The 144,179-nt window shown below is 39.9% G+C and overlaps 5 protein-coding genes and 5 non-coding genes across 10 annotated transcripts; 1 reads left to right on the top strand and 9 right to left on the bottom strand.

The window, feature by feature from the left end:
* Positions 1–30,080: 30,080 nt before the first annotated feature.
* Positions 30,081–32,005, bottom strand: LOC134623810 (serine protease FAM111A-like). Its single transcript, XM_063468826.1, has 2 exons — positions 31,958–32,005; positions 30,081–31,865 (listed from the first exon to the last, which is right to left on the bottom strand). The coding sequence occupies exons 1-2, from the start codon at positions 32,003–32,005 to the stop codon at positions 30,081–30,083; spliced, it is 1,833 nt and encodes a 610-aa protein (XP_063324896.1).
* A 17,673-nt stretch (positions 32,006–49,678) lies between these two features.
* LOC134623809 (serine protease FAM111A-like) lies at positions 49,679–53,460 on the bottom strand. The gene is made up of 6 exons (XM_065470208.1): positions 53,401–53,460; positions 53,233–53,300; positions 52,564–52,768; positions 52,199–52,441; positions 51,663–51,710; positions 49,679–51,569 (listed from the first exon to the last, which is right to left on the bottom strand). Exons 1-6 carry the CDS (start codon positions 53,458–53,460, stop codon positions 49,821–49,823), a joined length of 2,373 nt encoding a protein of 790 aa, XP_065326280.1. The 3' UTR covers positions 49,679–49,820.
* A 7,750-nt stretch (positions 53,461–61,210) lies between these two features.
* LOC134617357 (RING finger protein 175-like) lies at positions 61,211–77,057 on the bottom strand. The gene is made up of 9 exons (XM_063462574.1): positions 76,954–77,057; positions 76,577–76,614; positions 76,240–76,381; positions 67,853–68,007; positions 66,582–66,689; positions 65,154–65,274; positions 64,726–64,859; positions 64,068–64,169; positions 61,211–63,763 (listed from the first exon to the last, which is right to left on the bottom strand). The coding sequence occupies exons 1-9, from the start codon at positions 76,975–76,977 to the stop codon at positions 63,643–63,645; spliced, it is 945 nt and encodes a 314-aa protein (XP_063318644.1). The 5' UTR covers positions 76,978–77,057; the 3' UTR covers positions 61,211–63,642.
* A 1,291-nt stretch (positions 77,058–78,348) lies between these two features.
* LOC134625072 (small nucleolar RNA SNORD14) lies at positions 78,349–78,441 on the bottom strand. Its single transcript, XR_010093690.1, has one exon. It is a non-coding gene; the product is annotated as a small nucleolar RNA SNORD14 (small nucleolar RNA).
* Positions 78,442–78,614: 173 nt separating this feature from the next.
* Positions 78,615–78,707, bottom strand: LOC134625074 (small nucleolar RNA SNORD14). The gene has a single exon (XR_010093691.1). It is a non-coding gene; the product is annotated as a small nucleolar RNA SNORD14 (small nucleolar RNA).
* Positions 78,708–79,133: 426 nt separating this feature from the next.
* Positions 79,134–79,226, bottom strand: LOC134625071 (small nucleolar RNA SNORD14). Its single transcript, XR_010093689.1, has one exon. It is a non-coding gene; the product is annotated as a small nucleolar RNA SNORD14 (small nucleolar RNA).
* A 212-nt stretch (positions 79,227–79,438) lies between these two features.
* LOC134625076 (small nucleolar RNA SNORD14) lies at positions 79,439–79,531 on the bottom strand. Its single transcript, XR_010093693.1, has one exon. It is a non-coding gene; the product is annotated as a small nucleolar RNA SNORD14 (small nucleolar RNA).
* A 280-nt stretch (positions 79,532–79,811) lies between these two features.
* Positions 79,812–79,904, bottom strand: LOC134625075 (small nucleolar RNA SNORD14). Its single transcript, XR_010093692.1, has one exon. It is a non-coding gene; the product is annotated as a small nucleolar RNA SNORD14 (small nucleolar RNA).
* A 3,133-nt stretch (positions 79,905–83,037) lies between these two features.
* Positions 83,038–109,501, top strand: LOC134624681 (tripartite motif-containing protein 2-like). Its single transcript, XM_063469703.1, has 14 exons — positions 83,038–83,216; positions 91,120–91,796; positions 94,817–94,965; positions 96,084–96,264; positions 96,408–96,667; positions 97,891–98,029; positions 98,125–98,310; positions 99,287–99,482; positions 101,884–101,987; positions 102,068–102,235; positions 102,362–102,530; positions 105,481–105,551; positions 105,687–105,827; positions 105,940–109,501. The coding sequence occupies exons 2-14, from the start codon at positions 91,698–91,700 to the stop codon at positions 106,090–106,092; spliced, it is 2,016 nt and encodes a 671-aa protein (XP_063325773.1). The 5' UTR covers positions 83,038–83,216; positions 91,120–91,697; the 3' UTR covers positions 106,093–109,501.
* A 15,305-nt stretch (positions 109,502–124,806) lies between these two features.
* LOC135932686 (uncharacterized) lies at positions 124,807–125,631 on the bottom strand (the record flags this gene model as incomplete). The annotated part of the gene is made up of 1 exon (XM_065470270.1): positions 124,807–125,631. A coding segment is annotated over one exon (825 nt), but the record flags the coding sequence as incomplete, so codon positions are not given.
* Positions 125,632–144,179: the final 18,548 nt, after the last annotated feature.

Genomic DNA, 144,179 nt, shown 5'->3' with positions numbered 1-144,179 from the left:
CTTCTCAGCACAAGCCTCAGCAGCTTCTGCTCATTAAGCAAATTGTCAGTTTCTCCGTCTCTTTCTTTCATGAGAACGAGTTTGGCTCAGTGAGATGAGTAGCTGCCTCGAGAACAGGAGGGCCAGTTTCGAATCCTGGGCATGGCAACATTTCACCTGAAGTGTCTGAAATGTAACATTCCAACTTCCCCTTTAGTGTGTTTGTTGGGCAGCTTAGATAATGTCACTACGGAAAAGAACATAGCCCACATGGTTTTCACTGCCCTATGCATAGCCAAGAAAACAGTCCTCATGAACTGGAAAACTAAAAATAAACTTAATTCTAACCAATATAGAAATTATCTATTAGATTACATTAGTCTTGATACAGCCTCTGCCACCACATCAGATCAATTGCTCTGGGCTCCTTTGATCAGCTCCATCACCTAGTGGGGGTGGGGGGTCATAGTTTGGTCCCACCTTCACTGTTGTGATTGGTGTGGGGGTAGGGACAGGCTTAGGGCGTTGGGGGGTTCCCCAGGAGCATCTTCCTTTGGGGGGCTCACATGGGTTACTGACCTGGTAGCCTGGCTGCTCCTGGGTGGGTCCGGGACGGGCGTGAGGTTCTGGGGGTGCTCCGTCTCTGGGCTGGGGCCCTGGCCAGGCCTTGGGGGCTTGGGTCCTGGTTGGTGTGTTGCTGGGGTTGTGGGCGGGTGGGTGTATGGGGGCCCAGCCCTGGCGCAGGGTGCCGCCAGTGCATCAAGCCACCTGGGGGGCTCTTCAACTGGTGGGGGAGGTTGTCACATCTTGCAGTAGCTCTTCTCTCTTCAGGAACTCACTCTGCAGGAGGGGGAGATACAGGAGAGGTGTATCTACATGGGACTCTCTGCTGTTAGCTGGAGCTAACTAATTGTTACTACCAGCCGATGATGAAGACGTACTTTCTTGAAAAACTTGCGTATATCCATGATTTCTTGCTGTTTGCAGCATGTACCCTAGTGTGTCCGCAGGTGTAGACGAGCGGAGTGTAAAGTAGCAGCGAAAACGAGGACTGGATTTTCAGTAATGTGGATGTCCCCTGTGAACAACTGGAACGGATTGGATAACAAAGCACTGACGCTACCATAACAGTGTAAAGTGAAAGGGACCAACATGATCATATTTATGTGAATAGCGACAGGTTTATATTATTATTTCTTTAAACTCATATTCCTGCATCTTTATATTGAATTTGTTTGAATTTCTGTAAAAAAAAATCGAATAAGTTAAAAAAAAAACTCCAAAAAAAACCCCACTAAATTATTTAGGGGGGCTTAAGAATATTTTAGGGAGGCTTCAGCACCCCTAAAATGGGCCTAACGACGCCACTGCTGGGGACATCTCAGGTCCTCGAAGGTTTGGAGGCCTATCTCCCCCCACCACTTCCCCTGCCAGTGGCAGACGCCCTCAGACATCGGTGCGTTGGTGGTTCTTTGTGTCCAGGGATGGGCGTCCAGGTACACACCGGCTCACTCCTTGGTGGCTGCTTACCGGGGCCTGGAGCCTGGGGCTCGCTCGGGCCACTTCGGGGGTGGGGTGCCCTCGGCCTCTTGGCCCGGTGCTCAGTCATTCTGGCACAGCTGGCTGCCAGCGGAGCTCACGGGCATCACGGGGATAGTGGCGCGGCTGCCCCTCTGTTGGTCTTCCTTGATCTCTTGTGTTCTGGGGACCTCTGGATGTCTGGAGTTTTGATCTCCTCCATACCTGCTTCATGCCCTGGAGGACGGGGCAGTGGCCCCCCACACCCTCTAGCAGATCATTACATGAAGGAACCTTTTAAAAACAAGCGCGTCCATGCTCACAGGTGTACACATGGGTGCTCACACACACAAACTACACCCTTTTTGGCTCCTACCTCAAAGCACACTGTGCGCTGTCAATCTTACGTGCTGCACAATAATGTTTAATATTTAATATTTACTGTTATATTCACATAGATCATCGTGATGTTGTTTATTATATTGCTCTCGTTTTCTTCTGCTTGGTTTTTTTTCTTTCTCAACAGGTGATCCAGGTGATTGATATATGTATTTTTTGTCTGCTTATTTTGTTGTTTTTTGCCCTTTTTCCCCGTCCCTCTTCTCCGCTGTTTTTTCCCCCTCTTTCTTTCTCCCTTTTCTTTTCCTCATTCAAGTCTGTCCCGTATCTAGCAAGTGAAAATAAAAAATAAACAATAAAAGGTGAATCAAATGGACCATTACGGCAAGGCTGGGATGGTCCATTTTGCAAAGTAAATCCGTTGGGCATCTTTCTTCGCCTATAGACAATAATTCTGATGGCAAAAAAGCCAAACGGGACAGGCAAAAAAAAAAGAAAAAAGAAAAGAAATATTAACGTATTCTCAGCTACTTTATGTTTCAGCATACATGATTTTACCGCCATCTTGATGCTTTTCTTTTATAGGTCATGGTACCAAAAAAACATTCTCTTCATAATTACACTGAATCAGTTCCTTTCTAACCAAATTTCATCCCTTTGAGAAACAAATGTACTGATTGGTTTTTGACAGGTTATTACCTCCATACTTTTTACAAGACTGTGAAACCCATGTAAAAAGTCATCTCCATTTTACCATTTTAGTAGACCTCATAGCTAAACACAGCACTAGAGTATTTATTTGCAGATGGACGAAAATCTTACTGCAATGCATGCAGTTCGAGGTTAGGTTGATTGCGCCCCAGCTGTATTAACGTCTTAACAGTAAATAATTTAGAGTATTATAACAATGCTTGCTCACTTTGCCTTCCTGAAATCGACAGATATGTAATAGTAGAGAATAAGATTCAACTCAGCCCACAGTAAGACAAAAAACAAGACATAGTTTATGTTAATTTTTAAAAAAAAAAAAAAGGCTGGCAGCATTTTTAAAGAGAAAGTAACTCAAAGAAAAATATAGCTATAGGGTTTATTCTTTGTTACAGAAAACATTTTTGTTCTGTTTTTAGATAACATTTTTGAACACATGCAGATTTTCCACCCTCCAATTATTCCTCAATAAAGAAAGAACATGAGCATCTTAACTCAGCTTCACTCGAGGAGATCAAACAGGACAAGGCAACCTCGGTTGACACAGCTTGACTGACTTTCAGGTTGTGATGGCGGACTATTTAACTGTTTTTCATCCCGCCTTTCTAAATGTTTCTACTGACTTTTCTTGTGATCCATAAGTGATGGATGACGCTAACCCCAACTCGTTTTGCAGGTACTTACCCAAGAATTCTTGGTTGCAGCACCTTATCCTAATTTTTCCACATACCAACAATAGTCATAGTGAACAAATGTCAAAACCTGTGATTTCAGTCTATTCATAGGTGGTTCCTAGGTAACACAATATATATCGGCCACAGTTTAGATGATAAAAATTATATTCATGAAATTAAAGTGATCTAGTATTTTTTTTTATAAAATCTTATAAGTGCTAGAAAATGGTCATTTTAACAGATTTCTAGGCAACATGATAACATTATAATATCTTATCAAAATAAGCAGCATCAGTCACCCAAGACGTACCTGTGCACTAATTTTTGCTGCTGAACGTTGGGTATTGCAGGATCCATTTCAAAGCCTTTTGTGCATTATAGTACAATAAATTACTTTATGAATAATCTGGTTTATGGTGCTCTGCTTTCATTTACGTCCAACAAATACTGAAGGGCAGAAGGACACTTTTCATGTGTTTATATGCTGACACTGTTTTTAGTCTCCTGAACCTTGTTCAAGTTTGAACTTTACTAGTGGCAGAAAATCACTGGTGGAATATTCCACTCACACCTCACGTGGATGTTTGTAGTACAAGATTCCTATATGTTGCTTTCAATTAGCACCTCAGGCAAAAACAGGCTACTGTTGTTGGAGACATGCCAAGGAATGATAAACAAGATTACAAGTACCAAACCAAAAGTAAACACATCTCCTTATACAGGTTTCACAGCTACACTCACAGCAAAACATGAACTGTATGGGCAGAAATCTGTGCCATCAGAAATTGAATTTGAATGAGTTAAATTTGAATTTGAATTGCTCAGATTGAATCTGAATTGTAACTTGAATAAATGCTTTTGAAAACTGAATTTGAATTAGTCTAATTTGAAATTGAATTTATGGTTTGAAAATGATCATCACTAAATTGAAATTGAATTTTATATTTTGAAAATGAATTGATTTGCTTTGAAACTGCATTTTATCCTTTAAAAATTCAACTCTCGAATAATTTCAGTTTCACTTCTCACCATTCAGTTTCAGTTCTACAATTCAGTTTTTTGGAACTTACATCCGGTTCCGGGTCAAGTGCAGATTAATAGAACTACGTTTTGCTAGCGGACCGAAAGTGTTACTGACGGGAATCTACAGCATCTTGAGCTGAATTAAGACTTCAGAAGTCATTCGTCATGTCGAATGACCAGCGGATAAACTCTCAGGTTGGTAATAAATGTATTACATGTATAAGAACAAGCGTCATGTTAACAAATGATCCCTGCTGCTGCGGAGTCGGGGCAGTCTGCTTCTCCCCACTGCAGGGAAAAGGGTAACACCACCTGGGTCTGGGTGCAGTTTCCCCCTCCAGGGGCAAGGGTACCTAGACCCGGTTCTTAGAGTACGCTTGGGGAGTGTGATTGTGTGTACAGTGTCTCTTTATGTCTGTCTCCACGTTGGTTGAGTGTGGAGTAATTGCCTATGAGAGCATGAGGGTGGGAATGGATGTTTGTATTTGAGTGTGCCTGTATGTCTGTGTCTATATGTCAGGTTGGGTATCAGACGCCACCTCTCTGGGGACATCTCAGGCCCTCCAAGGTTTGGAGGCCTATCTCCCCCCACCACTTCCCCTGCCGGTGGCAGACGCCCTCAGACATCGATGCGTTGGTGGTTCTTTGTGTCCGGGGATGGGCGTCCGGGTACACACCGGCTCACTCCTTGGTGGCTGCTTATCGGGGCCTGGAACCTGGGGCTTGCTCGGGCCACTTCGGGGGTGGGGTGCCCTCGGCCTCTCGGCCTGGGGCTCGGTCACTCAGGCACAGCTGGCTGCCGGCGGAGCTCACGGGCACGTCACTGCAACCCCCCCTGGCTTCTGCTCCGCGGCTGCTGAGTGATCCCTCATCTGGGACTCTCCTCAGCTCTTTCTGGGACAGTGGCGCGGCTGCCCCTCTGTTGGTCTTCCTTGGTCTCTTGTGTTCTGGGGGCCTCTGGATGTCTGGAGTTTTGATCTCCTCCATACCTGCTTCATGCCCTGGAGGATGGGACTGTGGCCCCCCACACCCTCTAGCAGATCATTACATTAAGGAACCTTTTAAATACAAGCGCGCTCATGCTCACAGGTGTACACACAGCTGATCACACACACAAACTACACCCTTTTTGGCTCCTACCTCAAAGCACACTGTGCGCTGTCGATCTTACGTGCTGCACAATAATGTTTAATATTAAGTATTTAGCGTTATATTCCCATATATCATTGTGATGTTGTTTATTCTATTACTCTCGTTTTCTTCTGCTTGTTTTCTTTTTTCTTTCCCAACAGGTGATCCAGGTGATCGATATATGTATTTTTTGTCTGCTTATTCTGTTGGTTTTTGTTTTTTGCCCTTTATCCCCGTCCCTCTTCTTCGCTGTTTTTTTTTTCTTCCCCCTCTTTCTTTCTCCCTTTTCTTTTCCCCTGTCCCGTATCTAGCAAGTAAAAAAAATAAATAAATAAATAAAATAAAATAAACAATAAAAGGTAAATCAAATGGACCATTACGGCAAGGCTGGGATGGTCCATTTGGTAAAGTAAATCCGTTGGGCATCTTTCTTCGCCTTTAGACAATAATTCTGATGGCAAAAGAACCAAACGGGACAGGTTTAAAAAAAAAACAAAAAAAAAAACAAAAAAAAAACAAATGATAGCTGTAAGGTAACTTTTATGCTTATTGTAGCTGTTAGCTAAAAACGCTAATTTAGCGTAGTTTGCCCTGAATTCAGCTTTAACAAACAAATATGATCGACTGTTTCTAGTAGAAATCCAAAGTTGTCATCTTGTACCCTCTCAGAGCCTTGTATGCTTGCAGAGACCCCTACAGTAGGGAAACATGCAAAACGGTGTCCAAACCTTTGTATTTGAGCTTTATTTATGTCTTACACAGCATCCCAACTCTTTAGCTAACTTAATAACTTTAGCTAAAGTGAATAGTTAGTCTAATTTATTAGTGCAGCATTACTGGATCACCTCTGTTTGAAGTGATATAATATGATATACAACTATCACTGTGTTTAACTACCATAATAATTCTTAGGGTACTGAGTGCATGCTTAATTAGATTTTTTTTTAAACATACTGCTCCATTGCTATGTTTGACAGGCTGAAGTTGTCAGGTCACCTCCTAAATCGACCATCTTTTACAGGTGTTTTGTGCCAGAAATGGAGTGTCCACTGAAGACTGAAGATACTGAATCTCTACGCCTTGCCATTGATCCCTCTTGTGCCTTCATCTAGACAAGAGACATTAACTTAACCACTCTCACATGCTCTGTACCTACATCACCTTCCCTGACAGTCGTAGCTTGGCTCATCTGAGGGTGAAATTATAAGAATGTGTTATTTTGCAAAGTGCTCTCCAGGGTTCCTAAATAAAATATGGCATTGAGGTCATTTCTTTTGAATTAATCCCTTCTTCTGAAATATAAGAACCTCTCCTGGTTTTAATGGCACTTTGTATTTCCTTACTTTCTGTTCCACTTCCAAACCCAAATAAATGCTGACAAGCTGACACAGTAACATGGAAGAGGGAAAGAAGTTGGAAAGGACTACTACAAATAAACCTAATGCCTAACAATGAAAAATGTAAAATAAGAACAATAATAATAATAAAGATAAAAGATGAAGTACAAAGTTTTTAGTTTTTTGTTTATTCCAAATGATCATCCAGATGTCTGTGACGTGATGACAAACACCATAATGGAAGGCCTTAGTCATCACATGCTTAAACTCATCATATATTTTTGCATATGCTGAACAGGCAGTCAGACATGCTGTAACTGTGGGGTAGAAAACAGCATGAACACCATACGGCAGGGGTCTCAAACTCCAGTCCTCGAGGGCATGGAAAAGTTGCATGACACCGGCCCTTGAGGACTGGAGTTTGAGACCCCTGTCATATGGAATATGACAGGTGTGGTTGAACTGCATGAAGACTCTGAAGTTTCTCTTCTTATCTGGCAGGACAGGAATGTGGCCTTGTCCTGTGAGCCACCGTAAGGATGTACTTAGAGTAGAACTGGACTGTCACCGGCCTCAGGCTCTTCACCTTTTCAAAGACAAAGCAGTCATTTAGATAAAATATTAGATATTGTTTACCTGTAAATACACAAAGAGAATTTAGAAATGTAATTATTGTCAAGAGTGAACAAGCACTGATAGTGTAATCTACAGCTAAGGCCAAACGTTTAGAGAATGAGAAGTGTTGTTTGTTACAAATCTCCAAAAGTTGAATCTGTTCATCTGGACGTAGCGCTTAGTGGGAGAAACGTTTCGTCACTCATCCAAGTGACTTCTTCAGTCTCAGCTGACTGCAGGTTTCCCCAAACCTTATAAACAGTACATTTGCATAACGACTGAAACATAATGCAGAAAAAATCAACAATCACTTGATCAATGGTCATGGGAATTTGCATAATTATGATTAAGTAACTGACCTCACAGCCCATTGTTCCTTCAGTGGGCTGGTTTCAGTCGTTATGCAAATGTACTGTTTATAAGGTTTGGGGAAACCTGCAGTCAGCTGAGACTGAAGAAGTCACTTGGATGAGTGACCTAACGTTTCTCCCACTAAGCGCTACGTCCAGATGAACAGATTCAACTTTTGGAGATTTACTTTCCTGGATGATTGAGAATGCATCAAGACGTTTATTTACAAAGTTTGCTGTTTCAGTGATAGTTGTATATCATATTATATCACTTCAAACAGGTGATCCAGTAATGCTGCACTAATGAATTAGACTAACTATTCACTTTAGCTAAAGTTATTAAGTTAGCTAAAGAGTTGGGATGCTGTGCAAGACATAAATAAAGCTCAAATACAAAGGTTTGGACACCGTTTTGCATGTTTCCCTACTGTAGGGGTCTCTGCAAGCATACAGGGCTCTGAGAGGGTACAAGATGACAACTTTGGAATTCTACTAGAAACAGTCGATCATATTTGTTTGTCAAAGCTGAATTCAGGGCAAACTACGCTAAATTAGCGTTTTTAGCTAACAGCTACAATAAGCATAAAAGTTACCTTACAGCTATCATTTGTTAACATGACGCTTGTTCTTATACATGTAATACATTTATTACCAACCATGTTTAATGAATCATATTTCATAACTTTAATTCAAATATAAATGGTCAATTTTAAAATCCTATGCACAAGTTTTGCAAACAACAAAGTTATTTGCAGCCATTTACCTTTTACCCCTTTTTAAATAAATAACCATTTTGAACTATTTACAGAACAATCAGCTGTTCTACATTCAATAAGATGCCACACAAATTATTTGTGCCACTCCAAAAAATACTTTCTGTCCACTATAAAGGAGAACATCACAGCCTGATACCTGCAGGTCTGACAGCAGCAGGTGTATCACTCCTTTTTCTACCTGGAGACAGCAGTCTTTCTCTTTCTCTCTCTCCCTTCCTCTCGCCGTCATTCCTAAAACTTCCCCCTCTTCCTAAACAACCAAATGTCATGTTGCCATATCATTTTTTGATTAGTCGACATGGTACATTTTTCCACCAACACGAACGGGCTGTTTTTTGTTTTGTTTTTTTATTTGTTGTTCATAAGCAGAGAGTGCTTGCTTGTAATGCAGTGATGGGAATAGCGGCGTTACAAGTAATGGCGTTACTAACGGCACATATATATTGTTTATCGTGACTCTGGTTTTACGTGGCCTATCAACACAATTTAAAAACTGGTATATATTACATTGGTGCTTTGCCATCTTGAAGTGGTCATGTGTTTGGCTTACCACGACTACTTTATTCTTCCTCAGTCAACAGCAGCACTCATGTGATTGTTTTGCCCCCTTAGCTCCAGGTGTTGTGCCAAAAAGTGATCGTGATTGCTGTCCGCGGGAGCGCGCAGCTGCTTAAAGCTGTAGCGTCTAGATTACTTACATAGTCAGCTACTTCTGCGCAACTTATATAAAATGCAAAAGCATTTGCTCACAAAACACGCGATGACCTTAAATGAATGTTGTCTTTTTAATTCCGCTCCGGACCCGTGAATCTCAACCCAGCAGCAGCGGAAAAGTTTGCACGTCCTCTCCCGTTAATGCGGCAGGTAAATAATCAACTAACAGTGCATATTATGTTAGCGCGATCTGCCTTATTACAAAACCTGCCATCACTGTGCATTTAGGTGACCATGATGAGAGAGACAGACAGAGTCTGGCTGGCTCAGATGCTGGCAGTTCTCGCTGCAGTCTACCGGTAGCGTCTCCTTTCAGGCCCGAATGTCACCGAGCAGTGACTAAGTTTGTGGTAAAAGGCATTTGCCATGTTACTCCTAAATTTCTATCTTGTTCAAAGAGAAGATATAAAACAAAGTTCTAAGCTAATCGACCCTAGTGTTCTCCTTTTTTAAAAAAAAAAAAAAGGAATCCATAAGAGAATCGATAAAGAATCGAATCGTTATACAGAATCGAAAATGGAATCGGAATCGTGAAAATCTTATCAATACCCATCCCTAGTATTCTCTGACCATATGCCCATTATTTGACATTGTTCCTCTTAGTCCTGTTGTTAAACGGGTTGCACCTGTCCCACACTGTTGTGCCTTCGGCTTAGATACTGCCGAGCATTTTTCTACACTGTTCGACCAACTTGTGTCCCATTGCTCTGAGTTGTCCACCTCAGATGGATTACCCTTTCATCTTTCATAGTAAATCTGTTCTTGATGTTGTTGTTCCTCTAATACTCAGACAGTGTAAACCCAAGACCAGTCCTTGGCAAACTGATTTTCAGTGTTAGGCAAGTTACTTTGAAAAAGTAATTAATTATAGTTACTAGTTACTACTTCAAAAAAGTAACTGAGTTAGTAACTGAGTTACAATATTCTAAAAGTAATTAATTACTTGAAAAGTAACTATTGCGTTACTTTAAAAAAACGTTTAACCCTCTGGGATCCAGAGTATAATTGGCCATTTTTAACTACTTTTGATTTTCCCTCCAGATTTTACCTTTAAAAATGATTTACTTTGCCTTGTTTGGTATCATTCTTTTCAGCACAACCTCACGTGTCTGAATTTATAGTTATGTTTTCATTTTGAAATACTGTATTACCACAATTGATCTAAAATCAGACAAAACGTAAAATCAGAGTAGAAAAAGTTATAATTTTAACTGTAACAACCACAAACATGTTTATTGAATCATATTTCATAACTTTAAATGCAAATATGAATTGTCAATTTCAAAATCCTATGCACAACTTTTGCAAACAACAAGGTTATTTAAGTTATTTACAGAACAATCAGCTGTTCGCTCTTTTTCTGCTCTCTCTCTCTCTCACCGTCACTCCTAAAACGTCCCTGTTTTGTTTTGTTTTTATGCTCATAAGCAGAGAGTGCTTGCTAGCGCTGTCCTTAGACAGTAAACGTGACGAAACTATTGAGGAAAAAACGCTGCGTATATATTGTTTATCATGATTCTGGTTTTACGTGGCCTATCAACACAATTTGAAAGCTGGTATATGTCACCTTGTTGCTTTGTCATCTTAAAGTGGTCATGTGATTGGCTTACCATGACTACTATATTCTTCCTCAGTCAAACAGCAGCACTTGTGCGATTGTTTTGCCCCCTTAGCTCCAGGTGTTGTGCTAGAAAGTGATCGTGATTACCGTCTGCGGGAGCGCAGCTGCTTAAAGCTGTAGTGTCCAGATTACTTACGTAGTCAGCTACTTCTGTGCAGCTGATATAAGATGCAGTAAGCTGAAGACAGCTTCAACTGTCTGTTTGTTGAAAAATAGTAACGCGACTGCACCACATTTTCTTGTTAGTAACTGTAACGGCGTTGTAACGATAGGAATGGTAATTAGTTAGATTACTCGTTACTAAAAAAAGTAATGCCAACAATAACGTCGTTACTTGTAACGCCATTATTCCCATCACTGAACATAACATCATGAAGCTTTTTTGGATTATAAATAATCTGGTTTACAGTGCTCTGCTTTCATTTACATTTAACAAATACTGAAGGTCAAAAGGACACTTGATGCACTTATATGCTGACACTGTTTTTTGCTTCCTGAACCATGTTTAAGTTTGAACTTTACTATTAGCAGAATGTTCCACTCACACGTCATGTGGATGTTTGCAGTTAAAGTACAAGATTCCTATACGTCAATTAGCACCTCAGGCGAAAATAGCCTTGATGTGTGTGGAAACATGCCAAGGAATGATAAATGACATTACAGGAGCCTGACCTAAAGTAAACACAGCTCCTGATACAGGTTTCACAGCAAAACATGAACTACACTTATCAGTGCACTTCCGGTAACTGCCAGTTTGAGACTTACAAAATACATAAAGACCAACCCCTTAACAATACCAAGTACTTTAGTTATAAGAAAAGATGGCTTTTGTTTGGCTATCAGTTTGGAAGTTCACATTATTAGAGCAAGAGTTTGGATAGAACAGGAATAAATAGACGCAGTATAACATAGCAACAATTATACAAAAACAGTAGAAGAAAAGCATTGTTTCTTATTTTGACGATCTCCTTTTTTTGCAGGTAAGTTTGTTGTAAACTCAGTTACTTGTGTTATGATTCAATGTTGTCAGTGTTTTGTTTCTCCTTTCTCTCTTAGGAGGTGGACACCTGGGCGTGCCAGCTGGGTAGCTGGGTGGAGTCTCTTCCAGTCCTGGGATTGGATAATTGATTGATCACCTCTGTATTTAACTACCGGATGACAGCCACCTGGCCCCCCTCTCTCCTAACCTCCACCATCCAACAAAGAACCTGTGTTTTTGATTCGTTGCTGTGTAGAGTGTCTTTGCCAAATTGATTTGCAAGTATAACCTCGTGTGTGTGTTTGGTGTTAGTACCTCAATTTTGTAAATAGCTGTAAATAGATTTGTAAAGTAGCAATTGTGTATTTTGTTCACCTTGTATATATTCTTCACTGTAGCAGTCTAGTAGGCGTGAGAAGCCATTTTTGTTGATTAAGTTTTCTCCTGTTTTTCGTTAGAAAGTTAGGCAAGTAAATTGTCTTTTGGTTGGTTTTCATTTTGTGTAGGAAAGCGTAGGGACCATTAGGGAGTTTTGTTTGTTATTTGTTTGTTTGTTTGTCACTGCTGAAGCAAATAAATGGCTGCTTAGCACTTTAAAAGATACTGTTTGTGTTCTTGCTTGGGTGGTTCATGAGTGGGGCCAATTTCTTGTTGCGTTCAATACACGCCTAGACTAAGAACGTAACACTTGTTTTGACAACAAGCAAACAAAAAAAAAACTGTCAAGGTGGGGAACGCTGATGTATTTATGAAACACACCCAAATGCAGACACAGGAGACATGAATTGAGGTTTAAACAAAAAGTGAGCCTTTATTGTGGCCAATTGGAAAACGAACAAACAAGAAACAAAGACAAAAACTAAACTAAGATCTACACTGGGAAATGCTAAAATAACTATGAAAACAGTGACGATGGACAAGAACATGAAACTGAACTGGAACGTGCAACTGTGGAACTATGAAATAAACCGAACACGAAACAATGACCTGACACAGACTAAATGGAGCACACAGACTAAATACACACAAGAAATGATAAGGAAAAGTGGAAACACATGGGGAAACAGCTGAAACAAATGAACGCTATGACACTACATAACGTTATGTGGAAAAATAACACTAATCACAATGAACATGGAAAAATAACACTAATCACAATGAACATGGAAAAGTAACACTAATCACAATGAACATGGAAAAGTAACACTAATCACAATGAACATAGATTCAGACTTTCAAAATAGACCAGGAAACATAGACATGTAGACATGACAAAACCGGCTTGACAACATGAAAAACACAGACAAGAAATACAAGTAATACTGACACAGAGGACAAGAACAGTCACACAAAGGGACATAGATGAAAACCTAAACTAGAATAACACACAACTAAATCTTAATTGACAATACCAACACATGACTTATTTTCAATATAAAAAATCAAAAATATAGACTAAAAATGCTTGGCCATGGACCCAGCCCTTGCCAAAAACTCTTAAAGTGACTCCACATCTGTTTGGACACATTTCACAAACGTTTCCACCATGTACCCCAATGTCTAAACACAACATCCTTTTCTAAAGCTACATAAACACAACCACACCTGCCCACTGCAAAACTCAAACTTTCACACCAAAAGAGCAGCTCGAAGCTTTCAAAAATGTAAACACTATACACATCATTACACACTACAGCAAAACAATTGAAAACACAATGCTCAATTTGTGAGAAGGTTCTTTGTTTCATAACTGCCAATGCATATTTTTAGAAACTATACAGTAACGGATCGTCGTAGATCTCTGCAGAGGATTAGGCATTTAGATTTGTGAGTTTCATATGAAGAGTATAAATCTATAGAAAATCCTGCATGTACGTACACTACTGTAACACAACTCAATGCAAAAACAGAATCTATTGCACACAACAGTACTCTTGAAAACATGATCAGGATGTGAAGTTTTTTTATTTACTTTATTCACACCACACACACACAACAATCACTTTGCAGCATCATGTCGCTGAGCTGCATTGGGCCACATCACCTCATCCACATCGCAGGCTATATTGTCTCTCGCCAGGCACCGTGGGAAAAACGCCCTGGAATGGCGAATCCATCCTTGGAAGGCCTCCGCTGGGATGTCAACACAGGCCAGCTCCATTGCCCTTAGGAGGTTCTCTCTTGTGTATGGTTGTCTGTCATAAACCTTCCATCTCCACGATGAGAAGAACTCCTCTATAGGGTTCAGGAAAGGGGAGTAGGGTGGCAGACAGACGTTTAAAAAGTGGTCACTGTTGGTGGTGAACCACTCTCTGATTTGGTTTGTTCTGTGGAAGCGGACATTGTCCCAAATGATCACATAAATGTGATGTGCGGGTCCAGGATGGTGTTGTTGGCGGTCCAGGAGGATGTCTTTTAGCTCCTCTAGGAAGGTGAGGAGACGTTGGGTGTTGTAAGACCCAAGGACAGCATGCCGGTGGACAAGCCCCTCCGAAACCCATGGCCACACAAAGAGTAATATTACCGCCCCGTTGGCCAGGGATCTCAGTGATGGCTCTTTGGCCAATGATGTTACGGCCTCTTTGCCTTCGTTTCTGCAGGTTGAAGCCAGCCTCATCCAGGAAGAGGTACTCATGAGGTCTGGCCATCGCGTCCAACTGTAATATCCTCTGTGAAAATGTGAAAGTGCACAGGTGTTCAGAACAACAGTCAATCAGGTAGCAGAGTATTGACAAGAAGTATTGTAGGCCACTGAGCAACACAGTATGTCCACTAACTGTACTGTGAACATGGATGTATACTTACTTGCACATACTCGTAACGTAGGTCTTTGTGTCGCGCAGAGTTGCGCTCAGAGGGAACCCTATAGACCTGTTTCATCCGCGTCTTTTGGCGCCGGAGAACTCGGTCTATTGTGGCCAAGCTGACATCGTCAATGCTCTCAAAGTTGACATTATCGGCAATGACTTTGTCTCTGATCTCCCGGAGTCTGATGAGGTTGTTCCCACGAACTATATCCACAATGAGGGTTTCTTGTGCCGCTGTAAATATGGCAACCCTCCCACCTCTATGTGGCGTTCTTTCAACTCTAAAGAAAGAAACATGTGTTGTCAATTGACATGTGTTACAATACAGTCACAACTGATTTGAAACCAATAGACTACTTTCACAGGTTTGTAAAACTGTATTGTGACAAAGAAAGCCCTGATAATGGTGGCCACGGTGAACCTACTCAGGTTTGGACGGACTCTTAGTCCTGCTTCAGCCATTGTCATGCCATGGACAATGACATGGTCAATGACTGTTGCTCGCATCTCGTCCGTAATGATGGTGCGAGGTTGTCTTCCTCTCCCTCCTGGACCTTCTCCACTCCCATGTTGGCCTCCTCCTCTTCCTCGTTGACCTGCTCTTCTTCCTCCTCTCATTTGAACTCCTCTTCCTCGTTGGCCTGCTCTTCTTTTCCCAGGGCCAGCTCTTCTCCCTCCTTTGCATCGAATTCTTCTTCCCCTGACTCTGCCTTCATCCATTGTGTTTGTTTGGAATCTTCAGCAAACTGTGCACTCGAACTTGCTTTTATACATGTGGTCACAGCATTAGCAACAAGTGTCTTCAATTTTGAGTTGTTGTGTGTAATGAATGATGCCAGGTGTGTTCATTGTGTTCAAATATTGCTGACTGTGGCAAGCATGTTGCATCACATGAGCTTTCATTTGAGAATATGAGCAGAGTTCTTTTGCAACTTGTGTTTTAGCAAGGCAAAATGTGTTTAGATTTATGACAACGGAGGATTGTGTTCTGTAAATTGTGTCTTCATGTGACATTAGAGCTGGGCGATAGAATGATAACGATATGTATTGCGAAATAACTTTTTCTCAATAGAAAAAATAAACTATTGCGATAGACCTTGCTCTCTTAAAAAAAAGAAAAGAACATCCAATCCAAATTAAGTAGCGCAGAGCCGAACCAATCACAGCCGCAGCGTCACGTCACGTGACTTGTTACGTACAGCACAAGTGCCAAGCCATGTGTAGTTGTTTGGGAAGCAGCCAGCCGGGCTGCCCAGGTAATGGAGGAAATGAGTGCGCCGACTAGAGAAAAATCAACCGAGAGCGTGGGTGACCAGGTTACCGAAGAGAAAAGAGATGATGGTTCCAATGCCGGAGAGATTGTCGAACAGAAGGGCCATAGAAGTTCTGTAGTACGAAGGTATTTCGTAGTGATGTGTCGGTCGCGAACGAAATGGCTCTTAGAGCCGGATTTTTGACGTGAACGACGCGAGCCGGCTCCTTATCGCGAGCCGTGGGGGTTTTTTTTCTTTCCTTCTCTCACCCTCTCTCTCTCGCACTTTTTTTCCGCTTCACTCTGCATGCGAGCCTTGTGCTTTGCGCTGGGCAGAGGGGGGAGGGGCGGTAGTTACACTCGCAGTAGCACAGGAACAGAGCGGGAGGGAGAGAGAGAGAAAGAGAGCGAAAGAGAGCCAGGGACAACAACGTCACATTACAAAGGTATAGTAATCATCCACAACTATTTTCAGTTGCCGATGATAAAGGATTCAGAAAGTTCAGAAAACTATACAACAAGGAGAGATTGAAAATTTCCTTTTAGTTCTCAGTTTATTTGATATTGACAAAAGTTAGTCAATTTTGTCTGTTCTTCTGTAAAACAAACTAAGATTTAAAAACTAAACTCAGCTCTATGTGACATGTGTTTATGGTATTGGTAAGTGATGGCTAGATTTAATAAATGTGTTTAGACAACTGGTCATTTGGTTTAGAGGATTGGCTTTTGTGTTTTAGCATTTGAGAAAAACTGTAATGTGATGGCTTGTGTGAACTGTTTGATACAAAAATACAATTTTTACAAAGGTTTGGAGAGTTAAGCAAGGTTTTTAGCTTCTGCAAGAAAACTACAATATTATGCTGATTTAGTAAAGGGTTTTCTTATTTGTGTGTAGAGTTAAAAAAAATAGCCAATAGTTACAAAAAATGTGCTTAAGCCATCAGAAAAAAACTGTAATACACACCAAGGTCAAACTCTCAGTGAGGCCTGTTATTAGAATCATTTCATATTACAGTTTTTCTGAATTGCTAAAACACCTTTCCTAAAATCTCATCTCTTTGTGTCAAAACACTAAACACAAAGTGTAAAATTCAAGCTACACTCACATAACCTTTAACTTGTCTTGCAAAACCAAACATTTGACCCAAAACTATTTTAACTTTACTCAAAATCAACCACTAGTGCCAAAAGCCACACAAAACCAGCCAATGTGCAAACACAACTTAGCAACGATTACACACTACAAAAATAAATACAAAACACTGTGAGATAGCTGGAAAATAATATTCATCTATTCATTCATTTATTCTTGTACTCACATTTTAACAAAAAAAGAACTGCAGTAAAAAAAAAAAAGTTAAATATACATTAAAAAATTATTTATTTTTACAACATATTGAGATGATTTATCCTGCCTCAGCATCAAGCCTCCGGCCACAGGACTTCATCCACATCACATGCTATGGTCTCCCTTGAAAGGCAACAAGGAAAGAACAGTTTAGCATGCCGAATCCAGCCCTTGCAAGATTTCACTCCTGTCTCACCACATGCTCCATTCACTGCTTGAAGTAGATTTTCCTGTGTGTACGGGTTTCGGTCTTATACTTTCATCTCCATGCTGAGAAAAACTCCTCAATAGGGTTCAAAAAGGGAGAGTACGGTGGAAGAAACACATTGATAAAATGCTGCTCATTGTGAAACCAGTTGCATATTTTTGGACCTCAGTGAAAGCTCAAATTGTCCCAAATGATATTGATCAAAGAACACTGATCAATGGCCATGAGTACCATTTCCAAAGAGTTGGGGAATGGCTGCAATCACAGCATTGTAAGATGGCGAAAGAATGGGTTTTGGTCAGTGATTGTTGATCAATGGTCATGGGAAATTGCATAATTATGATTAAGGAACTGACCTCACAGCCCATTGTTCCTTCGGTGGGCTGGTTTCAGTTATGCAAATGTACTGTTTATAAGATTGGGGAAACCTGCAGTCAGCTGAGACTGAAGAAGTCACTTGGATGAGTGACGAAACGTTTCTCCCACAAAACGCTACGTCCAAATGAACAGAATCAACTTTTGGAGATTTACTTTCCTGGATGATTGAGAATGCATCAAGACGTTTTTACATCATACTATTTCATTTACAGAACTAAAATTAGTTTGTTGTGTAAAGAGAATCTTTGAGCTTGACTCAATGGTTAGACCTCATGAATACATCTCCGTGGATGAAGCTGTATTCAGTCTAGCAAAAAGCAGAAGAAGAGGTTGCAACATGTGTTTTCAATTTTGAGTGGTAGTGTGTTAATGATGACTTCTGTAGCCTGTGTGCACCGTTCTGGGTACAAGTGCACCACACTGCTAAATGTACTTTGTGTTTGAGAATGTGTTTAGAGTTTTGGTAAATGGGAGATTCAGATTTTCAAATGGTGTCCTAACCAGATGAATAGCGTTTAAGATTTTGACAACTGTGGGATTGATTTGATGAAAGAGTTTTCACAGTTGACAATTTAGTTTTTACAATGGGATTTAGTGTTTTAGCAATTCAGAAAAACTGTATTATATATATATATATATATATATATATATATATATATATATATATATATATATATATATATATAAACAAAAAAGAAAACAAGCAAAAAGAGAGCAACACAATAAACACAACTCTACACTCTACAGCAATAACCTATATAACTGTAACTAACAGTAAATACTAAATATTGAATGTTATTGTGTAGCACACCAGACCCACAGCGCAAAATGTGCTTTGAGGTAGCAGCCAAGAAAGATATAGTTTGTATCTGTGAGCACCCATTGTTAGGTTTATATTGTGGATTGTCATTTATGCTTAGAAACATATAATCATATATGCTTAGGGGTATATAATCAATTGTATATGTTACAGGCCCTCGATGGGGTTTGTTTTTAAACTGTTTTTTTTAACAGAAAAGAAGAGACAGGAGACATGAGTTGTGTTCGGTCTGCAGGCTCTTCCTCATCTGAGGCACAGAAGCGTTGCAACGGCCTATCGCACTCAGCGCTATCTCCCCCTTGTGGCAATGCCACGCAATTACGTTCTCCATAACTAAATGAAAGTGCAATACCACCATAAAATCAGGTCTTTTACATCAATAAACGTTTTACAAAAAAAATTACAAGTGTGACCATACACTTGTGGGGGTCACATAGAGTGATTGAGGTCTGATCCTTAGTAGTCTGCAAAGACTCTGTGTGCCTTCCAGAGTGTTCTGGCATGCACACACATCCTAAGGTCATGAGAGAGGCCGTACCTTCTCTTACTGATTTATGGTATAGGACAGGGGTCAGCAACCTTTAACACCCAAAGAGCCATTTGGACCCGGGTTCAAGATAACACTGTATATATTGTTTTTCACCTTTATGCTTTTTGTGAACAACTAAGGTGTGTTGCTTATGAAATCCATGAAGTGCTACAGAGAAAATTACATTTTATTTACGTAATCAACACATTTTGCACTCTTAAAGAAATATAACAAAGCAAGGCAAGGCAAGGCAAGTTTATTTATATAGCACAATTCAACAACAAGGTGATTCAAAGTGCTTTACAGAGACATTAAAAACAAAAACAAATAAAAAGCATGATTTAAAATTGATTAAGACAAGCAAACAAACAAGCAAACAAACAAACAAAACAGTATTTAAAATCAAAAATCAAAACAGTAGATAAAATCAGAACAGTAGATAAAATCAGTAGTTAAAATGTAAGTTTTGAAATTTAAGCGTGTGGATTTGGTGCTTTATTCAAAAGCAGCTGAGAACAGGTGAGTCTTCAACCTGGATTTAAATAAACTGAGTGTTTCAGCTGATCTGAGGCTTTCTGGGAGTTTGTTCCAGATATAAGGAGCATAAAAGCTGAATGCAGCTTCTCCGTGTCTGGTTCTGACTCTGGGAACTGATAAAAAACTGGATCCAGATGACCTGAGGGATCTGGAAGGTTCATACTGGGTCAGGAGGTCACTGATGTATTTTGGTCCTAAACCATTCAGAGCTTTATAGACCAGCATCAGAACTTTAAAGTCTATCCTCTGACGGACAGGCAGCCAGTGTATAGACCTCAGAGCTGGACTGATGTGGTCCACTTTTTTGGTCTTAGTGAGAACTTGAGCAGCAGAGTTCTGAATGAGCTGTAGTTGTCTGACTGATTTTTTAGGTAGACCTGTAAAGATGCTGTTACAGTAATCAAGCCTACTAAAGATGAATGCATGGACTAGTTTTTCCAGGTCCTGTTGAGACATCAGATCTTTTATCCTTGAAATATTCTTGAGGTGATAGTAAGCTGATTTTGTTATTGTCTTAATGTGTTTTTCTAAGTTTAGGTCTGCATCCATCACTACACCCAAATTTCTCTCCTGGTTTGTGGTTTTTAGGTGTATAGATTGAAGTTCTCTGGTGACCTGTAATCGTTTTTCTTTGGCTCCAAAGACTATTACTTCAGTTTTGTTTTTGTTTAGCTGGAGAAAATTGTGGCACAACCAGTCATTAATTTCCTCAATGCATTTACCAAGAGCCTGTACAGGGCCTCGGTCTCCTGGTGACATTGTGATATATATTTGTGTGTCATCTGCATAGCTATGATAGTTTATTTTGTTGTTCTTTATAATCTGTGCCAGTGGGAGCATGTAGATGTTAAACAGAAGGGGTCCCAAGATGGAACCTTGGGGAACTCCACATGTGATACTTGTCTGCTCAGATGTGAAGTTACCTATTGATACAAAGTATTTCCTGTTTTCTAAGTATGTTTTGAACCAGTTTAGTACAGTTCCGAAAGACCTGCCCAGTTCTCCAGTCGTTTGAGTAATATGTTGTGGTCAACAGTATCAAATGCTGCACTGAGATCCAGTAAAACTAAGACTGACATTTTTCCACTGTCTGTATTCAGACATATGTCATTAAACACTTTGGTCAGAGCGGTTTCAGTGCTGTGGTTCTGTCTAAAACCTGACTGGAAGGCATCATAGCAGTTATTCTGTGTTAAGAAGTAATTGAGCTGTTGAGAAACTGCTTTTTCAATGATCTTACTTAAAAATGGGAGATTTGAGATCGGCCTGTAGTTATTCATTTGTGTCTTGTCAAGATTGTCCTTTTTCAATATAGGTTTAATTACAGCAGTTTTTAGTGGTTCTGGAAACACACCTGACATTAAAGAAAAGTTTACAATCTGTAACAGGTCTGACTCCAAAGTCTTTGAGACCTTTTTGAAAAAACTTGTTGGCAAGACATCTAAACAGCAAGAGGAGGAGTTCAGTTGGCCTAAGATGTCCTCCAGGTCTTTGCTGTTAACAGGGTGAAACTGTTTGATGGTGTTTAAACAGCTTTTCGGTGGACACAGTACATATCCTGGATCTGCTGTTGATGTACCAATTGCTTGTCTAATCTTTTGGATTTTTTCTGTGAAGAATTTGGCAAAGTCATTGCAGGCCATGGTCGAATGAAGTTCAGTTGCCACTGACACAGGAGGGTTTGTTAGCCTGTCAACTGTAGAAAATAAGACCCGAGCATTATGACTGTTTTTGGTGATGATGTCAGAGAAGTAGGACCTCCTTGCACTCCTCAGTTGTAAATTATAATTGTGAAGTTTCTCTTTATAGATGTCATAATGAACCTGGAGGTTTGTTTTTCTCCATCTGCGCTCAGCTTTCCTACACTCTCTTTTTTCATTTTTCACCAGTGTGGAGTTTCTCCATGGAGACTTTTTCCTTCCAGAGATAACCTTCACCTTAATGGGAGCAATAGTGTCCATTACATTTAACATTTTATCATTAAAGCTATTGACGAGCTCATTGACTGAACCTCTGGACAGGTCAGGTGTTAAGGGGAAGACCTGGTTAAAGATCTCACTACTGTATTCAGTTATACACCGTTTTGTGATCACTGCTGTTGATATATTTGTGTGGGCTGAGATTTTACTTTCAAAGAAAACACAGTAATGATCAGACAGGCCCACATCAGACACCATCAGACACCTTTGAAATGCTCAGGCCCTTGGAGATCAGTAGGTCAAGAGTGTGTCCTGTATTATGTAAATGTTTTCCCAGCTAAAGGAAAGGAAAGGAAAGGAAACACTGTATATATAAGGAAAGACACCCAGCTGAATGAAAATGATCCATGCAGCAAACAAAAACTGTTGTGAGCCGCCACCCTTATATCACCTTTGGGCTTTTGGAGCCTTGACCTGACTTTTAAAAAATATTTGGAAAAAAAGCACTATGCTGCTAAAAAAAGAAAAATAGATATTTGCAAAATTCTGCCTAAATATGTATTTTACCTGGTTAATGTGTGTGGCGTGGTCTGCAGTGCCGCTGCAGGGGAGGCGGATGCACCTGAGCGGCACCCGCAATCACGCCTCGCCACCTTAAAGTCTGTGCTCTCTCTGCTGTTGTGTTGTCAGGCTGTGAGTTGAAAAGCTACAGCCGGCTGTATGCGTACAGCAACCGTGTGTGAAAAGTGGTCAATAAAGAGATGCTGAAAAGCAGCGGGTCTGCCGTGGTATGTTTACAATGGGACTTATGCTCCTGAACCTCTGCGCACAGCGTCTGTACGAAGTCACTTTCATCTTTACGCAGGACTGTAAGCTGTCGTCTGTGAGGCGCGAGCAGTGTTTGTTTTTAACATAGTTCACGGTGGAGAACAGCTGTTGACATAATGTGGATTCGAAGATCCATAATTGGCCCACCTGGGGTTGAAAGTCTCGATAAATGCACGGCGTTTCAGCGGGTATATCAGCTTACGCAAATGTGACGCTTATTTTGAGCGATGAAAAATAATAAAATATAATTTTATTTTTATATTTAAATATCACAATAATCTTCCAATTTAGAACTACAAGTTAAAAAAGAACTAACATAAATAAAATACACTTCAGCTAAATACTTCTAATTTATTTTCTCAAACCACCCGGAGCTGCAGTATAAGGACAAAAGAGCCGCAGGTTGCCGACCCCTGGTATAGGAGGACACCTACTCTGTATCAATTTTAGTAAGTGCGCTTTGTTTAGGTGGACCGCTGAACTCCTGGTACCGGCTTTTTAAGGAGGCGTTCACAGTGCCATATCTACACACACACACACACACACACACACACACACACACTACAAACAGACAAGGTACTCTTTGTTCACATGCATGCTTGTGTAAGATGTCTTATTCTTAAGAACTTGTGCATATTCATGCAACCTCAATAAAGAGCGGTGCTATGGGGGAGCTAACTGAGAATGACTGGGGTTCAAGCGGCAGGAACAGCGCTCGTCACAGTTCTCTCCCTTGTGCACGAGATTACACAAAGAGTTCAGCCTGGCGTCTAATGCTTTTGCCATTGTAGTAGAATTGTCTACTTCCAACAATAGGTCTGTGCTAGACAAACCTATCACCCATTAGTACACCTGTGTGTCCACATGTGTGCACACCTGTGCCAATCAGCGCAGTTGTATTCAAAATGTTTCTCCATGTAACGATCTGCTAGAGGGTCTGGGGAGCCAGAGTCCCATCCCCAAGGGCATTAAGCAGGCATGGAGGAGATCCAGGCCCCAGACATCCCGGAAGGGGCCCAACCGAGCCAAGGGCACCAGACCCCGCCAAGCAGCCACCGGGAGTGAGCCAGTACATACCTGAGTGCCCAGCCCTTGACACCAAGAACCACCAACGCACCAACATCTGAGGGCATCAGCCACCAGCAGGGAGTGTGGTGCGTGGACCCCAGTAGGCACCCCATTCCCCGGAATCCACCAAGGGCAGGGGGTCCAGGCCCATCTGAACCGGAGCCCACAGCAGTAGCACTGCCAAGTCCCACAGAGCCCAGGGCAGGCCACCGCAGAGGAAATTACCCCCACCCCATCATCCAATTATCTTCTGGGCTGCATAAGACAATAGAAACCCAGGTTAAGTTCATTCTCCACCTCTCCTATATCTGTTAACTTTTACTTTCTTAATAACTTCACACACGAAAAACAAAAATATTGCTCCTCTGCTGTCTGTACATTTATTTTTAACCAATTATTTATATTTGGTAGGAAAATGGAAAATAGATGCAAGAATTTTCTGACACATGTGCAAACATTCATGCAAATGCAGTCTATAACACACAGACCAAGGTTGGACAATTCTCACAAGTCTACAAGTAAATATTTGGACAGTGAGGCAGCTTTTTAAAATTTCTTTAAGTAGTTTTCAGGAATAGTTCTCTGGGCTTCTTGAAGGACATTCAAGGTCCTCTTTAGATGTCTTGATGCATGCTCAATCATCTGGGTAAGGAAATCCCCCAAAATTTATCCTTATTATCTGGACAGAGCTTTTTCAGTGGGAGAAATGTTTCCTCACTCATCGAAGGGACACTACGTCCAGATGAACAGAATAAACTGTTTGAGGTCTTTTCTCTAGGTTTTTCTGCTTTTGTACTTTTCTCTGTTAAGATGATCTCACACTGCTTCAATAATGTTGACTATGATAGTGTTCCACTGTGGGTGTTTTTTCCCTTTTACTGCATTGGCAGTTTGTTTGTCATACTGAAAAATATAGCTGTTGCCACACTTATCCGATGGTATTGCATGGTGGATTAAAATCTGCTCTGGCACTTTTCTGTGTTAATAATCCGCAGAATAATCCACAATTTGGACAACATCTCCAACACCACTGGATGAAATGCAGCTCCAAACCATGAGAGAGCCTCCGCCATGTTTTACTGATGGCTGCATACTGACGATTTTAAGAAATCACTCCATCACACATGTAAACACTCATTTTGAATCCAGTTCTTATGTAATGTGGCACACCTCAGCCTTCTCTGTCTTTTACTCTTCTTTCAGAATAGCTTCTTCGCAACCAACTTTGCATTAAGATCACTTTTGAGTGAAGAGTATATGGATCAACTGAAAGGACAGTTTCATCATGCTTCAGGTCTCTGCTTGAATTATTTTTCCTGTTTCTCAAGGACATAATTTTCAGGTACTATTCATCTACTGTAGATTGTTTTTCAGGTCTGCCACTTCTTCTTTTGTCCTCTACTTAACCAGTTTCCTCAAACTCTTTTAAGGGTACACTGACCACTATGCCAAGATATGCTAGAAAAATGCTAAAAACAAATGGCTACAATATAAAAAAAATTTGAGAAATCAAATTGAATATGTTCTTGTGATAATCTACTATTAAAGTAGCAGAAGACAACATTTAAAACTAGTTTGTTGAAAATTTGTCTGTTACGATTATCCACTACAATTCTGAGCAAATGCTTTGGTACGGAGCCCTGCAGGGGACATGGGAGAAAAAAAAATTAAGACGGACTTTTGCGAGATCTCGCAAAACTAACTTGGGATCTCGCAAAACTTTTGCGAGATCTCGCAAAAGTAACTCGGGATCTCGCAAAAGTTTTGCGAGATCTTGTGAAGGAAAAAAAAACCTTAGGCTTAAATGATTCAAATGTCAGTGCTAAGTGACTTAAAAAAAACTAAAAAAATTGTCAGGTACAGGAACTGAACTGAAAATGAGTTAAAAAGCAGCCAATACCTAAAGAAAAACTTGGAACAACCTTCTGAAGCCTTGACAAAAAGACCACTTAAAAATTGTGGCTGCTTGGAACCAAATATAAAGGAATTCTTTTGCACAGAACTGTATACAGTACATGAGGAAATAAAATGAATAATTAATGTAGCAGCTGAGCAAAACAAACAAACACAAAACAAACAAAAGAAATTGCTCAGTGCTCTTCAAAACTTCAAGGGCACAAAAACAGGATAGTTTACTATTAAAAAATCCTGTGGTAATAAAGTTAACTATTATTCCACAAAGTTAAACACAATTAAAAACCAAAAGTAGGTGTGAAAAAAAAAAGATTTATAGATATTGCACATTTGGTGTGATCTTGACATAATTTTCACAAAACATAAATCAGCCTGAGCTAGTATTGGTCTTTACCATTGCACAAAATCATATCTTAAAAGCTGTGGATGCTAACAGATAGACAGACAGATGACATGAACCAACTGCATACACACTTCTTTCGGTGAGAAAAATACTATGGTATGTACAAAACAGAATGTAGATTTTTGGGATTTGTACTTAGTATAATCATTCATCAGTCTCTATGTAGCTCTATGTTTTCCATTTTGCTGGAGGATTTTTAGAACTGGCTACTAAGCTCCGTTGACTCCTCAGAATCTACTAGCTTAACCTCGTTACACTCCACTTTATCTGAGCATTCTTCCAAAAGAGCCTCAGGTATGTCTTGCTTTGACCTCACAACAGATGCAATAATGTTTTCTAGGTGTGGATTTCCCTTTGCCTCCTCCTCAACTCTTTCCAACACCTCCCCATAGCCCTCTTTCTTCAGAATACCCACAAAGTTTTCAAATAGAGTGAGCAGAGGAAAGGCATTCTCGAGCATACTCTGATTAGGCTTTGGAAACCCCCAAAAATAACCACCATTGTGCAAACCAAACACTCGTCCATGAACTGGGGAGCCAGAAGAGCCGTGATACATTTTAGAGTTGTAATTCAAATAGATATTTTCATATGGGTCATTTTTGATCGCCTGACTGATTGCATAAATAGTGATCAAATATTCCTTGTAGTCCTCTAAATTTTTGCTAACAGCCTCCTCTCGTCTGTCTTTCTCAATGATACATGTAGGATGCATTTTTTTCACTCCTCCTCCTCGGTGTCCAACAACACAGGCCGCACCATCTAAAGGTGCAGGTACAAATCTCTTGAGGAGCCCTAGGGGGACCTGGCTCTCTGTTTCTAGCATAAGTATGGCATAATCTAACTTATAATTGCCAACAAACACTGTGGCTTTTATCTTGTTCCTTTCCAATTCTTGTTTTTCAAAGTTAAAGACAGCAGTAATGTTTACAAATCCCTGCCAATTAGGTATTTTTGATTTAATCCAGTATTTGAATAAGTGGGCATTCGTCAAGACATAGTTGTTTGACGTTGAAGAGTTGTTTGACAATGTCAGTAAGGGAAAAGTGTATATTTATTTCTAAGGTCAAAGCATGTGTTATACTGGACTAAATATTATATATCAAAAACACAAAAAACTTAAATATGTATGCATCTTTCAGTCAGCTCAGGTCATGTTGATGACCTGAGCTCACCCGAAAGGCTGGAGCTCCCTGTGGCTGCGTGCTCAATCTGCGGCTGTCAGGACCAGGACTGCCCTGATAAAAACAGATACACATACAAATGAAACCAGACAAAAGACAAATGATGAAACATGAATACTGTAATATTATTAGACAAGCTGTTACTTACAATTTCCTTCCCCAAAAAGGGCCTGATGTCTTCAGTTATCTTTTGCCGTTTGCTGGGAAACATTTTCTTCTGACATCATAAACATAAAGTCAGAGTATGTAATGGGTTTCTAAGGTTGCTTCAATCTTTTTTTTTTTAAATACATATCTTGTTCAACTCACTGTAGCATGTGGCCAATAAACAACCTCTGATGATTCTGCCATTGAAGTCCTGAAGAAGTGATTTTCTGTGTCAGGCCTTTAATATATCTTCAAACAAAAATCAGAATATACCAAACTTGGTTCAATCTGTGTTAAAAGCAGAATAAATGCAGATACTTAATAATAATAAAAAAAAATTCAAACCCATTAAATGCAATAAAAATCACACACTGATGATGTTGAAATCTCAAAAGTCTCAAAAGAGTAAATGACATATAATCCATATAAATGACAGTAATCCAAGGAGGGAAAACTTCTGAGAAAATAAGAATCCACACACAATCTCTACAAAAGGTGACTCCTACCTGTGACAGCTATGGATAAGCTATAGGTGAGCAAGAGAGCGATGCTCAGGTAGCAGCTACTATTTATAACATGAACACATATTTCACCTACCAATGTCATACTGAACAAAATGTAATAATCCATGATGAGACATGTCAGAGAACAGAAAACAACACAGTGTTGCCAGAAACACAGATGAGGTAAACTTTATTTCACAACCAACATTTTAAAAAGGAGATTTTAAATAGAGATTTAGGGCAACCTGCCAGGAAGATGACAAATCTGTCCATACCAGTCAAACAATATAAACTACACACCACACTCCACAGGGATCTGTGCACGGCAAACAAAATACATGCAAATAGTAACACGGCACACAGTGACCTCAGTGCAGTTGACACTGAGGTCACTGTTGGTCCCGGTGGACGTGAACATCATGAAGCCTGGCTAGTTGGAGGAGATCTGGCTGTTGATCCAGGTCTGGTACTGGGATACTCTGGTGAAACCTCTCCCAAAACTTACAATTCCCACCTGAATCCAGCAACCATTCTGTTTGCTCACCATTGGACCTCCTGAAGTCCCCCTTTGAGATCAGTTGTCAGTGATTCTTCCACTTGCTAGTCACAGTTACACTGCCTGTTTTCCACAACAGGAACCTCCACCTCCATCAGGTTTTGTGGAAGAGGAAGGTGCACTGAAGGGGTAAAATAAAAATATCAGTTTGTTATAAATGACATGTGACTGCTTAAATGCGCCTTCAAACAAAAGGACAGCTGCACCAAACTTAAAAACAAAGTACAGTCATGTGTGCAAACAAATTTGGGGGAAACATGATGTTCTTGTCCGCTGGAGGTTATAACTCTCTGCAGAACACAGTCACGTGGTTAACTAGTGGAGTGCTTTGATCCCACTCTGTCATCTTGTCCTGTTTTTGTTATTTGAGTATTTGAGAGGAAGCACAACAGCTGACAATAGATTAACGCCAACATGTAGTAGCTGTCTAATGCCACTGGCGTGTAACCTGCCTCTCACCATATGACAGCTGGGATAGGCTCCAGTGCCCCTGTGACCCTGATGAGGGTAAGTGAAAGAGAATGGATAGGTGGATGGATGGATGTAAACACATCGCCTCATGGCCATTTAAACACACTACAAGCAACATCCTCCATTAAAAGATAAAATATGAAATAACAAGATACGACTACACAGAATGATAACCATACTGTTTACATTATAAATCCAGCGGGATACAATGTGCAATGTCCAAGCATCCATTCAATGATAACAGAACAAATGGACCCGTTGTAATTTCAGAACTTTTCTGAGAATCATCACATTCCTTTTTCTTTTCTAACTCAGAAGATAATTTCAACCCAACTTTTTCAGTTCCTTTCCTTATTGTAGGCACTTCTCCTCTGTTTTTTTTTATTCTGCTATTTATGTGACTCCAGGTCATATGAGATAGTTTTATAATGAGGAATTGTTGTTACTCAATTTGAAGAAGCACTGACAAAAGGTATATATAAGTAACTGTGTGAAATATCTTACATTTTTTTATCTGTCATTTTTTTAAACAGTATGATTTTGGAAAACTTTATATTATTGCTATTGTCTTGCTACTTTCATGCTTCTGCCCTCTGTTTCACACTAATCCAAAGAAGCATTTTGTTTGTAAGTGTATCACAATTTAAATATGTTGTATATAAACATCTCCTCACCATGGAGCCAATTCCTTTTGAAAAGGCAAAAGTGTGTTGACAAATTACTGGTAAGAAACATTTTAAGATGGAAAGATTCATAAAGACAAAGAAGTCTTTAAATCAGTGCAGACAAAAATATAGATTTTTATCATATAAAGAACCTTTTCAGCAGAATCAAAGTTTTTAAATAAGTGTAGTAGTTTGTTATTGACATAATCTCAACTCAACACAGACAAGAAACTGCTTTAAACATTGTGTTGCTTCACTTCTCATTTATTATCAACCAAATATTGTTCAGTGGTGACTTCTCAAAATGAACTCCAGCAAATACAAATAAAAAAACAAGAAAATCTTTTCCAACAGCAAAATAAGACATGAAAAAAGAATATGTATGGAAACGTAATAGCAAAATATAATGAAAGAAATACAGATTAAACTAAATGCATGCAGTCTGTCATGGAACACTGTGTGACCCAGGACCATGACACGGTCTTTATGAAAGAAAGGAAAATTCGCACTTTTGAACTACAGTATCTTCAAAAATGTGGTAACTTCATGTTTAGACTCACTGCAAGAAACTCAAGTGAGTTTTAATACAACATGCAGGAAGTTTGAAATCTAAATTAAATTCCATTTTCAAACATCAACAAAAATCAAAAACTGGCAATCATTGAGTACATCACAAGCACGTTAGTTTCAGCTTCAGAAACGCAAATTGTTTATGTCATTATGACCTACTGAAATCCTGCTTAGAGCTAACCAATTATATTTCCCTTATGCTGAAGGATTTTCTAATCTGAACAACTGATCTCCATTTGCTCCTCAGGAGCGTCCTGTTTTGTGTTGAGCACCTTTGTCAGGAACTTGTTTCCCTTTGCCTCCTTCTCAACTCTTTTCAACAGCTCCTTATTTTCACTTTCCTTCAGATTATTAACAAATCGTTCAAATATCATAATCAGAGGATGGGCATACTCAATTACACTCTCAACATCTTTTGTAAAACCAAAGGTAAATCCTGCAGTGTGCAAACCAAAAACTCTGCCAAGACCATCAAACACTGGAGAACCAGAGGCACCGTGATACATGAAAGTGTGGTAGGTCCCTATTTTTCCTGCTTTATGTCCACCCTGCAAAATGTTTTCAATGCCTTGGTTTCTGACATGATCGCTGAGAGTGTTTATGATTAATGGGTGTTTGTACTGACTTAAATAATCAGAAGCAGCCTGCTCTCTCTTCTCTATCTCAATGATAAATGTAGGATCCATTTCTTTCATTCGCCCTGCTGGGTGTCCAATGATGCAGGCTTCACCATTAGCAGGCAGTGGACCAACCTTGCTGAGCAGCCCTGGTGGTGCCTTTATGTTCTGTGCTCTTGTTCGCTGGTTTGGTTTTGAGCCTTCAGGGTTGAGCTCCAGAACTGCATAATCTAGATCAGCATCAAAGTCAATGAATGTATTCTCTGCTCTAAAGTAGTAGAAATTTGTTTCTGGCTCAGGCTCCTCATAGTCAAATATAGCAAACACTTCTACATCCTGCTGCAGCTCCTTTCCTTCAACGTAACCTTTAAACAAATGTGCGCTAGTCAGGATGAAAGTATCAAACAGCACGAAGCCTGTTCCCATAGAAACATCCTTAACAATGACTTTGCAAACTGACTTTCCCAGTTCTAGCAGCTTCCTGACTCTGTGAACTTGACTGAAGGACTGTTGGATCTTTCCAAAGTTCTCCTTTCTGAGATTCAGTACTTTCTGAAAATAATCAACAGTAAATCTACTTTCCATCAATCGTTTCAAATCTGGAAACTGCTCACGCAGTTGGTTACGAATCTCATCTGTATCAATACTGCAGTCAGGTTCTTCCAGTCTTGATTTTACACTGATTCCCTCTTGCTGTACTATAGTTATGACTGACCAAGTTTCACTCTTGGTTTGTGAACTATCGGATGCAGATTGGCGGTTCTGATCTCTCTGTTTCTTGGGGTTGGCTTCAAGATATTTTCTCTTCAGTTGACGTGGAAGACAGATCTTGAATTTTTTATTATCCAGGTTGTCAACCTTTTGTGTGCACATAGTCACGGTATTTTCATTCTCAAACAGCTTAAAGTTGCTGAGGTCGTCAATGAAGCGACCGTCTCTTTTCAGAGCCTCCTCCACAGTTATCCCCTTCTCGCCATAAACACGGAGATACCTGAACTGTTTTACAGCGTTGTTTTTAAAAAGCTCCTTTGTTTTGGTGTCTTTCCCTCCCTCTTTATCGATGTAGAAGATAGAATATCTATCCTTTGTATGGATTTCCAAATTAGGTTGAACGTTTCCAACTATTTCTGGTTCACATGATATAGTCAGAACTTTATCATCCCTGATGCAAGAACAAGGAAAGTGTGTTGCAATACTAGATTCGTTATCTCCTTTACCCATTTGAATGATAACATTCTCATCAGCACAGGCAATCTTCTCCTCATATATATGTAATGTTTTTATGGCTTCCAGCACTGTGCGAGGTTGATCACAGTAAACGGTGTATTTTTCAGGACCACGTCGACTGAATTTCACTTTAAATTGGTGTTTATGCAATTCCTGCAAAATTCAGAGTGGGGAAACAGAAGTTAGATTATTTTGTATATTTAAAATCAATTTTTTTATATATATATATATGAAGGAATATGCACCTTCTCATCACACTCCGCCTTCAATGTACAGATTAAGTTGGGTGTCATCTGCATAGCAGTGAAAATGTATGCTATGCCTTTTAATGATACCACTTATGGGAAGAATGTATGTGCATGCATATAACGATGTGAACTAAACTAGTATGTTTTGGATAAATGAATGCCATGTAAGAATGGGGAATAAAGTACTGGTTTGGGGTCAAGCACTTTTTCTATGCTCTTTCTAGGTAAGTGCTTCAAACATTCACACTCTGATAAAGTATGATGCAGAGCGACTTAGGGTTAGTATCTTGCCCAAGGATATTTAACATATCATTTAACATTTAACACATTTTTATGTCATTGCTTTGCATATCAAGAAATAAACATACACGTAGGAGAATTTTCCTTTCATAGCTTTTGGACAGAAAACTGGGCAAAGCAGGAATTTTTAATCCTTGATGAAAATGAATCATTGGCTCTACTTTAAGAGAAATTATATTTTTCTAAAAGCAGTCTAAGGAGCTTGGAAAGAACAGTGTCTGGACTTCTTTAAGTTGAGGATCATTAGGGGGTCCATTGTCCCTCTTAGGGGTATACTCCGACAGGGCTTAAATCTGGGACTCTTCACCACTGACCCTTAGAACTGAAGAAGCTTCTCGGATGAGAGGTGAAACGTCTTCAAGCAACTTAAAGAAGTCCAGACGCTTTTCTTTCCAAGCTCCTTAGACTAGGATGACCTGGATGACTGAGAACCTTCACAGACATATTTTTTTTAAAAGCAGTTTTTTACTGTTCTTAATTTAACCAAACTGTGGTAGAAAACTTAAACTGTATTTTAAAAAGTGAAGAAAAAGACCAAATATTAATGGTACGAAAGTAAAATTTTCTATGACTAAACTAGAAAAAAAAATTGTGGGTTCTGCTTAGGGTCTCAGGCGGGACCATTTTTCAGATGTGGTTGACTTTTACATGGAATTATGCAGAAGCTCTCCCAAGAGGATGTAGCCTCTCAGGATGCACAAAGAAAAAAGATGCATAATCAAATTAGGTAACAGTACCACAAGTAACAGATATCAAGGTAATAAATGACAACACATTACAGGATTTTTAGGTGGAATATGTAATGTGTTTGTTCTTTTAGAAGAGTATAAGGTGTTACAAATGACAGAGCAATGTAATGGCTTGCAATGTAGACTATTTCAAACTGCAGGGGACACATCTTGTCCTCACCAGACATAAAAACAATTTGATTAGACAGGAACATGTAGGGAGGGACAGACTAAAGGAAGAAATATGAATAAATCACAGATTTTGTGTGTGAAACATTTGAATGCACGATTTCCATACATTTAGTCCCGCTCACTCTGCAAGGATTAAATCATTAGACGCTAAAGAATGCAGCTAGCTATGCAAACTAAACTAATGCAAACTATACTTGAACAGTGTTACGGGTTCGAAATTGAGGACGAGAGTAAAACAATGATAGTCCAGAAGAGGTCGGTCAAACAATTGATTTTAATGAATGCACGCAGCGTGGAGAGGTGCAAACTGCAAAAACATCAGTTGTACATCTCTGCCCAAAATACACTCTAGATTACTTTTATCCCATCAGGGTATTGTAACGCCCCCTCTTGCGTTTACAGTCACATAATTTGCATGTACAAAACATCCATGTATTTTAAGAGATAACTGCAGACACAGAAGTTCCCCATCCATCCAAATATGGTGAAGATCTCAGGCCTTTGAGGTCCCCATGGACTGGACATCCTTTCGTCACCTGTAACTAAGCAAACTCAAATACCACAAGAAGCTGAATACATTCAGGCCTTTGCTCAGCTACTATTTTACTGTAACAATATACTCAGGCTCTGAGTTATGATATATATATATTAACTCAATCATTTTAAAGTAGTTATAACTGCACCTGTAATAAACATGTTAATATTTGATTATGATAACCCCTATAATATAACTTATAACATAATGCCAGCAGCTTCAATAAACACTTTGATGAAATGATAATTAATGTAATGTTAAGGATGATGGTTATATACAGTTCAGCAGTGACCTAATTTCTTTAAATATTACAATTCCCTCTCTTGATGTCTCTCCAGAGACATCACCACACCATTTCCTTGTGTCACTCCTCGACCCACTCTGTCACCTCTACATCCATTAATGGCATCATGGGCCCCGAAACCACCATTCCCAGGTCCACTTCCTTCGCTCTGACCCTCTCTAGCCGTCCTCTGACTCAGCAAATCAGAAAACCACCTCATGTCCTCTAGGTGGTCCAGTAATAAAACACCAGCTCCCACTTGAAAACACTTCATGCTTAAGTGGTCTCTGCTCCTTTTCTGGGTCTCTCTCTAGTGGAAATCTTCTCCTGTAAGGGATAAAAAACAAACAGCCTTTCTCTGCTACACCTCACTAACCTACTTTGTTCATCTAATGTTCCTTTAATTACTCAAAATTGGTTGACAATATCATGTTCTGGGCTCTATCCATTATATTAACTTTACTTAATCTCAATACTCTTTATGTGTGTGAGCAACGCTTTTAGTTCTATTAAAAACACCCCGGGTAAAATATACACCATCCCTATGTCAGCCTAAATGTCCACTAGAAAACACACTTCAAAATTTTCTATCATCATTTACTCCTCTGTTTGCTTCAAGCATATACATAACATGCAAAAGTTACTGTTAATACCAGTTAGACAAGTTTCTACAACATTTTGTTTCACCCGGCTCACCCTCACACATTTCCTGTTCACTTATTGCATATTCATCTTTAACACCTTTTACCTCAGCAGTTGCTAAGCAGAAACAAAGCAACTCGTGGCCCACCTTTACCCTACAAAATAAATCTATGTCATGTTTGTGTCTGTAAGCATGTTTTGCATTCATTCATTACACTCCACGCCATTCCTGCAAGTTAGGAGCTGTAAATTTAAAAGCTACATAAAGTCCAGGCCTTCGGCCTGGCCTATATTTAAATCATGTGTGTTTGTAAGCGTGCATGCAATTAACCTGCTATGTTCTCATCTTCCCTCAACATGTATCACCTGGACACTCTCACCCGTGAAGCTTAAAACCCTTTGGACGGAACATGAACTCTAAACAAGCACAGTTATGCATTGTGTATGAAATCAACTCAACCTGTAAATAGAGACATCACTGTTATCACAAACATATTCAATACTATTAAAATTATACTGTACAACCTGTTATTAATGCAGTCATCATAAGGCACATTATATAGTAGCAATAAAAATCTCTAAATCCCCAATCCCAACAGGTCCTGTTTTTAAATCTTCCCTGACTTTCCCTTCAAGTTCTGCTTTCTTAGTACAATAATTAGGTCCTCCTAATCCCATTACATCTGCCATATTGATTCCTTCATGTGTAAGTGTCAGATTTCGAGCATCTAAAACTTTACTCAGTCTCTGTTGTGCTAATGATGCCATAATTAAAACCTGCAAATTCACATAAGCCACCACACTATGTTAGTCAGAACTTTTAGTGAGTATTCTCTCCCTACATGTGCTGTTTCCTATATTATTTTGGCCACCCTTGCTGCATGCTGTGCACATTTGGGGTGCCTTGCTTCTGTTGGACTCCACCTTATGTTAACCTACATAAGTACCTGTCTTAAGAGCGACCTCTGCACAGCTCAGACGCCAGTTGCAAGAGCTCTCTAACATTAGAATCATCAGCTGTGACTTATATAGTGTTATTTCGGTACTTTATACTTCCCACAGTTTTGAACGTTGTTTATATGGGGAGTTCCTCTTTTTGTGTCTATATTTATTAATATGCCTTGTGCACTAAAACTTCCTGTTTTTCAGTCTGGCTGAGCACTTGTTTGTGAGTAAAAGGTGGCCTTGCTCTACAAGCCAGCCTTCATTATTAAAGTACATAAAACAAGATAATGGGCAGGTTCATATTAAAAATATAGCTTTTATTCCTAACACCAATCCCCGTTTTTTCATTTCTCCCCTGAGAAATGAACTAATTCCTAGTTTATGACATTTAAGTTTACTTCAATACATTCCCATTTAATTTTATTTATATAGCGCCAAATCACAACAAAAATTGCCTCAAGGTGCTTCATATATACAGAGAAAAACCCACCAATCTTGTGACCCCCTATTGAGCAAGCACTTTGGCAACAGTGTGAAGGAAAAACTCCCTTTTAACAGGAAGAAACCTCCAGCAGAACCATGCTCAGGTACGGGCAGCCATCTGCTGCGACTGCTTGGCGTCAGCTAATAGAGACTTTTGAAGAGAAATACTTAATATTTAATAATCCACATTTCACTATTCTATTCCTCCGTTCAAATTTTATTCTGTATTGTTCTTTATTTGTTATTATTTATGTTTAGATTGTTTATTGCTAGTCTTGGTTTGTTGTTGTCTGTTTGGGAGCTGACATGGTCTCTATGGATAAGCGTCTTTTGGTGGGGTAGCATCAGGAGAGAAGCTCCAGAGAGGCATCTTTCATGTTAAACACTAAAATATAACAAAAGAGATCTTCTCAACGTGTTGTATATTTTTAATATTTCCTTATTATTTTGTCATAAAATAAATCAACCAAATAACTTAAGCTGTGTGACAGCACCTTGCGTTTACGCCGGGCTGTGAACTGCCCTGAAGCTACACCCCCTTTTACCCCATTTAACTTCTCAATCTTACTTTAAACTATTCCTGACCTTCTCCTTCTCTCATCTGATCATCTCAAGTACGTCCTGTACCAAATTTGCTTCCTCTTTTCAAGTCCCACATTTAATTACAAGCTCTAATACATTTGCCCTATATGGCTGTTCCGACGTGTTTCCTGTCAACTTAACAGAGTTATTCTCAAAACTCAGAGCTGAGGTTCCCCTTTCCTAAGTCTGTATGTTCTACAAGAAAGCAAGTCGGTAAACAAGTTTATCATCACAAAGGTTGTTAGGTAAAGGTCACGTAGACATTTGCTTAGTAACCCTAAAAGAGCACATTTCATGTAGCTAATCGCATATATTAAGACCCCCCTTTTTGTGACACATCTCATGTGTTACAAACTCAAAATCCTTCACTCAGGTTAGGGAATTAAAAGAAAAGTTAATCATATCATATTAGGTATAGTTGCTCCGGGCCTTCAAACCTGTGTTTAAGGAATGAAATCAAATTAATCATCATGTCAAAATCCCTTCTTGGCTCCATCCACAGCCTGCATCCTTGAAACGTCCTATAAACAAAAGCCTGTGTGTTAACTAGAACATCACCTTTTATACTCACTTTCTCCACTTATGATCCAACCTGTGTTATAAAACAAAACTTAAAACATAACAATTATCAGTCATGTGTCCAACCTTAGTCCAGTCTTTTGTCAGTGTCCAGTCGGTATTCATTTATTTTCTTTTTAGTTGTTTCTAGTAAAATAGTTCTTTATACGTTTGGACTGGATTGGCTCGCTGCAATCCTCTTAGACAGGGACCCACAATCTGACCCATTGTAATTCGGAAAAGGTCACCTTACTTTTTGTTTTCCTGAGACTATTGTCGGCGCCGTTATTCATTGTTGTCTTTTGCAGGCCTGCTTAGAACAAAAATGAGAAAAAAGAGAGCTGAGTATTAGCTCATCAAAGTACAAAACAAAATCACCTGACAGGTTTTTTCTTTATAAGTGCACTGTTACAAAACCCCTTAAACATGTCCATGTTTATTAAAACTCCCTCTTTAAAAATAAAACAACAACCTCCAAAATCTTCAACAATCTTAAATTTCAGCCATAGAACACACCCAAAACGTAAAAAGCTACACCGTTTCGTACACAATATCCCCCTTTAAGCACTTTACCAAACTCACATTCAACCTAAGATATAAACACGTTATAACAATGTGTCAACACTAATTTATAAACCTCTTAATCAACTTTACACCTCTCAACTGTCTACATTGCTTCCTTTCCTCAAGGCCTCAATCACACACACACAGCAAGCTCCTCTGTCATCACTCACATTAGCTCTCCAACTAATTTTCATACTCAGTCACAAGATAAATACATGTTTAAACCTTATCACATTATTCAATTATTTTCATTTTCTTTCTATACTAATCACTTGTTTTTATCAATCAGTGCAACAGCGCTCCTAAGTCACCCTTTTAAAACTGCTTTAATACTTTTCTTGTGTTTTTTCCATCTTTTTAAATCTTTCCATCAATTTTATTAACCATTCACACCATTCTCTCACTCATACAAGCAGCAAGCAGATCTTCATTGCATATGCTTATGTTTGCTATTTTGCATATATGGCTTCACAGTCTTTCAAACTCCTTCCCAATTCTCCAGTTAAGCAGTCAGTTTTTTCTTTCCCCGAATTACTAACCCTCTATTTTAATTTCCCACCTTAAATAAGCACTCCTAATCTTCAGCCAGGAGCTAGGGCCTGTTTTCCAGGTTCATGGACACATGATTCTGTGAACAATTCAACCAGAGACTTGCCTTAACATATCCATTGGCGTTAACCTACAATTTTCTTCCAACTGCTGGATCTTGAGAGTTGGTCCGGGTCTGCTCTGCTCCTAAAAATAACAAACTAAGACATTTGCATTATTATCACGGGTGCCTAAACGACCCATTTCTCTTTTTCTAGTCAAAAATACCAATTATGTCATGTATGTAAGCGTGTTCTTCCTTGCGTTATGTGGTCATGTAAATGCAGTGTAAGCTGTTTTCTTCATTGCATGCCAGGTGATCATCTTAATTAAGTGTAAGCAGTTTCTTCATTGCATGAGTGTAAGCTGCTTCTTCATTGCATCCTTATGTATTTATTGCATTTTCATGTATTCATATTTAATTACTGCATCTTTTCACTGAGCTCTACATTCAAACTATCTCACTTCTGATTCGTTTCACAAATAATCTCACATGTAACAATTTATATATGTGTCAGGCGCCACAGCGCGCGTGCACAAAAAGGATCCAGGCGCAGACCCAGCGGTAACAGAAAAGACACTTTATTATACTAACGAAAGGCGACCCGGGGGAAACTTAGAGAGCAAAACGAGGAACTAATAACCCGGGGAAACAATGACACAAGGAAGCCGGAATCGGGACCGCGGGAGGCTGCAACAGAAAGGGGAGAGGATTACTAGGAAGCCGGGAAGCGGAAAACACATTAAGACTGCGTTAGAGTAGTGGGCTTACGATAGAGCGAGACCGTGGGAGCTCGGAAGGGAGGTGCGGCAGCCCGTGAGCAGGGAGTCCGTGGAGATGGTGAAAGGGCCAGATGATGCACTGGGTGAGCCAGTTGAGCAGGAGGACAGGCAGGTGGCAGACGCCGAACGCCGGATTGAAACCACTGTGAGGTGATTACGGACTGGCGTGGAGCATCCGTCAGCGCCAGGTAAAGAAGCTCTGCAGGTAATCACCGCGATGGAGAGCAGGTGTGTCGGTGATGGCCCAGTCCGGGGGTGTGGCTACCCAAGCAGCACGCATTCCACAGACCCAGGACCACGGACTATGACAATATGTGTGTTTTCTATTCATTAATATAATTGTCAGTTATTTTGATTATCTTTTCCTTTTGTATTGTTTACCTCTTTGTTGTGCTGTGGTGGACATCCCTAAACAATCACAAGTTCAGGGTTCAATTTCAATCCAATCATCTCCTATCTTCTCGCAGTCAAACTCGTCCAGCTTCATCTCTCACTGGTCCTTTTCATTCACAGTGTCCTGTTCGGGCTTCAGAGCCCCAGCAAACACAGTGTGTTTCTTCTCTGTTTTGATCTTTCAGTATTTCCTCTTCCTTCAGTCTTATTTTCATTTGCTCTGTTTTCTTCTCCATTCATCTTTTCAGTCTTTTCTTCCAAGATTGCTCCAGGCTTGGCAAATATGACAGTCAGTGCGTTCAAGCAGACATATCACGCTGTTCTTCACCAGCATGCATGTTGCATCACGTGCTTTCTTCCATGCTGCTGGACTCATCATTCGTTGTCAGTGTTACTGCTTTCGCCTGCACTGTCTTTTAGCTTCCGTTACTTCTTCACGTCCACGATGTTCTATCGGTCTTCATCAGGAAATTGACTGTCCTTTGCGTTTCTTCTCGGGGTCAAGGACAAAGTGAGAGCTCAAGCTGCACAATTTCGAGCCAAAGACTGGCTTATTTTCTCCCAATCCTTTTAATCTACTTTTCTGCTGCTGAACTCAAGGTTGCAAAGTTGAGAGAGTCCACCTGTATTGGCACACTAAAGCATATAATTAGTATCATATTCATTTTTATCTTAAAACCTCCCTTTTGCTTCATCTGCCCAGAGTTAAATCTCTCTCTCTACTCTGGGTGCACACTTGTCACCGAGAGCTTCCCTTTTATGGGCATGCATTTCCTGTCCCAGACACACACACGGTTTCCTGTTTCTACAGCTTCTGCAGAGACTTCTTTTAATTTCACAGTCTACAAATAATCAGTAATTCTACTAAATCTTTATCTACAAACAATAGCCTGATTTTCACGCACACACATTTTAATAGCGCTCTTTCACACATCAGGACAACTAACACTTCTCCACACACATCACCATTCTTTAGGTCAGTTTTGTAGCATCAGTCACACAATCATTTCTTGAGTGGGTGTACTAAGTGCATATACTTATGTGTTTTTAAACAGAAAAATAAACTCAACCTCCCATAACATCACTCAAGGTCAAATATCTTCATAGCCCCAAAAGCAAGCATATTATTTCCCTAGTCAAAAGTCAAACCGTTACTCACAGTAATTTTTAATCTCACAGCCTTTGTGTTTTGAGTCATGGTCAGTGGCCCCTATTTCACAGCAAACACGCACCTCTGTTTCAACCAGCCCTGTCTGACCATCCGTAATTGGAGTCAACACAAGACTAAACGTAAAGCCAGTCATATCTCTGCTATCTTCTTCCAAAACTCCATGGTCTATTTCCTCCATGGAGTGTACAGGTTACATTACAAAACTACATTTGAAAGCCAATCGCACACATGCAAAATGAGACAGACATGTATCATAAAGTAATCATCGTATTTAACAACCGTAATGCCAACAAAGTAGAAATAAAAGCAATTCTTCCCTTAAAACACCAATATACGTCGTCCTTCACCCAGGCTCTGCAGTCAGTCATTAGCCACTCATTAGTAAACAGGAAATGTCACTCTAAATAAGTCACAGGCATCTCATTTACATAGACACAGACACACTCTCAAAATAACCAGCCTGCTGCAGCGCCCGTGGCAGACAGAGCCTATATACAAACATAGAAATTATAACACAGAGACGTCTGATAAATTAAATAATATTTACAAGGCCTTAAATTGCACAACCTACATAATTTAGACAAAATTTTAATTAACCCTCCAAGGGACAAACTCCAAGTTTTTGATAATCAATGACAGTATCAGGTCCAACCTGTATCTGGTCTAATTGCTAAAGTTCCTAAGTCAATTTAAAAGCATCCAACGCCCAAGGTCCAACCTTTGCTACCCAAAAAAGCGCAAGTACCGTTCCAAACGGTAAAGTGGTCCAACCACTAGCTATTTTGGAGGTTCCCAAGTTCTCCACGATCGCCAATCGGACTATCCCTTCCAAAGGAAAATCCCAAGCGTCCCCAGGAAATTTGGAGCGTCACCTCCGAGAAATGCGCTTCTTAGAACATCCCACAGTTCCGTTCTACATAAATTTAATTATGTTTTTAAAGACATCCTATGAAACCACCAAACCGACTTTATTGATGTCCAAGCCCAGCTTTATATTCAATTATAACTGTATGACCATATACAGATTTCAAATGACCTATATCCTAAATTCAGTAGTCCAACTACTTTAACTTGTCCTTTTCCTATTTCCGTTACTTTTACCTATTCCTATTCAGTAGTCCAACTACTTTAAATTCTCTTTCCTTAGCAGTCCAACTGCATTTCCTTTAATCAGTACTGTCACTTAACCTTACATTATCATTAGTTCAACTTCAATTCTCATGAGATTTTCACCAAAATCAAAACAGACCTTTACCAGTAATTTTCAGTGAGTAGACTTTCAATTTTGTAATCGTCAATCTGGCACAGTTTGGAAATAATTCAACAGGTAGTGCCTTACCTTTAGATAAGCCGGCTTATGTCAACTCACTTCGACCACTGACTCGTGTCTGCCTGTTTGAGCACCTCGGACCCTCTCGGTCTCAATCTCCAACTTTCTCCCTCTCTCAACCCTCGGCCAATGCACCAAATGTTACGGGTTCGAAATTGAGGACGAGAGTAAAACAATGATAGTCCAGAAGAGGTCGGTCAAACAATTGATTTTAATGAATGCACGCAGCGTGGAGAGGTGCAAACTGCAAAAACATCAGTTGTACATCTCTACCCAAAATACACTCTAGATTACTTTTATCCCATCAGGGTATTGTAACGCCCCCTCTTGCGTTTACAGTCACATAATTTGCATGTACAAAACATCCATGTATTTTAAGAGATAACTGCAGACACAGAAGTTCCCCATCCATCCAAATATGGTGAAGATCTCAGGCCTTTGAGGTCCCCATGGACTGGACATCCTTTCGTCACCTGTAACTAAGCAAACTCAAATACCACAAGAAGCTGAATACATTCAGGCCTTTGCTCAGCTACTATTTTACTGTAACAATATACTCAGCCTATGAGTTATGATATATATATATTAACTCAATCATTTTAAAGTAGTTATAACTGCACCTGTAATAAACATGTTAATATTTGATTATGATAACCCCTATAATATAACTTATAACATAATGCCAGCAGCTTCAATAAACACTTTGATGAAATGATAATTAATGTAATGTTAAGGATGATGGTTATATACAGTTCAGCAGTGACCTAATTTCTTTAAATATTACAAGAGACACCACATAAATAAGCTGCTGGATTCAATGTTTGGAATCTTTGTTATCTGCTAGCATGTCCACTGGTCTTTTAGAAAGTGAAGAGATTGTGTGACTAGAATCTGTGCCTTTGGAAAATTGAAAAAAAAAAAAACCCAAAAAACAATGGGAAATGGGAAGATAAGATAAGATAAGATAAGATAAGATAAGATAAGATAAGATAAGATAAGATAGACCATAATTAGTTCCACATGTGGGAAATTTTGCCACGATCAGCAGTATACATAGGCCACTTACCTTAAATTTGGTGTTTTTCTCAGCCATGTTTGCAGATTCAGATTTATTCTGAAAAACAATTGTGTTACTGAAGTCATATTTTGATCTTTTCTGATATGTTCCTTTTAGTATTATGAAATGGGCAATTGAGGAGCTGGAGGTGTATAATTTGCATTACAGCCTGAGGAGGCGCTCGTTTCAGAAACATAAGAGGAAAATGACCAACTCCAGTTATATTTCTTATTTTACCTGCTTTGCTTCATTTTTGAACATTCAAAACTACAGGCAATTTAAAATTACCAACATGGAAATTTATTAATTTAAAAAAAATAACAACATATTAACCTGGAATTAATTGGTACAGTTACAGTCTCATGGGCCAGATTTTGTTTGGTTTCTGGAAAATCTGAAACTTCTACCTGAGTTTATGGAGTTTAACAGCCATCAGTAGGCCCCTTACTTAAAAAAAACTGAAATAGAGACATGCTAAATAAAAAGAGAAAGATTTGCTAAGTGCTAAGCAATTACTGAGGTCATAGGAGGTGTTGTTCTTGTACCAGATGACAGATATTAAAACTTAAAAAAAAAAAAACCTACAGATTCACACTTACATAAGAGCTCACCTGAGAGCTTGTATCGCCTCCTGGCTGCGTGCACACTCTGCTGCAGCTAGCCAATAGACCGACGTCCACTGTCTGACATTGAAAGTAAAAAGTATGTCCTTCGTTTCTTAACATAAAATCGTCTTGGGGGTATATTGGCACCTTAGAATCAAGAGCTTCACAGCAGGTGTTGTACAAAAAAGTGATCGTCTGCAAAAACTGATTTCCCATGTTTCCATCTGTTTTTATGTGTAATGTCTTTACTTATATCGATAAATAGATTTTAGTAAACAGGATTTACAAAGGAGTTATATATAAAATTTTAAAATGACCCGTTTTTTTCCAAGTATCTTAATAACTCTGTTATTGTAACTAATTAAAACCAATCCGATCCTTTTGTGCTACTTAAAATATGTTTACAGAAATATTATTATATTTGTTGCCATTTCTGATGCCCTCTTGGCCAGATTACTCTTCAAGTCTTTTTAATGTGAAATGAATGATAAATAAAAGTCACTGCCAAAAACTGATTGTGGCTTTAACATTCTTACAGGAATGTTGTTTGTGGCTCAAGATGACTGGCTATCATTCATGAGAAATACATTTGACATATGTTTCACATATTATACACCAACAACTTATTTATAGCAGTTTAAATACGAGCAATCAGTCTTTGGCAGACGACCATTTTTTGCGACAACACCGGAAAAAATGCCTTCACTAACTGGCCAAAAAAACCCTTTTTTTTCAATCATAAATGTTGCGTACCCAGTGACGTACCCAGTGACGTACCCAGTGACGTACACCGCGACGTTTAATAACCGAAAAAAACACTTATTATAACACTTATTTTTCGCTGCTCCTAAGGAGGTGTTCAAACACATTTTCCTGGCGAAAAAAGACGGTGTTCTGGAAGAGTTCTCGCCGAATTTTACGGTTTCCTTATTTATTAATTTTACATTGTTTCTTAACCAGACGGGTTGGAAAAGTGGCAAATTTAGGCCTACATGACTTGCCACACATAGGGTCGAAGTTTGGCTGCGGTGTTCTGACAAACCATCCTACTTTGGCAAAACGTCCTAACGTAAGTTGTTTATGCACATTGCTGCTGTCACAGAGTAATTCCAGCACAAAATTAAATAGGAATGACGCTTTGCCACTTAACTTTGCCCATTAGAGTATGCTTGTAGCTCATATTCATAAAGCCAGGATGGTTTGCCACTTCATTTTACCAATTAAAGTATGCTTGTAGGTAACATTCACAAAGGTAGCATGGTTTGGCACTTAATTTTACCCGTCAGAGTATGTTTGTAGCTCTTATTAACAAAGGTAGGATGATTTTCCACCTAATTTTAGCTGTTAAATTATGCTTCTACCTCATATTCACAAAGGTAGGATGGTTCGCCACTGAATTTTAGCTGTTAAAGTATGCTTGCAGGTCGCATTCACAAAGGTAGGATGGTTTGGCACTGAACTCTACCCGTCAGAGTGTTTTTCCAGCTAATATTCACAAGGGTAGGATGGTTCGCCAATGAATTTCGTGTTGTGCGCGTGCGCAGAAACAGCGGGTAGGATGGTTTATCAGGTAGGATGGATTCCCAGAACACCGGCTTCGCTTTGCTCGGCGCAGCAGGAAACAGTTTTTGCGCGGCGCAACCAATACACAAGAATGGGTTTAGGGGCACAGCGCCTCGTCACGTTCTGTGCAGATGGTACTTCTTCTAAAAACTTTAAACAGTTATTTCTTACTTCAAAGACAGAGTAAAATACGTCACTAGTTTTGAGAGCAGGGCTCCAAGCTGTAAATGAGCTTTTACACATCTCCCCTAGAATTTACATACGCACATAAGAGAGAGAGAAAGCCTCCACCCACCTTTCAGTCCAGCTTTTCCAGATGTTTCCAGATGTTTCTCTGCTCAGACTGAGAGAGCCACTGACTTTTACAAACAAGCGCTGAAAGCTGGTGGGAAGTGGAGCAAAGATCCACAAGACAACAGTTCGTAAAGTTGATGATTGGGTGAATAAGAGCGAAAATGGGACAAGTGCTCAGTCTTCTGACCACTTCAGTGCGAGAGTGAGTGCAGTCAGTGCTGGCGCCTCTTCTCCCGGAACAAATCAGAAAATACACCCTCCCAAATCCGCCAAATTCAACCCAATCAAATACTGACATGTCAAGACATTAGTGATGGGATTTCCGGCTCTTTTTAGAGAACCGGCTCTTTCGGCTCGACTCACTAAAAAGAGCCGGCTCTTTCGGCTCCGAACCGGCTCTTTAGGTTGTTTTGTTGCTTTAATTAATTTATTATTAACAACAATATAAAATTATGCACAAAAGGAATTACTAATGTAAAAAAAAGTGGTTTTATTTATATATGTTTATATATATATATAAATATATGCGGTGGCCCCTAGAGACAAAGCACGTACAAACTCCAAAACACATTTCTAGCGTTAACTGAACTTCCAAAACAGAGCTACCTAGATCACTTAAATTACACAATTGAAAGCATATGTGTATTGTTTGTGTATTTATATACAAGCACTCATATATATTCAAATAATAAATTTAAAAAAAAGTTCATTTACCTGCTACTACCACAAACCAAATCCGGTCGTTGGTACTTGCTGGCTTGTGTAGCCACTAGGTAACAAAAGCTCAACACTGGGCCTAGCATTCTGGAGCACTTCTGTTGTCTTTTGTATGTGTTTTGGAGTTTTTACGTGCTTCGGAGTTTTTACGTGCTTCTAAGTTTTTATGTGTTTTGGAGTTTGTACGTGCTGCTTTGTCTCTAGGGGCCACCGTAAATATACTTTTATTTATTCACTCCACATAAAATGTAATAAATAAATCATATAATACAAAAACCAACTATTCACATTTCAACTTTTAACTATTTAAATTTTCAGCTTTTTCCTTTTAAACAAATTTAAAGTGAAACAACACAAAACACTGCGAACCACAACACAATTAAATATAAATTAAAATATGAAAACAAAAAGAAGATGCATATTCTCTGTCATATGGGCCTGCATGAATAAACTTTCTGAATCCTTTATCATCCGCAACTGAAAATAGTTGTGGATGAATACTATACCTTTTTAATGTGACGTTGTTGTCCCTGGTTCTCTCTCTCACCCTCCCGCTCTGTTCCTGTGCTACTGCCAGTGTAACTACCGCCCCTCCCCCCTCTTCCCAGCGCAAAGCACAAGGCTCGTGTGTGGAGTCAAGCAGAAAAAAAGTGCGAGAGAGAGGGTGAGAGAAAGAGAGAGAGAGAGAAAAAAATCCCCCATGGCTCGCGTCGTTCACGTCAAAGATCCGGCTCTAAGAGCCATTGCGTGCGCGACCGACACATCACTACAAGACATGTTTGCTCTACCTGAAACATATGGTGGGAGTGTGACTGTGACTTGCATTTTTGTGGCTTGTTTGAATTAACTGAGATTATGTAATCATGTTTCTATTTAATCATTAAACAGTTTCCTTCAAAACTATATATTTTTTTAAAATCTGTCCTGGACGAATTATGCCACAATAACTCCTTGATACTTTAAAGCAATGACTGTTATATATCTCAGTTACAATCACTAGACAGTGCGCGCTATAACAGAAATGTGTTCATAGTCTGACAGGTAAGTTGTGCTTCCCTTTGTCATCTTCTGCTGATGGTTGCACACAACAAAAGTGACATCACAGTTGGTCAGTCTGAAGGAAAGGGTTTGTGAGTAAATTTTATTCATACAGAACCTTTCACCACAGAGATCACAAAATGCTTCACAACAAAATAGCAATAAACTGAATGCAAGTCTAAAGTTATTTATTTTAGTTGTTTCATAGAGGACAGTGAAATCTGTTCTTTGTTGATGCTCATCAGAAATATTCTACTACCATCTAAAACATTTACAGTCTATTACTATCCACAGAGTAATGTCCAGATGATCTTCCAGGAATGGTGAACACTCCTGTATACAGAAATGTTCAGATACTTCAACCAAGCACAACAGAAGTGATAAACTCTTTTTCCTGCCTCTGTCTGCTGTGCCTGATCACAGACTGGATACACAGACGAGCATCCCTGGATCACTGTGATACTGAAGACATGAATAAAACTAAATGTGTGAAAATTCTCAGCCAAGTACTGAAGTTAAATAGAGTGTATTTATTTCTGTCACCTCTAAATGGATGTATTAACATGAAAACACTTAATCACACTGAACCTGTGATCTATACATTTATTATTTTGTGTCATAAAACAGTAAGGTTATGTTTTGTTGTTCTGTAACGAGGGGTGGTTTGTAGTGTGGTGAAACGGCCACATGGGGGAGCTGGTACTTCATTGTTTACACTACAGCCTGAAGAGGCATCGATTTCAGGAACAACTGCAGAAGAAAGCATTAATGATGCGCTTAATGATGCTTCATCATTAAGGCAATGCACAGCTTGCCTCATTCACACAAGAACTTTTTTCCATGCTCTTTCTATTTAAGTGCTTTCTTTCTAACATTTACACATATTCATACTCTGATGGATGTATCAGAGAGTAACTTGGAGTTAGTATCTCACCAGAATATTTGGCATGCAGGCTGGAGCAGATGGGGATCGAACCACCAATCTTCTGACCTGCTCTGCCTCTAAATCACAGCCAAAATGCCAAAGTCAGAAAGTCAGCTGCCCGGGCCTACATTTACTTCTTCACTGAGACAGTACTGACCACCAGAAACATCATGTCCTGAATCAGAAGCAGTTGATGGGTCAGTACATGTGACCCGCTGACCTACAGTAATTCTGTGCAGTGTTACAGAGGAAGACCTTAGGAAGCCCTGGCCCAGGAGGAGCATCCAGTTGTCCCATAGAATCATCAACTGAACTCCACTTTGAGGATCTTTGCAGATTAAATTTCAAAGTTTTGTTGTGATGACAAATAAAATATCCTAAATCTTAAAAACAAAACACACGAAAAGATCTAAAACTGTTACAGAGTTAGGATTTAAACTAAAAGATCTAAAACCAATAAAAGCAAACTTAAAAACATTATAACATTAAAAACATTATAACACACTTTGCAGAACTTCAGCTGTCAGCTGCTGATCGCTGCACTCGCATTAGGTAGAAAATAAACATTTACCTCAGCTTCATTTGGTTACTTTGGTGTTAGCAGCAATGAATAATTTGTTCTGGCCTGGGTGCAGTTTGTACTTTAATGTCATGGCACATTAACTAAAAAAACATTTTTACTTATGTATATAAAACTGAACTAGTCCCTTGGATAAAACAAAACGTTCCTGCCACTAGGAACCACTCTAACATGAAGGTGATTTTAGCAATTGTTTTTTATTTGATTCAGAACTCAAATAATAACAGGAAAAAAGGATTGGTGTTACTCAGTCAGTTTCTTTGTTAATTTTTGCCACAAAGACAGGTACACCAAACCTCACAAAATGTGTTTGACAGAAAGTCTTTTCCTGTTTGGGTTTACAGAAATGGAGTGTAAAGAATCTTGACTTGAAATAAACAAATTTCCTTTTTGAACAGGAAGGAAAGTTAAAAAACAAAGAAAAGTTACAGTTCATAATGACAGCACTAAATATGTCGCAAACAGCATGTTTTGCATTACATTGTACAAAACATGCACAGCAATGTTAAAACACAAGGTGTAAAAACATGATTTTCAAAGCATGGTTTTCATTACACTAGTAGTTCTAAAACAAAAAAACAAACATAATAAACACCACGGGTGATACATCTGAACAGAAAGCTTCTCACCCAATAGATTAGACACCTCTATTAAAACCTAAACATCAAACTAATGCCACTTACAAGCTTGGTTTTAAACAAGACATTTTTATCATTCATATCCACTAATAATGTAATGTGCCGTAAAATTTACTCAGCATGAGGTTACATCTGCAGTATAAGCTTTGACTGTAATGTATCTCAATAAGAACTGACATGTTAATGCTAAAACCATGGGCTAAAGTAACTTCACGAAGCTCCAAATCATCCTGTGTCATGTGCTACAGGTCCCCAGAGGCACAGGTTAGGTTACATCGTATGTGTTCAATTCTTTGAAGAATAATGCATCAGAAAATTAGGAATCTCTGGAACCAGAAATAGCTTGCCAGACCCGAACTTGCATATCTAACTGACTTCCATTGGCTCCTCAGTACTGAGTATCTCTTTCAGGTGTGGGTTTCTTTTTGCTGCCTTCTCAACTTTCTTCAACAGCTCCTCATTTTTACCTTCCTTCAGATTTTCCACAAAGTTTTCAAATATAGTAAGAAGAGGAAGGGCATATTCAATGACGCTCTCATCACTGTTTACTGAATCACAGACATAACCTGCAGTGTGCAAACCAAAAACTCTGCCAAGTCCATCAAACACTGGAGAACCAGAGGCACCGTGATACATGAAAGTGTGGTAGGTTGCTACCTTTCCTGCTTTACTTCCACCTATCAATATTTCATTAATGCCATGCTCTTTGAGCCAATCACTGATTGTTTTGATGATGACCAGGTTTTTGTACTGATACAAATGTTCATCAATAGCCTGCCCTCTCTTATCTGTCTCAATGATACACGTAGGATCCATTTTTTTCACCCCCCCTGCTGGGTGTCCAATGATGCAGGCTTCACCATTGGCAGGCAGTGGACCAAACTCACTGAGCAGCCCTGGTGGTACCTTTATGTTCTGTGCTCTTGTTCGCTGGTTTGGTTTTGAGCCTTCAGGGTTGAGCTCCAGAACTGCATAATCTAGATCAGCATCAAAGTCAGTGAATGTATCCTCTGCTCTAAAGTAGTACAAATCTGTTTCTGGTTCAGACTTCTCGTAGTCAAATATAGCAAACACTTCTACATCCTGCTGCAGTGCCTTTCCTTCAACGTAACCATCAAACAAATGTGCGCTAGTCAGGATGAAAGTATCAAACAGCACGAAGCCTGTTCCCATAGAAACATCCTTAACAATGACTTTGCAAACTGACTTTCCCAGTTCTAGCAGCTTCCTGACTCTGTGAACTTCACTGAAGGACTGCTGGATCTTTCCAAAGTTTTCCTTCCTGAGATTCAGTGCTTCCTGATACAAATCACCAGGGAATCTACTCTCCATCCATCGTTTCAGATCTGGAAACTGCTCACGCAGTAGTTCATAAATCTTGTTTCTATCAACATCACTGCTGGTTTCTTTCACTGCGGTTTTTACACGGATTCCCTCCTGTTGTGCTAAATAGACGATCTCTGACCCTGATCTTCTATCACACTTAGTTTGAGAATTATTTTTTGGGTTTTCTTGCAGCTTTCCATTGTGTTCTTTTTTATCTTTTGGAAGGCGTATCTTGAATTGTTTCTGGTGTAGTTTTTCTACCTTTTGTGTGCATACAGTGAGGCGTTTGGGGTCCTGATTGTTGGACAGCTCAAAGTAGCCAAGGTCATCAATGAAGCGACCGTCTCTCTTCAGAGCCTCAGCCACAGTTATTCCCTTTTCTCCATAAACACAGAGGTTCTTGAACTGTTTTACATCATTGTTTTTAAAAAGTTCCTTTGTTTTAGTGTGTAGCCCACCAACTGTGTCTATAAAGAAGACAGAATAGTGCTCTTTTGGATGCACTATTTTGTAATGTTGGACTTTACCTTCAACTTTTTCTGCTCTACATGATATGATCAGACTCTCACCATCACCAATACAAGAACAAGGGAAATGTGTTGCAACGATTGACTTCTTATCCTCTTTACCTAGCTGAATGATAATGTTCTCATCTACACACTTAATCTTCTCATTGCATTTCTCATTTGATTTTATGGCTTCCAGCACTGTGCAAAGCTGATTACACTGAACAGTGTATTCATAACTAGCTTGACTGAATTTCACCGTAAATTCATGGGAATGTTGAACCTAGAGGAAATTAGAGTGAGATGGTTAGAAACAGAGTGGTGCTAAAGAAGCAGAGCAGTATTTTGGTCATGTAATGTAACACGGTATACTTACAGTGAAATCACTGTCATTTTCCTCCTTTGGTCGAGTTGGCGTAAATCCCTGTAGAAATAACAGATATTAAAATATATAAATCATATCAAATTATTCAAGATTCAAAGTGTTTATTGTCATGTGTCCAAAGGGGAAAAAAGCATTTCTCTATGCAATGAAATTCTTTCTTTGCTGTCCACCCTCAGATGCCGATTTATATATACAATAGAAATAGAACAGAAAAAATACAAATAGTACAAATAAATAAATGAAGACAGAAAAGGAGACAAAATATTGAAGTGTGAAACAGAGATGTGTGCAAAAGAGCTGTAGCTTAATATGCTGGCTTAATATGCAGGATGACCTGATGTGCAAAAAATTATTTTTACTGTTCAAAAATAGGTCAGTTGTTCAATGACAGTGGGGAAGAAGGAGTTGTTGAGTTTGGATGTTCTGGATTTCACACTTCTAAACCTTCATCCTAAGGGCAGAAGTGTGAACAGTCCGTGCTGGGGGCGTGTGGGGTCTTTGAGGATGGAGGCAGCTCTTCTCTGGACTCTGTGATTGTAGATGCTCTGCAGAGAGAGCAGCGGACTCCTGGTGATCTTCTCCACGGTTGTTATCACTCTCTGCAGGGGTTTGCGGTCCATAGCAGTGGTGCTGCGGTACCATGCAGTGATGCGGCTGGTCAGTGTGCTCTCCACAGTGCAGCTGTAGAAGCTGCTGAGGATCTTGGGCGACATACCAAATTTCCTCAGCCTCCTCAGGAAATACAGCCGCTGCTGAGCCTTCTTGACCAGCTGTGTGGTGTTCAGTGTCCAGATGAGGTCCTCAGAGATGTAGACGCCCAGGTACCTTAAAGCTGTTCACCGTCTCCACTTCACAGTGGTTGGTGAGGCCTCCTCTTCTTCCTCGTGTCCACTATCATCTCCTTTGTCTTGTAAGTGTAGAGGGTGAGGTTGTTGTCCTCACACCATGACACCAGACCGGCCACCTCTCTCCTGTAAGCTGCTTTGTCCCCTCCAGTGATGCGACCAATCACTGCAGTGTCGTGCACGAACTTCAAAATGATGTTGTCTTTGTTGGAGGTGACACAGTCTTGGGTGCACAGGGTGTAGAGGATGGGACTGAGGACGCAACCCTGTGGAACTCTAGTGTTTGTAATAATATTGGCTGAAGTCCTGTTTTTTTAAGATTAGTTTGTAATGTGTATGTAGATGATTTAAAAATCCCTTTATGTTATTTTTTTAATATTTGGTATTAAAACGCAGCATTCTGATTACAAAAGTGTGAAAAATGGTGAATCTCCTTGTATGACCTTCCTTTGTCACAACTTGTGGGTTGCACACAGTGTTGGATAATATGAAGCAGATCCTTGCAGAGATGTTAAGCCCTCAGACCAAATCACTGGTATGTGCATATCTCATCAATCATACTTCAACTCCCTATAAAGCTCACACATTTTCAGTTTTCATTGACAGTGTCAGAAAGGTAAAGGTTTATATTTCATGATTACATAAGATATTAAACATCTCAAAAACCGACGAGCTTATTTATTGTTCAATCAGCTATTTTCACACTGACGTAAGACCTCACCTGAGGGGGTTTAGGTCCTGCTGGCTGCATGCTTGCTTTGCTGCTGCTGCCACTGGGACTGTTCTGTTAAAAAAAGAAAAGCACAGATAAATTAATTTGGCTGATAGATACAGAGTATAAATGGGGAAGCAATAACATTGCAGTATTGTTAGTTTTTACTTACCGTTTGCTTGGAAAGAAAGTCCCTAATATCCCCCATGTTCTTTGATCGTTTGGGAGGCATTTTCTCCTGCAATCATGAACATAAAAGCAGAGTATGTCAAGTGCTTGTTCGTAAAGCAGAAAAAAACTACGGTGTTTCAAACAGTTTTGTTGTCCAGAAGACTCACATTGAAAGTACGCACACCTCTGTTTTCTACTGTAGTCGTCAGGGAGGGATGAAAGACTTCAGATGTTGATATCCTGATAAAAATAAATAATTAATATCTAAAAATATCCAGAAATAAAAAATGCTGAAAATGCCTGTTGGCACACATTATGAGCAAATACTTGGAAAATGTCAAAATACAACTAACCATGGATGTCTTGTGAGTTTCTCCAAGTTTCTCCAAGCTGAGGCTTACTTGCTTTTGGAAAATACACTACACAAGTAGCAACAAATCGCCCACCAAAAGTCAAAAGTGTGTGCTGCTTGTACTTACTCTTGAGCCTCTGAACTAATCAGTATAGAGCCCTGCCCAGCAGCTAAGGTCGCTTAGAAGGACTTACACCAGAAGAAGTACATTTTTTCTTTCCCTAAAAAGGCCTAACAGGAACATTTCCTGCTCTAGGAAACCAAAACATGGCCCATCATACTCATTTTTTATATGTGTTGTATGTGATTTACTTTTGTAACAAACTAGATATGGCAGTATGTCTGTAAGGGGGTAATTTAGCCAAACAACATAAAAAGCAAAAGAAATGTTCAACAGGTATAAATTGTTATGAATTATTATGGTACATTAAATATCTTAGATTCCAAAATTACAACCAGAATGAAGCTGGGCCATGTTAAGATAAGACTGGTCTAATAACTGTATGAAACACATTTCCTTCGTGCGTGTGCCTGATGCATGCAAAAGAAAGGCTGCAGGAAGCACTTTGTTCTTTAGAGTCTCAATGGTTTGGTTCAGCAAAGAACAGTGTCTCTTTACTAAAACTGCATTTGTGCCGGCAGATGCTCATCTAATCTCCTATAAAGTTGTCTACTGAGTGGCACAGTCTCAAAAGCCGCACAACTGTCAAAGAATTAATACTCACTGTGCTGTGGCTATGGTTTTCACTATGATTGATGACACAGCAGCCAGCAAACTATGGGCTATTCCTCTGTCCAATAATACAATCAGCAGGCAAATTTCTATGTCAAAGAGGAGCACCTTAATGATAATGTGCGTGACAGCCGCTTTTCTCTGCAGATATACAGATATATATATACTGCCCCCCTTGTGGTCATCCTACAAACAATGCAGCATGAAGAAGCTGCCTGTTGCATATAATGATGCAATAAGGATCTTTTTTAGGATAGGGGGCAGCGCCAGTTAGATGTTTGCAGCTGTGGGTGTTTGGACTTTTAAAGCACCTTTCAGAAATGTAATGTTCACATTTAGAGGTGTGCTCAGCTGCTTTTTCTCTGCAGATGGATGAAGTTTCAATGGCTCCAGTAACAGTATCATTTTAGCACTCTCAGATCTGACAGTGAGTGATTCCTGTTACTCATCCAGTCTGAGGAAGCACTAGTTGAAGTTTTTGTGTATTTATTTATTTCTTTTAAGTAATTGTGTATTTTATGTATATTATGGTTTTATATTTTTACAATGTTTGATCGTTTATACATATATTTTCATTAAGGTTTATATGTTGTGTTTTGTCTTGTTTCAATGGACATGAAGTCAGTCATGCCCTGGAGGACGGGGCAGTGGCCCCCCACACCCTCTAGCAGATCATTACATGAAGGAACCTTTTAAAAAATCAAGCGCGTCCATGCTCACAGGTGTACACACGGGTGATCACACACACAAACTACACCCTTTTTGGCTCCTACCTCAAAGCACACTGTGCGCTGTCAATCTTACGTGCTGCACAATAATGTTTAACATTTAGTATTTACTGCCATATTCCCATATATCATTGTGATGTTGTTTATTCTGTTACTCTTGTTTTCTTCTGCTTGTTTTCTTTTTTCTTTCTCAACAGGTGATCCAGGTGGTCAATATGTATTTTTTGTCTGCTTATTCTGTTGGTTTTTGTTTTTTGCCCTTTTCCCCCGTCCCTCTTCCCAGCTGTTTTTCTTTCCCTCCTTCCTTCTCCCCTTTCTTTCCCCCAGTAAAGTCTGTCCCGCATACAACAAGTGAAAATAAAATAAACAATTAAAGGTGAATCAAATAGATCATTACGGCAAGGCTGGGATGGTCCATTTGGTAAAGTAAATCCGTTGGGCATCTTTCTTCGCCTTTAGACAATAATTCTAATGGCAAAAGAGCCAAACGGGACAGGCAAAAAAAAAAAAAAAAAAAGGACATAAAGTCGGTCAATAAAGATTGAATTGAAATGAAAATTACCAGATTTTAGCACGCTTTCTCTCTGCCTCTCTCTCTGTGTCTCTGCCTCTGTGTGTGTGCGTGCGTTTCTCTCTCTCTCTCTCTCATCACTCTGCCTGTGCGGAGCTCATGTTGGGCTCCCGCCTTTTGCCAACGTACCTGCAGTTAATCCTCCATGTAACAGATTTCCCGGACCCGTTCTGAATCCTGAGCCTTGGACCACCTGAGCGTGAGTGTTAGGAGTTTGGCGTGGAGTCTGCGCGTGAGGAAGGAATTCCTCGTGGGGAATGAGAGGAGCTGGGCGAGTTTAGACCCCTGGAACGCGGACCCTCCCCTGTTTAACTGTATTCCTCAGTCTGCGCCTGAGGTAGCCCCGCCTGCCCTTACACAGGTATTTCTTAAATCCAGCTTCACACACTATTTAATCTAGGTCAGTTTTTGAGCAGGTTTCAGTGGTGTAAATTAGCCTATATCATCTGAGATATACACACGGGTGAGAAAGGTACAACTCACCTTTCAGTCCGGCTTTTCCAGATGTTTCTCCGCTCAGACTGAGAGAGCCGCTGACTTTCACAAACACGCGCTGAAAGCAGTTGGGAAGTGGAGCAAAGATCCACAAGGTTTTGTGACAGCAGCTCCTAAAGTTAAAGATCGGGTGAATAAGAGCGAAAGTTGGGCGAGCGCTCAGTCCTCTGACCGCGTCGACGTTAGAGTGAGTCAGAGCAGTCAATACTGGCGCCTCTTCACCGGGAACAAATCCGCAAATAGCCCCGCCCATATCTGTCAAATTCAACCCAATTGAATCACAGAGACAAGTCTGCTCAGCATGAAACGTATGGCGGGAGTGTGAGTGTGACATACATTTTTGTGGCTTGTTAACATGTTTCTATTTAATAATTAAACTGTTTCATTTAAAACTATAGTTAAAAAAACTGTCCTGGCATAATTGCGCCACAATAACTCCTACTTTAGAGCAATGACTGTCATATCCAACCGATTGCGGGAGTGTGATTGTGACGTTAATTTCTGTGGATTGCAGTGGTGGGCAGATCAATCTAAATATCAACAATATCGCTTGATATTTGAAGTTTGTAGTGATATTAATCAGTACCACTGTAATGAGATTGATACTTTCGTTTCTGTTTCTCGCCTGTATGCACTGCTGCGGTGTCATCAAAGAGACAACCTGGCTGTCTGTGTAAGTGCCGCTGCTTTGATGTGTCACAGCAGGGAGCAGGCGCAGTTTGCTCCTCCCCCTCCCCTCTTGTGTTTTAATGTACTATATTGTCAGGTGACTGAGCAACGCTAGGCAAGCAGGCATGCTCAGCTAGCTTTATGCAGCAGAGTGATGCATTGTAGTGTGATTTTACATAACAGTGAATGAATAATAATTACAGAAAATGCAAAGCATACATGATTGTGTTCAAATCTTTAAAATATTTGAAGCCTGAAACTTTATTATGAAGCAAGTTCAACTTCCTCAGGCCATGAGCGTGTACATGATTGTGCTTTTAGTTTGTTATCATTGTGCCTGTCTTTGCTAGATGCTGTAAATGTGTAGTACGTGTTTGCCACATACAGTGGGATGCAAAGGTTTGGGCAACCTTATTAGTAGTCATTATTTTACTATAAATCGTTGGTTGTTACAATAAAAAATGCCAGTTAAATATATCATATAGGAGACACAGTGATATTTGAGAAGTGAAATGAAGTTTATTGGATTTACAGAAAGTGTGCAATAATTGTTTAAACAAAATCAGGCAGGTGCATAAATTTGGGCACCACAAAAAAAGTAATGAAATCAATATTTAGTAGATCCGCCTTTTGCAGAAATTACAGCCTCTAAATGCTTCCTGTAGGTTCCAATGAGAGTCTGGATTGTGGTTAAAAAACTATTCTCATACAGCTTGTGTCAAAATTTGATTGATGACCCTAGCCTTGACCTTTTGACCCTACCGGAAGTACTCCACAAGTGTGTAATATGATCCAGAAGCGTGACGAATTGCATCCGGTGAGGGGAGGGGGGAACTCCGGAAGTGTGTAATATGATCCATAAGCGTGACACCTGTTGTGACACCTGTTGTGAAAAAAAAAAAGTTTTCTCCCTTAGAGGGAGGGGGGTCTGTGGAGGGAGGAGAATAAAAACAGAGAGGGCGGCGCACTATGCGCAGACAAGTTGGATCCTTTTATTCTGCACCCGTGCGTTCCTCTGTACTTGGACGGGGAAGAGATCTGGGGATCAGAGAGGGAGGGGTTTCTGAGACATGGGGGTGGCATCAGATTTCTGTTGAGTCAGTGCTGTATAGAGAGACAGAGCAGCAGTTAGTTTTCCACAGACAAACTCATAGTTTGAATGTTTAAATATTATGACAATTTTCTCAGTAAAGAACTATTTCTTTTTCCAATAGCGGATGTAATTTTACTTTCTTATATTACAGGCACAATAAAATTAAAAAAACTTTGAGATTATCTGACTAGTAACGGATTTATGTGTGTATATATATATATATATATATATATACATACATATTAGAGATGGACCGATCCGATATTACGTATCGGTCCGATACTGACGTAAATTACTGGATCGGATATCGGCGAGAAATAAAAAATGTGATCCGATCCATTAAATATCAAAAAAGCACCTCACAAAACTTGCCACACGGCGTAACTCGTCTCATAACCGTAGCATGTCGGAGCAGTGTGGTCACGTGATACAGCGGCTGTGTTTATTTGGAGCCTTGCTACCAAACCAGCATTTCATCTCCGAGAAAGTTATCCCAGAGAGAAGTAAAGCAAGTGTGTAAGTTCATCTCTGAATGTTTGTAAAGCGTACCTACGTTAAGCTTAACAACTGATATATGGAGCAAGTGTCTCTTTTCTCTCCCTCCCCTTCCTGCTGCTACTTCAATCGTGAAACTGCTTAATGATCAGCTGATCGGCTGATCATATACTGCCCCCTCACAGTATATGTGAGGGGGCAAACTCCTCAAGATGGGTGGTGACCATGGTGGCCATTTAGAAGGCGGCCACCTTTTGTTTTTTCAATAGGAAGAGGGCCATGTGACACATCAAACTTATTGGTAATGTCACAAGAAAAACAGTGGTGTGCTTGGTTTCAAGGATGGACACAGCACTTTTATTAGCCTTTTACTTACAGTTTGCCTTGCTAAAAAGCGCTTGATGTCCCCCATTTTCTTTTGTGGTTTGGGAGGCATTTTCTCCTGAAATTAAACATAATGTATGTAATGTGCTTGTTTTTGTTGGGGGAAAAGGTGGGGAAGCCTTCACCCGATGTGTCACACCAGCAGGCTCAGTTTTTCTACTCAAATCCTCATGATATAGATAATTGATGTCTAAAAATGTCCACACAAAAAAATTCCCATTGATACACATTGTTTGCTTGTTGCCATTATCCAACACCACAATGACACATATTCTAATATTTTTTAAAATGCTGAAAAGTTTAAACTCTCCCTTTCAAACTAATCCTTTTTAGCACACTTATTTAATAATCTCTGCCTGAGCATAATATACAATGGTGATTTCACATACATTGAGCACACAACCAGAAAGCTCAGACTTGGCCGCACAAGTAGGAACAAATTTGCCCGCCAAAATTCAAGAATGTGGCGCTTGTACTTGCCCTTTAGAGTCATGCCTTTTAACCAACCAGTATGGAGCCTGCTCATCAGCATTTTAAGTCTGTTTAGAAATACCTACTACATTTTTTTTACCTTTTACATGAGCAGTTGCTGCTGTAGGAAACTAAAAGTTGGCACCATCATGCTTTACTATTTTGTGGTTGTGTTTGGTTTGAATCTATATTGTAACAAATTAGAAATTCTTGTAGCTTGTCTGTGTAGGGTAATTTAGTCAAATCTGAGATTTTCAAAGTAAAGCTGTCTGTCTGATCGCTCTTTCCTGTGGTCAGCATGTGTTGCCACATTAAGACAACCTGCTTAAATAGCTGTTTGAAACCGATCTCCTTGAAGAATGCCTGCTGCAAGCGAAACAAAGGCTGAAGGAAGTGCTTTGTTCTTTGTAGTCTGAACAGCTTGTGCCATTAAGGAGCTCAGGTAATTAATAAACTTAAATCAACTTAGCTAACAGATTATGTTAGTTAAGCTAAAATAGATTCCTAAGTTAAAAGAACTACTAAAGTATTTGAATTAACTAAAAAACCCAAGTCAACTGAACTAGGACAAGAGTTTAAACAATAGATTATTTTAATTTAGCTGAAAGGGTTTTCCCAAGTAAAAATGACAATTAAAGGAGTTGAACTGACTAACAAATCTCAGTCAACTAAACTAAGACAAAAGTTTAGACAACATGTGATTTTTCAATAAGATAACAATTGGTTGTGTTATAAGAACAAACTCTATTTCTTGACTTAACTTAAAATTTTAAGGCAGCCCTGTACCTGATATTTTTAAGTTGAAACAACAAGTTATATTTTACAGTGTACTTGCTTTTATTCCCCTCGCTTTTTCTCCAGTGTAACAAAAGTAGTTGGAACCTGCTCTTACACCATTAAAAACAGCGACACTTTAATTTCTGTGAATTATTTGGATTAAAAGGTGATAATGTAAACGTATTTGTTTAATAATTAAGCTGAAAGAAAATAAAATCCTAACCAAAATTACAACTTTTCTACATAATTCTCAAGAGCTGTTAGAATGCAGTCCAGAATAAAGTGTCTTTCTGAAGTGAACATTAATGTACCTGTTAGTGATGAACTTATTCTTCAGAAAACAAGTAGAATTAAAAAAAAGAAAAAAAGAAATAGGTCTTCAGTTTCTCCTCATGGTGTTTAAGCTTACAAAAGCTGACAAAGTGTGGATCTGTGAAGTCTGAGAAAACTTGAGGTATCAGTATGTTAGTGTAATAACCGTTAATGGCTTACACGTGTCCTAATCTGAGAACGTCACTAACTTTGCTCCGGACAGGAGGTGTGTGATTGGTTTGATTACATTTTTGAATTTAAAATTTGGGCGGGTAGCGAGAGTGACTCACTAAGGACTTCAACAAAGAACGGAAGTGATTAAAGGCGGGAAAACTGTGATGTAACTAACATGGAATAATCCCAGAAGGAATTCTAACGGTATTTTGTCCAGTGAAAAAGTCAGCCTTTGTCAGTATGACTTAAAATGTATGCTTTTGGGAGGTTATTGTAGGCTATTTTTGAGTTGTATATTTCTTGAAGCTTTTCTTTGTAACTTCTAGATAACCTCTTTTATTGCCATGCACTGCTGATAATGCAACTGCAGTCATCATTCTGTTGTTCATATTTGCACGTAGCTTGTGCCCACATCCTGTGTCTGTCCTTCTCCATTTTCCCCATATTATTATATGTACTTTACATCAAGCTTATTGCTGACTTTGCTCCAACACAACCAACACTATGGAAACCACATTTTTATTAAAATGAAGAGAGAAACATAACCTTAAGCACCTTTTTTAATGACTTTGTATTTAATAAATGAAAGATTAAAGTAATCAGCAGCAGTTGTGATAAGAAAGCAGTCTGATTTGGCAAAGGAAAGCTTTCTACCTGATGCACGTATAACTTCCAATCTTCAAACTGTTAACATGAAACTGATGCCCAATCCCAAACCATTCCTTACACATTCCTATTCCCACAGACTGGAATTATCACACCAGCTTTAAGCAGCCATTAAAGGAGTCACAGCTTTTGGCACTTAGGCTACATCCACACGTACACGGTATTTTTGAAAACTGAGATTTTCTGTTTTTGTTTTGAATTTCTTTTTTTAATCCCGTCCATACATGCATTTTTTTTAAAAAAAACCCCATCTCTGTCCACATGTAAATGCTAAAAATGAAGTCAAATGCTGTCAAGAACATGCCAAATTCTCACTGTGTAGCAATGTTGGCCAGTCTAGAAGCCCGGGAGGGAAAGAGTAAACAGGCTTTGTACCCTCACAAAACCTAAAGCCACGTCCAAAGTTCGCTCTGATGCCTCTGTCTTTCTAAATGGAGGGACAATAACTGCATGTGTATATGTAAGCGTGTAAAAACTGCAGATAGTAAAATTAACAGCAACAGAATTTTTTTTTATTGTAGAAATTTATCTCATGTAAACAATAATGTGGCGCACAGTGTGGCGTTTTTAAAAATCTCAGTTTTCAGTGACTCAAAATGCTGTTTATGGCGAAAAGCACAAATGCATAGGAAAATCTGCATTTTCAAAAATAGCCGTGTACATGTTGATGTAGCCCTAGTTGTGGGATTTAATTTAAGCCTTGGAGATTGCTGCTTGTGCACATATCAAAAACACCTAAGGCTATACAATCTCTGGCAAAAACGATGTATTTATAGATATCTGCAGTGAATGAAAGCAGAGTCTCTTTCCATTTTCTTTAAAAAAAAAAAAAGAAAATGTAAACATGAAGTTCTGAATGGCCCTCCAAAGTAATAAAATGAATGTGAATAGGTATTGGATTGGAAGTGGGCCTTTAAATGGTCACAAAACACAAATCTGACATATTGACATCTACTGCTACCTTAAGCTGACCATTAACCATCAACTTCAGCTTCATATAAATTAAAACGTAATAGAGAAAAAAAAGAGTACATTAAATGTAAACAGTTGTACACAACTATTTAGACTGGACTGGGTAACACTTTTCTTAGTTTGATTCAAACTTTTCTTGAGATTTTCAGTAGATGCACCTATGGTATCCATTTCAAAATCCTATGTTGCCTCTTATCCACAAACTTGGGTGTCCAAACCACCCGCCCACTCGGCAGGGTGACAATACTCCATCAGCTTCTTACAGCCGGGAGTGTGCTAATTCATGTATTATACCAGAAATGTTCTTTGACTAGAAACACCAACAATTTGGGATTTCTGTGAAAGAACGAGAGAAACCCCAATATTTAAGTGTACATGTGAATGTCGAGGCATGAAACAACAGGAAAAGCATGTCAGAAATTCAGGCTGTAGCTGCAGATTCAAGGCAAAAACTCAATTTTTCATCAACCCTGAACCCCGACTATGATAAACACTTACTCATCATGATTCAGTTATTATAAGTCAAATCCCGGTTGTGACCCGTGTAAACTTGCAATGGCATTCACATGATCTAATATGCCCAAAAGCTAGCATGTCAGAGTAGACTTGGGTTTCACTTTCATTCTCATGGCAGGAGAAAGTACAACACCTTATGAACTTGGTGAAAACTGTACAACAAATCGCTACCAAGAGTTACACCAGACTTCTGAGATTTATCAATGCTGTGGGAGACGTATGCCGAACTGTAGTAGAAACAGAAGAATAGCAAACAGAATCAAGATTACACATAGCACACAGCATGCTTCAGTACTTTGTATTGGCACACTCAAATACTGTCAAGTTACAATTATAAGTGTAACTGTAACCCAGAGCTGTCCTTTTTAAAACAATGTGCAAAGAGCTGCAACGATCCAAATACACATGAAGTCTAATGGGAAGGAGAAATATTACATATAAAAAACAAAAAACAAAACAGTGAAGGAGTGTGCAAATTAATCACTAAATCTGTAAGATGGAAAAAAGTAAAGCACCTTTCAGCTCAACAGAAATAGCATGAATGACAGCAACACTTCCAGAAGGACCAAACTAGATTCATCTTCCAAAATACTGGCTCTGCACTCCAATCGCTTTGTTTGGGTTGGCAGCAGTTTTGGGGTCGTGTTGAGACTCTGACGTTTTCCGTTTACTCTGCAGTAAATCGTGCAAGAGTTCAGTCCGAGAACACGAAACGAAAGACTTTGAAAGCAGCTGCATTCGGTTCCTTGTTGCGCCTACTGTGACAGTTTGCTATCACATGTGTCCTGAGTGTAACTTGACTCCAGCCGTACTTACGGCGGTGTTCCTCGGGGCTTTACTCGAGGCCCAGGGAGAAATTAATGCCGTGAACTATACCAATGATGATGGGTTGCCAAGCAACCAAGTATCTGAGCCAGTCAAGAAGCTGCCCATAAAGGACATGCGTCTTCTCCCAGCTGGAAATTGAGGAATTAAGGACAAACATCATGTTTTCTAGACAAACTTTGGGGGTGCACTGTACTAATAAAGAACAGTGAAATCAAATAAGTAAAAGAACATAACGTTAAATGTTACAAGGGCAATGTTAATAGTCTACGCTTTTTCAGCTATTTGAAGATGACTTGCTTCATAGAAATCACTTTCTATGATCTGAAGAAGTTTCTACTTATTTATTCATTAATTCCATGTTATCTACTTTTTTAAAGAAAAAACAAACAAATAACAAACAACCCACCAAAATTTCAATCAGCAAAAGGATACGGGTTGTTCATCATCCTCTTCAAGTCAACCTTCTCATTGCAGTATGGACACGTCTGCTTTTTACCCACAATGCACCAGCCACGGATGCAGAACTCGTGGAATCTGTTGGTTCAGGATCGAGTTAAGGCAGAAGGAGCAACCTGTTTACAGAAAACTCATCATCATCATAACTCCAAGAGCCATTTTGATTTACAGGTGGCTCCCTGACATAGGTGGCTGTAGCTGCTACTTTCCTGCTAAGCTTGGCTAACTAAAGTCACTGTACCAGACCTTGAGTGTGTTTTTCCACTTTTGGAGCATTTTAATGCAATCGTGCGGTTAAAAGGCCATCCAACAAATTGTCCAGTCTGTTGGAACTGAAGAAGGCTTTCAGATGAAAGGTTAAATGTCTTCAAGAACCTTAAAAGAAGTTGAGCTGCATTTAAGATTACCTAGACCTGGAGATCTACACAGACATACTTCAAGATCTCTCCACTCAGTTAGGAACCTTCCTATGAAAAGCTGACTGTTTGACCACAATCCTGGTCACCTCTAGTGCCACAACATGACTATAGCCAAAATGTAACCATGTTACATCAACATCACTAACTTAAAACGCATTAAAATTACAAAAGCATTTCAAGCTCAAACTGTAGGAAACAACAGGGCTTTAGGATACAAGTGTCCACAGGAGAGCTGGTAGGTGTCTTCTATAAATCCTTCCTCCTCCACGTTCACCAGGATCCTCTGACCACAGACCGCACAGATATCATTGGTTAGGCTCCTGCTGGGCATGCCACCCTTGTTGTAGTACTGGAAACACAAAAGTGCTACATCAGCAGAGCATAGAATTACAGGTCATCATTATTTTACTTTTATGGGTTTATATACAAAAACAACAGTTTCTGTAGCTATTTTCTTTCAAAACTGTTTTTTGATCGTGTTTGTGTTAAACTTCAAAAATGATGACAGCCTCCAAGACTATTTGTACTGTTTGCAAGCACTTAAGCTTAATTTAATTGTAGTTCAAAACACTGTTAGCTTTATTTATTCACAAACTAGTTGAAGGCTGCTATGTTAAACTGGGAGGGCAAAAAAGTGTTTTACCCCGATTGTAGAAGCCATGTAGTCCGAGCAGATTTCAGCAAAGTCTCTGCCCATGACGCCGTAGTAAAGTCCATAAAACAGCATAATCACGCCGACATCCATCGAGTCCTCTGCCTTGATCCTGTACAAAGAGAAAAAAAGCTGTGCTCATGCCAGTACAGCTAATTTAACTGTGCTCAATGAAACTGAGGGGTGTTTAAATGGAGTTATGTAACTACCACTTAGTATCTAAAAAGCCACTAAAGAGGCGTTACACTGTATCTGAAGGTAGTCTGTCCTGTAAAAGGTGAAAGATCTACTATTTGATACCTGTTTTTAATTATATTTCCTGTATCCTTAGGCCTGATGGATATATTAAGTACAGGAGAAAACCACATCTGGACTGAAAATATGTTTAAGGTCTGTTAAAGACCACAAGCACATCAATTTTACAACCTCTCCAACTGCAAAATCTGGTTTGTATCAGGGTCAATGGATGCTCTCTTCATGTCTTGTAGTTTACCTGCCTGTTAAACTTGTGATAAATGTATGGGGACATGAAGGGAAATTTATGTCCAGTGCATTATCTTCATATACTGGCTCAGAACTGATTTTTCACGGAGTGACTCTTAACTAAATCTTTTCAATACTTCCACTGAAAGAGGTTTATTTGTGTTTTGTCTCACTATCTTAAACTCTTCCAGGCAGTTGAAATCTCAAATAAAACAGAACTCAGCAATGGCCGTAAACTCAACCAGAAATCAACACTTTAGCACCCTCTACAGTTCACTGCTACACTTGAGTGGCACTGGTAACTTTCTGCATGTTTAGTCCGTTCTGGAAATGAAACTTAGTGGAAATGAAACTTAATGAAGTGAAACTAAGTGGAAATGAAACTCAGTGAAAACAGAAAGCTCAAAAATAAAAAATTTCATTACAAAGTACACAACTCCAATAACCTGGGTTTCTGACAGTGACTGAAGCAGACTGTGTCTCGTTGCTCTAACTGCTCTACATTTTGATTTCTGAATACTTTTCGTTTTAATACTTTCAGTGTTTAATAGCCACTATTGTATGAACAGTGGCTCCATTGTGTAACATGGTTTTGTCAGGAAAGGCTCTCAATTCAATTTTATTTATATAGCCCCAAATTACACACAACAGTTGCCTCAAGGCACTTAATATAGTAAAGTAAAGATCCTACAAGAATACACAAAAACCGAGAAAAAAAGCACTGCAATCATATGGCCCCCTATTAGCAAGCGTTGGCGACAGTAGGAAGGAAAAACTCCCTCTGTATCTGGTGAAAAAAAATCTGCCAATAGAAATATGCAGATCTACTTACTGTGGTAACTGCTTGTGAATAAGTGAACAGCCCAAATTAGCTTTGAATAAACTCTGTATGATTAAACAAGGTCATTAAGAGTGGAGCTGTCAGCACTGACTCACCTGAAGAAGACGTTGAAGCCGAACATGGTGAACATGATGGCCATGTAGCCCAGAACCCCGACTGCATAACTCAGCTTGTAGATGAGCAGAAACCACTTGTAGACCATCCTGGAAATTCAAAGAGACAAAGACCACATCACTCCCATCCCCTGGAGTCCTGCTGTATATAACCGCAATCAGATTTGGTTAATTATTAATTACTTTTGAAGCTTTACATCGATCACTTTGCTCCTACTTACATTTTGAAATTGCCTCCAACTTTTCATACATTGCTATTAGATGTAAATGATCTTATTTCTTTACTTAAGTACACATTTGTCAGTTTAGTAAAATACATGTATAATGAAAAATGATTCAGGTAATTACACACTTATTTAAGTACTTTTTGTTTACTTTACACATAACTTTTTTTTGCCTAATTTTAAGAGTGGCTTTATTTATTAATGGGCTTTTTTAAATTAATAAATACTGACATACTATATTATTCATTTTTCCCTTCACTCATGTACTCATTTAATTACCAATTTGCTTGCTTGTCATCACTATTATATTGGGATATTTTATTTCCATTAGATTTAATTTAGATTTAGATTTAATTGGTTCTATTAGTTGAATAACTTACTGTGAGTGTACTTATCTTGAGTGTACAGCATCAAAACACTTGCGTGTCTTGCTCATCTTGGTGTTAGGAAAACCTCCCATATTAGTCCTGTTAGTTATCACTCAACATGATACAATGTCACTGGACACATCTGCTTTGAATGAAAGGGTTTTAAAATTAGGAGCTAAAGTTCAGAAATAAATTGTATCTTGTGCACAAATCGTTTAATATCTTAAAAAAAATTGATTTAAAAGTATTTTGTGGGATTTGGTTTTGCTTTTTTTTTTACTTTTCTTTTGTAGTTTTCTGTTGGTTTTATCACTTTCATCTCATTATAAAGATATTAGGAAGGCCAAAAAAGGCTCACAAGTATATAAACGTACAGAAAATCCTTAATCCTAAAGCTTGATTCATACTATTGTTATACCCTATCAGTAAAGCATAATGACACAGATGTCAACAACTGTGATGGGTCTCTCTTTGTAAACTGTATTATGATTATCAAAAGGATAAAACAGGGTTTAACTGTATGCAGGTTACCATAACTCAGATAATCCATTCTGAAATCTTCAGTCATTCCATTATTTCAGTAAAAGAAAGTCAGTCTTTAGTTTGTCTTCATCTCCATCAACACAGCGGCTTTAAGAGCCAGCAGGATCGTTCCCCTTACCTCGGCGTCCTGCAGGACAGCGGCTTGCGGGTGGCTCTGAAGATGACGTAGCTAGTGATGACGGAGAACATCCCCCACATGGACAGAAACCGCCACCAGTACAGTTTGATGGTGAAGTAAAGAGGAACCACCCACATCTGGACCAGAGTCACCAGCTGTTGAAGACAGAGACGTAGTCCGTATTCAGTATCAGACTAAGCCTGCTACATACAGTTGTGTGAATGGTAAATGAATATAGCACGTTTCTTCTCTCCCAGAGGACCAAGTCCTTCATACAACATCCTTCATTCACCCATTCATGCAATCTAAACTTTAGCTGCTTTTTCACTAACATTCACAGCAATTCAGAATCACCATCTTTCCCAAGGATAATTGCACGCAGCCTGAAGTGGAGTAAATATAAAATGTATTGTTTACATTATTTCTAAAAGTTATCCAAACCTACCTGCCAATGTGTGAAGAATTAATTGCTCCCTAATCCACATAACTGGTTGTGCAACCCTTGGTAGAAAAAGCTGCAAGCAACCTTTTGCATTAACTGCCAATGAGCACTGTGGAGGAATTTTGGCCCACTCTTCTTTGCAGAATTGTTTTAAATCAGCCATAATGGCGGGGGTTTGAGCATGACTTGTTTAAGGTGAGGCCAAAGCATCATGATTGGATCACATTCAGACTTTCATTTAGCCACCCCAAAACCTTCAATTTGGTGTTTTTGAATCAGTCACTCGTGGATTTGTTCTGCTGCATAATTGAACTAAGCTTAACTGGACATTGTCCTTCAGGATTTTCACCTGCAGATGGGGAAACACCATTGTTGTACATAACTGTTAGCAGGAGTGAGTATATTCTAATGAAGCTCTTTATATTTTGGACATACCATCTACACTGCAGACTTCTCCCACAACTCCACCCAGTGCTTCCTGCAGAAGTTCTCTGATAACTCTGCAATAGTCGGCCTCATCACTGATGGGGACGACAAGGAGTACAGAGGACTGACCCAAGACTTTGTGGACTGGTGCCAGCTGAACTACCTCCAGATCAATGCCAGTAAAACCAAGGAGCTGGTGGTAGACTTCCGCAGGCACAAACATCCTCCACTGCAACCACTGAACATCCAAGGTATGGACATTGAGACTGTGGACAGCTACAGGTACCTTGGTGTTCATCTGAACAACAAACTGGACTGGACTCATAACTCAGACGCCCTCTACAGGAAAGGGCAGAGCGGGCTGTACCTGCTGAGGAGACTCAGGTCGTTTGGAGTGGAGGGCCCACTCCTGAAGACCTTCTATGACTCTGTGGTGGCCTCAGCCATCTTTTATGGTGTGGTCTGCTGGGGCGGCAGCATCTCTGCTGGGGACAGGAAGAGACTGAACAGGCTGATCAGAAGGGCCAGCTCTGTTCTAGGATGCCCTCTGGACCCAGTGGAGGTGGTGAGTGACAGGAGAATGGCGGCTAAGCTGTCATCACTGTTGGACAACATCTCCCACCCCATGCATGAGACTGTGATAGCACTGAGCAGCTCCTTCAGTGGGAGACTGCGGCACCCACTGTGTGGGACGGAGAGATTTCGCAGGTCTTTCCTCCCCACTGCTGTCAGACTCCACAACAGACTTTTGCAGCTGATCAAACACACAAACCCACACGTGCAATAAGACTGCTATATGTGCAATTCTTGTGCAATTCTTCTTCTGACGAAGTTGTATTTTTGTATTTTCCTACTCAGTTGTATATAGTATTTGTATTTCTATTTTATTCTATTGTATATATTATTCTATTCTATTTTATTCTATTGTATATAGTATTTTATTTTATTGTATTTTATTGCATTCCAGTGTTTTCTAATTTCTGCTACATAACTTGCACTTTTGCTGTAACAAAACAAATTTCCCACCTGTGGGACTAATAAAGGTCATCTTATCTTATCTTATCTTATAGGTCATGTGGCACAGCACTTTGATGCTGCCATTCTGTAATAATAGCAATATTAATATTAAAATTAAGGTTAGCTTAATGACTGTACCTGAACATTTGAGGAACTCCTCACACTGGTACCTCCACCACAGCAACATAGATGGAGATGCAGTTGAGCTTACATGTGCAGAATGACACTGACAAGGGCACAATAACTGATTGTAAACAAGTGTGAAGTGACTTGTTTCCTCTAAAGGATTTCCTTTGTGAGAAAATAACATCAGTAATGTAGTTAAAGCTATAAAACAGGCAAATATAATATGTTTTATATTAAACATATTCAGCATTACTTTGTACTTACATGAATAACAATGGCACCAGGCAAATAAAGACAAACATCCTGTGCATAAAACTTTGCAGCTTCTAACCACAGCTAATGCCAACTTTATAATGGGTTTCACACAGGAAAAGGTACAGCAGAAACGTTCAGGACGTGGCCAAATTTCTTCTCAAACCGCCTCGTCTAGCTTCTTTCCATCATCAGAGGACAATAAACTTCTGATCGCTTCTACAACTGAAAATCTGACATTTGGCTTTACAGAAACCTCGCCATGTGGCTTGTGCTTACCAGAATCATTAGGCCATACTCAACCTTTCAACTTCCACTGCGTGCTTAAACTTTTGTTAGTATGGTCATGATGCACATGGTTAAGATAAGATAAGATAAGATAACCTTTATTAGTCCCACACGTGGGAAATTTGTTTTGTCACAGCAGGAAGTGGACAGTGCAAAAGTTATGAAGCAAAAATAAAGCTGTTAACACTCCACACTTTAACTGCTCAAATGATTACGCAGAAATCAGTTTGAGACCAATTCAAATTTTATGCGCATTGGAAGCAAAAATGAAAAACAGCAGCAATTCACTACCTCTGAAGTGGTCATACAGTCTAAAAATTGTGGCCTTGACTATTTAACATGTTTTGTTCATAAACACTCAACTATTTTCAATTTTATTTATACAGCACCATCGCAACAACAGTCGGCTCAGGGCACCTTATACTGTATTGTAAAGACCCCACAATAATACAGGGAAACCCCCAACAATCAGAGAACCTCCTACGATCAAGCAATTTGGCGACAGCGGGAAGGAAATTCTTCCTTTAACCCTTTAAAACCGGTCGGAGCGGGCACGCTCTGTTTTGCGTAACTATTTTTACATCCTGGTAGCTCTGCAACCACGTAAGCTAGTGCAATAATTTTTTTTGCATATGAAACCGGAGGAGTTGTACTTACACCTCATGCCATCAGCTTGTCCTAGGTCACAGTTTCCTTCCACATATAGCTTTGCAAAAACTGCATAAAAAGCGCTTGCAGAAACAAAAACGTAATATTCCAGAAACACGCTTCGCCGATCCGATCAGCTGTTCATAACACTTCCTAGGTTGGAATAAACGTCAGCGCGAACTTTCACATGACCGCCTTGACCTGCCCGAAACCGGAAGTGACGTCATTTTCGCGGAAATGTCGTTTTTTTTTTTTTACCATCAGGGCCTCATGAGCCTGTACTGGTGTTTTTAAAAGTTATCTTTGACTTTATGACTTTCTGTGTCGTTTCTGGGATGCTTTGGACTTATATTGCACTGTTGGAAATAGTTTATTTTGATGCATATGCTGCTTTTTTGCAAATTTGCACTATAATTTTTATTTTCGTTTTTCCTGCAGTATATAAAAATTGGTGTATCTCAAAAATAAAACTATGAAGACACTCAAAATAAATTTCCTGTGGTGGGAAACTATTTTGTGCAACTTTTTTGTATTTACAGTTTTGAGGGATAAGCCTCTTACATTTCTCTAACTACAAATATATGTTAAAAAAAAAACGATTTTCAATTTTTTTGTAGTTTATTGCACTTTTTTGCAATTTATGTAAATACTATGCACTTAATCCATACATATTATTAAAATTTGGGCTATAATGGTTGTATTGATGTATAGCAACTTGAAATGCTCCCAAAAATGGCACTACAGCATGTAAAAATATAATATGGGCTCTGGCGGACTTGGTTCTATGGTAGGTCTTAAAGGGTTAAACAGGAAGTAACCTCAGACAGAACCGGACTCAGGGAGGGGCGTTTTTAATTTATTTATTTTTTCTTTTTTGGCTGTTGTACATTGTAGATGGTTCCTTCCCAGATAGAGATCAATGCTGTTTGTTCAGGTGGGATTCACATGAGCTTGTCTGAAAAGTGAAGTAATGTAGCGCACAGACTACTCTCTCAGACATTTTTAACCCCATCCCCAAAATTTAAATGTATTATTTAACCCTCTGGGGCTGACAGACGCGGCGGCACGTCATAATGGCGATTTAAGATGACAGCAAGACGGAGCCTCACCGAGATTCCGTTTCAATTTGTGTTGAAAGTGCAAACTTCAAACTACGTATCAGTTTTTAAATTGTGTTGACAGGCCAAAAAAAAAAAACAGAGTTATGATTAATAATATTCGGCATACTCCCCGTTTACTGCAAGAAGAGACAATAAACGCCAGACTTTGTAAAGACAGCGCTCACATTGCAAGGGAAACCCCACACCCCACCCCACAACACAGCATCCCCTTTCTTACTGGTGAAAAATTAACCACATCAATCAATCAAAAAAAAAAAAATATGGCAACCCATGACATTTGTTTGCTGAGGCTGAGGGGAAGATTGTGGGAGCTATGGTGGCAAGTGATTGACAGCAATATTGATAGTAGAGCTGGGCGATATAAGATTTTTTCATATCACGATATGTTTTTTTCATTTCAGGCGATAACGATATATATCACGATATAAGCCAAATAACTATATTTGTACGATTTAAATGTGCCGTTGCTCATAAGTAAAATGTGAAATAATCAGCAGCTTGTTTTGATTTTAATATTTATTTCCCATAATAAGTTCAACAGGGTAGATGTACTTAAGGAACATGAGACTTTTTCAGATAAATAAAGGCAAATATTGCAAACTACACAAAAGGTAGCCGCTAAAGCGTTTAAGTTTCAAAATAGAACAAACAAAACAGACTACTAAATTGTCAATTACACTTAGAAACAAAATATTAAATTCTAAAAATAAATCTTAGTTTGTTTTACAGAAGAACAGACAAAATTGACTAACTTTTGTCAATATCAAATAAACTGAGAACTAAAAGGAAATTTTCAATCTCTTCTTGTTGTATAGCTTTCTGAACTTTCTAAATCCTTTATCATCCGCAACTGAAAATAGTTGTGGATGATTACTATACCTTTCTAATGTGACGTTGTTGTCCCTGGCTCTCTTTCTCTCTCTCTCCCTCCCGCTCTGTTCCTGTGCTACTGCGAGTGTAACTACCGCCCCTCCCCCCTCTTCCCAGCGCAAAGCACAAGGCTCGCGTGCGGAGTGAAGCGGAAAAAAAGTGCCAGAGAGAGGGTAAGAGAAGGAAAGAAAAAAACCCCACGGCTCGCGATAAGGAGCCGGCTCGCGTCGTTCACGTCATAAATCCGGCTCTAAGAGCCATTTCGTTTGCGACCGACACATCACTACGAAATACCTCCACACTACGGAACTTCTATAGCCCTTCTGTTCGACAATCTCTCCGGAATTGGAACCATCATCTCTTTTTTCTTCGGTAACCTGGTCACCCACGCTCTCGGTTGATTTTTCTCTAGTTGGCACACTCATTTCCTCCATTACCTGGGCAGCCCGGCTGGCTGCTTCCCAAACAACTACACATGTGCAGCTTGGCACTTGTGCTGTACGTAACAAGTCACATGACGTGACGCTGTGGCTGTGATTGGTTCGGCTCTGCGCTACTTAATTTGGATTGGCTGTTCTTTTCTTTTTTTTTTAAGAGAGCAAGGTCTATCGCAATAGTTTATTTTTTCTATCGAGAAAAAGTTATTTCGCAATACATATCGTTATCGTTCTATCGCCCAGCTCTAATTGATAGTGAGTTTTGAAAATTTGTTGTTGTTTTAAGTGTCACAACAATGAGACGGCTACTAAATGTGGATCAGGCATTGAAACCTTTTTTAGGCTGGAAGTAGTTTCGGAGCCAGACTCTGAGCTGGAGAGTGACGAGTGTGATGATGAAGTGGAAGATACACTTTTTGTTCTACAAGAGGTAAAAGGGGAAGAGGAGGGGAAGAAGAAGAGCCTCTCACATCCACACAGAGTGCACTAGGAGGTCTGCAGAGAGAGGGAAGGCGTGACATGCCCACCAGGTCCAGATCTCCACTGGCCCAGGCAGCAGAGCCACACCTCAGCTCTGAGTCCTGGAAGTCAGAGAAGGATGGTGACATTGCCCCAGAATTTAGCAGGAGAACACCAGGAGTCCAGATAGAGACACTTTGCCCCCATAGTCCAACAGACTTTTTCTTATCGTTTTTTGCTATTGACACAGTCAATACAAATTTGTGCAAACACGAACAAAAATGCTGCAAATAAATAAATAAAAAATAAATAAATAAAAATCATCATTTAGGCAAAAAATACAAATGCACTGAGACAGAACATCTCTACCAGTTGTTTTGGTCTCCTGATTTACATGTTGCTGGTGTCTCTTCCAAGTCTCAGAGATTACTGGAGACAGAATCATATCTTGTCTGTGCCTCTTCCATCCCAAGTGATGATGAGAGACAGGTTCTTCACCATATTTTGGAACATCCACCTCAGTGATCCTGAGGTGGATTTTAAAAAAATGACGCAAAGAAGGGAACACCAGGTCATGACACGCTTTTTAGAGTCAGGCCTCTAAATGATGAGATCCTCAGTGCCTGCCAGGCTTATTACCAAAAAGGAGGGAGTTGTCAGTAGATGAAAGGATGGTGGCAACCAAAGCAAAACCTGGGATGACACAATATATGAAAGACAAATTGACTAAATGGGGGATGAAAATGTTTATATTGGCTGAATCAAGAAGTGGCTACAACATCAGCTTTACCATATACACTGGCAAGAGTCAAACTGCAAGTGAGCATGGGCTGGTCGACGATGTGATGATGAACCTCATTCGGCCTTTTTGTCTTGGCACTGGATACCATATTTACATAGACAATTTTTATACCAGTCCCAGACTGTTCCTTGACCTGACCAGCATGAGGTTTGGTGCATGTGGCACCTACAGGGAAAACAGAAAAGGATGTCCCAAAGACAGGGCAAATGCTCTGAACAGAAAATGTCAGAGGATCTGAGATGGATCAGAGAGGGCCCACTTGTTTTTGTGAAGTGGATGGACACATGGGAGGTGTCCGGTTGCTCCACCATCCATCCCTGCATTTTCAGGGGAGATGGTGAAGAGAAAGGTGAAGGATGGAGATGGACACTGGGCGATCAGAGAAATCCCCTGTCCCACACCAATCATGGCATATAATAAAAATATGGATGGGGTTGACCTGTCTGACCAGCTCATTCAGTACTATTCCACTCACAGAAAAACCTGCCCGCTAGTACAGGACCATGTTGCTGCATTTTGTGGACATTGCGACAACAAATGCATTCAACTTGCATCATGAGATATGCAGTGCCAACCAGGATCAGCCCATAGCACACAAAGATTCCATAGAGTGTGTCAGCTTTGTGAGATGGACAAGACAGGTGTTCCCCAGAGCAGGAGAGCTGAACACATTCCTGTTCAAATTGTCACCGACATAGATGCTGCCCAAAAAGCCACTAAAGGGAGACTCAAATGTAAACGCTGTCTCCAGGAGGACAACAGGTGGAGTAACACACCCTGAGAGTGTCAAGCCTGTGGTGTGCCCCTGTGTCTTGTGGTGAAGAGTTGTTTGAAAAATTCTACATAGGTTTTTAAAATTTACTATTTATATTAAACATGATTTGTTAAACATGTTTGTGTTTTTTACCATAAAAACATAACTTTTTTTCTACTCCAATTTTATGTTTTTTTGTCTGATTTTTGATCAGTTGTGCTAATAGAGTAAGCCAAGCCAGAAGGTTAAATTGTAAAACTGTCCATTTTTCCCTGGGCAATTCTCTCTTAGAAAAATTACTAATTTCATTCCTAAATTTCTTTTATTTTTTTTTTCCTTCATTAATTTCTCAGGCTATTTGTCACTTGTTAATTTCTAACGTCAGTTTCTAAAACTCTGCAATTCTTTCAATGATGTGCATGTCCTCTACCATCACTGACCCTAATATGGTGTCATATATATGGTCTTCCTGGCAAGTGCAAAAGCTTATATGGGGGATCAACTAGAAGCCTATTTAATTAGAAAGCAACTGCAGAAGTCAGGTGGTAAAAATTAAATGGAAATGTCTGGATGGTAAAAGATTAACGGGGTCAAACACTGAATTTAGTCACATTATTTAAAAAGGGCCATGCAGAGATGTTGCACTGGGGACAAAAATGGAAAACAAATATTCTGAAAGCTAAAGATTTCTATGCATGCTTTGAGACAAATCAGTGGCTTCAGCCTCCCAGCTGGCAGCACTCACATTGTAGGAGCGGTGGTGCCTCTGCTTCCACTGCACCAGGACTATCTGAGCCACCACCAGAGTGGCGATGAGGATCAGCACCATCTCTGCGTGCATGGCCTCGTGTCCTCTGTGCTTCATGTGCAGGCGTTCGTGTTGCACCCTGTAAACATGAAGAGGAGGAGGAGGATTAAGAAAGGAGTGAAGCATGTGCAGAAGAGTCAGGACTAAACATGAATTTGTGGGGGGCAAAAGCTGCATTTATTTTCATATTTGTTTAAAAAAAAAAAAAAAAAAAAAAGCAAGCAGATTTTTTGGATATAACGTGTAAAGAAAACACAGAAGAGGGTGTACTCACTTCCAGTTTTCTCTGTGTGTCATTTTCAGCAGGTCGTCCTGGAATGAGGGACAGAAATAGCAGCTGTGAGAGCTTTGTGGGTCTCACTGGACACTTTAATGTAGGTTAACACAACTTCCCACACTGAGAGACAAGCTATTTGATGATCTGTGTTTCCTGCCTCTATTATAACAACATAAGACCTAATGTTTCTGTAATAAGAAAGGCGTTTCCTTGAACATGCCTCTGTTGTGCCACGTCGAAGCCACAGTATTCACGGCTCACCCGAACTACGGAGCTAATTAGCCTCAGTTAGCCGCTGTTTTCTTCACTTGCCACGGACAGTAACGGTCGTTAAAGTTTATAAACAGCTAGATTGAAGAGTTTAGTTCACTCACCTGGGGATGTACACCCGCCATCATCTTGCTTTCTGTGCGCTTCTGGTGCAAGCTATCCGGCAACCAGCAGCTAGCTTAGCCCGGTCCCTACTGACCGAGTAAGGAAGGCAAAGGGTGCCAAAATTAAACGCGATTCAGAGCGACCCCTCCTTGTCAAATATGAAAAAAGCTATTATAGTTTCATTTTAAAATCAGATATTATTTAACACTTTTCCAATTCAGTTTAGCTTGAGTTAGTTTCCAGAGTGGGTGAAGTTACTAAATTGTGAGAATTATTTTTCTGTCAATCTTAATTTCAATTATTTGCCTGTATGTATCAGGACGTTTGGTTAAATTGAATGTTTGTTTTTCCCCAAAGGTAACATCTCTGAGTGAGACACGGCTCAACACGGTTGGTTTATGCTTGAAGTACCCCGAGTTGTGTTCAATTTTGTATCCATAACAAATCCTTCACTGGGATGGCATAAAGAAGACCCACAGGAAAAATACAGTAAAGCAAAACTGTCATTGAAAAATACATGCTTTTAATAGTAATTAATAACCCATTAGCATTATATAAAAACGTGGTACTGCATAAGTGTAAAACAGTCAGTTGCTTAGAAATGTGTAACTGTTTTACCAAGTAGAAAATCAGGTACACCCATTTACCTTCTTGTTAATACGAAGAACTTCTCAACCAACACCAACTCAACATTTCATGTATAGCCTGACTTATTCCCAAAATAGTCCTAGACACACTGGGTTTTCACAGTATTGTGAATTAATATAGTTGTTCAATGTCTGAAAACATTTCACAAATGTTATTCTGTAGTGTTAAAATTTACATGATGCAATTTATGTTCTCCGGGATTCTTCTTCACTTCACTGAGTTAGATGTTGAATAGTTTTCACTAGTCAAAATCTATCAAGTATTTGCCCAAGCAATGCAGCCCAACGAGAAGCGACAGTGTACAGTCTAAAACCCCTTATTGGTTAAACCCCGTGTTTGAATGACAATTTCACCAAGAGAAGACAGATTAAAAACCAAAACAAAATCTTTCCACAGCTATTGGATCTTTATTACTTTAAAAAATTATGTACAAGTAAAAATACAAAAACTAAACCAACTTTGCCAGCATATATAGAAAGCAAAAATCAGTTATTTCAAATCTAAGAACATCTCATTTACAGTCACAAAACTGCTAGCTTGTTTTCTGTTTAACATTGACTTTATTTTTAAGATTAGATGACAGCCATCTTTCAAACTTCAACCTACAAAAAAAACAAAAAAACCACATAGCTGACTCATGTTTGATTGCAGGTCCATCAACGTTGACGTCCAGCCTGAAAGTGAGATAAATTGAGAAAGTTAGATCTGGAAGAGAAGAGTTCACCAGCAAAGCTGCAATCTAATGTTCGCTCAGACATCCAAGGAAGATTTGAACCATCTTTGGTGTTTAAACCTCTGGTGGAAACTACGAATGGCAGGAAAAATCATCATCACAGCGACCAAGACTTCAAAGACGTAAGACTTCAACAAGTAACCGTACATACCAGCTTTAACAGCCTGGAGAATCCACAGATTAGCCTTGTATCCGTGGCAATTATCTCCCTGAAAGGGAGAATACAATTTAGTTCTTAGAACAAAGACATTCAAAAGTAGAGCTACAATCCTCTAATGTTCGCTCAGACATCCAAGGAAGATTTGAACCATCTTCGGTGTTTAAACCTCTGGTGGAAACTACGAATGGCAGGAAAAATCATCATCACAGCGAACATTCCCCTTCCACATTTTAATCAAGACTGTAGCTTCACGGGCATTTAAGGGAAAAAAAAAAGAAAAAAAGTCAAAGTTAAAGGGGACACATCTACAACACCCCAGGACTTTAAAGCAGAGTACAAACTTGCACATATACAAGTAATGTGACCCAATTTTTTTAATGTTCAAATGGTGATAATTTAAAAAAAAAAGGATCCAAAATCTGTTTTTGTAACTTCAGTATCAAAATATAAATCTCCATCATAGCCAAGAACAGCTTGGAATACACACCAGCTTCAGGAACTCTGACCACCAACACTGGTGCTGGAGAGTCTGCAGGTTGATCCTTTCCAGAAACAGCCATTTAGCCTTAAAGTGAGATCGAGTTTAGGTCAGTACATAAGGCAGAAAGACACAAGAAGATACAACATGAATTAAATGTTCGCTCAGACATCCAAGGAAGATTTGAACCATCTTTAGTCTGTAGACCTCTGGTGGAAACTACGAATGGCAGGAAAAATCATCATCACAGCGAAACAATTTCAAAAGGTAAAGTCCAAAATATTAACAAATACATACCGGGAGCAGCTTTGGTGACGCAACAGGTTTACAGCTGGTGGGCATAACTGAAGACGTTCATCCTGAAACAGAGATTGAGGCACAGTCAGTCCTGAAAGAAGACGTGTTAATAACAAGAGTTGTCTGTGAAGGTTCTCAGTCATCAACAAGAGTTAAACTTCAAAGTGTTCGCTCAGACATCCAAGGAAGATTTGAACCATCTTTGGCGTTTAAACCTCTGGTGGAAACTACGAATGGCAGGAAAAAGCATCATCACAGCGAACTGTAAACTCCTCAGAGCAGCTGTACTGCGATCAAATGACCTTTAATAACTTACCCAGAATCAGGTGCAGTGATGCTGATCCACATCTGCTCCTCTCTGTCCAGAACTCCCTGAACCCAGCATGCTACACAGCTGAACAGCTTCATGACTTTTACTGAAGGCCATTCTCTGCAACGACTGGCAGAAACAGAAAATATGAATAGTTAGGAGCAAGAAGTGACAATCTGATTTAAAAAAACAAAACAAAAAAAACAACTATCTATAAAAAATTCCCTTCAGTCGCTCAGACATCCAAGGAAGACTTGAACCGTCTTTGGTGTTTAAACCTCTGGTGGAAACTACGAATGGCAGGAAAAATCATCATCACAGCGACTGGGGGTTTACAGATTTAAGACTTTTTCCCAGGAGAAAAAAGATTGTGTTCTCAATTTGTATGTCTAGAAATTAAAGACGTACACTGTACAGTCTGTACCCTGGAAAAAGCAGTTCAAAGAAATCCTTAAAAGCTGAAAATCACTATGCCCATGATGAGTGGGCTAGAGACCAGGCACAGATTTAACTGGTCTGCAAGTATTTTCTTACACTGTACAAGTTTTAGTTAATGCATCAGTGGGTAACTTAACTGATAAACTCACCTGCAGATTTTAGTTCTTGAGGAATTCACCCCATCTTGCATCCTGATGCACCAGAGCACCTTCCGCACAGTGCTGTCCCCGTTAAGCTCATTCTCTGTGACTGATGGGAACCTGTGGAGACACTTGCTGCATTAGAAAGCCAGCATATTAGCAGTAGCCGCTAATTAGGAACAGCTAGTAACGCTCAGACATCCAAGGAAGATTTGAACCATCTTTGGTGTTTAAACCTCTGGTGGAAACTACGAATGGCAGGAAAGACGTCATCACAGCGCAGGAAGACGCTTCATATGCATAACAAAAAGCACAAAGGAAAACTTACCTTGACTGTGCTGGAGACAAACTGGAGTGTGTGTCATCCTCGTCAAAAAGAACGCTGTTGAAGCGTCAACATTAAACTGAAAGAAGAAAACACCATTTAGTTAATAGTTCAAGGCCACAGTAACCAGAGTAACTGGATCTCAAGAGAGTTACATCAGTACAATTACTATACATTAGCTTTTACACTAGTCTGCCGTTTCATCCAAAGTCTACAGATCTGTGCATCTACAAAAGGGCAAAAGCTTGACACCTTTAGCCTTTACGATCTTGTTTTACTTCATTTATAAATACTTCAGATTAAGCGTAAAATGTTTTCTATGATTTAGTAGTTCCTATGACAATTTAGTAGGTGTGTGCATACCATGTATTAACTTTTAAAGTAAAGAGTTCTTATTTGTTTTTATTCAAGTGGACATTTTACTGGCACAAACAATTTGTAACTTTGCTACGAAAACTACATTTAATTCTTATTAGTCTTAAATAAGTAACTGATTTCAAATCTGATTGCGGCAGCCATTTTTGAATTATATCATGTAAATCAGTCAAAACCTTAGAAAAAAAAAAAAAGAAGCCTGCATCTAGTTAATGTTTAAACAGTTTCCTTTAATACAGGTTTGCTCTGAATCCATACTTTTCCACTTTTTGTAGTTAGGGGGATTTTTTTAAATCATTTTATTTTTCATGCATTTTTAGTAAGTAACCCATTCATTAACTGTATACCTAAAATAACTGAGCTTAATGCCGTTTCACCATATCTGATACCAAAGGTCCATTTCCCTGATTACAATTTGTGCAACACCCCCACCACGTGTTCAGCTGGTGGAAATTTCTGGATACTTGTTGCTTATCGTTTTAAATAAAGGGCAAGTTTAAAAAAATAGTAATAAAATTGTAAAAATTATAAAACTACTGAGCTATTATTTACATGCCTATTGATAAAACCTAAAATTGTTACATCTCCAGTCACATTTTAGACCCTCTTCATGCCACCACATGGTTTTAATTTATATATCACTTGTATGTATGACCAACGCAGCGGTGTAACTCTAGCTGAAGTGTAATTAACTTTGAATAAACTCTACAGACGTGATGTTACGAGAAAACCACGTGACAAGTTTACGACGACTCCCACACAATCTGCCACCATCCGTGAAATAAACGCCTCATCGCTGGTAAATATCGGCACGTTACATCTCAACACAAAGTAATTAATAAATACAACGTTACATTTATTAAATAAAATAAAGATTAAACGCATATTTACCCGGACGCATACCAACACCCTCCACCTCGACTGCAGGCTCAAATGACGGAACACTGAGTTCCTCACCCTTTTAGCTACAGGCGGCGACTAAATGGTGTAATTCAGTTTTACCGCCACCTGCTGGACCGGAGGCTGACACACTGTTAGTGCCTTCTTTTTTAAATGTTTTTTATTAATTTCACGTAAATAAATAACTAATGCATTTCATATAAATAATAATTTCATATTATATTTCTATTTATTGATATAATACATGGTACATGGTTTCAAAAATATTTAACTCTGGTTAAATGGTGACATGGTGCATTATCCTGCTGGAAGCAGCCATCAGAAAATGGGTACACTGTAGTCATAGAGGGACGGACAGGGTCAGCAACAATACTCAGGTCAGCACAGGCCTGTGGTGTTTAAATGATGTTCAGGTCGTATTAACACCATACTTGCACCACCTGCAGCAGCCTGAACCATTGATATGAGACAGGATAGAACCATGCTTTCATATTCCGGCCCTCCCATCACAAGAGAGATTGAGACTCATCACACCAGAAATATTTTCTCTCTCACTTTTCTCATATGAATTTAGCCTCAGTTTCCACCGAGTGTGACCTTCTGCTGCTGTAGCCTTCCTATCATATTGAAGCAGTCTGAACGTTCTCCTCTGACCTGATATTTTTCTCTTTTTCAAACCCTATTGATGAGTGTGGAGGAAAATCCCAGATCAGCCATTTCTGAAATACTCAGACCAGTCTCTCTGGCAACAACAACCATGCTCAAAGTCACTTTAATCACATTTTTTCCTCATTCTGATGTTTGGATTGAACTTCAGCAGGACATCTTGACTATGTCTTCGTAGCTAAATCATTGAGTTGCTGCTGTGTGATTGACTCATTAGATATTTGCATTAAAGCAGAAACTTATATCATGAACCAGACAGAAATAAACACATAAAAAACATAATATTTAGAATATATGATGAATAAATAAAACCAGCAAAACTTGACTTCTCTTTAATTTAATATTTGATTAAAAACACAATTCTGTTAAACGTATTTTTCTAAAACAATTTTGAGTGGATTAAAGGTTGATCAGAGGGAGAGAGACACAGTGATAAAGAGAGAGAGAGAGCCTCCCTCACTATCACTGAATAACTGAGTAACAGAACAGCCAATCACCTCTGCCCTGTACTCTCCATCTCGCTCCTGATTGGTGGATGCTGCAAAGATGACTGATTGGTGCGTTCCTCCTCTTAACCCTCCTCTTCATCCCCTCCCTCCTCCGTGTGGTGGTGGTGGTGCTGCTGCTGCAAGCTGCTGGTGTTGCCGTGACGATGATATCCTCCCCCTCCCACACACACACACACTCACACACACACTAAGAGGAGAGGCAGCAAACAAGACGCTCTCGTGACGCGATGGCTTCAGGCTGGAGAACAGACAGCAGTGATCGGCTGCGTCTGAGGAAAACATGGTGAGTGCTCGCTTTAATTTCCAAGATGAGAGGACAGAAGGACGACTGCGCAGACAGATGGATGGCTGGATGATTGATGGGTGGAGGAATGTGTGAGGATGACAGCAGCAGCAGCTGTAGCATGCTGTGTTTTCTTGATAGGCAGAGAGAGAGGGAAGAGGGGAGGATGGACAGACTGCAGATGGATGAAGGTGGAGGACTGAATGAATGAATGAATGCAGGAACAAACTGATCAGCTTTAAAGCACATACAAGCCTGTGTGTTTGTGTGTGTGAGTGTGTATGTTTGTGTGTGCTTTGAGTGTGTGTGTGTGTGTGTGCGTGTGTGTGTGTGTTGTCAGGCCTCTACATGCAGGTTAGCATCCTGAGTGCTAACAGTAACAGGAGGTACGTCACTCCTGTGAACCAAAACTGGGCTGATCTGCTTTCATTTCTACAGCCACATATAAACAGAGAAACACATACAGATATGGATGGATTAGCAAACAGACAGCAGAGGCAGGGAGCAGCAGGTCAGAGCTTGTTTGATGTTTGAAGTTAATGTTTCTTCATTTAAAGTCAGTCGAGCGACTACAAAAAATAAACTGACCACAGAGATGAAGAGAAGATGTTGAAATTACTGAAAAGATGCCTACTTAGCAATAAAGATACAGAAAAAAAGCCAGAGGAAATGAAAAACATCTACAAGAACAAGCAAAACTGACTAAAGAAGATATGAAAAAGGCACAAAATCGCTGCAAAGAGACCCAAAACTGAAAGTTAAAAGCAAAACAAAATAACAGAGAAAAAAACACAAAGACACAAACTACAAAGAAAATCAAACCGACTGCAAAAGAAATGCAACAGTTAAAAATGTGCAAAATCTCCCCAAAGACGCATCGAGTCACCACAAAGCGAAGCAAAGCAATCAAAAATGCAAAAAACATATGCAAAGCAATAAGAAAAAGTACTCCGAAAGAAGAAAAACAACTGAAAAAATCACTAAAGAGATGCTAAATAACTTTTAACAGATGCAAACATTCAACAAACAAATAACAAATATAAAGAGATACTAAATTAAAAAGACAAGATACATCTGACTATTCTCTTCTGCTTATCCAACACCAAGATAAAAATCTAACATTATAAAAAACACAAAGATTTATAAAATGAAAATAAAAGAAACACTGTAAAATGACTATAAAGAGACACAAAATTAGCATGAAAAGATGCAAAACAGCTACAATGACACACAAAACGAACACGACAGATTTCACACACACAAAAATCATCTCCACACAGAAAAAAAACCCTGAATAGGAAACAAAAACTGTAAATCACTACACAGACACACCAGCAACCAGAACAGAGGCAAAATGCTGCAAAGAAGAGAAGCAAAAATACTGCAGAGGACATGAAACAAGAAGAGAAATAAAATATATGAGATAAGACGAGCATTAAAAGATGCAAAATCACTGCAAAGGTGAACAAAATAAATAAGAGTCACAAAACATTAAGGATGGACCAGGACTTCATTATCATCGCAGTTATTGTGTTACATTTAAGTTTGTAACTAAATAATTAGAGGTTTTGTAAATGGTTGTATCCAGGACAATCTAACTGATAACTAAGCTTAAGTGTTTGAGTTCAAGTATGTTATGACCACATGGTCAGTAGTGACAAGCATGAAAATATATGTCTGCAGGATGAACTGGATGAACTACAAATTACTAAAGAAGGAGCAAAGCTATTAGAAAACACATCAAAATGATTACTAATCATCCATTTACTTAACAGCTCATCCTATATAGTCTATCCTAGCTGAGTACAGAGTGACAAGCTGGGTCACAGAAAAGACTGGATGACTATGACGAGATAAAGAACAACTCTAAAAAAAAAACAAGATGAGAAAAGGAGCCAAACTAAGAAACAAAAACAGAAAATTGAGTATAAAAAGAAAAAAAGATATGCATGAAGAAGTCACAATTGCAAACTAGCATAAAGATAGTGAAAGAGAGGTGCTTTGATGAAGTGCAAACATAAACTGGGCATAAAATTAAAAAGCCTACAAAGACAAAGAAATAAATCAAGTGATAAAACATTTTCAATAGAAATCATGGAAAAAGAAAAAGGTAATTACAAGCTATAGAAGAGAGACAGAGGAGTGATTAAAACAAAAAGAAAAACAGAAACATTCCCACGGGAATACAAAGGGAGACAGATCAGATTACCTGACTCTGTGTGTGTGTGATGGCGCACTGTTTATTTACTGGTAAGCTCTTCAGAAACTGGTTCCACTGGTACGTTTCTCAGGCTGCAGGCAGGATGTTTTGGTTTTTTCCTTTTGACTTCTAAAGAAATCTCACAATCCTCTAATGGACGCTGCTCTGCTGAGCCAGCATGATGTAAGTCTCTCTCTAATTAAATCAAAGTATTTCGTTTGTAATAATCATAGAGTGCCTTTTGTTTAACCGGCATTCAAAATCAAATGAAATTAATATATTACTATGTCAGGTGCCTGTGATGTCTATCTTTTAATGATTAAAACAACTTTGATTACTTATTATTTCTGATTTAAATGATGACTTTCCATTCAGCGTGTGCTGTTAGCTTATAAAATGTTCATATATATGTAATTAGTTAAGAGTTTCAGTTTCTTCCTTTGGAGTTACTGCAAGGAATCATTCATTTCCATCTTTCTATGGCCTCCATAAATCTCTTGAAAGCCAAGCAGTAACTTAGGTCAAGGTCAAGGTCAAGGTCAAATTTATTTATATAGCACATTTCAAACAGCCAATGCTGCACAAAGTGCTTAACAATATAAAAATGGCATTAAAAAGCAACAATGTAGAGTCGCCTTACTTCTAACTTTAAGCCTCAACAAAATCCAAACAAATAAGCTATTAAAAAACAAACAAACTTGCAAACAAAAGTTTATGGAAGCTATACAAAATTAGCACAGCTTCCATAAAGGGAGAAACTATGCACACGGACCAAAAGCATTCTTTGCATGCTGGCTGTAAATATTTCTGATGTACACATGGAATTTTAACAGAGCTGTCTATGGAGATCTACTCATGTTTGGAGCCTCTAGTGGTCTATAGAGGAACTGCAGTTTTTTGGACTTCAGGATCTTTTAACCCCTGACACTGTAGATGCTTGATGAGCATATTTGGTGTATAGACAATGAGCAGCCTGAGTTGATCTCAATTTAGCTTTAAATGGTAAGACTGTGAGTGCAGATGATTTAACAGCAGTTTGAGCTCATCTGGCCAAAGGACCTTTGAGGTGAGGCACCCGTCCTTCCATATTTCACAAGAATCACTATTCCTCCTACAGTATTTGTCAGATTTTAGTGAAACTTGCACACAATGATCACCTAATAGTTCTTCACCCAAAGCCAAGGTCAAAGTTAAGGTTACATTTATTTACAGGCAATAACCTGTGAATAGTGATGAACTGTGAGACCGATAAGCTACTAAATTGTTGATGTTACTGTCTCTAATCTCTTTGAAGAGAGCAAAGTGACTCCTACAGAATTACTTTTACAATGAAACTGTCCACGATAGATATATATTGGGCTTTTAGTTGCATTATTTAGACTTTAATAGTGCTGTACCTTTACTAAAGTGGGGAACGACATGAAAATATCTCAGTTCAAGACCATTGTGGTCAAAAGATGACGATCATTTTCTTCTGCAGTAATTTACATTTGCTGGGAGTTCCCGGCCCATTCATTATGATACAGGGAAAAGCAGAAGCAGGGAGATGAGCAGCATGACAAAACATGAACACTAGGAGCTGAAATGGAGGTGGGTTGAAAGCAGCTTGCAGATGTGCACCAACAGCAACTGTGGGCAGGTTAAAGCAACTTATATAGCGTCCTGTGTAAAATTTAGTTGCTGGATGTGTGGATAGGTTTGACTTGTTAGCTGATATAGATCTGAGCAATATAGTGTAGCTATTCCTCAAAATAGTGTGAGAAGATTAAACACAAACAGGTCAGTGTGAACTCATGTTTGGACAAATATAACTTTGAGCATCCACAGAACATGCAGATACATTCAAAGCATTGATGAATCGCTGACTCTTCTTTATGAATCTGTTCGAAAGAAAACAAAACAGAGAGAAGGGGTTCGATTGTCTCTTTGCACTGTGACAGTTACAGGCAGCCACCACACACAAGCTCACACAAACACCCAGACACAGCAAAAGCATTATAGAGCAGGGAAGGACTGAGAAGAGAGAAGAGTGGAAAGAAGGGAAAAAATAATTTCCTTCAATGTACCACGTTTGTGTGTGTGTGTGTGTGTGTGTGTGTGTGTGTGTGTGTGTGTGTGTGAGTGTGTGTGTGTGTGTGTGTGTTTCAGACAGACATAAAGTGTGAGCTTGTCTGTGTAAGGTTGCTTTCACGTCAGGAGAGGTCGTGTTTTCTGGGGGAGGAGGTGTTAAAACAGGATTATATACAAGATCAGAGAGAACTCGTAACCATAATCCCTCCTCTTTATGAATTATTCATGAAAATATTCCTTTTTATATTTTACACACAGATATGAGAGTGTATGTACAAAGACACAATGAAAAATAAACCTAGACACCAGACACAAAGAGAGAAGGAAAGCAGCCGGGCTTCCAAAAACAACACGGCTCATAAACCTTGTTTTGAGAACTAGTTTAAATTTACATGGATTTACAGCAAAAGAAAAGCAGCCAATTACTTAAAACTGAAAACATAAAAACAACAATTTCTCTTATAAAAATGATATTATTTATGGCTTTTACACTTACCTGTTTTTATTTACATATATGTTAATTCATAGTAATATGGTAATTTAACTTACTTTTATTAAAAATTCAAGTGAGTTTATTTATAACAAATGTTAATAAAAATCCTTCTAACAATTAAAGAAAAATGTTAAATTTACAAGAAAGAGAAAAAAGAAAAATCAAAAACATTTGCAAACCATAATTAAGAACATAATTACTAATGCAAGAACAACATTTACTGTTCACAAAGGCACACAGTTAGTTATTCTTCACATCTGTAATAAAATATGACATTCTTTTTATTTTGATTGTATTTTGTTTTATTTGCAGTGGTGTAGAGTATACACACAGTAGTTAGTATTAAAAGTTTTTAAATGTAAAATTATTTTCATCCTTGCATATGAAGCACTTAACATGATTCATTAGATGCATGTTTCCCCCTCAACCCACAGGCAGTGATCCTGCATCTGTTATGGGGTTTCCTGCTTTATGTGTACAGTGCACTGTACACTGGTAGTGTGTGATTAGTTAAAGTGTTGTTGTTTTAAAGAACTGACTGATTAATGTGTTTTTTCTCCATTTTCAGTGGAGAAAAACATTTTTTCTATCATGTGCTGTAGGACCATAGCTAAAAGTCTATTTTTAGGCGTTCACACTGATTCAGCATTATTACCACCATCTCTGTGACTTTAACATGATAGTAAAAAAAACAAACAAAAAAACAAAACAAAAAAACAGACCTGGAACACTTTGTGAACCGAGCCATAATCACTGCAGCTCTCAGCACACTGCCAGCTAAATTTAGACTAAATTTCTGGGATTATAGAGGACATGATTGCTTCACTTTTTGGTGTATTTCCTCCTAGTTGGTGAACCCCCTCACCCCAGTCCTGTGCAGTCTGTTACTATGGAAACCAGAACCTCCCTCCCCACCCGGCTCCCTCTCTATTCTCCATCACTTTGAAGACATTTTGTTGACCTACATTACTGCTTCCAGAAGCTCTTTATAGTATTTTACTCCACATTTGCTGTTCGTGGTGGTCCAACAAGCAACGACATGCCGTCATCCCCCTGGCTCATGGCATCTGTCCATGGGCTTCCAATACAGGTTAAGCTTGATGTACCGTACCATTTGGGAGGCTATGCAGTCAGGTGAAATATTAAACCCACCTTTAATGCATTATATTTATATGATAGAGGGTGAGTAGCAACCAGATGCAGCTAATCAAATGCATGTGGTTAACTGCTTATCAACACCTCTATAAAACTGAAATTTTGATAGTCGTCAAATGTGAAGCCATCTGTGCAACAGCATAAGGTTGCATAAGCAAAAGGAAAATTATCCCAAGCACACAAGTGAATGTTTAACAGAATGGCTGAAAAAGAAAAGAACCAAGATGCTGCAACGGCCCACTCAAGTTCAGACGTCACCCTGATTGAAATGCAGTGGTGGGACATTAAGGGAGCTGGTCAAGACAATTCAAACCACTTTATCTACATGTAAATCAAATATGTCAAATTTGATTTAATTTACCAATTAAGAAATAATTTTACAGTTTGCCAATATTTGTTTTTCCTAAACAATATTAAACAATCCACCTGCAACACACATCTGAGAAAGTAATTAATTATTAAGTAAGACAAAGAAAAAACAAGAAAGCCAATCAGATCCAAGTAACACCGAATAATGATTTTTATAAGTTACAAACAAATTTGAGTAGTCTAGTTCAGTGAATATAGGTTTCACTGACTACAAACTCACTAGCCTAGATTATTGTCAGTCAGCTAGCCAAAACTGATTGGAAAGGTGGTTCCTCACAACAAGTCATATTATTTGTCAGATAATTGCATTAAAAATGCTTTGAAAAGGACCAATGGCACAAACATGGTTGAGAAGTCCAATTCAGTGACTCAATTCAGTGCAGGTGAAACATAGCAGACATCTGCTGCCAGTGTTAACCAGACAGGGCATATCCCTCAATTTATACCATCGAAAGGCCAAACTGAGTTATATAAAAATTTTATCTTTTAGTCGTCATAAAGGGGGAATTAGCTACAGAGACCAATGATGTATTTCATACCAGGCTTTTTAATGGAATAAACTGGTAATTTAGCTCACATTTAGAGACAGGTTCAAATGGCCACTGGAGGAACTGCAGTTTTTGGAACTTCTTATGTTTCATTTTTAAGCAGTGCACATTGCTGCTTGGTTCTCTTTAAAAGAAAAGCACTCTGTGCTGTTCTTTGTGATTAGATAAAATTCCTGAAATTAAAATGTAGAAAAGAAACTTCGGGAGCACCAGAAATAACATTTTTTTAAAAAATTACTTTCTTTCAGACCGAATTTGCTACATCCTATGGCATGTTTGCAGACTGTAACCAAAACCCCTCAGCTCCACTTTATGGCCAGTAAAAGCAGATCACTGGCTAGTTCATTCAGAGGGAAACTCATACATGACACTTGGCCAAGTAACTGCAGGATTTTGTGATTCCGTGAATGCCTGAATAGATAAAAGGCATTGCACACTCATTACCCATGGAAATACCTTTTTCCCAATGCCATAAAGGGTTTTCATTTAGTGGCAGCAAGAAGATCAACAGTTTGAGGTACTATAACCCATCCATCTGCTTCCGCTTATCCTTTTCAGGGTGGCACTGGAGTCTATCCCAGCAGTCACAGGGCGAGAGGCAGGGTACACCCTGGATAGGTTGCCAGTTTGTCGCAGGGCTAACACACAGAGACAGACAACCATTCGCACTCACATTCACACTTATGGGCAATTTAGATTGATCAATTAACCCATCCACATTAACTGCATGTCTTTGGACTGTGGGAGGAAGCCGGAGTACCCAGGGAGAACCCACGCAAGCACGGGGAGAACATGCAAACTCCACACAGAACTCAATGAACTCAGGACCTTCTTGCTGTGAGGCAACAGTGCTAACCGCCGTGCCACTGCGCTGCCACTATAACCCACATTTATTAATTAAATTTAATCTACCTGATTTAATCTTAAAACTGAGACAAAGGCAAAATGACAAAGTATGAAGGAACACAGTCAAGAGTTAGAAGCTTTAGTAAATAATCTCTCTTGTCTCTCCGTGTTTATCTGCTTTTCCAAGTAATCCTCATCCCTCTCTCTGTCTCGTTTCTGCAGGACACAGTGTGATCTGCCCTCAGCTTGAACCCTATGTGAATCAAATTAACACCATAGTTCATTGCTTTTCACCCAATCAGACCTAAAGAGGATTGACTACTTTCATTCACGCGGTTTATGTGCTTGAAGAAACAACACATGGAAGCAGAAGGATGTTTTAAATGGGATATGTACCTAAATGCGGACACCTGGACACTCTTTTTACCCATAGTGGAATAACTTACGCCAAGTTTCATTGACTACAAGCTCACAAGTCTGGATTACTGTACCCTGAAATGACAGAAAAACCAAACCTGCATCTGGATTTCTGGCATTCTCTTTTGGGTGTGAAATGTTGACGTGCTTTTCCAGAGATCTAGCATCCGTCAAGAGTTATCACAAGGAGTTTATATGAACATTTGATCCTTTTCTGTTGAATACATAATGGAATAAAAGGGTGACAGAGGGAGCTTACAAAAGCAAACAGTACAAATATACATCTGGAACCTTGTATACAAACATAGAGCCCCTTCCCCTGGCTGCAGAGTGGAAACAGGGGTGTGTTTGGAGGTTTACCCTCACCAGGCTGCCACTTGCAGATGGAGGCCCACCAACACTCCCCAGATAGCAGCAGTGAGGAGTGCACCGTCCTGGAGGCTCCACCTGGCAAAAACGCCTGCCCACAACATGCAGTGAAGGTAGGTATTCAATAAGTATGCAAATGTCCTAAACTGCATATGAAATGTGATATGAAAGCAAGCAAAAACTTGTCCACATATCACTCAAAGCCAAAATTAGCTTAAACCTTGGAAGTCAATTTCAGTTGGCTAAGAATAAAACTTTCCGGTAACCATTGTCTTTGATCTATTGACTTAGTCTCTATGGGGACAAAGGCAGTTTTTGAGGGTTTCTGGTGTAGCAAATAAATATCTGGATAGGTTACTTCCTATTCTACCCGCCACACAGACTGTTTAGCAGCATGCAACCAAAGCTTGTTGAAACATCAGTGGTACAAAAGGAAACCAGAAGTCTCCCAATACCATACAAAGTTATGCCTTGCCTAATTCTGTATCCATTTATATTTATGCCTGACCTCCATATTATAATGCATATTTATTTTTATATTCAATCCATATTTATTTGTTTTTATTACCTCCAATAGAGGCTGTCCCTGCCAGCTAAACTGAAACTGAAGCCAAAGATGGGACATCTGCCTACAACCAGTGTTGGGGAGTAACGGAATACATGTACCGCCGTTACGTATTTAGAATACAAAATATGAGTAACTGTATTCCGTTACAGTTACCGTTTAAAAAGGTGGTATTCAGAATACAGTTACTTTGTTGAAATAAATGGATTACACGGCGGTACTTTCCTGTTTCATATTGTCGCGGGTCAGGACTGTTTGGGTTTGTTTGACAGCTACACTCTGTTGTTCCAGGCGGCAGCGTTACGGTTGCCATGGTTACAGGGTGACGCTCTCTCTCTCTCTGCGTGTTTCCTGGGTGAGAGAGCGCTTTTTTGTTGTTGTTGTTGTGCTAAGCTAAAAGGCAGAATGCTACAGGCCTCATGGGCAGTGTAGTCCGTGCTGCAGCGAGAATGGACTACCATACACGTTATGTGTCTGTGAGCGAGGGAGGGAGAGAAAGGAAAAGTCCGAGCTGTCACGGAGCAAAAACGGGAGCTGGAAGCATGTAAATATAATAATAACCACTGCAGCCAAGAAGAGTGCCTGGAGAGCCCATTTGTAAGTAAGCTATTAAGACTCAACTGTACACTGTGTTCGTGTTTTCCTCTGGAAAAAATAAGTTCCGTTGGAGCAGCCTTTCAACGCCTCTCTCTGTCTCTCGCTAGCAAAGTTGACCCAGACAACAAAGTAAAGCTAGTTTTCAGCTACGAGCCCGACACGGAACCCACCGTATTAGCCAGATGTCCCTTTACTACGGTTCGGAGCCGCGGACCTTCAGTAACAGTAATAAATCACAGCAATAGTACATTCACGTAGTTGTAAACAGCATGATAATATATTAAGTAATCCAAAGTATTCAGAATACGTTACCCTCACTGAGTAACGTAACGGAATACGTTACAGAATACATCTTGGGGCATGTATTCGGTATTCTGTAATGGAATACATTTTAAAAGTAACCTTCCCAACACTGCCTACAACACATGACAAGCAGTCGAGTTTTGCACAAACAAACAATAACTCTTTGATGTTTTTGGACCTGGGTTTGGTAGTATAACCCTAGATGAACAAAATGAGAATAATTCAAGCGCCATTTAACTTGAATATCGGATGTTTTCACAGATTATGTGTGCTGATGACATCAGGATTGATCTTTTGTGAATTTATGTAATCTTGTATTTTTTTTTAAAAAAAAGAGCTTAAACACAGAAAGTGCTTAGGTCCCCCAACAACTAATATATTGCTTGAAATTTTGATGATGATCCAATGGAAACTAAAGCTTTTTCTTGATTCATGTGACCCAGACCTTTGACCTATGACCTTGAAGCATTGCATACTAAAACGGTGTATGTTATTACCTTTGACCACATGGTGGGAGCAGAATGCTAAAATCATTGGTTTTTATCATGTAAAAACTTACGATTTTAACATATATTTTTACACAGTTCGTGATTCTGCGAAACTCTGTGGTGTAATTGTAACATCGTATGGAATTGTATTGCAAAAAAGTGCATGGTACAGCACAGTCTAAGCATATATATCATACTCAATATAGTTTCTTTAAATATTTTCTTCTATGTGAACTTTGACCTTTGGCACTAACAAGGTCAAAGTCAAATGCTTAGCCATCCTAGGTACTCATGTTGCCCAAGGCCTGGTATATACCTGTAAAGTTTAAAGATGAGCCATAAAAAAAATGGGGTAATATAACATTTTTACTGATTTTCACTTTTGGTGTGACCTTTACCTCAACCTGATTTTCAGCAAAAATAAAATCAGCTTGAGCCTTTATGGATGGGTATTTTCAATATAAATACTTAGTAACTTCTTTAACTTTCTACCTGAGCCGATATGTATTTTAAGAAATCTTTTGACTATCTCATTCCCACAGTAGCATTTAAATTAAATTCCAGAGATTATTTGTCTTTCTTGAGAAAAGTCCTGGGTCCAGAACACTGTCACTCTTCTATTCTATTGTTCTATCTTAAAAAAAAAGAAAAAAAAAAAAAGATGTGAGGCATTTAGGAACATCTGTGTTTTGCTGCAACAAACAATCAATGAGCATTGCCCAAGTGACTATTAAATGAATCTACCATCAGACTAAATTTGAAAATGACATCTTGAAAACTGTGGCAACTAGCCTGCTAAAACATGGCCAGATAAACAGACAAATGGAACCAATTACATAGTAAAGACTGGACTCTAAAAGACTGGGTGGCTGTAGCTCATTAAGTAGAGCAGGTCATCTACAAACTAGGTTTAAAAAGTTGCAGTTTTATAGGAGGTCAGTCATACATATAGAAATGACTGAATCATGTACTGCAAAGTGTAAGCCCAAAGCCTAATCTATGTTGTCTATATGTTGTTCCCATTTAATCCAGTTACTGATTAGCAACTGTACAACAATGAGACTAAACTAAAGACAAACCTGCATTTTAAATATATCTAGGCTATCATGGGGCATTAAATTCTTAATAATGCACCTCTCTCTCCTCTTTCCTCCCTTCATGTAAACCTTTCCATTTGCAGGTTGCTGACTTGTACTGCTCTGCCTGCAAGTGCGCTCTGTGTGAGGACTGTCTTCCCAACCATGCAGAGCACCCTAAGGTGGCTCTCAGCCAGGCCCTCGAGCAGCACCGCAACAACCTGCAGGAAAGACTGGGCACTGTTCAGGACAGGTACAGGTTGAAATACTTGATACAACATTAATAAACTTTATTCAGTCCATTAATCTGTGCCCCCAACAAACCCTTATGTTAAACTGCTGTGCAGTGGTGCTATTTTCCATTTATCAATAAAAACACACACACACAAAACAAAAATTCTAATGCTGAATTACTTTTTTTTTTAAATATATTATAAACTGCAGAAGTAAGGCAATGATAAATATCAGCTGGAGTTTATTAGGATTTTATTATTTTTATATATTATATATTTTTTAGTAATTCCCTAAGACCAGGAGAGGGCTCTCTCATTAACCAAGATTCATTTAATAGTCACTTGGGCAATGCTCATTGATTGTTTGTTGCAGCAAAACACAGATGTTCCCTAAATGCCTCACATCTTTTTTTCTTTTTTTTTTTTAAAGATAGAACAATAGAATAGAAGAGTGACAGTGTTCTGGACCCAGGACTTTTCTCAAGAAAGACAAATAATCTCTGGAATTTAATTTAAATGCTACTGTGGGAATGAGATAGTCAAAAGATTTCTTAAAATACATATCGGCTCAGGTAGAAAGTTAAAGAAGTTACTAAGTATTTATATTGAAAATACCCATCCATTCACGTATGGAATTATTAGTAAACAGGGAATAGTAAGTGTAGGTCCCACATTCAAAATGCACTTAAAATACTAAAAGTCACATTTTTCCCTTTGCAGAAAATTGGAAAAAATTAAAATACAAATCAGCTGATAGCATTTAATTCTTGTAGCTCCAACAGGTACAAATGTATTTGTACCTGAGAACAAGCTGCATAACAACTGACATATTCAGTTAAGGTATAATGTAGGCATACTTAATATAACTCAGTCACAAGTAACTATTAACAGACAGTGGATGGAGGAAAGAAGAGATGCTGACATCTGGTGGACAGTGAGCAAAATACAGTACAAATGATTTACCAGGCTATAAAATCTTGACATTAACAATAACATGTTATTAATTTTTCTCAATTAAAAATACAGGTTGCATGTGTAAATATTTAACAACATAAATGTAGCATAAAGAAAGCTTCCTATTGTTGTTTTGCAAATTAGATATGTAACTGCTTTTCTCTTTTGTACCTGTCCTTTCTAGACTTCCTCAGATTTCAGATGTACTGTCCTTTGTTAAAGAGATCCTCCAGCAGCTGACCAATCAGAGGGCTTCGATTGAAGAGGATATTCAATCAAGCTTCGAGGATTTACACAAGCAGCTGGATGTTCGAAAGAGTGTACTCCTGATGGAGCTGGAAGTTACATATGGACTCAAACAGAAGGTAAACAGAGTTTGTTCAATTTTTCCTTTGATTCTTTGTTAAAAGTACAACCTCTTCAGTCACTGAGATAGTTCTTTAAATAAAACACATCAAATGAAACAGTCTGAAACAGCCTAATGAAAGTTTTCTTTTTCTGTCTCCAGGTTCTCCAAGCCCAGATAGACAGCCTTCTGCGGGGAGAGGGGGACATCACAGCCACCTGTACCCAGGCAGAGGAGGCTCTGGCTGGAGAGCCCTGTGTGGCGAGCCTGCAGGTGGAGCGAGAGCTGTGGGAGAGGCTGGGTGAGCTTGCTGGTCTTGGTTTGCCATGCCAGCCAGAAGAGAATGACCAGCTGGATCTGATGATGGAGACAGATGGGCTGAGGAAGTCCATACACAACCTGGGGACTATTGTTACAACCAGGTGAGACAATTCAAATCAATTTCAACTCAGTTTTATTTATTTAATGCCAAATCACAACAACAACTGCCTCAAAGCAATTTATATTGTACAGTAAAGATCCTACAATAGTACAGAAAAACAGAATAAACCCAAAAGTCAGACAACCCTGTATGAGCAAGCATAGGGGAAGGAAATGGGAAGGAAAAACTGCCTTTTAACGGGAAGAAACCTCTGGCAGAAGCAGGCTTGGGGAGGGTCAGCCATCTGCCGCTACTGGTTTAAAGTAAAAGGAGAAAGATAAGAAAAGACTGTGGAAGAGAGCCAGAGATTAATACTAACTAATGATTACATGCAGAGTGGCGTATAAACACATAGTGAATGAAAAAGGTGAGTGAAAAAACCCCCAAAAAACACTGTACGTCATGGGAGCACCCCAGCAGCCTAGACCTACTGCAGTGTAAAACTTAAAAAGTTTTAAGCCTAATCCTAAAATCAGAGAAGCTCATTGAGACTTGTTTGTATCATTTATGCACAGCTCCCTATAAGATCCCACCACAGCATTTCAGTCAGGCTGAAGACTGGAATGGGCCATTGCATCACCTTGATCCTTTTCATTTACAGCCATTCTGTTGTACATTTGCTGCTGTGCTTGGGAACATTGCCTTTTTGCATGACCCAATTTGGCCCAAATTTTGCAGACGGCCTCAACTGACTCTGAAGAAAATAAGAGCAATCAATAAAATCCGCTGTATACCAAAGTATTCCAATCAATGATAAATAGCAAGATGTTTTAGCTGTTTTAGGTCTTTTTTTTTTAGAGAACAACAAACTGTTTTTCCAGGCTAAATTGTCATTTTCTAAATTAGTAAAGATTATTAAGCGCTCCAGCTTATCAGCTATCTGCTTTAAGGTGCATTTTTGAAAGTTATACCAGGAAGGCAATTAATTCTGATTTAAGTCTTTCTTTGTCAGAGGAGCTACAGTATCCAGAGTCGTATGCAGTGACGATATAAAACTATTAACAAGATAACAAACTCTGTAAAAGCAGAGTTCAGGTAGCTGCTCTGCACTGTGTTGGTATAAGGCACTGAAGAAGATAACAGCTGAGGAATTATATCCACGGCGGACACAGTCTCTGAGGGGATGGGGTTTTGGGACATTTCAATGATGATGAAACATATTGAACCCTGTGGTTTTGGATTTAATGCCATTTCATCAACACTAATCTTTCTTCTCGTCCTCAGTGCGGTGGCAAGCCAGAGCGAAGCCATGGGTGCAGGTCTTGAGCAATGCATTGTTGGGCATCCTGCCTCTGTTACCATTGTAACAAGAGACAAGTCAGGGGGAGCCTGCAAGAGTGGAAATGCGATCCTCTCTGCTGAGGTTCATTCTACACCTAAACTCCATAAAATTAAGTACTACTCTGTGTTCACACTTCAATGCAAACAGTGACAAAACATTATCATGTGTTGATGTAGGTATTCACACCAGACGGCAGCATAGTAGATGGTGAGATAGTGGACCACAAGAACGGGACATATGAATTTGTGTACACGGTGCCAAAGGAGGGTGACTTCTCACTGGCTCTCCGTTTGTATGACCAGCACATCAAAGGAAGTCCATTCAAACTGACTGTCACCAAGACTCTAGAGGCTGAACTAGACGTAGGTGGATCTTTCTTTCAATATTAGTACATTTCTACTGTCCATTTGGCAAATAATGTCTAAATTCCTTTAATATCATTTGTGATATACACCAACAGCCTACGCTTATCCTTGGGGTGTCAACCAGTGCTATTCTGTCATAGCCAATGGCACGGTTCATTCCTTTAGCATCTGTGCTGAAGGACACTGGATGGGGGCAATCGTGGCTCAAGAGTTGGCAGTTCGTTTTGTAATCGGAAGGTTGCCGGTTCAAGCCCCGGCTCCAACAGTCTCGGTCGCTGTGTCCTTGGGCAAGACACTTCACCTGTTGCCTACTGGTGGTGGTCAGAGGGCCCGGTGGCGCCGGTGTCCGGCAGCCTCGCCTCTGTCAGTGCGCCCCAGGGTGGCTGCCATCACCAGTGTGTGAATGTGTGTATGAATGGGTGGATGAATGAATGTGTAAAGCGCTTTGGGGTCCTTAGGGACTAAGTAAAGCGCTATACAAATACAGGTCATTTACATCAGGACCTGAAACAAAGGACCTGAAACATCAGCTTATGACATTACTGAGAGGAATCTGACACTCACTTTTTAATTATTGTTATGAAGGCCTAGTCAAGTAGTTTTACCTAAACCTAAGAGGTTGTTAATCCTCTTCCCATCAAATGAAACTTGCATTCAAGTGTGTCCAATCTCACTGCAAAACTTTGTGCTAATTTCCTCACACAACACAGAAAAGCTCATATTGTTGACCACGTCGTGCTTGTCTCTTGAAGTTCAGAGTTCTTGAGCAACAATGATCCAACAATGAAGCAACATGACTTAAGCAATTAGTCCATTTACTTTAAACTTGAAAACCTAAATTTATTTGATTGAGCTTACCCTATATTCATCGATACATTGACTTTGGCAAAGGATGTAGGAAGATTTCCAAACAAAAACCATATAACCTTTATAGTTACTGTGTATTGTGTTTCCCTTTTTGCTTTCTCTCCAGGTTTCTCCCTCTACAACAACGGCAACCAACTCAGCAGCCAATGCTACGCCATCGACTGGCTCATCTGAAGGAGCAAAGAGACGAGGAAAGTCACCTGGTCAGAAGAAGAAAGGTTCAAAGAGGGCCAGCAGTGCCCTTGGTACCCCACGGCGCAAAACTCAGAACCCCATTGAGGACGACCTCATTTTTAGGATCGGTGAGACATTTAGCTGGAAGAAATGAATCGTACAGACAGACTAGGATATTGTACACTTGCTTTTTTAAAGCTAATATATCCTCATTTTTGTGACACTGAAAGGCCCTTTTAATGCTTCAATCAATTTGGGCTTATTTCTCCCCATCATATGCATCATTTTTTCCAACATGGTGGAGTTTTCATCTGGCTGATTCCAGTGTCTGTTACTTGTTTCATGTTACAGTTTATGAAGGGACTAAAGTAATGACATTGTGAATTTTAAAAGCTCAGATTCATCAAATTGTCAGTATTGTAGTATTGTTTTTTTTTTTTTTTTTTTTTTTTTTTTTATCTTAGCACACAAGTATGATGGGACTGTCAGAATAATTCTAGTGTTGACATCATAGCTAATCTTAGATTCTCCTACCTTAAACACTTCATAAATTTGTCCTGGAATTGCACCACACATACGAACATTTTTGTTTTAGAACAATCCAAATTAATTTGAATTAATTTGGATTAATCTTATTTATTAATTAAATAAGACAATATAAATCTTCCCACTAGTGCTGGGCGATATGACGATATATATCGTGTGGACGATAGAAAAGTGTCTATCGTGCCATTTGTCTTCTATCGTTTATATCGTACTAACCCAAATTTTATAAATTATTACATGAAATATATAATTAACCCTTTACAACTGGTCGGAGCAGGTACACTCCGTTTTACCTAACTATTTTTAAATCCCTGTAGAACTGGAACCACATAAGGTAGTGCAATAATTTTTTTTGCATGTGAAACCGGAGTTGTACTTACATCTTATGCCATTAGCTTGTCCAAAGTCACGGTTTCCTTCCACATATAACTTTGCAAAAATTGCATAAGAAGCACTTGCAGCAACAAAAACACAATATTCCAGAAACACGCTTTGCCGACGTTCATAAGACTTCCTACGTTGGCATATACGTCAGCGCGAACTATCGCACGTCCGCCATTACCTGCCCGAAACCGGAAGTGACGTCATTTTCGCGAAAGGGCCTTATAAGCCTATGTTGGTGTTTTTAAAAGACATGTTTGACTTTATGTTTTTCTGTATCGTTTCTGGGATGCTTAGAACTCAAATTACACTGTTGGAAATAGTTTATTTTGATGCATTATAATATTTATTTTCATTTTTCCTGTAGTATATAAAAATTAGTGTATCTCAAAAATAAAACTATGAAGACACTCAAAATAAATTTCTCGTGGTTGGAAACTTTTGTATTTACAGTTTTGAGGGATACACCGCTTAAATTTTTTTTAACTAGAAATATATGTAAAAAACAAAAAAACGATTTTCAATTTTTTTGTAGTTTATTGCACTACAAGTTTTTGCAATTTATGTAGTTACTATGGACTTAATGCATACATATTATTAAAATTTGGGCTATAACGGTTGTATTGATATATGGAAACTTGAAATACTCCCACAAATGGCACTACAGCATGTAAAAACAAAGATAAGCTCTGGCGGACTTGGTTCTATGGTAGGTCTTAAAGGGTTAAATAGCCTGTGGCAAATATATTAGTGTTGTCTTCTCACTATACATGCTCTTAACTTTATGCAAGTAAATAATATGGTATAAAAAATGATATTTTTCGCAAAGAAACTCCGTCTCGTGGTTTGCTCCTGTACGTGCACCCGGATTTGCGACATACTTTACGGTAACTCAAAACAAAGACTGCACCCTCGGCACTCGCTGTTTGCAGACTGCGTACTTTCTAGATGACCACAGGTCAGGTCGTATATCGTGATATATATCGTTATCGTGATATAAAATAATTCATATCGTGATAAATATTTTTTCCATATCGCCCAGCACTACTTCCCACAAATAAACAAGTCATTTCAACAAAAAGGACAGGGTTTGAGACCGTTAACATCATCACATAGTGCCTGACTGTAAAAAATACAATTGCCTCCCTGTATAATCCCATCAATCCAACAAGCAAAAAGTTGTTGAAAACATGCTGAAGACGACTTTGATATTCAGCTAAAATGATAAAGGTGAAATGCCCAGTTTTAGTCTTGATAATAATATTCCACTCAAATGTCTTTTAGACCTCGCTTCAATTCATTCAAAACTTAGGTAAATGTGAAATGGTCTTCCCATAGAAAGCCTTTCTTCAAAGTCAGTAACACAAAAAGAAAACATGAATTTTCACCTTTTACTTTCAACAAAATTTACACAATTTCTTTTTAAAATAGAAAGCACAATCCATGGGTATTTTGTGCTTGAGGGGGTAGGTCTAGTCCAAATGTATGTTCAAGGAAACTTGAACTCAAATTGATGCTTCATGCCAAAGGTTAGTGTCTCAGTTGTAGATGAAAACATTTCTATGTATAATGGAATTTAAAATCATATTTTGCACTATTCAGGAACAAAGGGAAGGAATAAAGGAGAGTTCACCAATCTTCAAGGAGTAGCTGCCTCTTCCAATGGTAGGATACTGATCGCTGACAGCAACAATCAGTGTGTCCAGGTATGGCCTTCGAAAAGCTGCAGGGTTCATATAAAACCCCCAAATTTATATTGAAAATTAAAAAATGTATATATTTCCAGATTTTCACCAATGAGGGAGAATTTAAGAGTCGTTTTGGAGTGCGGGGACGATCGCCAGGTCAGCTACAGCGTCCAACTGGTGTAGCTGTGCACCCCAGTGGTGACATCATTATTGCTGACTATGACAATAAGTGGGTCAGCATTTTCTCCTGTGAGGGCAAGTTCAAGGTATGTGTGCTGATATGTCTGGGTTGAAGGGGTATTGTACTTTATTGCAAGCAAACCCTCATTCTAATGTTTTCTGTGTTGTTGATTTATGCAGCAATCTTATTGCTTGTATTTGTTGTTCACCAGGCAAAACTTGGCTCTGGCAGACTCATGGGACCAAAGGGTGTGTCTGTGGACCAAAACGGACATGTTATTGTGGTTGACAACAAAGCTTGTACTGTCTTCATCTTTCAGCTGACTGGAAAGCTTATTACCAAGTTTGGAAGCCGGGGCAATGGTGACAAGCAGTTTGCAGGTAATGTGGACTAAATTATATTATTTCATGTAATTTAATTCCCAAAAATCTACTATGGGCTGTTCATTAAAGAATAAATATATATAAAGAAGAAAAGGCAAATATATGAAGAGAAAATGTTTGATTCTGGATTGTCTTGAGATTAACGGCTCTTTAAAAAGTTAGTACTATATAGAAAACATTGATGTTTTTAACCCCATGAGGTCTGAGTCATCACTGGTAATGAAAGCAGTACTAGCTGCCCTAACCCCATTTTTTGGTGACCAGCACAAAGTATAAGAAATATAAAGAGTCAGTTAGAGCAATTAGATTGCGTACCCTTTTGTCCCCTGACTGCCAAAACAATGAAAATGATACGTCCTAAAGGTCAAAAAAATGAAAATATCAGTAATATAAAATCAAATCCCTTTTCACTGTTCCTCTCAGCTACAAATGAGCAAGAAGTAATAAATATCACATTAAAATGTAAAAGTAAGTCTTCAATGGATTATCACGACATAAATATGTCTGTAGTTAAACAGGTTATTCTGAATATTGCTAGTCCCTTAACATATGTCTGTAATTTATCATTTCAGTCCGGTTGTTTTCCAAAAAAAATGAAAATTGCAAAAGTAATACCACTATACAAAAGTAATGACAAACACAGTTTTACCAATTATAGGCCTATTTCTCTACTGCCTCAATTCTCAAAAATTTTAGAAAAACTTTTTAATTCAAGATTAGAAAAATTCCTTGAAAAACATCAAATAATAAATGTTGGTCAGTATGGTTTCAGAATGCAAAGAACCACTTCAATGGCGATAATTGAGGCAGTAGAAGAAATTACTAATGCACTGGATAAAAATAAATATGCAGTTGGTATTTTTGTTGATCTCAAAAAGGCCTTCGACACAATCAATCACTCAATTTTAATGGATAAATTGGAAAGATATGGTGTTCGAGGGAAAGCTGGTAACTGGTTAAAAAGTTACCTAACGGGTCGGGAACAATATGTTAGCATAGGGCATTACCATTCAGAGAAACTTGGTATTACATGTGGTGTTCCCCAAGGGTCAGTGTTGGGACCAAAACTTTTCAATGTTTACATAAATGATATTTTTGATGTTTCTCAAGTACTTAAACTCATACTGTTCGCAGATGATACCAACATATTTTTCAGTAGCGATGATTATACTGATCTTGTAATGACCGTAAACAGGGAGCTAAAATTAATAAAAAAAATGGATGGATATAAATAAATTATCATTAAATATAAATAAAACTAAAGCAATGTTTTTTGGTAATTTAAAATATAATATAGAATTACCAATTATTATAGAAGGTGTACCCATTGATAATGTGAGTGAAAACAAATTTTTGGGAGTCGTAATTGATAACAAAATTTCATGGAAACCCCACGTCAGACACATAAAAACCAAAATTTCCAGAAGCCTCGCAGTTTTGAACAAAGTGAAACCATACCTTGATAAAGATGCACTTCGTACTCTGTACTGTACCCTGGTTCTTCCATATTTTACATATTGTGTGGAAGTGTGGGGAAACACATATAAAAACACAACTAATCCATTAGTCACAGTACAGAAACGAGCACTGCGTATTATTCACAAGGCTGGTTATCTAGATCATACTCACAAACTCTTTCTTCAGGCAAAGTTACTTAAATTCCAGGATCTGGTTAATTACAATACATCCATAATCTTATACAAAGCCTTTAATAAAATTCTACCTGCAAATTTACAATCTATATTTGAAATTCGAGAAAGGGCTTATAATGTGAGAGGCTTTGGAGAATTCAAATTACCCAGAACTCGAACAACCCGTAAAGGTTTTTGTGTGTCTGTATGTGGTGTGAAAATCTGGAACAGTCTGAGTTTACAACTGAAACAATGCAAAAATATTCATAGATTTAAATTCCTCTACAAACAGTCGGTCTGGTCACAGTATAATCAATGATGGTTTTAGTGTACTCTGAAATGTCTGTTCTCTTACCATTGTTGGTATGGATTCCAAGGGAAAAAAAAAGAAAAGTGTGTGTATGTATGTATATATATGTACATGTGTGTGTAGATATGTATGTATGTATGTATATGTATGTGTGTTTGTTACTTGTAATTATTATTGCCTGTTACCTGTGGTAGCGCAATTTATAATTAATATATTCTGTATTCAGTTATGAATGGTTCTATTTGTTTTGCTTGGTTTTGTTTGTTTGGTTTGCAACGATGGGCGTAGCTGCGGGAAGCTTATTGTTTTTTGTTGATGAATGAACATAGGGGTGGGATTTAATAAGTTTTCTTCATCCCACTCCTTTTCAGGTACATTTTGCTTGTTTTTGTGCACTTTATGTTCAATATATGTATTGTTGTGCCTGAAATGAACAAATTAAAAAAAAAAAAAAAAAAAAAAAAAAAGGGATTGGGACAATCACCACTGATGGCTTAGATCTGAGAGGGTTAAAACATTTACCCCACAACTTTTGGCAATAAGGGAACAAACAACATTTTAACTTGCATTTCTTGTTTGTCCCAGGCTTTGAGGCTAGGGTTGTAGTTATCACTGATGACCTCAGAAGGTTTACGTGCGCTAATAAAAGTACTTACGTGATGGTTGACAGTTGAATAATTAACTTGCTAAGTCTGAAAATTGATTTAAGAACTGAGTGCACTTGAAATTCTGTTTAAAGTTTAACCCTATGACATTTAAATCACTTGATGACCTCAACCTTTAACTGTAAAATATTGTACATTTTGTTTTTTCTTTTCTTTTTTCCCTTTTTTCTTTTCATTCTAAGAGACTTCAAAAACTATTCAGATATACAAATACCAGTGTTACCTTTCTCTAAAATACTTGCGAATTGAAAGTGTTAAAAGAGGCTGAAGCTAATTGAAAATACATTATTCGTTGTACAATGTACAACCTATTTCTTTGTTCCTGTTTTTCTTTCCTAAAGGTCCACACTTTGCAGCAGTGAACAAAAACAATGAAATCATTGTGACAGACTTCCATAACCACTCTGTTAAGGTACAGCATTTTACCGAGCTTAAAGGATAGTTTTAGTGTAATTTTATGGTAAACAAGCAAATATTTCATGTTAAGTCCAAGAATGCTTTCAGAGGATTTAAAATAATATATCTTTATCATTATTTCCCTGGTCAGGTTTTCACGCTTGAAGGAGAGCTTGTACTGAAATTTGGTTCAAATGGTGAAGGGAACGGCCAGTTCAATGCTCCCACTGGTGTAGCAGTGGATATTAATGGGAACATCATTGTAGCTGACTGGGGCAATAGCAGAATACAGGTAAAACTTTAAAATATGAAAAAACTTTTATATATGGTCAAACTTTAATATATGAAAGCCCTACTGTGTAAGGTTTTTATATATAAATAATACATATCTTCGACATTTCCAGGTGTTTGATGGCAGTGGCTCCTTCCTGTCCTATATCAACACATCAGCAGACCCTCTTTATGGACCCCAAGGTCTGGCTCTGACTTCAGACGGACACGTTGTAGTGGCTGACTCTGGCAATCATTGCTTTAAAGTCTACCGCTACCTACAATGATGGAAGCTTGGATGATGATGGGGGATGGTGACGTGGACAAGTGGAGACAAGTTGATGGTTTAAATGAAGCGATAGAGTGAGCACTGTCAAATAATATGAATTACTGCATGAGCCTCTAACTGCTCCCTGTGAATGTGGAAAATGGGATAGAAAAAGTCAGTGAAAAAGTGTTCAGTTCCCATTCTGGGTTCCAACCAGAACTCATGACGGAAGTACCTAATTTGAATATTTTTGGTGATTATTATTTGGTAAGATCATAAAAAAATAAAATGAAAACAAAACATTGATAGCAGATGAGTCTCAACAGGGCTTAAGATCGGCTCACGTGAAAATCTCAATAATTTCCAGCTGTCATACAGACATTGCAGAATGGGATGTAGATAAAAGTTATGCAATACTAGTTCAGAGATGTCAAATTTGAGAGATTTAGTGTCTATAAATGGACTAATGAGGAAAGCTTTAGATAATAAAATGAAAAAACCAAAACCAAACAAAGGCTGCAAGAGAGATGATAATGATTTCTTCAGAAACAACTGCTTACTAAATTTATGATGTGGTCAGTGAGACATGAAAAGGAGCAAAGGCATTAATATGGACACAAAGGGACATAATGGAAATAATGTGGAGAGAATGAATTGAAAGACTGAAAGTTTTCTAATGTTCTGCCTTCTTGTGCTGTATGTAATACACAAAATAATTGATTATGAGCTAAAAGAGACCTATGTCTTCCAATTTCATTACATAATTAGAGACTTCCACTGTGGATTTGGTGCCACACTTTAACATCCCTTGAGCAAAGCACTTAACTTAAAGCTAGCGCAGCTGGAGAGGACAGCAATTGTGCTGAAGCATACAAGATTTTATTTGTAAATATGACAAAAAAAAATTCCAAATTTATAAGACATAGACCACTTTTAGCCCAAAGTGCATTGTTTGTACATTAGGATTGTTTGAACATGGAATGTTATTTTGATCCCATATAACAGTATTCTTTACAAATTTTAGGTAATAGATTCATTATTAGAAATGATTGCTTGGCTCTACTTCTGACTGTCTGAATTAATGACTGATTGACTTGATTTGACAAAAAGCATTGTGTGTCTGTGCTTGGTTTGAGTGTTCAGATATTTTTTTCCTGATAAATCTGTTGCAATGAGAAAAAAGTGAAAAATTTATCCTATATATTTGTGAAGATACGTTTAATAATATTGCATAAGCTGTAATCAACATATTTGGAATCAGTAACAGCAGCCGTCTTTTGCAGGAACATTTACAGGTCTGGTGCCCTCATGAGGCCTTTGAGCCATTCTGTTTCCATTACATTGTAGGATCAACTGATTTTATGATGTGAACAAACCAGTTTTACAATGTCAAGGTCTGTGATACCAATTCACAACACATAAGTTAACAGAACTGATGTCCCATGAGATCAAAACAACAACAGTGACAACAATGGAGGGGACCAGGATGGTTGCTGCATTTACAATTGATGTGCTCCCTAGAACTCCTCTCTATGTCCTGCAGTTGAAATGCCCTATTTTTACATATTTCTCTATGCTTGTCACCATGGCAACAAAATATCAGAATTTGGGGGAAGGAATTCTAGAATGCCTCTATTCATTCTTCCCTATTGACAAGGATACAAGAATGCTTTAAGAATTCTGAAAAACTGCTGTTGCCTGCTTGTAAAATTCCACATATTCTGTCAAAAAAGAGAATACCTCAGTGTTCTAGAAGCATGCCTGTTGTTATGTAACTGTTGACATCAAACATATCAAACATCTACCGTGAGCTCCCATTTTACAAGTCTAACCTAAAAGACAATTTACAGTAACGTCAGTAAAGTATAGTTAAAGTAATGTTAAAGTCTCAAGCATTAGCCATTTACATTCGGAAAAGTGCTATATACCAGTAATAATGAAACTGCAAAGCATTTACATAAACTGTTGAAAAGGCAAGACAAGAAATTATGTTATTTCCATCTGCGATGAGTTGGGGAGATTTAACATGCACTATTAATATACTTTGTTGATTGTGGTAGTTTAAGTGGCATCACATTAATTACTTACACATTTAGTCTTTACTGAAGTAGGAATTGAGAAACTCATCATTATGTTCACAGTTGGTCAGAGATTCTCTAAGTTATATATTTTACTACTTCTATTTATTGCTTATGTATTATTTATTTATTTATCTAATTAGTTATTTTTATCTTGCCATTTGATTGTGTTACACCATGTGCATTTCAATTCATAAGTGCCCGTTACATTTCTTCTTATTAGACATTTCAGTCTTTAGGCTGTATTGAAATGGGACTGGGATTAGAATTGCTGTTAATATTTTGTCAAGTTTCCTTATTTTTTTTTAAAATCTTTTGTTGAATTAAAAAGTCAAGCTTGTCAGTTAGCAAAAACAGCTCATTAGCACCTCATTTTGGGATCAACAACACTTTTAACTCAAAACTAATAAGTTAGTTGTAAAAACAGTGCAGTACAATGACCAACCTTATAAAAACATTAGCTTTAAATGGCTAATACTGCTGTTTTCTTACATAACTGATTACAAGCTAGCTTATTAATTTTGACTTGTTTGTAGCCGTCAGTTTTGATGTTGAATGCTGATCATTTTTTCACATAGAAACAACAAAATCACTTTTAATAACAATGAAACAACTTCGTCTTCAATACAATGACAGTAAACATTATTCAGTCCAGTAAAAAAAAGTTTGGCGTCTCCTCGTTTGTGTAATTTGTTAGTCTGTTCATGGATTTGTTAAGACTATATTTTCTAACATAAGCATCCTGTAATGCTGCTAAGTATCAGATTTTGCTCATCAACTTGAAATAAGATCTTTTGATTTGTTGGTACTATTGATTGTTTTAAAGAAATTTGACTGTATTTCCTAATGTAACCTGGGCTTTGTTTACTGAATATTGAGCCTTAATGTTGGTATTACATATGAATGTTGTTTGATCTGGTAGCATTGCCTTCTCAGTAATTTTGATGTGATGACTGTTTTGGAAAAATACAGTAAAGATTTAATTACAATTTCAGACACAAACAGCTCATTTGTAGCCGACACAACCATTAAAAGGAAAATTTTCTTTTGGAATCCTGAAAAATAAAAAATAAAAAATGCCATTGCACATATGTACAAATGTGGGTGTTTTACGTGTAAGATTTTTAGCAGAAAATGCAACAGCATTGTGTATTGCACTGGTTTGATTTTTTTTCCTGCAATCCTATTATGGTGTTTTAGAAGAGAGCTTTTAAAATACTGATCGCTTTCATACAGTGTCACTTTCAAGGTCTTTCTCGCTCTGTAACTGCTGTCATGTCTGTTCACTGTTATGGGCTATGACTTAATATCCACATACACTCAACACTGAAAATAAAGCATTGATTCCTGAATAGCAGCTGTTACTATGGCTTGGTTTTGTCCAAAATGCGAACAATGTCAACTATTTTACCATCTATGTACTTGGAGAGCCTTAGTCACAAATGTTAGAAAATATCAAAGGTTTACATGATGGCATAGGAAAGTATAATGCCTATCATATTAAGAAAGCAGTGTTAAATATCTCTACACGTGACAGTCTTATATTCTCATTTCTTTGAACAACTGCAAAATGTTTATATAACATTCTTCAAACATCACTTAGTCAATTTTTTAAGATATGACTACTCTGTGTTTGGAACGGTTCACAGCCGAGTGTGAAGCGGTGGGAATGAGAATCAGCACCTCCAAATCTGAGGCCATGGTCCTCAGCCGGAAAAGGGTGGATTGCCCACTCCGGGTCAGAGACGAGTTCCTGCCACAATGGAGGAGTTTAAGTATCTCGGGGTCTTGTTCACGAGTGATGGCAGAAGGGAGCGGGAGATCGACAGACTGATTGGTGCAGCGGCCGCAGTGATGTGGACGCTGTACCGGTCTGTTGTGGTGAAGAGAGAGCTGAGCGTAAAAGCGAAGCTCTCAGTTTACCGATTGATCTACGTCCCTACCCTCACCTATGGCCACAAGCTGTGGGTAGTGACCGAAAGAAAGAGATTGCAAATACAAGCGGCGGAAATGAGCTTCCTCCAAAGGGTGGCTGGCCTCTCCCTTAGAGATAGGGTGAGAAGTTCAGCCATTCGGGAGGGGCTCAGAGTAGAGCCGCTGCTCCTCCACATTGAAAGGAGTCAGTTGAGATGGTTCGGGCATCTGACAAGGATGCCCCCTGGGCGCCTCCTGGGCAAGGTTTTCCGGGCAAGTGCCACCGGGAGGAGGCCCCGGGGCAGACACACTGGAGAGATTATATCTCTCGGCTGGCCTGGGAACGCCTTGGTGTTCCCCCGGACAAACTGGAGGAGGTGGCTGGGGAGAGGGAGGTCTGGGCTTCTCTGCTTGGAATGCTGCCCCTACGACCTGATGCCTGATAAGCGGATGAAAATGGATGGATGGATGGATACATTGTGCCTGTGCCAAAACTGGAAGGTTAAAAATTGACTGTTGCTCTTTTGAGCAGTTGAGTACTAGGGCATCTCAGTTAATGTTTGGCTCACTTTTAATATGTGTATAAGGGCACTTAGTGATGAATATGAATTAACTTTACAAATTTAAGCAGTTTATTTATTTATTTTTTACTTTTTGGTTCAGTTATTTTTTGCTAAATACCTGACTTTACCTGATTTACCTTTAGATGTCAGCCTAACATTGAATACAAGATGTAAAGATGCATTGAATTACATTTGGTGTCTTTCATGATTTCATCTGGTTGCTTAGTTCTCAGGAAAGAATTCTACACTCCAGCAGTGTTTAAAATATAAGTTTACATACATTACATTTTACCAATACATGTTGTAAGCAGTTCATTACACATTTTAATGTATGTATTTTTCACACAGGCAGCTATAATGCTTAATGACATGGACATAGACTGTGTTCCCCTAAGGACCACAGTTTACATTCATTTGTGCTGTAGATAAACATCATGACAACCATAGGGTGATTCCTACATTTTTTACTAACATAAATTTAAATAAAGAATCTACTAATGATGAAATGAATTTTAACTGGTGTCATGAAGATGCTGCATGTCTTAGCGAAACATATTTTTGAACTTGCCAATGAACCTAATCAAAACAGTCAGGAAAAATATCATAAACATACACAAATTATTTGCTATTGTTATTATTTTACAAAATCTGAATGTGAAGAAAATTATATAGGAGCTACACCCCATTAATTATTTAAAAGCTTAATAAAATAAAAAAAAGTTATGATTACTTTACTTTTCTCATGTATGTGTGCTTACAGTACAGCTAACATGTATATGTTTATATATACAAACACACACAAAGCAAAAACAAGCATTGTACCAATAATAAAGACATTTTCTGCTGTCATTTCGGTTGCTATTACCCTGTATTTGAAATGTATACTTTTGAAAAACAAATAATTTATTTTGTGTTGCATCCATCATTCCCCTGCTTTAAAAGGCAGTCTAAACACATTGGAATTAGCGCTGATCAGTCAAACTTCATCAGTGTGGACAAATGCAGAATAAATTTTGTGTCCTTTGTTAAAAACTCTCCAAAAGACCAGAGTTTTGTTAAATATAAATTTAAAAAAAAAATCAAAACCAGTTTGATCATCATTATCTTTTACACAGGGCAGTATCAACTCTAAAAGCCCTTTTTAAAAAGAATTCACTAAACATCATGATAGCAATCACCTAACAGTAAGGTGGGAAATTGACTGTGTCGAGACCCGAGTGCCTTAACTACTTTTAACTGATGGTCTGTCACTTAGGCTTACAAAGAGGCATTAAATTACCACTTAAGACTCATTGTCTTTTGTTTCTTAATTTTCTTGGGTCTACTTCTGGATCTAAAGTGTGGTTGGACTCTTGACTTGGCCCTGTATTATATTAATAATACTACTGAAACTGTTGCAAATGTTTTAGCATACTATACTCTTTCAAACCATTTAACTCTGTAGTGTCTGCTGTACTCAATTCTATATCCAATACTTGTCTTTACTTGTTGTTATAACAGGGTTTTCCTGCCCTATGCAGATACAGCAGAGGTAACACCAAACAGCTGGGCAAGTTAAACCAAAGCAGACACCTAAACACCAAACATTTCACAGTGCTGCTCACCAGAGGTGAGTCGTTAAGAGCATTTGATACAAGCAACCCAACAAACCATAGCCACACAGCACAGCTTATAGCGGTGACAGTGTAGAAAGCTCTCAGCTTTGATTTTTTAACCATCTCCCTTTCCCCAACCCCTTCCCCTGGCCCTGGGTGCATCAGAACACAGAGTACAGAGAGGCTGCAGAAAGATATGATTATAATGGAGGGAGCCAAAAGGCAGAACAGTGGGGCAGATTGGTAGTTAGGAGGTAATAAGAGTGCAACACCTGTCAGTCCTAAGCTCAGCAGCCAAACACAGCCAATGCAGATGTTTCTGATCCTGACCCCACGGGCATTTCTTAGACTCATGTAGGTGATGGGGTGAACAACAGCCAGATAACGCTCTACACAGGTCAGGAGGTGGAAAAATAACTCTCCATAATAAGCAGTAATAGAAGCAGATGATCCTACTGTCACACTCACTGAGTGATTAGTGTATGTGCCACAATACATGACCAAACACCCTAAGACCCAGATCAGCTCCATGGCAGCTATATGGTAGGTGAAGATGTCAGAATGACTTGGTGTTTTAAAGGAGTGCTGCTGCCGCCGTCTTTGGAGACCAGAAAAAAAGACAAGAACAAAGACAGTGAGGAGGAGGACGATTCTCAGTGTATAGAAGGGAATATATTTGGATGAATTTATGGGGCAGGAATTGTCCAGAAGATAGTTGGAGGTGGAGTTAAGTGACATAACTGCTGTATGATGTAGGTCTGAGGAGAAAAAAAACACATTCAGAGGGACAGACAGTGGAAGTACTGATAGTTCACAGTTATAATGCACCTTATTAAGGAAATGTTAGATAATAATTCTGATTACTACAGTGCCAGATGGGACAGGCAAAATGTAGCTTAATACAGCCCTTAACCAATTAGTGTAGCTTTGGGAGTAATAATGGGAGTAGTGACGCGTCCTTGAAACAGTCAACAAACACTCTGACATGGAATGTTAATTGTAAACCAACATTATATTACAAAAGCAAAATGAAATGCATAGGAAATTTGTAACAGTAGAAAAAATATTTTCAGAAACTAAGTAAAACAAAATGCCAGTGTGTTGCTCATGCATAATATCCTATTATCAGGCTGGTGGAGTACAAAAACAAAGAACTTATCATTATCCTCTGTTATCTGAAATATCATCATATTGTGGATTTGTCCACACTGGGAAAAACATCAATCAAAGCAAACGTCTATACATGATACTAAAACAAAAGTTCATCTCTCAGTGACTATAAATATTCTCAAATTCAAAACACATTTTTGTCTCTTATCCTTTAAATTATATAATTCTGAAATCCCAGTAAATTTTCTCTGATTTACCTGATCTACTAACGACTATCTTGTCATTGTTATCACTCTGTTTCACAATAGTTGCAAATGAGTTGCAACTAGGAGTTCCAGACAGAATAAACTGCCTTTGCTTCATCACTAAAAATCAACTGATTCACAGAATTAAACTAGTGAGTATTACTGCTCAAAGCTGTAATAAAACAACAGCACCATTACTTGGACCAGAGCAAAGTGGGGCTTTTTAGAGTAATGAAAAAAAAGCTTCAACATTATCACTGAATTAGCTTTTACAACACTATTAATAACAAGCGCCTAAGATATAAAGAAAGTGATCTAATCACAGAAAAGGGAAAGCAAAAAAGTAAATCATCCATCAAATAATAAATTAATATATAGTTAACACAGATTAAAACACTTTCATCTCCCTGGCATCAGTATAAAAAGATAAATAACAGATCAAATATTTGTGAAAAAAGAAATTTAAAAATTAATGTGTCAGATATTAAAGAGCACCTTTATGGTTGAATTGTTTCCTCTGGTTTGCGTCTCCAAATTGACTGACTGCTCTTCACTCTAAATGTGCTCTGATGCTTCTGCCGGTGTTCAGGTTGCTCACAGTTCACACAGCAGGAATTTTGCATAATTCAATAGGTGGTACTTACTGTAAAATACACCATTAAATTATACTTCAGCATTTGGGTCATGGTGCAGTATTGCAGGGGCCTACATGTTCCACCCCAACATGTAGGAAACCAAACTAACGTGGAGTTTGTGTAATTAGTGCAACTGGTTTAGGTTGAGTTTTTTGTATGTGACAGAAAATAGCATACAGTTTAGGACTTAAAGAATTTTAATGTCCATTTTTCACTCTATCAGTCCATTACATCAGACAGTATTCAAATGGCTTGTAATCTAAGACAGGTGTTCATTCAAATCATGCCACATGTGTATACCAAGAGCAGTTTGATGGGATCTAATTTACAGCATGTGCGTGAGGATTTTAAAATGCATAACTCTAGCTTCCATTATTATTAGAAGAGTTAGTGTAACCCTGATACACACTGCAACACATAATACTGAAATAAAATGTATATCCATGGTTAGATCATGCTTGCACACACACTAGTTTCATTCACTAGACCCAACTTTGAGTTTAGATAAAAATAAAAAGAGCTTTTGTGTGTCCTTGGAAAAAAAAGAAAGTTCGTTTTTAATGTGAAGCCACTACAAGGATTATTTTATTTGTTCTCTTTCTCCTATGTCAAGAATTTGAAAAACCCATCCATCCTCCTATTTTCTTTCACTTATCCAGGTGGCAGCAGTCTAAGTAAAGAAGCCCAGACCTTTCTCTCTCCAACCACTGGCTTCAGGTTATTAGGCAGAACACTGAGACATTTCCAGACTATTCATGAGATGCAATCTTCTCACCGTGTCCAGGTTCTGCCCCACAGCCTCCCTCTGGTGGGACACACCCTCTCCCAGAAGACCCCCTAGTCAGATGCCCGGAGCACCTGAACTGGCTCCTTTCGATGTGGAGCAGTGAATCCACTCTGACTGAACACCTCACCGTATCTCTAGCGGAGAGGTCAGCCACCATTCAGAGAAAGTAAGGAAACTCAGAAGACAAACTTTGAAAAACAATACCTGAAACTACAATATTAGCATGCACCACGGGCTTGGCACCCCGATCAAAACAAGGCAGTGAAGAAAATGATACAGCATCGATCAAACGTCTGTTAGCGACATCAACCAGTAGTCCGTGAGCACAAAGAAAATCTGCGCCTATTATCGGTACCGAGCTTGCAGCAATCACAAAGTTCCACTGAAAGTCATGGTCATGAAAACAAACAGTCACCAACCATGCACCAAATGTTTTGATGGGGGTGTCTTTAGCTGCCATTAATAGTGGCCTGCAGCCCTCAGCTAGCCAGTTAGAACCAGCTGGGGGCAGGAGGCTCTCCTGGAAGCTGTAGTCTACCAGGAAACGTCTACCCGAGCATGAGTCTTCTATAAACAGCAGCCTTTCCCTGCCGCCAGCAGTTGCAGCCGCTACGGAGCACTGGCGGACTTGTTTCCCTAAGCCTTGAAGCTGCACTTTTGCAAGGAATGCTGATGGTAAAAACACGGCTCCTTTTCATGCAGCAATCCCAGCCACCATCAATAAGTCCGAGGCCTCCGGGAGAATCAGTGCGGGCGTAGCAGACGCTGTCGGTGAGTCAGGAACCATCGACTGGATGCTGACGCTCCTAGCCACAGACAATGTGGTCTGCTTCTTCTGCCAGTGAGCAATAATCCCTCATGGCCAGCAGTGGGGTGTTGGCGAGTCCAGCCCACAAAACATCTCCTAGAACCCAGAAATATTACTCTTCCCACTTCCCTTCTTTCTGGGTGTGAGTGGAGCCCCCTGGTGGTCCGCCACAATATATTTTATTACGTTAAATTTCGAATTAAGGAATGCACAAACATCCTTAACTGTCCATAGTAAATGCAAAATGGAACCAACCACATTAATCTAGAAATGTTAAAGACCTTAAAAACCACCTAAGAACAAATTTACAATGAAAAAACACCCGAAACACTCTGGGAAACACCCCATCAGTTAAAAACTCATAATTTGTGAGAGAAGACAAATATGCTCAAATGATAAATTTTCACAATTTATTATCAAACGGTTAGAATTTCAAATTATTTTACATGATGCCATGGACCTACATCTCTCTGCCTCAGAGACAAAGGCTGCTACATCCAGACAGTAAACACTTTTCTTGCAGGTTCACAGAAACAACATGTTAACATGAGTGGTAGAATAAGTTGAGGGTAGCCTTCGGCCTGACATCGACTCATGTTTCTTTTTCTGCACCTCTCTGGACATCTCCTTATATAGAGATGGCCCTTTTGGAGGCAACACTACCATTACCATGGTAACCATCTCTTGTCCTTCAGTCAGGGCTGAAGGGTTAGGGAAGGGGCCATTCCCTAAAACTGATTCATGGCCCTCTTTTGGTGTAGGAGAGTCAGCCTTAAAGTTTTGTATGTTCTGGTGCCATCACCAGTCTAGGCAGACTATCCCCCTCAAATTCCTCATAGAAGAAGACTTCTCTCTGTTTATGTCTGTTAGTCTGTAGAGTAGTATCTATCACTACAATGCATATCTGTGTGCAACGAAGGTGGTTCTCCCCACTTGAGCAAACCCCTCATCCTATGACCACTCACTCACCACTCAGCCTATGAGTGGTGAGTGTGCCCTCAACTTGTGCGCCCTGTAGCCGGGCGGATAGCCGCATTTCCTATTATTGGATGATAGGCTGTATCAAGTGAGTCGTTACACTCGCACTGATGAAACACACATCCAGTTGTTGGTGCCGCCTGGAAATGATTTTCCAGGCGGCATTACAATGCCATGGCAGGGCATAAGGGATGCAACAAAACTCTGGAAAGAGTAATGGCCCGATTTTATTGGCCGGGTTTCTGGGCTGATGTACAGCGTTGGTGCATGTCATGCCCGTACTGTCAGCTGGTTAACGAGCCAGTTATTCCAAAAGCGCCATTGGGCCCTTTACCATTAACGGAGGTCCCGTTCGAGTGCATTGGTATGGACCTCATTGAGCCATGTCAACAGAGTGCATGTGGCTATCGCTTCGTATTAGTTCTGGTGGACTATGCAATGTGATACTCGGAAGCAGTGCCACAGTGCACCATCTCTGCAAAGAGTGTGGTGCAGGCATTGTTTCAAGTTTGTATGTCATATTCAACAGTACTCTCTCATTTCAGTCTCACATTTATTACATAACCCAGTCTGCATACTTTCACTTACATAACATTAACTGACTTCATCCCTTCCTTACTCCCCATACTGCTGCCATCCTTGTCCATAGTCTCATTACTTCCAGGATCGATTATTGCAACTCCCTCTTATTTGGTCTCCCCAATAAGTCCCTCTATAAACTTCAGCTTCTTCAGAATTCTGCAGCTCGGGTCATAACTCATACTCCCATAGACCATATTACCCCAATTCTTCAACAGCTTCTCTGGTTGCCCATAGAATCTAGGATAAACTTTAAAATCTTAGTTCTCACTTTTACGTGCATCCATAACCTTGCCCCTCCTTATCTCTGTGATCTGCTGCACACTAAAAGAGCTTTATGAATTATTGGGCATCAAATCTATTTGGACCAGCATCTACCAACCTCAGACTGACAGGCTGGTGGAGCAACTGAATAAGACTTTGAAATCAATGATTTGTAAGTTCATTCAATAGAAGAGAACTAGAAGTGTTAATGACATAGGTACAAACTATGTTTTTGAGCTGTTTATTTTCATTCAGCTTATCAAGTGTGCTCTGTATCACAACAAAGTTTCATGATAAAATAGAAACTTCATTATTTATGGGTCAAAGGACAAGAGTGCACATTAATTTGTGCTGTAGATAAACATCATGACAATGTAGAAAGAAAAATGTAGCAGTTACAATTAATTCAGCAAATCATAAGTCAAATTAATGCCTAATTTGTTTTTCTCATGTATATGCGCTAAAAGCACAGCAAAAACCACTACAGGACCTTAAAGTACTACAGCCTGCCTTGATTATCTCTAGCTGGTGAATTTGATACAAAAATCTGTTTTCAACATTCTGTTAATGATGAAGTGAAGGTTCTGTCCTATTTGTTTTTAAATCTATGAATACTACGGAGATTTACTGAATGATTACTGCCTGCCAGGCCTTACACTTGCATAGACTTTAACTTTAAAACATCCTTCCCTGTACAGCTGAACAACCTAAAAAAACTAAATTTTATATGCAAACACACACAAAGCACAAACAAGCATTGTACAAACAATAAAGATGATCCCTGCTGTCATTTGCACGGCCAGCTGGCCATTATTTTGAATGTGACATGAGAATTTTTGGATGACAAATCACACCAAAAAATAAAGACCAGAGCTATGTTAAATATTAATAAAACCATGAAAACCAATATAATCATCATTATCTTTTAAAAAAGAAAAGGAAAAGGTTTTATGATAATGTATGATCCAGTTTGTATGCTTAATTTTTCTGTTAACAGGACAGCATCAGCTCTAGCCTTTACACTAAGACCAGTGATGTCTTAAAATAAAACCAAATAACCTTCTTTATTTCCAAAATCAAATGGTGATGATCTGTTTACCATTTAGGAAAGCTTCTGTAAACTTAGATACTGAATAACTCAACAACAAAAAAAGTTACAGAGCTTGATCAAAAGGGACAGCACCAGTTTAGACTTATTGTTTAATGGCTTTGTTTTCTTGACTTTTTTGGGTCTATTTCTTGATTTAAAGTGCGATTAGACTGTTGACTTAGCCCTGTCTTATAATACTAAAAAAAAGAAACACTTCTAAACATTTTAGTATGTTATATTTGTAATATCATGTAAATCTGCTGCACTCAAATTCAATCCTTGTCTTTACTTGTTGATATAACATGAACATGAGAGTTTTCCTGCCCTATGCAGAAACAGCACAGGTAACACCAAACAATTTGTAAAAGTTAAAAGAGACCACATACATAAATGCTGAACACAGGACAGTGCTGCTCACTAGATTTTTGATTTTGAGAGCATAAAATACAAGCATCCCAACAACCCATAGCCACACAGCACAGGTTAAAGCCGTGACAGTGTAGAAAGGAACGAAACAGAACAGAGAACAGAGAACAGAGAGGCTGCAGAAAGATATGATTATAATGGAGGGAGCCAAAAGGCAGAACAGTGGGGCAGATTGGTAGTTAGGAGGTATTAAAATTGTAACACATGTCATTCCTAAGCTCAGCAGCCAAACGCAGCCAATGTTTCTGATCCTGACCCCACGGGCATTTCTTAGACTCACGTAGGTGATGGGGTGAACAACAGCCAGATAACGCTCTACACAGGTCAGGTGGTGGAAAAAGACAAGAACACAGAGAGTGAGGAGGAAAGTGATTTTCACTGCATAGAAGGGAATTTGGATGAATTTATGGGGCAGAAATACTCCAGAAGATATTTCAAAGTCAACGTAAACTTTATTGTCATTTCCACTATATACAGTACAGTATATAGAGAGATAAGACGATGAGGCTCCAGTTACATCAGTGCAAATGAACAAACAATAAATATAAGAAGAGTAGAAAATAAATATACCCTTTAGGACTAGGGGTAAAGGGATCAATAAAAATTTAAAATTTGCAATTTAAAGTTTGATGCTTAAAGTGACCTTGGAGTGGTTTAAAGTGACCAGTTCAATTCAAGTCAATTCAATTTTATTTATATAGCACCAAATCACAACAAAAGTCGCCTCAAGGCGCTTTATATCGTACAGTATGTCCTATACAGTGTTGGGCAAGTTACTTTGAAAAAGTAATTAATTATAGTTACTAGTTACTTCTTCAAAAAAGTAACTGAGTTAGTAACTGAGTTACAATATTCTAAAAGTAATTAATTACTTGAAAAGTAACTATTGCGTTACTTAAAAAAAACATTTAACCCTCTGGGTTCCAGGGTATAATTGGCCATTTTTAACTACTTTTGATTTTCCCTCCACATTTCACCTTTAAAAACTATTTACTTTGCCTTGTTTGGTATCATCCTTTTCAGCACAACCTCACGTGTCTGAATTTACAGTTATGTTTTCATTTTGACATACTGTATTAACACAATTGATCTAAAATCAGACAAAAAACATAAAATCCAAGTAGAAAGTTATATTTTTTACTGTAACAACCACAAACATGTTTATTGAATCATATTTCATAACTTTAAATGCAAATATAAATTGTCAATTTTAAAATCCTATGCACAAGTTTTGTAAACAACAAAGTTATTTGCATCCATTTACCTTTTACCTTGATTTTTTAAATAACCATTTCAAACTATTTACAGAACAATCAGCTGTTCTGCATTCAATAATATGCCACACAAATTATTTTTGCCACTCCAAAAACATAATTTCTGTCCACTATAAAGGAGAACATCACAGCCTGATACCTGCAGGCCTGACAGCAGCAGGTGTATCACTCCTGTTTCTACCTGGAGACAGCAGTCGCCTCATTGTTCTGACACACAACACAAAACTATCCACAACACTACATGCTAACTACACAAGACAACACATTAACTACACACTCCAAACACGCTAAACGTCACAAATCTCTCACATCTCAAAACTCGCTGTCTTTCTCTCTCTCTCTCTCTCTGTCACTCCTAAAATTTCCTCTGTTTTTTTTTTCTCTCATAAGCAGAGAGTGCTTGCTAGTGCTGTCCTTAGACAGTAAACGTGACGAAACCATTGAGGAAAAAACGCCGCGTATATATTGTTTATCATGACTCTGGTTTACGTGGCCTATCAACACAATTTAAAAACTGGTATATGTCACCTTGTTGCTTTGTCTTTAAGTGGTCATGTGATTGGCTTACCACGACTACTTTATTCTTCCTCAGTCAAAAAGCAGCACTCACGTGATTGTTTTGCCCCCTTAGCTCCAGGTGTTGTGCCAAAAAGTGATCGTGATTACCGTCCGCGGGAGTGCGCGCAGCTGCTTAAAGCTGTAGCGTCCAGATTACTTACGTAGTCAGCTACTTCCGTGCTACTGATATAAGATGCGGTAAGCTGAACATGGATTCAACCGTCTGTTTGTTGAAAAATAGTAACGGACCGCATTTTCTTGTTAGTAACTGTAACGGCGTTGTAACGATAGGAATAGTAATTAGTTAGATTACTTGTTACTGAAAAAAGTAACGCCGTTAGTAATGCCGTTATTTGTAACGCCGTTATTCCCATCACTGGTCCTATAATAATAGATACAGAGAAAAACCCAACAATCATATGACCCCCTATGAGCAAGCACTTTGCCGACAGTAGGAAGGAAAAACTCCCTTTTAACAGGAAGAAACCTCCGGCAGAACCAGGCTCAGGGAGGGGCGGCCATCTGCTGCAACCGGTTGGGGTGAGAGAAGGAAAACAGGATAAAGACATGCTGTGGAAGAGAGACAGAGATTAATAACAGATATGATTCAATGCAGAGAGGTCTATTAACACAGTGAGTGAGAAAGGTGACTGGAAAGGAAAAACTCAATGCATCATGGGAATCCCCCGGCAGCCTACACCTATTGCAGCATAACTAAGGGAGGATTCAGGGTCACCTGATCCAGCCCTAACTATATGCTTTACCAAAAAGGAAAGTTTTAAGCCTAATCTTAAAAGTAGAGATAGTGTCTGTGTCCCGAATCCAAATTGGAAGCTGGTTCCACAGAAGAGGGGCCTGAAAACTGAAGGCTCTGCCTCCCATTCTACTTTTAAATACTCTAGGAACAACAAGTAAGCCTGCAGAGCGAGAGCGAAGTGCTCTAATAGGGTGATATGGTACTACAAGGTCATTAAGATAGATGGGGCCTGATTATTTAAGACCTTGTATGTGAGGAGCAGGATTTTGAATTCAATTCTGGATTTAACAGGAAGCCAATGAAGGGAAGCCAAAACAGGAGAAATATGCTCTCTCTTTCTAGTCTCTGTCAGTACTCTTGCTGCAGCATTTTGGATTAACTAAAGGGTTTTCAGGGAGTTTTTAGGATATCCTGATAATAATGAATTACAGTAGTCCAGCCTGGAAGTAATAAATGCATGAACTAGTTTTTCAGCATCACTCTGAGACAGGATATTTCTAATTTTAGAGATGTTGCGCAAATGAAAGAAAGCAGTCTTACATATTTGCTTAATATGTGCGTTAACTCCAAGGTTCCTCACAATGTCACTGGAGGCCAAGGTAATGCCATCCAGAGTAAGAATCTGGTTAGATGCCATATTTCTAAGATTTTCAGGGCCGAGTAAAATAATCTCAGTTATATCTGAATTAAGAAGCAGAAAGTTAGCGGCCATCCAGCTCTTTATGTCTTTAAGACATTCCTGCAGTTTAACTAAATGGTGGGTTTTATCTGGCTTCATGGACAGATAGAGCTGGGTGTCATCTGCATAGCAGTGAAAACGTATGCTATGTCTTCTAATAATACTGCCTAGAGGAAGCATGTATAATGTAAACAGAATTGATCCTAGCACTGAACCCTGTGGAACACCATAATTGACCTTAGTGTGTGAAGAGGACTATCCATTTACATGCACAAACTGGAGTCTATTAGATAGATATGATACAATCCACTGCAGCGCAGTACCTGTAATACCTACAGCATGTTCTAATCGCTCTAATAGAATATTATGGTCAACAGTATCGAACGCTGCACTGAGGTCTAGCAGGACAAGCACAGAGATGAGTCCACTGTCAGAGGCCATAAGAAGATCATTTGTAACCTTCACTAAAGCTGTTTCTGTGCTGTGATGAGCTCTGAAACCTGACTGAAACTCCTAAGCCATTCCTCTGCAGATGATCTGTTAGCTGTTTGACAACTACTCTTTCAAGGATTTTTGATATGAAAGGAAGGTTGGAGATTGGCCTATAATTAGGTAAGACAATTGGGTGTAGAGATGGCTTTTTAATTAAAGGTTTAACTACAGCCAGCTTGAAGGCCTGTGGTACATAGCCGATTATTAGAGATAGGTTGATCATATTTAAGATTGAAGCATTAATGGCAGGACTTCTTTTAGTAGTTTTGTAGGAATGGGGTTTAAAAGACACGTTGGTGGTTTGGAGGAAGTAATTATTGAACTTAACTCAGAAAGATCAATTGGAGAAAAAGAGTCTAAATGAATATCAATGGTACTAAAAGTAGCTGTAAATAATATTACATCTGTGGGATGATTATTGGTAATTTTTCCTCTAATAATAAAAATTATATTTGTGAAGAAGTTCATGAAGTCATTACTAGTTTACGTTAAAGGGATGGTTGGCTCAATAGAGCTCTGACTTTTGTCAGCCTGGCTACAGTGCTGAAGAGAAACCCAGGGTTGTTCTTATTTTTTTTTCAATCAGTGACGAATAGTAAGATGTTCTGGCTTTGCGGAGGGCTTTCTTATAAAGCAGCAAACTATTTCTCCAGGCTAAATGATGATCTTCTAAATTAGTGACACGCCATTTCCTCTCCAGCTTACGAGTCATCTGCTTTAGGCTACGCGTTTAAGAATTATACCACGGAGTCAGGTACTTCTGATTTGAGGCCTTAGTTTTCACAGGAGCTACAGTATCCAGAGTTGTACGTAGTGAGGAGGTAAAATTATTAACAAGATGATCGACCTCTGTTGGAGTAGCGTTCAGGTAGCTGCTCTGCTCTATGTTGGTACAGGGCATTGAAGATGATAACAGTGGGTGGATTATATTCTTAAACTTAGTTACAGCACTTTCAGAAAGACATCTACTTTGATAAAGTCTACTCCCCACTGCTGTGTAATCAATTATTGTAAATGTAAATGTTATCAGGAAATGATCAGACAGGAGAGGGTTTTCAGGAAACACTGTTAAATGTTCAGTTTCTATGCCATATGTTAAAACAAGATCTAGAGTGTGATTAAAGTGGTGGGTTGGTTCTTTTACAGTTTGAGAGAAGCCAATTGAGTCTAATAACAGATTAAATGCCATGTTGAGGCTGTCATTTATAGCATCTACATGGATGTTAAAATCACCCACAATAATTATTTTATCTGAGCTGAGAACTAAATCAGATAAAAAGTCTGAGAAATCAGAGAGAAACTCTGTGTAAGGCCCAGGTGGACGATAGATAGACAAGTAATACTGGTTTCTGAGTCTTACAACTGGGGTGGACAAGGCTAAGCATCAGGCTTTCAAATGAATTAAAAGTCTGTCTTGGTCTTTCGTTAATTAATAGGCTGGTGTGAAAAATTGCTGCCACACCGCCCCCTCGGCCTGTGCTTCGAGATTTCTGGTAGTTAGAATGACTCGGGGGTGTTGATTCATTTAAACTAACATAATCACCCGGCTGCAACCAGGTTTCTGTAAGGCAAAGTAAATCGATTTGTTGATCTATTATTAAGTCATGTACTAACAGAGACTTGGAGGAGAGCGACCTAATATTTAATAATCCACATTTCACTGTTTTACTCTTTGGTTCGAATGTGGATACTGTATTGTTCTTTCTTTGTGATTGTTTATGTTTAAGTTGTTTATTGCTGGTTTTTAGTTTGTTTTTTGTCTGTTTGGGAGCTGACACAGTCTCAATGGAGATGGGTTTTTGGGGGGGTAGCAGGAGGAGAGAAGCTGCAGAGAGGCGTGTAAGACTGCAACTCTGCTTCCTGGTCCCAACTCTGGATAGTCATATTTTGGGCGGTTTAATAAATTGGTCCATATTTCTAGAAATGAGAGCTGCTCCATCCAAAGTGGGATGGATGCCGTCTCTCCTAACAAGACCAGGTTTCCTCCAGAAGGTTTGCCAATTATCTATGAAGCCCACATTGTTTCTGGGACACCACTCAGACAGCCAGCAATTTAAGGAGAACATGCGGCTAAACATGTCACTCCTGGTACGATTGGGGAGGGGACCAGAGAAAACTACAGAGTCCGACATTGTTTTGGCAAAGTTACACACTGATTCAATATTGATTTTAGTGACCTCCGATTGGCGTAACCGGGTGTCATTACTGCTGACGTGAATTATGATTTTACTGAATTTACGTTTACCCTTAGCCAGCAGTTTTAAATTTCCCTCAATGTTGCCTGCTCTGGCCCCTGGAAGACAATTGACTATGGTTGCCGGTGTCTCTAGCTGCACATGTCTGAGAACAGAATCACCAATTACCAGAGTTTGACCCCCGGCGGGTGTGTCGCCGAGTGGGGAAAAACGGTTAGACACATGAACAGTTTGGTGGTGTACCTGGGGCTTCTGTTTAAGACTATGCTTCCTCCTCACCGTCACCCAGCCGCCCTCTTTCCCCAGCTGCTTGGGGTCTGTCGGGGAACAGCTAGCGGGGCCTACACTATCTTCGGCTGCACCAGCTACAGGGGCCTGGCTAGCTACGGGTGAATGAAGGGTGCGAAGTTGAGTCTCCGATTCAGTAATCCTGGCCTCCAGAGCTGCAAATATGCTACATTTGTTACAAGTATCATTACTGCTAAAGGAGGCCGAGGAGTAACTAAACATCTGACACAATGAGCAGGAAAGTGCAGGAGGAATAGGTGAAGTAGCCATGGTGCTAGCAAGTCGGCTACGAGCTAAGCTAAGCTAGCGAAACAATACAGACACAGTGAGTGAATACTTTGGCTATAAATTAGGTAGTGACTACACAGAAAGTGTGCTTCGGATGAAACACGTGAAGATTATACTATGAAAAAAGAATGTATTTAAAAGTTTTTAATTAAATTGCTAAGCAGATAAGCTACTCAAAAACACCACTGTGTTTCAGCAGGAACAGGAAGTGATACTCTACCGCAGAGCGAGCGAACACCAAGTGACAGCGCCACCAAGAGTTAGGTGTGACCAGTAAGTCTTGAGATTAAGAATTGTCCATAGAGCAGCATCTGCATTACAAAGGCAGTGGTATGCAGAGTGTAATAGGGCCAGTTAACGGTTTGTGTGGGTGTGTGGTGGGGGGGAGTGGGAGTGCGGGGAGGATTGGGCCCCGATGCTGCGATAGCATCTGCCAGATGGAAGGAGAGAAAAGAGTCCATGTGAGGGGTGTGAGGGGTCAAGCACGATGAAGGAGTAGTAGCTTTAAGGTCCATCACTCCGAAGATTATGTGTAACCAAATATTTTTTAAAAACGGTAATTTAATGCCTTCTGAATATTGTCTGTGTTAAGCCTTTTGGTTCTTAGTGAACACACAAGGCTAAGTTGTTAAAGGGTTAACCTGTCGGTGCTCAGAATGTTGGCTGCATTCAGAACCTGCTCAGTATACAGCTAAACTGCTTTTCACTTAGATGGTGGCAGTGCTAGCTATTCTATGACAGTAGGTGGAAGCAGCCTGTCATTACTTCACAGAGGAAAGTCACCGACTTAGTTGTCCAAATGATCAGCCCAGGGTACACAAGCTGTGCAATCAGGCTTGCTTATATATATTTGTGACGTTGGACCCCAATACACGCACACAGATGGTGGGTATGGTGACAGCACACTTATTTTATTATTACTGTTCACTGTGGTTTCGGCTCAATGCACAGGACACAGACACTCCTGCTCAGTGGTCACTCCGCTCTCCCTCCTCGACTGTCACTGGGACATAAAAAGAGTCACAATCGGTCACTCGTCCCAAACACTTGTTCAGCCCTGCCTCCGCGCCGCTCCGGGAGCTCACTGTGTCACCCCTCCTCCGCAGCGGGCCAGAGACCACACCGCACCACACATCCTCACCGCCTGACTGAGGTCGGGGCCCACCTGGCTGAACCAACCCCCCCACCCGCGAGTGGGAGAAGAAATCGGCCACGACCATCTGTGTGCCTGGACTATGGACCGCTTTGAACTTAAAATGCTGTAAAGCTAGATACCACCGAGTGATCCGGGCATGGCATCCTTCATGCGGTGGAGTCAGTGTAGCGGAGCGTAGTCTGAGCAGAGGGTGAATTGTGTCCCAGGAGGTAGTAGCGAAGGGAGTCGACCACCCACCAGATCGCCAGGCATCTGTCAGCTTGCGGCTGATGTAGACAACTGGCTGGTCAACTCTCCCTACCCGCTGGGACAAAACGGCCCCTAGCCCTCTGTTCGAGGCATCTGTCTGCAAAATAAAAGCGAGGGAGAAGTTAGGTGTTAACAACAGCAGCTCTCCACAGAGAGCCTGTTTCACCTGCGCAAATGCTGCCTGGCACTGCTCCGCCCACTGGACCAGTTCTGGGGCACCTTTCCAGGTGAGATTGGTCAAGGGGCTGGTCAGGTCCGCAAACCCCGCAACGAACCGGCGGTAGTTGTCTGCCAACCCCAGAAACCGTCTCACCTCCTTTTTGGTGTTGGGGCACGGGCAGGATGCAATGACCGCTGTCTTCTCCACCTGTGGATGCACCTGCCCGCCCACCAATTGGTACCCCAGATACTGTACCTCCCTCCGTCCAACCGCGCACTTGTTCGGGTTGGCTGTGAGCCCTGCCTGCCTCAGAGACTCCAGAACCACAGCCACCCACTGCAAATGCTCCGCCCAGGTGTCGCTGTAGATGATAACATCATCTAGATAGGAAGCAGCATACGCAGCGTGAGGCCGCAGCAACCAGTCCATGAGATGCTGGAATGCCGGGGCTCCGAACAAGCCGAACGGAAGTGTGACCTTGGTTAAATCCAGTGTCGTGAAAAAGCGAGCAGTGCCCAACCGGTCCAGGAGCTTGTCAACTCGGGGCATGGGATAAGCATCAAAACGTGACACCTCTTTCACCCTGCAATAGTCGACACAGAACCGTATAGACCCATCCTTCTTCACGACAAACACTATGGGGCTACAACAAGTGCTGTGCGACTCTTCTATTACTCCCAGCTTCAGCATTTCATCAATTCCCTCTGAACAGTTTGCCTTTTATGCACAGGGAGCCTGTAGAGCAGTGAATGCACCGTCACGCCAGGCTGCGTCTCAAAATGAGACGTGCATGAGACCGTGCTATTTACCGCGAGAGTTTACCATGAGAGTTTAAACACGCCATTGTGATAGCTGTGTATGTTCTGCCCTCTGCTAATGCTGCAGCAGCCTGTGAGGTCCTGCACACTGTAACCAGCAGACTCCAAACACAGCACCCTCAGGCTCTTTTCCTGATCTCTGGGGACTTTAATGTATGTCACCTGTCACCCAGTATGTGACCTGCCACACCAGAGACAATAAAACATTGGACTTATTGTATGCTAACACCAAGGAGGCTGTCATGGTTCGTATTTTGAGGAAAGGACAAACGACTGGAGGTCCCAGTGGATGTCAAAATAGTGATTTTATTACACACATATATATGTGGGGAAGATGAGCATCATTACACTCCCAGAGCCGATCTCCCCAGAACAACAAATGAGGAGTGGTATATATAACAGTTGATGACGAATAATATGCGTCAAACAGTTGGATTTACTGGAAATCTAAATATCAATTCTCAGAATCTAAGAACACTCTCTTCCACCGGACCCTAACGCTTTCACTCCCTTTCACCAGATGTTTTCTGTTATCTAAACTGTTATTGCTAAACAGTCAAGTACACTGGACAAGTCACGTAGCACTTTTGAGCAAAACAAGCTGAGAAACTGTGAGTGTATGTGTGCAGGCCCCATTATGTGTCTTTTATCCTCCGTGACCCTCCGAGTCACCTGTTGCCGGGCAGATTCCCCTGCAGCAGGCTGTGGTGGGCCCACCGGCCTCCATGCTCTAAGCTGTGATGTTATTATCTGTGATGTACTGTATTGTAAGCAGATATGGAATCATCTTGACTTTACCTTAACTTTCTCACTTCCCCATAACTTCAGACCCTCAATTAACAACTCTCTAATAAGCAATATGGATGACATGAATATAGTTAAACCTGCAATGAAAGATCATCATGTGATTATGACAACACCTGAAATACAGACTCTAATGTGACATCAACAACTTCAAGAAATGCTCTGATGAAATGATAATGATAAATGATAAGTGATGCAACAGAAACAATAATGGTTATGAATAGTACCAGTAAAATAATTTCCTAATCTCTACACTCCTCCTCTTTGGCCTTTCGAGAAAGGCCAACACTCCTCTCATTGTCTCACTCCTCGGGCAACTCAGCCACCTCCTCTTTGAGTGAAGTGATGCTCTGCGATCCTCCTCTTCGACTCCCCAGGTAGACTACTGGTTAGTCGTCGCACGGGTGAGAGATGAGCCTGTCTCCACCAAACTCTCATCCGCTACTGCACATTGACCCCAATGCAACCCGTTCCTTTGGTCTTTCCCCACCAACTGGACCACTGTTGTGGTACGAGCCGTCACTTTTGGAGCTTGGCACGCTCCCTTCATCCCTCAGGTTCTCATGTCCCCACGGTGCTGAAGGTTTAAGGCAGAGCACGTCGTACACCTTAGTTGTCTTCCTCAATGTCAACGATGAGTCTCCCATTTTTTCTAAAACTTTACTTTGGGAAGTCTCCTCTCCATCTCCTCGAAGCTCAGTCGCACCACTCCTTGTGCTATGTCTTCTGTGATGAAGATGATCTCTGATCCTCCTTAAGCCTCCATCCTGTAGGCGCCCCTCCTCACTCGCTTCTCGTCATGGCACCTGCAGATTAAAACCGACCCTCCTCTTGCACATGGCTTCCGCCATGTGTCAGCTCCCCACTGAGACATGTACAAGAATGTTGCACAATCTCTCTAAAACAATCTCCAGGGTTTCCCACTTGAAGCAGCCATACTCCAACCTGTAACCCTGTGTACAAACATTAGTCAGCAGCTACATGTTAAGTCTGTTTAACTCCCAGCTCCACCTGGAGCCTGCCTCCTGGAAGACAAATCTGTTAAATCAAACTTCTTATTTACAACCAACTATAAATCCTAAGAGTGATAAAGTATTCAGCAAAACAGACAAGTATCATGTGCAGGTTTTCTCCAATCATTAAATCACTATTATTGTCATAATTTGTCCCCAATCACCAATCATCCCCATTTATTCCACAATTTAACAGGTGACTTTCCGTAAGCAATGTCACTCCACTGTCTTATCACTATGAGCTCAATAGTGGCCAGCTAGTGAGCCCCCTATTAAACTATTCCATAAACACTGCATCTCTTATTTTTCTTCATGTCACTTGTCTGTTCTCTACCGAATCCTCCATATGCACCCCTAACAAAAAGCAAAACAAACATTAGCAACACACATGGACCATCCCAGTGGTCAGGCTTCGGCCATCCACATTCCAGAGGTGCTGTAAAAAGACCATCGGAATCAGAATCAGAATCAGAATACTTTATTGATCCCTGGGGGAAATTATTTAAAGTCAAGCCATCCATAGCTGTGGAAACAAGTGATACTAGTTTCAACACAGGGAATGTCTCACATGTTATTCACATTGTCAAAGTAACCTTCACATTTTCGCAACCACACAGTGTAACAGCATCACCAACTCATAACCTGTAAACACAGTTTCTTCACACATAAGCCCAGAAATCCTCTAATAGGAAAACAAACATCAACCAATTGTTCTGTTATAAATCACATCATCAAATCACATCATTAACTCTCTGCTCTCTCGGTGGCACTCTCTGAAAAGGAATGTAAATGTTAACGCTGCGCACAAGCCCATGAATAACACACCCCTGTTAGATTCTCAAACACAGGAAGTGGCATTTAAAAGGTTAAATCGTCACACAACCTAGGATGCTGCTGTCATCATCCTGCTCCTGTAAAAAGAAACACACATAAATTCATCCACCCTTTCGTCCTGTCTAGGTGGAGGTTAACCTTGAGTCGTGGTCAAGTCTTGTCAGCTTTTGTCAGCTTTTACCAGTCAGTCAGTTTGTTTTATTACCATTCATTCATACATTCATTCATCCATTCATTCTTTCTTTGCTGATAGAAGAAACCTTCGCCGCATTTGATTTCCCCCTCAGCAAAATGACGTCATTTCAAAAAGAAAAACAACTTTAGATGGATTACCTCGCTGAATCCTCTTTTGTCAGGGACTTACTTTCTAATTGTCCCCGATAAGTGACTTTCTCCAGAGCCCATTTTAATGTGGAGAAACTCACTTGCAACAATTTTCTTGACGACGTGTAGCGCTTTTAATTCCCGACGTGCAGATCTGCTTAAAGAAAAGAAATCAGTGCACTGTGCAAAAAATAAAAATAAAATGAAAAATAAACAAAAGATACAGAAGCCCGGTCTTAGGAGTTGACACCGAATATTCTTTCTCTTATAGGTGCAAAAACACCAAATCTAAAACTTGGTGCCATTTTAAAACCTCCCCCATACTTCAGAAAAACAAAACAAAAGATCTGTTTCACTCATTTAAACTCTGGCTGCAGGATTCTGTTCACCCCTGCTATCATGTTCCCCAAAATAATACAAATTCAGTCGTCTATGTATCAGTTCTCAACCCCCTCAATAAACCAGACAGGATGATGGTAACAGTATTACCTGCTTAAAATTGTGTTTGATCCTAATGAGCTGATCCTAATGAGCTTCCTTACGTGTGTGTTTGTGTTAGTAAGGTTAATACATTTTCTATTTCTGTGTATCCTTTTATGTACCTTCCCCCTTTTCTGAAACCAAATTCCATTCACTCCAAATTTTGTTTCAGAAACATGAAAAACTCTGTCATAGTCAGACACAGCTAAACCCCCAATGCTAGCAGGTTACCATCGGCAACCACGCTGTGTGTTATTAACCCCTTCTCCAAATATCCTCTTTGGATGTGTAACACTTTATGTATGCTTTTGCATTCTCTGTAGTGCATATTATGTGTATGTGTGGTGTTGTTTTTCCATTTACTCTAACAGTAAATTTGCATACCTCAGTGCTTGTCTACCTCCCCCTTTTGTGGTGGTCTGGACACTTTGTCAATCCTTCACTTCCAGGCAGTCGTCTGTCTCCCTGGATTATCTAACCCAAATTGATTCCCCACACTAAAACAGCATTCCCCTGTCCTCACCTGCTCCATCCTCTCCGTTCTTCTCCCCCACTTTTCAGTCCAATGTCAGTCAGTCTTCTTCAGCTTTGTCCCCGTATCTCTTTGTCCCACTGTCTCTTTCATTGCCATCTCGTTCCAAACATGGCAAATGTCAAGCTCAGACAGATTTCCCAAAAGTCCTTCACACACAGTGAGGTTGCAGCTTGCTGGAACGCATCTCCATCCATCCAATCTAGATGGTGGATCTTCTCTTTCTGATGCCGCTTGCCCATCGTGCTGCTAGACCTCTCTGCTCAGGTCTGTGGTATTGTCTCTTGGACTGCTGTCCACTGTTGATGTTCATGCTTGTGCTTCTGGAACTGCTTCAGGAACTGCACTCTGTGTCTTCAGGGAGAGGTCAGCTTCCTTGGAGCTCACTCGTTCAGGATGAAGATGAGAAGCTGCAGAACAATTCAGCCAAAAATTCTGGCTGGGTGTTTCTACTTTTCTAATGATTTTAACCTATAATTTACTGCCGACTGCTGCCCGTGGAGAATTGATCCAGGTCCGTTCCCCACCTGTAAACGACAGACTGAGAGACTTTCATTATTTACTGTGACTCCAGATGTTTTAATCACTCCTAAAGCAACACATCCCTACTTATTTTGTTTTGAACTCTACTGCCTTTAAACCCCAAATGGGAATCTTCATTTGCTCTGAACCGCAAACACAAAAACGTCTTCACATTGTTATTAATTATTTTCATCCACAACACTCAAAATTATGTTTCCATTTGTGTCCAGCAGGGGAATAAGATGACCTCTACTATCTCTGCTTCCCCAGTTGGAGACAATGTCTCACTCACACTTCCACACTTTTTATTTTCTTTGTTTTCGTCACTTTCTTTCTCTTTTTTTCATTTTACTTCCTTTTACCCCATTGTTTTACACCCACACAGTAACCTGTGAACTCACTACTCTATCCTCATTTTCATTTCACCCCAATAGCTCTCATGCAGTCAGCAAACAAATCCTCCATTCATCCTTGAGTACTTGATCACCTTTAAATGTCTCTGTTAATTTTATCAATTTATTTATCATTACCTTAACCCTAGTCCTCTGTTTAGTTTTCTTTATTTATTTTCACTAGGATTCCTTGGCTATTATTACTTCACAGAAAATTCAAATAATCCACTTCTTCTCCCTCCTCTGTCATCCAGGAATTCACACACACATGCACAGGCTGGTCACTCAGCCCCCACCTTTTTCCTTCTCTCTCACAGACTCATACACACAATCCTCTCAATCCAGTGAACCCCGCCTCTCGAGTCTGGCTCACACACACTTCATGCTTCTCGCAGACCCATCCAAACTTTCTGTGAGACACTTCTTTCTCTGCTTATTCTGGACAACGCCCCAGACAGCACACAGAGCGGCTGTCATCCACTCTTATACACCTCACAAATTTTCAAACTGCGCCACGGACTCGACACCGCAGTTTCTCTCCCTTTAAAAAATATAAAACCAAATTCAACCCCCCAATTGACTTCACAGTTTGCAATAACTGGTGACACGGCTTCCTACCGCGATTTCTACACACCACAAACACACTCTCTTTTATTTAATCTTCATACACTCAGCTTCTATAGTAAATCACTTTCACACCACACCCAGTCATAATCAATGTAAGCAATTTACAAAGCTAATTTACACTTTATTTTATATACACAGGCCTGTATTGAACATGAAAAAACAAAAAGACACCAGATGCCAGGATGCGTTATTCAGCAGTTCCTTATTTTATCCTTATTCCTGTCACTTTTATCCTTATTTTTATCCTTATTCCTGTCCCTTATTCCTATTAAAACCTCTGTAGCATCACACCTAACTTTTTGACTAATTTAAAAGCATCTAAGCCCAGGCCCTGCCTTGCTAATCAATAACTCCGCTTCGGAAATTCCCTTTCCGACAACGGCCAAATATCTAGGCCCTAATTAATTTATAACCGCTCCCCGTGACTTGACAGAGAGCTCCACATTCAGCGTCTAAGTATCCCACTTGCGCCTTCAGCTATACTTAAAGCTCATAAGTCAGTCACGTTTAATGGTCACGGCCGGGTCCGACCCTGCTATTCAAACAGCGCAGTAAAACTGTGGTCTCCGTCGACCACCGGGTTTTTAATGGGTGCTCGAAGTCCCGCGGGTACCACCCGAGCTACCTGGACGCCGCCAGAGATAACCGTGCGTCCACGGTTACCGGTCGTTGCCACACGCTGAGCAGCTGCGCTCCTCGGAGTCCCACTCCGGTCCTTACTAATTTAAATACTCTTTAAAAGCATCAAAGCGGACCTCACTTGCCACCTTGTTATATGATGCCCGGATCCGCGATCCTGCTGGTCAAAACGGGGATAAAATCCCTCAGCCAAATGCCCTAATCTAAATTTTGCTTGACTGGCATCACAGTCAGCAAATATAACACATTAACTTAAGCACGTAACATATTCACTTAAACATACAACTTATTAACTTAAAATTCACCCCAGAATTAACAGCAACAAAATTTTGTCAGCCAAATATTCCCCAAACTTTTATTTTTTCACTAATTACCCAAAATCACCACAGACAAAATCCCCAGCAACCCTACTGAGTGAACATTTAATTTAGCTTAAATCCCAAATTCAGCACCTTTTAATCAACAGGTGGTGCTTACCTTATTAAGGGCCCCCATCACTCAGTCGACCTGCCGGACTCCTGTCCGTCTATTTGACACCACTAGACCTCAGCCAAACCCAAGTAGTCCCTCCTCAAACCGGGATTTCGGCACCAAAACTGTCATGGTTCGTATTTTGAGGAAAGGACAAACGACTGGAGGTCCCAGTGGATGTCAAAATAGTGATTTTATTACACACATATATATGTGGGGAAGATGAGCATCATTACACTCCCAGAGCCGATCTCCCCAGAACAACAAATGAGGAGTGGTATATATAACAGTTGATGACGAATAATATGCGTCAAACAGTTGGATTTACTGGAAATCTAAATATCAATTCTCAGAATCTAAGAACACTCTCTTCCACCGGACCCTAACGCTTTCACTCCCTTTCACCAGATGTTTTCTGTTATCTAAACTGTTATTGCTAAACAGTCAAGTACACTGGACAAGTCACGTAGCACTTTTGAGCAAAACAAGCTGAGAAACTGTGAGTGTATGTGTGCAGGCCCCATTATGTGTCTTTTATCCTCCGTGACCCTCCGAGTCACCTGTTGCCGGGCAGATTCCCCTGCAGCAGGCTGTGGTGGGCCCACCGGCCTCCATGCTCTAAGCTGTGATGTTATTATCTGTGATGTACTGTATTGTAAGCAGATATGGAATCATCTTGACTTTACCTTAACTTTCTCACTTCCCCATAACTTCAGACCCTCAATTAACAACTCTCTAATAAGCAATATGGATGACATGAATATAGTTAAACCTGCAATGAAAGATCATCATGTGATTATGACAACACCTGAAATACAGACTCTAATGTGACATCAACAACTTCAAGAAATGCTCTGATGAAATGATAATGATAAATGATAAGTGATGCAACAGAAACAATAATGGTTATGAATAGTACCAGTAAAATAATTTCCTAATCTCTACAAGGCATACAGCTCATCACCTCTCCCTCCCCTAGGGGGCTCAGATCACAATCTGGTTCATCTCCAGCCTGTGTATAAACCTCTAGTACACAGAGAACCAGCTGTGAAACGCACAGTTAGGAAATGGTCGGCAGAGACTGAAGAGGCCCTAAGGGACTTTTTCCGTTCTAATGTGTGGGACAACCTCTGCAGCCCTTTGGAGGATGACCTCAACAGCATCACAGACTGCATTACGGATTACATGAACTTCTGTGTGGACAGCACCATACCCAGCATAAAGGTATGGTGTTTTTCTAACAACAAGCCATGGATAAATCCTGAAATTAAAGCTCTCCTCAAGGAGAAGAAGAGAATCTTTAGATCTGGAGACAAACAGGAGCTGAGAGCTGTCCAGAAGAAGTTGAAATGGAAGATAAGGCAAGGGAAGGAAAACTACAGGAGGAAGATGGAAGAGCAGCTGCAACAGGATAACATCAGAGGGGTTTGGAACAGCCTGAAGACAATCTCAGGACAAAAACCAACCCCCCAGGCTACAGGAGACTTGGAGTGGGTGAATGACCTAAATAAATATTTTAATAGCTTTGATCAACCACCCACCCCTCCCACAGCATCGTCTCCCCTGCTGCAATCTCCCTCATCTTCAGGGCCTGCCTGTCTTTTATCTCAGGACTTCACACCTCTCAGCTCCCAGGCATCACACCCACCCCCAGCTTCTGTGGACTCCAACTTACATCCCGATCCCCCAAAATCCACTCTTGCTATCTCGGCACTATAAGTGAGGGACAAGCCTCGCAAGATCAAGGCTGCAGGTCCAGATGGCATCAGCTCCAGGCTCTTGAGATGCTGCGCAGACAAACTGTGTGGCATCCTAGGATATCTGTTCAACCTGAGCCTGTCACTGGGGAAAGTACCACAGCTGTGGAAGACCTCCTGTGTGGTACCGGTACCAAAGACCTCCCATCCCAAGGACCTCAGCAGCTACAGGCCGGTAGCCCTGACATCTCATCTGATGAAGACCCTTGAGAGGTTGGTTCTAAACCATCTGCGCCCCCTGGTGAGGTCTTCATTGGATCCGCTGCAGTTTGCTTACCAGCCTGTCATCGGGGTGGAGGACACCATCATCTACCTCCTGCACCAAGCTCTGACTCACCTGGAGAAGCCTGGAAGCACTGTGAGGATCATGTTCTTTGATTTCTCCAGTGCTTTCAATACCATCCAGCTACGACTTCTGAGGGACAAGCTGGAGCTATCGGGAGTGGACCACCACATGTCCCAGTGGATACTGGACTACCTCACAGAGTGCCCACAGTATGTGAGGACACAGGGCTGTCTCTGATACGCTGGTCTGCAGTACGGTGGCCCCACAGGGAACTGGGCTGGCACTGTTCCTCTTTACCCTCTACACTGCAGACATCTCCATCAACTCCCCACGCTGCCGTCTACAGAAGTTCTCTGACGACTCTGCCGTAGTCGGCCTCATCACAGGTGAGGATGACTCAGAGTACAGACAGTGGACTCTGGACTTTGTGGACTGGTGCCAGCAGAACCACCTGCTGATCAACGCCGGGAAAACCAAGGAGTTGGTGGTGGACTTCCGGAGACGCAGACCACTACACTGACACCGGTGAACATCCAGGGAGTGGACATTGAGATAGTGGACTCGTATAGGTACCTGGGTGTTCACCTGAATAATAAACTGGACTGGAGCCACAACACTGAGGCTCTGTACAGGAAGGGTCAGAGCAGACTCTACCTGCTGAGGCGGCTGAGGTCATTTGGAGTCCAGGGAGCGCTTTTAAAGACCTTCTATGACTCTGTAGTGGCATCCGTCATTTTTTACAGTGTGGTATGTTGGAGCAGCAGTTTATCGACAGCTGAGAGGAAGAGGCTGGATAAACTCATTAGGAAGGCCAGCTCTGTTCTGGGATGCACCCTGGACCCAGTGCAGGTGGTGGAAGACAGAAGGACTCTGGCCAAAATAACATCTCTGATGGACAGAGTCTCCCACCCCATGCATGTAAATGTTGCTGAACTGCAGAGCTCCTTCAGTGACAGACTGCTGCATTCTAGATGCATGAAGGAGCGTTTCCGCAGGTCCTTCCTTCCTGAAGCTGTCAGACTGTACAATCAAAAGTGCTCCCAACAAACATAGATGTTTACATCAGTGCTGTAACAACTTCTACTGTTATAACTGCACATTACATTTCTCAGCTTATATATACACTAACTTAGTGGAAGTTACATGTCTACTTTTTAATGCACAGGTACAATACACAATCTGCACTTTTCTAATTACTCTAAATATTCTTAACTATCTTTCAGTATCCTGCTCTGTTTGCACACAATCTGTACGCTAATTCTAACAACTGTACTGTACTCTGCTCTGGTAACCATGATGTAAATATGTAAAAAATTGTGTTTTCTGTTCTGTGTCCTGTTCTTTTTGTATACGTGTGTGTGTTTTTGCTGCTGATACAACCAAATTTCCCCTTGTGGGATAATTAAAGGATTTTTCTATTCTATTCTATTCTATTCTAAAATGGTGCACTGTGAGCGAAGTACGGCCGGGTAGGGGTGAGAACACATCAGAAAACTGCTGTTGCAATGCAGCAACATCCGCTCTCTGGGCCTGTGTGAGATGGCCGTCACAATGGAGGGAGGTGCGAATGTTAGATTTTTGCACCTCTGGCTCCAAATCATCTTCTCCCTTACCAGGCTCACCAGAGAAGTGGTTTCCACCTCCCTCCAGGCTTTAAGGAGGTAAAGGTGGTAAACCTGCGGCGCACCTCCCCTGTCCGACCGGGCGACCTCATAGTCAGCATCCTCCACCCGCCGTGTGACCACAAAGGGCCCTTGCCACTTGGCAAGCTATTTAGAGCTGGAAGAAGGGAGTAATACAAGCACTTTGTCTCCCAGTTTTAAATTGTCTGGGCTTAGCCCCTCTGTTGTACAGGCTTTGCTGACGTTGCTGGGCCTGGAGCAAATTCTCCCGTGATAACCTCCCCAACCTGTGCAACTTTGCTCTCAGGTCCAGCACATATTGAATTTCATTCTGTGCGGGGCTCGACCCTTCCTCCCAGTTTTCTTTAATCAGGTCTAGCACCCCCCGCGGCTGCCCTCCATACAGTAACTCAAAGGGAGAAAATCCCGTGGAGGCCTGGGGCACCTCCCGCACTGCAAACAACAGAAGGTCTAGCCAGCCATCCCAATTTCGTTCATTCTCGTGAATAAACTTACGAATCATGGACTTTAAAGTCTTATTCAGCCGCTCCACCAGCCCATCAGTATGAGGGTGGTAGACGCTGGTCCAAATAGATTTAATGCTCAGTAATTCGTACAGCTCCCTCAGTGTACAAAACATGAGCAACGTGCCCTGGTCAGTCAGTATTTCTTTCAGAATACCAACTCGGGAGATGACCTGAAACAGTGCCTGCACCATGCTCTTCGCTGAAATGGTGCGCAGCGGCCCTGCTTCCGGGTATCACGTTGCGTAATCCACCAGGACAAACACAAAGCGATAGCCGCGTGCACTCCGGTGGAATGGCCTGATGAGATCCATGCCAATGCGTTCAAATGGGATCTCCATCAGTGGTAACGGGCGCAACGGCGCCTTTAGAATGGCTGGCTGGTTAACCAGCTGGCATTCTTGGCATGATGTGCACCAGCGGCGCACATTGGCCCAAATGCCCGGCCAATAGAATCGGGCCATTATGCGCTCCAGAGTTTTCTCGCATCCTAAATGCCCTCCCATGGGGTTTGAATGATGGGATTGAAAATCATTTCCTGGCGACCTTGCCAGGAAACGATTTTCAATCTGAGTGCGGATCTCATTCGTGCAAATGCCGTGATTCACTCGATAAAGCCATTCGTTCTGTAACTGGAAATGGGGGTAAGTCCTCACGACTTCAGGGCACATCAAGCGACCGTCAATATCTATCACCTAGTCGTGGGTTGAGCATAGGGTGTCGTCCCGAGACTGCTCTAGTGGAAAATCTTCCATGGGGTGCATAAAGGGAGGCAGTGGGGCCTTTGTAGAGGTTCCCGCCACCTCCTCCCCCCCAGAGTCAGTGTCGGTCGACCCTGCGTGACCGCTGAGAGCTGCACAAATGTTAAAATTTACTGGTCGCCTTTGCATACAACGTACTGCCCCAGTAAGCTGTGGAACCCCGGCTAATTGGTGCCCAAAATCAGGGGATGCGACAGGCACGGGCTAACCGCCGCCTTTACCCTATGCGTTTTGCCCCTGAATTTTAGCAGCAGCGACACTACCGGATACTTGTGAATATCCCCATGCACACATTTCACCTCCACCCATTCTGCTTCCAACAATGCCCTGGGACGAACCAGGCTCTGGTGCACCAGGGTCTGCGTACAGTCCTTGTCAAACAAGGCATGGCTTATACCCTCTTGACACCTTACTGGTATGTGACAGGATCAGCTCTAACGTTTTATATATGGAGCTATGCTGCTGTGATTTACGACCGTTCTTCCTTGCTCCACATCAAACAGTTTATGGAACGTCTTTATGATGACTGGGACAGTTATAGAAAAACTTTTCCCCCCACCATTTGTGCACTCTTCCACCCCACTGGATTACTTCTTGCTACCTGCGAAACGTGCCCTAAGCAATTCCAAGAAGAAATCGAGGAAAAGAGGCTGTAGGGCCGGCATCCAGGTAAACATCAGACGAGCCTACAGATCGGAGATTTCCTGACTCGTCTGGAGGCGTCCCCGGTTTCTGCTGCCAGTTACCCTTCCGGATTTGATTGGAAACACGTACTTGCAGCCACTACAGCGTGGATCCTGCCCATCTGATGCTCTGGATTTTGCTGATTATCTTCCCACCGTTGCGCCCTCACAGCCTGCATCGGACAACCGGTGGTTGGTCCCGCCGGTTCCGTGGCGCTGCTGGAGACCTCGTGTGCGGACACGGTGTTTGCTGTCAGTTCCACTCCGACAAGCTGATGGGAAACCTACGCTGCCAGCTTTTAATCGGATTGCGCTCTTGAACGCCCGCTCCATCGCAAACAAATCCTTTTCTCTGAATGAGCTCTTCACAGGGAAAAACCTGGACTTTTTGTTTCTCACTGAAACATGGCAGAGGGATGGGGAGTTTATTCACCTAAACGAACTGCGTCCTGCAGACTGCTCTTACTTGGGCGCCCCCCGTTTAGGTCGCCGTGGCGGAGGACTTGCTTTTGTCTTTAAGGACAGTTACACATGCAGAGGTATGCAAACTGAAAACTATTCTTCCTTTGAGTTGCAAACAATTAAGGTGGGCTCCACGAACATCTTTTATTGTGTTTTAGTCTATCGCCCTCCTGACCCTGCTACTGAGTTCTTAAAGGATTTTATGGACTTCTTATCTTCTATTATCAAGCTGGAGAAAGTTTTAATTTTGGGGGATTTTAACATTCATATTGATGATGCCTCATCTAACTCTGCAGCTGAACTTTTATCTATATCTGAGTCTTTTAACTTTGTCTAACATGTCTCCGGTCCAACCCATTTCTAAAGGCCATACCTTGGACCTTGTTTTTTCCTTGGGCCTCAACATTGGCAATGTGTTTGCTGAGGACGTACATTTGAGTGATCATAACTGTATCTTCATTGAACTCAATTTTAGCTCTAAACAAACGCCTGTGAAGTTAAAAACTCATAGACGCATAATAACTGAGACTACTGCTGAGAGGTTCTCCATTATGTTTGACAGTTCTCTACTTTTTACCGGAAACGATGTAAATGCTCTTATTCAGTCTTTTAATAGGGAATGCACATCCATTTTGGATCAAGTGGCACCTATTAAAACAAGCTCGGCTTTACAAAAGAAGACATGCCCTTGGATAAATGAGTCTATCTTAAACTTAAGGAGAATATGCCGCAAAACAGAGCGACTATGGAAGAAAACCAAACTTGACGTACACAGGCTCCACCTTCGAGATCTCATGCTCTCCTTAAATGACACGGTGAAAACTGTTAGATCAGAATATTTTTCTAGACTTATATCAAAAAACAAGAGAAATCCCAGGTTTCTTTTTGACAAAATTAGTGCTGTTGTCTCCCCAGATGTGGTACCTTTAGATGTACACTCTAAAGTAGATAGTAATAAACTCCTCCGATTTTTGGTTGATAAGATTAAAGACATCAATGCTAAAGTCTCCCCAAAGGTTTCTTGTTCTCCGAGTCAGGCACTCCCTTTGTACTCCTGGTCAACTTTTACAACTGTAACATATGATGAAATAGCAGCCCTGGTGGACAAAATGAAGCCATCCTCAAGCCCCTCAGACATTATCCCAACTAAGCTTTTTATTAATGCCTTTGACACCATTGGTCCTTGGGTTGTGAACCTTTTTAATGTTTCTCTTCAGACTGGGGTGTTCCCCAGCTTTTTTTAAACATGCCATTGTGGAACCAAAGCTCAAAAAACCCAACCTGGACCCAACACTACAAAATTTAAGACCTATCTCCAAACTCCCATTTATGTCAAAACTCCTTGAGAAGGCAGTAGCTGTCCACCTTACGGCATACTTGGAGAAATATAACATCCATGACCGTTTTCAATCTGGGTTCCGTAAATTGCATTCCACTGAGACAGCACTACTGAAAGTTACTAATGATATTATGATGTCAGCAGACTCCGGAGAATACACAGTCCTAGTCTTGTTAGACCTTACCTCAGCCTTTGATACAGTCAATCATACCATCCTGATAAACAGACTGAGAGACCTGGTTGGGATGTCTGGCTCTGTTCTAGACTGGTTTTCATCTTATATATCTGAAAGGAGTTTTAGTGTGTCTGCAAACCAGATCATGTCAGAATCTACAGAGTTGTTGTGTGGAGTTCCTCAGGGCTCTGTGCTGGGACCTACTCTGTTTTTAATATACATTCTTCCTTTAAGCCAGATAATACAGCAGTTTCCTGAAGTATCTTATCATCTTTTTGCTGACGATATTCAGCTATATTATTCTTCTAAGCCTGCTGAAGCTCATAAGCTGTCCAATCTGATTGACTGTTTAACCAACATTAAACAATGGTTGAACAATAATTGCTTACAGCTAAACCCGGCCAAAACAGAAACTTTGATTATAGCACCAAACACTGCAATACCTGATATTAAATGGCGACTGGGCGATTTAGGTTCCTCACAGAAACATAACCTTAGAAACCTGGGTTTCTAAGGTTATGTACTAAATCAGATAGTAAGAACCTGCTTTTTTCACTTGAGGAACATTTCTAAACTTAGATCCATCGTGTCAACAAGTGAACTCGAGATGATAATACATGCTTTTATCTCTACAAGACTTGACTACTGTAACAGCCTGTTTACTTGTCTAAACATGAAAGGGCTAGCCCGCCTACAGGTTGTTCAAAACTCTGCAGCGAGTCTACTGACCCGCTCGAACAAGGGTGCTCATATGACCCCTGTTTTAAAGTCGCTGCACTGGCTACCAATCAGATTCAGGTTCCACTTTTAAATTCTAGTTTTAACTTTTAGAGCATTACAGAGACAGCCCCCCCCCCCCCCCCCCCCCCGCATTGCTGATTTGATTCGTACACATACCTCCACTCGTAACCTGAGGTCATCAAACCAAAACCTTTTAGTGGTCCCCCACACTCGTTTTAAAACCCGAGGGGACCGATCTTTCCAAGCTGTTGCACCCAGACTGTGGAATGCACTTCCCCTATTTATACGGGGTTTGGACTCAGTGGAGACCTTCAAAAAGCAGCTAAAGACATTTTTATTTCAAAAAGCTTTTAATTAGACCAGGGTTTTTATGATGTATTTTATGACTGTATTATGTTTTTACCTTGTAAAGCACTTTGTGACATATGTCTGTGAAAGGTGCTATTTAAATAAACTTTACTTACTTACTTACTTATGCGGTATGTCCCTCCTGGACTGGGGGTGGGTGCTGGAACCCCAGCGACCAGGAACACCTACCCAATCTCCATAAGCAGACACTCCTGGTGCAGATGCCCCGGCCGCCCGCACTTCCAGCACTTCGGCACCGGTGTCTGCGTGGCTCCTCGTGGCTCCGGGGCAGCACCAGCTGCTGCAGGAGTCCCAGCTGGAAGCAGCGGTAGGAATGGGTTTCTGGGGCTCCACTCCGCCGTGTGTTCCTTTCTGCTGGGGCTGCCATTCCCCCTCCGACCTGCCACTGCCGGCAACCACAGCGACGTGCCCCGGCTGTTCTGCTATGGCTCCTCCTGTGCTGTGTTGGGACCGCCGCTAGGTGGTCCTCCACCAGCGTGGCCGCCATTGCCGCCATGTCCTGCATCATGTGGCCCAGCATCTGTAGCAGTTGGGCAGGCGGCTGGGGCGCCGGAGGAGCAGGAGGGTTGGGCTGGGGATGCAACACTGCAGCCCAGGTTTTGGCACCACTGTGACGTCGGACCCCAACACACGCACACAGACTGTATGTTGACATCTGTGAGGTACACCTGAGGGGGATAATGTTGGTTGCCAGAAAATCAGCACATATCCATACATGACAGATGGTCCGGATACTTATTTTACACTTAGTGGTACGCTATGG

The sequence above is a fragment of the Pelmatolapia mariae genome, linkage group LG3_W (assembly GCF_036321145.2).
Source record: "Pelmatolapia mariae isolate MD_Pm_ZW linkage group LG3_W, Pm_UMD_F_2, whole genome shotgun sequence".
Taxonomy (NCBI): Eukaryota; Metazoa; Chordata; class Actinopteri; order Cichliformes; family Cichlidae; genus Pelmatolapia; species Pelmatolapia mariae.
The sequence above is the reverse complement of the archived record's forward strand: the minus strand, read 5'-3'. Positions and strand labels throughout refer to the sequence as shown.

Excerpts from the sequence above, each read along its gene's own strand:
- LOC134623810 (XM_063468826.1), bottom strand. The coding sequence starts at position 32,005 with ATGACACCCAACTTAATCTGTACATTGAAGGCGGAGTGTGATGAGAAG. Across the intron at positions 31,866-31,957 it reads AGGCGGAGTGTGATGAGAAG|GAATTGCATAAACACCAATT; the intron begins GTGCATATTCCT and ends TGAATTTTGCAG.
- LOC134624681 (XM_063469703.1), top strand. The coding sequence starts at position 91,698 with ATGGAGGCCCACCAACACTCCCCAGATAGCAGCAGTGAGGAGTGCACC. Across the intron at positions 91,797-94,816 it reads GCCCACAACATGCAGTGAAG|GTTGCTGACTTGTACTGCTC; the intron begins GTAGGTATTCAA and ends TTCCATTTGCAG. Across the intron at positions 102,531-105,480 it reads TGGTGACAAGCAGTTTGCAG|GTCCACACTTTGCAGCAGTG; the intron begins GTAATGTGGACT and ends TCTTTCCTAAAG.
- LOC134623809 (XM_065470208.1), bottom strand. The coding sequence starts at position 53,460 with ATGCCTCCCAAACGATCAAAGAACATGGGGGATATTAGGGACTTTCTT. Across the intron at positions 51,711-52,198 it reads AGAGCATCTACAATCACAGA|GGATTTACGCCAACTCGACC; the intron begins GTCCAGAGAAGA and ends TTATTTCTACAG. Across the intron at positions 51,570-51,662 it reads AAAATGACAGTGATTTCACT|GTTCAACATTCCCATGAATT; the intron begins GTAAGTATACCG and ends AATTTCCTCTAG.
- LOC134617357 (XM_063462574.1), bottom strand. The coding sequence starts at position 76,977 with ATGATGGCGGGTGTACATCCCCAG. Across the intron at positions 76,615-76,953 it reads TGGCGGGTGTACATCCCCAG|GACGACCTGCTGAAAATGAC; the intron begins GTGAGTGAACTA and ends CCCTCATTCCAG. Across the intron at positions 76,382-76,576 it reads ACACACAGAGAAAACTGGAA|GGTGCAACACGAACGCCTGC; the intron begins GTGAGTACACCC and ends TCATGTTTACAG.